This window comes from Dysidea avara, chromosome 8, assembly GCF_963678975.1.
Source record: "Dysidea avara chromosome 8, odDysAvar1.4, whole genome shotgun sequence".
Classification (NCBI taxonomy): domain Eukaryota; kingdom Metazoa; phylum Porifera; class Demospongiae; order Dictyoceratida; family Dysideidae; genus Dysidea; species Dysidea avara.
This window is the reverse complement of record NC_089279.1, coordinates 36,322,624-36,462,284: the sequence shown is the minus strand read 5'-3', so window position 1 is coordinate 36,462,284 and position 139,661 is coordinate 36,322,624. Positions and strand designations below refer to the sequence as shown.

General features: G+C 39.4%; 14 protein-coding genes, 2 long non-coding RNA genes and 1 other non-coding gene across 31 annotated transcripts in view; 7 read left to right on the top strand and 10 right to left on the bottom strand.

The window, feature by feature from the left end:
• The window catches only part of LOC136264031 (dynein axonemal heavy chain 5-like), a 30,103-nt gene extending 7,091 nt beyond the window's left edge, over positions 1-23,012 (top strand). Inside the window, exons 13-54 of the mRNA XM_066058709.1 lie at positions 1-516; positions 617-954; positions 1,147-1,382; positions 1,750-1,854; positions 2,316-2,429; positions 2,482-2,544; positions 3,020-3,258; positions 3,616-3,856; positions 4,350-4,549; positions 4,942-5,095; positions 5,468-5,839; positions 5,958-6,119; positions 6,175-6,652; positions 6,708-6,994; positions 7,048-7,134; positions 7,186-7,371; positions 7,422-7,586; positions 7,753-8,682; positions 11,111-11,326; positions 11,723-12,244; positions 12,501-12,787; positions 13,032-13,101; positions 13,151-13,273; positions 13,411-13,695; positions 13,750-14,147; positions 14,197-14,413; positions 14,458-14,931; positions 14,981-15,215; positions 15,265-15,382; positions 15,698-15,866; positions 15,916-16,227; positions 16,958-17,931; positions 17,980-18,182; positions 18,360-18,433; positions 18,488-18,796; positions 19,171-19,287; positions 19,341-19,442; positions 19,489-19,649; positions 21,444-21,600; positions 21,863-22,015; positions 22,069-22,128; positions 22,302-23,012. The exon at positions 1-516 is cut by the window's left edge and continues 359 nt beyond it. Of these exons, the coding sequence (XP_065914781.1) occupies positions 1-516; positions 617-954; positions 1,147-1,382; positions 1,750-1,854; positions 2,316-2,429; positions 2,482-2,544; positions 3,020-3,258; positions 3,616-3,856; positions 4,350-4,549; positions 4,942-5,095; positions 5,468-5,839; positions 5,958-6,119; positions 6,175-6,652; positions 6,708-6,994; positions 7,048-7,134; positions 7,186-7,371; positions 7,422-7,586; positions 7,753-8,682; positions 11,111-11,326; positions 11,723-12,244; positions 12,501-12,787; positions 13,032-13,101; positions 13,151-13,273; positions 13,411-13,695; positions 13,750-14,147; positions 14,197-14,413; positions 14,458-14,931; positions 14,981-15,215; positions 15,265-15,382; positions 15,698-15,866; positions 15,916-16,227; positions 16,958-17,931; positions 17,980-18,182; positions 18,360-18,433; positions 18,488-18,796; positions 19,171-19,287; positions 19,341-19,442; positions 19,489-19,649; positions 21,444-21,600; positions 21,863-22,015; positions 22,069-22,128; positions 22,302-22,841 (11,149 nt within the window). The 3' untranslated portion in view covers positions 22,842-23,012. The remainder of the gene's footprint in view (positions 517-616; positions 955-1,146; positions 1,383-1,749; positions 1,855-2,315; positions 2,430-2,481; positions 2,545-3,019; positions 3,259-3,615; positions 3,857-4,349; positions 4,550-4,941; positions 5,096-5,467; positions 5,840-5,957; positions 6,120-6,174; positions 6,653-6,707; positions 6,995-7,047; positions 7,135-7,185; positions 7,372-7,421; positions 7,587-7,752; positions 8,683-11,110; positions 11,327-11,722; positions 12,245-12,500; positions 12,788-13,031; positions 13,102-13,150; positions 13,274-13,410; positions 13,696-13,749; positions 14,148-14,196; positions 14,414-14,457; positions 14,932-14,980; positions 15,216-15,264; positions 15,383-15,697; positions 15,867-15,915; positions 16,228-16,957; positions 17,932-17,979; positions 18,183-18,359; positions 18,434-18,487; positions 18,797-19,170; positions 19,288-19,340; positions 19,443-19,488; positions 19,650-21,443; positions 21,601-21,862; positions 22,016-22,068; positions 22,129-22,301) is intronic.
• Positions 23,013-24,829: 1,817 nt separating this feature from the next.
• LOC136264033 (uncharacterized) lies at positions 24,830-28,645 on the bottom strand. 6 transcript variants are annotated; one of them, XM_066058714.1, is made up of 6 exons: positions 28,574-28,645; positions 27,929-28,069; positions 27,803-27,881; positions 26,781-26,853; positions 26,496-26,733; positions 24,830-25,173 (listed from the first exon to the last, which is right to left on the bottom strand). In XM_066058714.1, the coding sequence occupies exons 2-6, from the start codon at positions 28,005-28,007 to the stop codon at positions 24,965-24,967; spliced, it is 678 nt and encodes a 225-aa protein (XP_065914786.1). In that variant the 5' UTR covers positions 28,008-28,069; positions 28,574-28,645; the 3' UTR covers positions 24,830-24,964. The 6 variants fall into 6 exon arrangements, with proteins under 6 accessions (XP_065914786.1, XP_065914784.1, XP_065914787.1 ...); XM_066058712.1 differs by having other exon boundaries at positions 27,929-28,111; positions 28,574-28,644; XM_066058715.1 differs by having other exon boundaries at positions 28,562-28,639.
• LOC136264038 (uncharacterized) lies at positions 26,871-27,791 on the bottom strand. Its single transcript, XR_010704940.1, has 3 exons — positions 27,223-27,791; positions 27,088-27,172; positions 26,871-27,038 (listed from the first exon to the last, which is right to left on the bottom strand). It is a non-coding gene; the product is annotated as an uncharacterized lncRNA (long non-coding RNA).
• On the top strand, positions 28,634-35,727 carry LOC136264036 (uncharacterized). Of its 2 annotated transcripts, XM_066058720.1 has the most exons (4): positions 28,653-28,745; positions 29,431-29,476; positions 32,286-32,658; positions 35,370-35,727. In XM_066058720.1, exons 1-4 carry the CDS (start codon positions 28,690-28,692, stop codon positions 35,531-35,533), a joined length of 639 nt encoding a protein of 212 aa, XP_065914792.1. In that variant the 5' UTR covers positions 28,653-28,689; the 3' UTR covers positions 35,534-35,727. The 2 variants fall into 2 exon arrangements, 1 of the variants encoding a protein (XP_065914792.1); XR_010704939.1 differs by lacking the exon at positions 29,431-29,476 and having other exon boundaries at positions 28,634-28,745; positions 35,370-35,725.
• A 1,616-nt stretch (positions 35,728-37,343) lies between these two features.
• Positions 37,344-45,655, bottom strand: LOC136264035 (uncharacterized). Its single transcript, XM_066058718.1, has 5 exons — positions 45,544-45,655; positions 45,407-45,484; positions 43,620-43,693; positions 43,330-43,567; positions 37,344-37,662 (listed from the first exon to the last, which is right to left on the bottom strand). Exons 1-5 carry the CDS (start codon positions 45,608-45,610, stop codon positions 37,454-37,456), a joined length of 666 nt encoding a protein of 221 aa, XP_065914790.1. The 5' UTR covers positions 45,611-45,655; the 3' UTR covers positions 37,344-37,453.
• A 558-nt stretch (positions 45,656-46,213) lies between these two features.
• Positions 46,214-52,769, bottom strand: LOC136264037 (uncharacterized). The gene is made up of 5 exons (XM_066058721.1): positions 52,661-52,769; positions 52,526-52,603; positions 47,385-47,458; positions 47,096-47,333; positions 46,214-46,477 (listed from the first exon to the last, which is right to left on the bottom strand). The coding sequence occupies exons 1-5, from the start codon at positions 52,725-52,727 to the stop codon at positions 46,395-46,397; spliced, it is 540 nt and encodes a 179-aa protein (XP_065914793.1). The 5' UTR covers positions 52,728-52,769; the 3' UTR covers positions 46,214-46,394.
• A 165-nt stretch (positions 52,770-52,934) lies between these two features.
• LOC136263732 (uncharacterized) lies at positions 52,935-60,338 on the bottom strand. Its single transcript, XM_066058365.1, has 6 exons — positions 60,201-60,338; positions 57,327-57,802; positions 57,020-57,274; positions 54,314-55,213; positions 54,135-54,267; positions 52,935-54,083 (listed from the first exon to the last, which is right to left on the bottom strand). Exons 1-6 carry the CDS (start codon positions 60,235-60,237, stop codon positions 53,158-53,160), a joined length of 2,727 nt encoding a protein of 908 aa, XP_065914437.1. The 5' UTR covers positions 60,238-60,338; the 3' UTR covers positions 52,935-53,157.
• Positions 60,339-69,822: 9,484 nt separating this feature from the next.
• On the top strand, positions 69,823-72,847 carry LOC136265065 (NACHT, LRR and PYD domains-containing protein 3-like). 2 transcript variants are annotated; one of them, XM_066059841.1, is made up of 4 exons: positions 69,823-69,980; positions 70,028-70,288; positions 70,373-70,417; positions 70,466-72,847. In XM_066059841.1, the coding sequence occupies exons 1-4, from the start codon at positions 69,896-69,898 to the stop codon at positions 72,745-72,747; spliced, it is 2,673 nt and encodes an 890-aa protein (XP_065915913.1). In that variant the 5' UTR covers positions 69,823-69,895; the 3' UTR covers positions 72,748-72,847. The 2 variants fall into 2 exon arrangements, with proteins under 2 accessions (XP_065915913.1, XP_065915914.1); XM_066059842.1 differs by lacking the exons at positions 69,823-69,980; positions 70,028-70,288 and having other exon boundaries at positions 70,380-70,417; positions 70,488-72,847.
• Positions 72,848-75,727: 2,880 nt separating this feature from the next.
• LOC136264426 (apoptotic chromatin condensation inducer in the nucleus-like) lies at positions 75,728-82,252 on the bottom strand. Its single transcript, XM_066059156.1, has 12 exons — positions 82,082-82,252; positions 81,360-81,923; positions 81,266-81,314; positions 81,083-81,183; positions 80,905-81,028; positions 80,212-80,370; positions 79,180-79,376; positions 79,018-79,125; positions 78,400-78,505; positions 77,532-77,692; positions 76,041-76,128; positions 75,728-75,988 (listed from the first exon to the last, which is right to left on the bottom strand). Exons 1-12 carry the CDS (start codon positions 82,208-82,210, stop codon positions 75,840-75,842), a joined length of 1,935 nt encoding a protein of 644 aa, XP_065915228.1. The 5' UTR covers positions 82,211-82,252; the 3' UTR covers positions 75,728-75,839.
• Positions 82,253-82,256: 4 nt separating this feature from the next.
• LOC136264424 (uncharacterized) lies at positions 82,257-100,801 on the top strand. The gene is made up of 21 exons (XM_066059152.1): positions 82,257-82,501; positions 82,549-82,709; positions 82,988-84,696; positions 86,391-86,537; positions 87,762-91,181; positions 91,392-92,246; positions 92,433-92,789; positions 93,288-93,650; positions 93,911-94,451; positions 94,908-94,962; positions 95,013-95,078; positions 95,126-95,231; positions 96,164-96,380; positions 97,063-97,145; positions 97,200-97,292; positions 98,528-98,587; positions 98,643-98,696; positions 98,746-98,933; positions 100,182-100,320; positions 100,391-100,455; positions 100,502-100,801. Exons 1-21 carry the CDS (start codon positions 82,284-82,286, stop codon positions 100,632-100,634), a joined length of 9,030 nt encoding a protein of 3,009 aa, XP_065915224.1. The 5' UTR covers positions 82,257-82,283; the 3' UTR covers positions 100,635-100,801.
• Positions 100,748-101,833, bottom strand: LOC136264428 (cell division control protein 42 homolog). The gene is made up of 2 exons (XM_066059158.1): positions 101,558-101,833; positions 100,748-101,267 (listed from the first exon to the last, which is right to left on the bottom strand). Exons 1-2 carry the CDS (start codon positions 101,747-101,749, stop codon positions 100,866-100,868), a joined length of 594 nt encoding a protein of 197 aa, XP_065915230.1. The 5' UTR covers positions 101,750-101,833; the 3' UTR covers positions 100,748-100,865.
• Positions 101,834-101,943: 110 nt separating this feature from the next.
• Positions 101,944-107,635, top strand: LOC136264427 (uncharacterized). Its single transcript, XM_066059157.1, has 7 exons — positions 101,944-102,298; positions 105,404-105,544; positions 105,594-105,650; positions 106,217-106,281; positions 106,334-106,422; positions 106,955-107,123; positions 107,433-107,635. Exons 1-7 carry the CDS (start codon positions 101,993-101,995, stop codon positions 107,521-107,523), a joined length of 918 nt encoding a protein of 305 aa, XP_065915229.1. The 5' UTR covers positions 101,944-101,992; the 3' UTR covers positions 107,524-107,635.
• Positions 107,636-107,683: 48 nt separating this feature from the next.
• On the top strand, positions 107,684-121,398 carry LOC136264425 (myosin-9-like). 3 transcript variants are annotated; one of them, XM_066059154.1, is made up of 18 exons: positions 107,690-107,818; positions 107,879-108,050; positions 108,419-108,495; positions 108,798-110,148; positions 110,346-110,417; positions 110,638-110,753; positions 111,524-111,604; positions 111,656-111,702; positions 111,926-112,047; positions 112,100-112,280; positions 113,291-113,354; positions 113,402-113,444; positions 115,746-115,906; positions 116,285-116,326; positions 117,999-118,088; positions 118,138-118,184; positions 120,526-120,654; positions 121,057-121,398. In XM_066059154.1, the coding sequence occupies exons 1-18, from the start codon at positions 107,759-107,761 to the stop codon at positions 121,124-121,126; spliced, it is 2,925 nt and encodes a 974-aa protein (XP_065915226.1). In that variant the 5' UTR covers positions 107,690-107,758; the 3' UTR covers positions 121,127-121,398. The 3 variants fall into 3 exon arrangements, with proteins under 3 accessions (XP_065915227.1, XP_065915226.1, XP_065915225.1); XM_066059153.1 differs by having other exon boundaries at positions 107,691-107,818; positions 108,419-108,507; XM_066059155.1 differs by lacking the exons at positions 115,746-115,906; positions 116,285-116,326; positions 117,999-118,088; ... (1 more) ...; positions 120,526-120,654; positions 121,057-121,398 and adding an exon at positions 114,995-115,682 and having other exon boundaries at positions 107,684-107,818; positions 108,419-108,507.
• Positions 112,788-112,861, bottom strand: Trnar-ucu (transfer RNA arginine (anticodon UCU)). Its single transcript has one exon. It is a non-coding gene; the product is annotated as a tRNA-Arg (tRNA).
• An 873-nt stretch (positions 121,399-122,271) lies between the features above and the next one.
• Positions 122,272-124,834, top strand: LOC136265064 (uncharacterized). 6 transcript variants are annotated; one of them, XR_010705370.1, is made up of 6 exons: positions 122,272-123,809; positions 123,881-123,910; positions 123,975-124,061; positions 124,134-124,208; positions 124,420-124,509; positions 124,559-124,834. It is a non-coding gene; the product is annotated as an uncharacterized lncRNA (long non-coding RNA). The 6 variants fall into 6 exon arrangements; XR_010705368.1 differs by having other exon boundaries at positions 123,858-123,910; XR_010705371.1 differs by having other exon boundaries at positions 123,858-124,061; positions 124,559-124,624; positions 124,677-124,834.
• LOC136265063 (protein NLRC3-like) lies at positions 122,740-126,023 on the bottom strand. Its single transcript, XM_066059840.1, has 4 exons — positions 125,658-126,023; positions 125,506-125,602; positions 125,203-125,451; positions 122,740-125,151 (listed from the first exon to the last, which is right to left on the bottom strand). Exons 2-4 carry the CDS (start codon positions 125,555-125,557, stop codon positions 122,915-122,917), a joined length of 2,538 nt encoding a protein of 845 aa, XP_065915912.1. The 5' UTR covers positions 125,558-125,602; positions 125,658-126,023; the 3' UTR covers positions 122,740-122,914.
• Positions 126,024-139,066: 13,043 nt separating this feature from the next.
• Positions 139,067-139,661, bottom strand: part of LOC136264048 (large ribosomal subunit protein eL15-like) — a 1,399-nt gene continuing 804 nt past the window's right edge. Inside the window, exon 3 of the mRNA XM_066058730.1 lies at positions 139,067-139,438. Coding sequence (XP_065914802.1) covers positions 139,139-139,438 — 300 coding nt within the window. The 3' untranslated portion in view covers positions 139,067-139,138. The remainder of the gene's footprint in view (positions 139,439-139,661) is intronic.

Below are 139,661 nucleotides of genomic sequence, written 5' to 3'. Positions count from 1 at the left end.
TGTCATGGTTGAAAGGGCATCACATGAGCTCATTACTTTACTGTTACCTGATGATGAAATGCTATTGGATGAAATTGGCCAATCAGATGATGCCAAACCATCATCACAACAACGACCAGGTACTGCTGCCCACAAACACCATTTGGATGAGAGAGCACGATTACAGCAAGAGGCTAAAGGATTAGTGGACTATTTCAATCGTCAAACCATCGATGCATTAGTTGCAATGACACGTCGATCATTAGAGTTGTTGCGTAAACGCATAGTAACAGCGTCCCACACATATGGTGACTATAGTGATGACAAGAAATCTGTTGAAAGGTATCCATTGTTTACATCCAATGTGTTACTGTCACTACCAAATGTTGTCATGAGACCAAGTCTGGATGATATCCAACAAACTGTTAACCAAGCCGTACAAGTGATGGTGGGTGTTACTAAGAATGTGTACCAATGGGGACAAGACAGAACACCACCCAAGCAAACAGCTCTGCAGAACCGTAGTGATGCTGGCAGGTGTGTGCGTGTGTAGTGTGTGCATGTGTAGTGTGTGCGCACGCGTGTGTGTAGTGTGTGTGTGATTTGTCTAGATATTTTCCCCCATATAAATACACAGGTTGCTAAGGAGCACATCCACAATACTAGTAACCAATCAGAAGACACTACGTAGCTACCATCGTATTGTGTCGGAACACAAGGAAGTACTCAAGCTATCCTCAATACTATCATCCAGTATCAACTCAACAAAGAGGATAGTGACCACTGCCATGGAGCAGTTCTACCTACACAAACAATTGTGGATGGAGGAGAGAGACACGATCATCACAGAGTTCCTTACGGAGGAGAGAAGCGTAGGAGACTTCCAGGAGAACATGCAGAGATACCTCAAGTTATCAGATGTTATTAATAATGATTATGATGTCATCACTGTAGGACCACTGAGCCTGCACTGTGGTGAGTAGACTAGCTAGTCAGCTGTTTTATTATCGTGTGAGAGTGGTAGAAAATAGTGAAATGATGAAATTCAGTATAGCAGCCTGAGACTCTAATAGAACAATTACTGTGAAATTTTTAGGGTTATATTTGTTGATTAGAACATCATTAATGATCATGTGATCTACATTATTGGGTATTCCCCTTAAACAGATGAGTTCAAGATGTCACTGTGCACAGAGGCGAAGGCATGGCAGGTGGCATATGGCCGGGCCATGAACAATACATATCACACCACAATGGAAGAGATCTTCAAACAACTGGAGGACATCAACAAACAACTCAGCCGTCCAATCAAAGACCTTGATGACATTCGTACTGCCATGTCCGCCCTAAAGGAAATCCGTGAGAATGAAATCAGAATTGATATGTCTCTTACTCCAATTGAGGTGTGTAGACTTTACTTGTGGCTAAAAATATTTGATTGAACTTAGCTGCTTTTTAATATTTTTTATGCGTTTTTGAAAGTAGTTTTGCTAAAATTAAAATGTTTAAGATTTTGTCCCTGGTAGCTTTATGTTACAACGACTAGTATCCTCTGTTTGTAGTGACTTTGCTGGTGAAGATCGTGCTAAGAAAGTGTGTGTGTAGTGTAGTGTAGTGTAGTGTATTGTGTGTGTGTAGTGTGTTTAGTGTGTGTAGTGTGTGCGTGTGTGTGTGTGTGTGTGTGTGTGTGTGTGTGTGTGTGTGTGTGTGTGTGAAACTTTCTAGCCATGAGGCATGTTGGCTATATTAATAGTCACATTACCATATTAGGAGTCATACACTTTACTCAATCGCTATGGAGTTGCTATTCCACAAGAAGAAGTAGAGAGAGTGGACACACTTCGCTACACTTGGGATAACTTGTTAACACTAGCAGTAAGTGAACTAAATGATATCTATTGTTGTTAAGCTAAGAGAAGTATATGTATAGTGAGACCTGGGCATGGTAGACCCTCAGTTTTTCGACCCTCATTTATCCGTACCCTTGTTTATACAAAATTGAAATGACTGTTCTATTAGAATATTTTGAGTATAGGTGTATTGTTCTATTAAAGTATTTTAACAGAGCTCTGTATAAATGTATAGGCTTCAGTTATCCAAACAATTCACTTATTTGAACACTTTTACCATTGCCTAATGGGGTTCGAGGGTTCACAGTGCCTTTAGACCAATTACTTTCCTCGCCATATTAAGCAGCTGGCTATGTTAGAAGGTCACTTAGTACACTAATGGTCAAGTTGACTGGACAGGTGACTACAGTGACCTACTAGTACAGGCCTCAGTCTAGTCTGCCTAACTATAATCTCTTATTAATGACTACCATTACATCACTACAGAGTGAAGTACAGAACCACCTACTCCAGATACAGTCAGAGTTCAGGATTAACCTTCTCTCAAATGTGGAAGAGTTCAAGACATCAGTGGGAGAGTTTACAGATAACTATGCCAACGTTAGCTGGTTACTTATGGTTACTGTTACCATGGTGATGTTTGTTTTCACAGGGTGGTCCTATGGTGGTGGGTATTCCCCCTCGTGAAGCTAGCAGCCGATTGGTTGTATTTCAGGTTAGTATACAGTGTGCAGTGGAACATACTTCTGAGTGTTCTATTAGACTAGAATTTCAAGCCATCACATGATCTCATAGTTCAACCCCCAACACTTCTATACAGTGAATTGCAAGACGGTTGTCAGTTACAAATACTTTTGTTGGTGATATCACGTGAAAAAGAGCCAATCAGATACTTCATAAAAAATTTAAATACTCTGGCCGCCTATCATTGGTTGGTTTTCATGTGAGTTCCATTTTTTGGAATTTTGTACAACTGACAACCAACATGCAATCCACTGTATCAATAATAAGTATATTATCCATACTTGTTGTTAATGTGATGAAGTGTTTACAATATCAACACCAGACTGTACCATATTTGGTTACACAACCACATATCATGTAGAGTTATAACATGTGGCCACCCTCAAACACATCAGGGTTGTTCCCTTAGGGGTAACTGATATTACATCATGTGACATCATCAATAGACCCAATTTGATGAGTTATGGCGCAAGTTCCAGACGTATAGTAGTGGTGAGGAGTTGTTTGGTCTACCAGTGACTGACTACTCACAACTGGACAAGATCAGGAAGGAACTGAACTTGCTACAGAAGCTCTATGGCCTCTACAACACAGTGATGGACAATGTTGATAGCTACTATGACATCTTGTGGACTGAAGTGGACACTGAGAAGATTAATACTGAACTGCTGGACTTTCAGAACAGGTGAGGATGATTGTGTGGTCTGTTTGTTGGTGAAGTGACACCAACTCCATATTCTGAACAACTGAGAGTGTTAGTATAGTTACAGTAGTGTTGCAATGTTAAGTATTATGAATACAGAGCTCTGTTCACAACTACTGCTACTAGATCTTTGACAAAATACTCTAATAGAACAGTCAAGGTGACGGTATGCCCTAACACTGTTGTGCACTTGTGCATTGTAAACTTTATGACAGCTAGTCTTACTCCCAGGTAGATGACCTTGAGTATTTTAGTTGTATCATCCACAAGAAAAATCTTTCTATGTGAATGAATTAAGTGTTCACACTTTCTGACATCACATGTACATGTCTATCACAGGTGTCGTAAGCTGCCTAAGGGTCTAAAAGACTGGCAGGCCTTCAAAGACTTGACAAAGAAGATAGAAGATTTCAACATGGTGTGTCCCTTACTGGAGAGGATGACAGACCCTGCCATGAAGGACCGCCACTGGAAGAGGATTGAGGAGATCACCAGTCATCATTTTGACTTTGAGTCTGAGAACTTCCAACTGCGTCATGTCATGGAGGCCCCTCTGCTGGAGAATATGGAGGACATTGAGGTAGGTGCGGCTAATGGATCTAGTGGGTAGGGGATCATGTGAGATAGTTATACTTTCATCCAGACATTAGGTTAGCATATATATTTGCACAGTAAATGTGTACACAAGTGTACTTCTCATCCTAGGGCTTGAAGCCAAGTAATGGGTTGGGGGGTTGGGGTAATAAGTACTTTACCTTATTTGGAGGTAGCTGTGTGGTCACATGTTTTCAGTGTGTTATTTACAAATCACTAGCCAGGAGTGAAGAGGCTTCCAATGCTCTGCCTGAGTGGTGGCCTAAAGTGATATGTTGTGTGTAATATTAAGGTATACTGCACGTGTATCAGTGATATATGTAAGAATTGTACCGGTCGGATGGATTTAATAGGGTACTGGTTGGTTTTTAGAGGTACTGGTCACTGCCAACCAGTTTGGGCAGAACCCTGGCACTGTATTGTGTATGTTTCAATTCATTCATACACACACACACATTGGTTGTGCAATCACATTGCAGGACGTGTGCATAGCAGCTGTTAAAGAGAAGGACATTGATGCTAAACTAAAGCAAGTGATCGCTGACTGGAGTGTCCACAACTTAGCCTTCAGTAACTTCAAGTCTCGAGGGGAACTGTTGCTACGAGGAGAAGAGACCAATGAGGTAATCTCTTTAATGGAGGACTCCTTGATGATCTTGAGTTCCTTGATGTCTAACAGGTGAGGGGGTGAGGTGGGGTAAGTGTGTAACTGTGAGGGGTAGGGGGTGGGGTAAGTGTGTAACTGTGAGGGGTAGGGGGTGGGGTAGGTGAGTAACTGTGTGCCACTGTGAGGGGGCAGAACTTTTTTTGAAAAGTAGCTCCACACAATGGAAAATAATCTGGTAAAAAAAAGATCTAATAGCAAATTCAGTACTATTGAGACAAGCTCAAAGTGAACTTTCTCTCTGAAGTGCTAAACTTGTAATACATCCATAGGAGCTCTTGTAAAGATTAGAAGGCTTTTGTTGACTTTTGTTGTTCTTTTTGATGAAACTTAACTCATTTCAGACCCGACAAACTTACCATACTGCTGTAACTGTTTTAAGCCTGGTCCCTATATGTAACACACAGATACAATGCTCCCTTCAAGAAGAACATTCAGTTGTGGGTACAGAAGTTGACCAACACTAGTGAGATATTGGAGACGTGGCTGATCGTGCAGAACCTCTGGGTGTACCTGGAGGCTGTGTTTGTGGGTGGAGACATCGCCAAGCAACTTCCTAAGGTAACATGTGCTCTATCACTATACACTGTAATACTCAAACGGATGCTTAGTAGAATTTTCAGAATAATTTGGTTTGTTCACTTTACCAATGCCATAGACTTTGTATTACCAAGAGTTCATAATATAGTAGTAAGAATTATGAACTCTTGGTATTACTGAGCTTCTTTGTTGTATTTACGTGTAAGAAAACATTTTTGACTTTACAAGGAAGTAAAGTAGTGAAACAGATTCTGTATGTGTACCTGCTATGTATCGCACCTACGTACGTACCTGATTAGCTCACCAAAGAATATCGTTACCAACGATATGAGCCATACACCACACACACACTTCACTTATCAAGGTATTCCTATATTGTTGATCATGGTGTAGGAGGCAAAGCGGTTCTCCAACATTGACAAGTCATGGGTGAAGATAATGACTAGAGCTCATGAGACAAACAACGTAGTACAATGTTGTGTTGGGGATGAGACTCTCGGACAACTACTACCTCATCTTCAGGAACAACTGGAGCTCTGTCAGAAATCCCTTACTGGCTACTTGGAGAAGAAACGACTCGTATTTCCACGTTTCTTCTTTGTGTCGGATACAGCACTCTTGGAGATTCTCGGTCAGGCCTCTGATTCCCACACCATCCAGGCTCATCTGTTAAATGTGTTTGATAATATCAAGACTGTCACCTTTCATGAGAAGGATTATGATCGCATCTTGCAGATCAACTCGAGAGAACCAGAAACTATCGATGTGAGTAGTGGTAATATGTGAGGCTATGCATATAACATTGTAATGATGATAATAATGTGCATTACTCTAATGTAACTATAATATTGTGTTATTATTTATTTATATTGTCCATTGCTAGTTGGAGGCACCACTGTTGGCCCAAGGCAATGTAGAGGTGTGGCTAGGCAAGCTGTGTACATTGGCATGTCGCTCAGTGCGCAGTGTTATCCGTAATGCTTCAGTGTCCCTGCAAGACCCCAACTTTAACTTAATGGAATTTCTTGATGGCTCTCCTGCACAGGTTTGGCAATCTGTTGTCATGGTGATGTAGTCTAAACAATCACACGTACTAATAGGTGGGGTTGCTTGGGCTACAAGTGATTTGGACAAGAGATGCAACAACGGCACTCACTAATGCTCGCAGTGACAAGAAGATAATGGCCAACACCAACCAATATTTCTTAGACATCTTAAACCAATTGATCGAGAAGACAACAGAGAACCTCACCAAGACACAGAGGGTGAAGGCAGAGACTCTGGTTACCATACATGTACATCAAAGAGACATTTTTGATGATCTTGTTCGCATGCACATCAAGTCTCCATCAGATTTTGAGTGGCTCAAACAGAGCAGGTTCTACTTCAATGATGACATTGATCAAACTGTCATCTCGATCACTGATGTTAACTTCACTTATCAGAATGAGTTTGTTGGGTGTACAGAGCGTCTTGTGATTACACCCCTCACTGATCGCTGTTACATCACACTAGCTCAAGCTCTGGGGATGTCCCTTGGGGGAGCACCTGCTGGTCCTGCTGGAACAGGGAAAACAGGTAAAGTCTATTTACACTAGCAGGTTACTTTATTGAACAGTATTATTTGTTACAGAGACAACTAAAGACATGGGCAAGGCTCTAGGGAAATATGTTGTAGTATTCAACTGCTCTGACCAGATGGACTTCAGAGGATTAGGTCGTATCTACAAAGGTTTAGCTCAGTCAGGCACATGGGGCTGTTTTGACGAGTTCAATCGTATCGAGCTACCCGTATTATCAGTGGCAGCACAGCAGATCGCCATTGTGCTCCAATGCAAGAAGGAGAGGAAATCTCAGTTTGTGTTCATGGATGGTGACATCGTTGATATGAACATGGAATTTGGGATATTCCTTACAATGGTGAGTGGGTGTGGCTTGTATTGCTTGCATATCATCAGCCCCTCCCCCTACAGAACCCAGGCTATGCAGGCAGACAAGAACTACCAGAGAACCTGAAGATTAACTTCCGTACAGTAGCCATGATGGTACCTGATCGTCAGGTGAGCTAGTGATGTCACATGACATCATAATGACGTCATATTATCCAACAGATCATTATCAGGGTAAAGCTGGCTAGCTGTGGGTTTATTGAGAACATCATATTAGCCCGCAAGTTCTTCACGTTGTACAAACTCTGTGAGGAACAGTTGTCCAAACAAGTGCATTATGACTTTGGACTACGTAACATCCTATCAGTGCTAAGGACACTGGGAGCTGTTAAGAGGAAAAACCCACAGGTAATGATTGTGTGAGCAGTATTGGTGTTGCTATGGTAACATGTAAACAGGACGGTGAAGAGACGATTGTCATGCGAGGCTTGAAGGACATGAACTTGTCGAAACTTGTTGATGAAGATGAGCCATTATTCTTATCCCTCATTAATGACATGTTCCCCAGTGTACAACTAGAGAGAGCTGGATACCCTGACCTGGAGGAGGCCATTGACAAGGAGGTGAGCTTTGTCAACAACATTTTCTTCAGGAGTCTATACTACATTGATTTGCAAATATATAGGCTAACAATGTTATGAAAATGTCCCTGGTAAAGGTGTGAAATGTTTTATTGGCTGACATATCTGATAGCTACGCAATGCTGTATTGTGATTGGCTATTTTACAGGTGGTGAAGGCAGGGCTCATCAACCATCCCACCTGGTCACTGAAACTGATCCAATTATTTGAGACACAACGTGTACGTCACGGCATGATGGTATTAGGTCCCAGTGGTGCTGGCAAAACTTGCTGTATCCACAACCTCATGAGAGCCATGGGGGTCTGTGGAGAACCTCACCGTGAGATGCGCATGAACCCTAAGGCTATATCAGCACCACAGATGTTTGGACGACTAGATGTAGCCACCAATGATTGGACAGATGGGATATTCTCCACTCTGTGGCGACGTACACACAAAGCTAAGAAAGGAGAGCACATTTGGTTGCTGCTTGATGGACCAGTGGACACTTTATGGATTGAGAATCTGAACAGTGTTTTGGATGATAACAAGATGTTGACGCTTGCTAATGGTGATCGTATTCCCATGGCAACAAACAGCAAGATTGTGTTTGAACCACACAATATTGATAATGCCTCCCCGGCAACTGTGTCCCGTAATGGAATGGTATACATGAGCTCCTCAGCATTAGACTGGAGCCCCATCTTACAGGGATGGTTGAATCGTAAAGTGTCTGAGAAGAAGCTAACACCCACAGAGTCCCAAGTGTTAAGGGAGATGTTTGATGACAGTTTCCTCAAACTATACCAATATGCCAGTACCTCACTGATAGCTAAGATGGAAGTACTAGAGTGTAACTACATAGCACAAGTGTGTAACCTCCTGGAGGGGCTGCTCCCAGCTAAAGAAAATGAAAACATGTCACTGGGGAATTCCCATCTTGAGCACTTATACATCTTCTGTGTAATGTGGAGTGTGGGGGCGTTGCTGGAGTTGGATGATCGTGCTAAGATGGAGGCGTGGCTACGTGAAAACTGCACACAATTAGACTTGCCTGAGTGTCAACCTGATAGTGGGGATACCATGTTTGAGTTTAAGGTACTGTATTAGTTTATTGTGTGTGTGTGTGTGTGTGTGTGTGTGTGTGTGTGTGTGTGTGTGTGTGTGTGTGTGTGTGTGTGTGTGTAGTGTAGTGTGCGAAGTAGGTAAAAATGACATAGGTAGATGCCTTGGGGTTAAGGAGTTAGGAGACTTACTGCATAGTTCCCATTTGTCATGGGCAGTATAAGTCATGACATACATTTTGAAGACAAGTGCAACTTCAAGATATCACAGAGCTGTGATTTGTGTACTAGTATAGCGGCATAGCCCCCAGAAATTGGCAATATTGTGCACATTTTCATAAAGCCATGAAACTTTCCACATAGTACTCCTCAATACATGTATTTTTAGATATAGTGCCACCACTGAGTTGACCTTTGGTGACCTTTACGGCCATTTTTGTACAGAAAATTGATTATTATTGGCTTTATCTCCCTGAGGCAGTAATTAACTTGTTAACACATGGTACCAAACAAAAGATCTTGCTGATAGAAACAACTTGGTTTTTATTTGAAGTCAATAGGTGATAGGTGATTTCATTACAAAGTTATGATCATTTTTACTAGCTGCAAAATCTGATAAATTTACCTGCCCTTGAGGTGTGAATTACCTGTGGGCAGATAATTATGCATAAACTTTTCAAATTTTGCAGCTAATAAAAAATACTCATAACTAAAGAATGAAATCCACTATTGAAAAAACCAAGTTGTTTCTATCAGCAAGATCTTTTGTTTGGTACCATGTTTTAACAAGTTAATTACTGCCTCAGGGAGTTAAAGACAAAAATGATCAATTTTCTGTACAAAAATGGCCGTAAAGGTCACCAAAGGTAAACTCAGCGATGGCACTATATCTAAAAATACATGTCATGAGGACTACTATTTGTGTGGAAAGTTTCATGGCTTTATGAAAATGTGCACAATTTTTGGTTGTGCCACCATAGATAATGTATGCGTTCCTACTGGATTGGAAACGCCAGTTAAATTATTTTCCTATCCTAGTTACGGTGCGCCAAACATTGGGAAATTTGTTGAGTGGCTGTTTGGCTTTCTCTTGCATGTTTGAAGGCCGGTTCGAAGGCGTGGACATTCCTTTTACATTGTTTATTGTGTTGCGTTGTGTACTGAACAAGAACACAGCGTGTCTGTGGGCACTGGGAGAAATATTGTTTGCGACAGGTGACAATGGCAGGTACGCACCAGCTAATAATTCAACAGCAGTACTATTGGCCAACTTCTTGTCACCGCATTTACACAACCAAAGAAATGTGTGATACATTGAAATAAATTTTATGCTTCAGTACTGCTCAGCTTGAGCTAAACAATAGCACAAAGTAGTGCTTGTTTTCTGAAGTTTTATCGAGGCAGTGGAAATATACAGTGAAGCAGTGAATATCTAGCTAGCCTACTACACTCTACCTGCTACAAGTGGTGTAAACAGCAGCAAAGAAACAATGCTACACTTTCTGTTTCTTCAGGAAATTTGCACAACCATTTTGAAACACCATATTTCACCTTTGAACCTGAATTTTCTTACGCTGTTGTTTACTGCCCTCCAGCGTCCCTACCCAGTCCAGCCTCCAATTAGTGTAGGTAATAACTAACCCAGCTGTAAACAACAAACACTAATTTGCTGGTTACAAGAACAGCGAAATCTTCCACCTGTCGAGGCCATAAAGTTTACGCGCAGCGAAACGAGGATGGCCTATGACGTCACTACGTAAATAATACGGGCGTTTCCAATCCAGTAGGAACGCATACATTATCTATGGTGCCACTATACTACACATGCAGCACAACAAGGGTAACAACTAGGAATATGGTTTCTGTGCTTCTTGTATCAAGATTACTAACAATTGTTCCTGATTTGTGACCAGATTTACGAAAAGGTATCTTTTCCACACATTTTATATACCAGCAAACAAAATGATGTAACACTTGACTCCTTATACGTACTAATTAACTTGTTCTTAGCAGCCAGATACTGTGGCTACATTCAATTTCAAGCAATTATATGCCATGATCAAAAAGTTATGAAGCTTTGAAGTTCATAAAATGGGTCAAATTTTGTGTGTGAAAAAGGTGCCTTTTTGCAAATCCAGTCACATATACTATTAGTGATTTAATCAAATTTTTACACAAACTGAACTACAGGTCATGGAGTTTATGTCATGACATACAACAAGCATAACCATCACAACATTTCTAGTGTAAACAGTAAGTTAATTCTCTCTACTAACACCCACATATACAGTACAATGGACAGTCTATGGCCAAGAAATTGTGACCAATTTTAATTATGTATGTAGCCACACCTGTTGTGACTAACATCTTTGTCCTTATATGGAGGTGTTTTTTATTGTGTCCTTAATTTGGAGAGTTTAAGATGAGGTGTCCACTCTACCTCACATGGTGTCACCCCACAGGTTGATGATGCTGGTCAGTGGGTACACTGGAGCAGTCAAGTAGAGGAGTACATCTACCCCGCCAACACCACTCCAGTATACTCCACCATATTGGTCCCCAATGTGGACAATGTGAGGATGGACTTTCTCATACACACCATAGCTAAACAAGAGAAGGGAGTACTCCTCATTGGTGAACAGGGTACCGCCAAAACCGTCATCATTAAAGGTTACCAGGTGGGTGTTAATTTGAGCTGTCATAGTTGTGTTGTGAAAATGGAATATGACCACATGGTGTGTACATGTTGTCTCTGAGAGTGTGATTGTGCAGCAAATACAGTGCCTAGTCTTGTTTGGTCCCAGTGTCACTGAACTAGTTCGTTATCCCTGTACGATGCTTTAATAGTTATTAAGTAAAGACTATAAGTGCTTGCTCTTAATTGATAAGTGCTACCCAGAGAAGATTTGGCTACACAGTGCTTACTATTTCCAGCTGATTGCTTTATTAGAGTAGTTTAATGAAATACTAGTTACATCAACTACACACTCTATCTTTTACTGATCTGAATGTCAAGAGGTTAATTAGATCACTGAGTAACGTCATATTTATAAAGTAGTTGTTATCATGTACAGGGCAAGTTCAATGTTGAGGAACAGCTTAGTAAAGGTCTAAACTTCTCCTCAGCTACGAGCCCAGGACACTTCCAACGATCCATCGAGAGTTACGTTGACAAGCGTGTGGGCACAACCTACGGTCCCCCAGCTGGGAAGAAGATGAGCATCTTCATCGATGACATTAACATGCCAGCCATTAACAGCTGGGGAGACCAGATCACTAATGAGATTGTACGACAACTGATGGAGATGAGAGGCTTCTACAGCTTGGAGAAGCCAGGGGACTTCACCAGTATTGTTGATATTCAGTTCCTTGCAGCAATGATCCATCCTGGAGGAGGAAGGAATGATATCCCCAGCAGATTGAAGAGACAATTCACCATATACAATTGTACTCTACCATCTAATGCCTCCATTGACAAGATATTTGGTGTGATTGGATGTGGACACTTTTGTACTGAGAGAGGCTTTACAGCTGACACTAAACAATTAGTAGAACAACTTGTGGTGTGCACCAGGAAACTATGGCAACTGACCAAGGTGAGGGGGGTGGGGCTGAGGGTAGGAAGATTATCCAGTAATTATTAATGTTTTCGAGAGCTCATTTAATTTGTATTAGTAATTTTGCTTATTGAGGACACCCAGATACTTAGTTTAGGTCCCAAAGTATTGCTTAGTGCATAATCTGACCTGGAAAATCAAGAAACTTTGATAATCAGGATAGTCCCAAGGTGTCTGGACATATTACTAAAGATCATTGCTGCAGTCTATGTTATAATATTTATTCTCCCTTCAGATCAAGATGTTGCCTACCCCTGCCAAATTTCATTATGTGTTCAACTTGAGGGACTTGTCTCGTATCTGGGAGGGAATGTTACATGTGACTAGTGAAGTTCTCCAATCAGATGAGGTACTCATGTCACTATGGAAACACGAGTGTGTTCGTGTGATAGCCGACCGGTTCACCAACTTTGAAGACAAGGGATGGTTTGATGTTTCCATGACAAAGGTGATCACAGAGGACCTCGGAGAAGAGTATGCTGCCAAGTTACCAGAGGAGCCATACTTTGTGGACTTCTTAAGGTACGTAGGTAGTGACTGTATAACTGTGAACAGCAGAAATGATATGGTGAGGTTGCTGTGATAAATATCAAGGGAGAACCATAGGATATTTGCCTAATTTATTGATTTATTGATTGATTTTGATTTATTGTTATCCTCATGGTAATCGGCATAAGCCATTCTTCCTTACCAGAGAAATTTATTACACATAATAGTTACCAATTAATTACGTTGTCCACATGTACAGTAACACGTGTCACTGTAGGGAGCCACCGGAGCCTACAGGAGATGAGGCTGAGGATGAAGACCTAGAAGCTCCTAAGATCTATGAACCTGTGAGTGTGGTAGTGTGTCAGTGTCATGTGACCTCATGTGATCCCTCAGATCCCATCATATTCAGAGTTAGAGGAGAGACTGAACAGCTACCTGCTCCAATATAATGAACTGGTTAGAGGGGCTGGGATGGATCTTGTGTTCTTCAAAGATGCTATGGTGCATCTTGTAAAGGTGGGGCTGTGTGGCTAGTCTTGCAGGACAGGCCATTTTCTATTGTGTCAAAGCAATGCACAGTAGAAAGTTGGTCTGGCTGTGCAAGATTAGGTGTTGATCGAGTGTGATGTCATTGTTGTCATGACTACTAACAGGTATCCCGTATTATCAGGACAGACCGTGGTAATGCGTTGCTAGTGGGTGTTGGTGGGTCGGGCAAGCAGAGCCTCACTCGTCTAGCTTCCTTCATTGCTGGCTACAAGACATTCCAAATAACGCTCACCAGGACCTACAATGCTAACAATCTAATGGATGACCTCAAGTACCTGTATCGTGTGGCCGGCCTGCAAGGAATTGGAATATCATTCATCTTTACTGATCAAGAGATCAAAGATGAAGGGTTTCTGGAGTACCTCAACAATGTGCTATCTTCTGGAGAGGTTTGTGCATGGGTATAGAGCTGAATGTGTGGTTTTGATTGGTTCTTTTGTTAGGTGTCCAATTTGTTTGCTCGTGATGAGATCGATGAAATCACATCTGAACTAATCCCCGTTATGAAGAAGGAGTTTCCACGCCGGCCTCCTACCCCAGAGAATCTTTACGACTACTTCATATCAAGAGCTAAACAGAACCTTCATGTGGTGTTGTGTTTCTCTCCAGTGGGGGAGAAATTCAGAGCTAGGAGTTTGAAGTTCCCTGGCCTCATCAGTGGCTGTACAATGGATTGGTTTAGTCGATGGCCAAAAGATGCTCTGATCGCTGTAGCCCAACATTTCTTAGCTTCCTTTAATATCACATGTACGGCTGAGGTGAAGCAAGAGATTGTCAAGGCAATGGGAGTGTACCAGGACTTTGTAGCTGAGACCTGTATCAGTTATTTTGAACGATTTAGGTGAGCCCTTATGGTAACATGACTACTAAGTTATTTTCTCTTGCTTCAGACGTTCTACCCATGTCACTCCCAAATCATACCTCTCCTTCATCAGTGGCTATAAGGCAATCTACCTGGAAAAGAGCAAACAGATTGGTGATTTGGCTGAAAGAATGAATAGTGGCTTGAACAAGCTGGTGGAAGCCAGTGAGAGTATTAGCCAACTATCCCAAGAATTAGTTGAGAAAGAGAAGGAATTAGAAATAGCTTCTGCTGAGGCTGACCTGGTAAGTTACTACTCACCAGTGCCGTCACTGACTGACCCCAACAGGTGCTCAAAGAGGTGACAGTTAAAGCTCAGGCAGCAGAGAAGGTTAAAGCTGAAGTTCAGAAAGTGAAGGACAGGGCTCAAGCTTTAGTGGATGCCATTAGCGCTGAGAAAGCAGTTGCTGAGGGTAAACTAGAGGCTGCTCGGCCAGCACTAGAACAAGCTGAGGCAGCACTTAACACAATCAAACCAGCTCACATTGCCTCAGTCAGGAAACTACCCAAACCACCTCACCTCATTATGAGGATCATGGACTGTGTCTTATTACTGTTCCAGCGTCGTGTGGATGGCGTAACTGCTGACAAGGACAGGCCATGTTGCACACCCTCCTGGACAGAGTCCCTGAAATTGATGAGTCAGTCAGGATTCCTTCAGGGACTACAAGGGTTTAATAAGGACACAATTAATGAGGAGACAGTGGAGTTGATGCAACCATACTTTGATATGGAGGACTACAGCATGGAGTCTGCGAAGAGGGTAAGTGTGACATATCAACTAGTAATTGCAGCAGCCATACACATCACAGGTTTGTGGCGACGTTGCTGGACTGTGCTCATGGACGAAGGCTATGGCATCATTTTATGCTGTCAACAAAGAGGTGTTACCCCTCAAGGCTAACCTGGCCATACAAGAAGGTAAATTGGAAAAGGCAAACGCTGAACTAGCTGTGGCTCAAGCACAACTTGACGAGAAGGAGGCTGAGCTGAATGTGGTGAAGGCACAGTATGATGCTGCCATGACTAAGAAACAACAATTGATTGGTTAGTTTAAACATGTCAGTAATGATCTGACTAATCTGATTGGCTACAGATGATGCTGATACTTGTCGACGTAAGATGACGGCAGCAACAGCGCTCATTGATGGACTAGGAGGGGAGAAAGAGAGATGGACGCAACAGAGCAAAGAGTTTGAAGAGCAGATTAAAAGGTAAAGGAGTTTATTACTGCACACAGAGTAATGTGGTATGTGTGTGCTTGTTAATGCCTGAAGGGCTTTATGACGTGTGTTTATTATCACCTGATATGGATGACTAGTTTAAGATGATGACAATATCTACCAATAACAGACACCAATCCCTTTAAAGCAAACCTGATTGAAATCTGCTATTTTTACAAGCACACTTTCTTCATTTTACTGTAAAGTGTGTGACTATCTTAAAGGCCATGTAACATTATGGTCACTGAAGCAAATGTGTTTTTATCACAGTCTGTTATGTGTTGCCAAATACTTTCCCACTTACAGGCTGGTTGGAGATGTCTTACTGGGCTCAGCGTTCTTGTCCTACTCTGGTCCATTCAATCAGGAGTTCAGATTGATCCTACTAGATCACTGGAAGAATGAACTGAAGACTAGAAGTGTTCCATACACTGCCAACCTTGTCCTGACTGAATTGTTGACCACACCCATCACTGTAAGCTGCTCCTATTGGCTGAATACTATATCATAATATTTTTAAACAGATTGGAGAATGGAATCTTCAAGGACTTCCCAATGATGAGTTGTCTATTCAAAATGGCATCATAGTAACCAAGGCAACCAGGTATCCCCTGTTGATTGACCCACAAGGTCAGGGCAAGAACTGGATCAAAAGCAGGGAGGGGTCTGGTGGGCTGAAGGTAACATCACTGAATAGCAAATACTTCAGACAGCACTTGGAGGATTGCCTGTCCCTGGGGACTCCCCTATTAATAGAGGACGTAGGGGAGGAACTGGATCCTGCACTGGACAATGTTCTGGAGAAGAACTTCATCAAATCTGGTAGTATGTTGAAGGTGAGCTAGAAGATATCAGTGATATGGGAAACGCTCTAATAAAGCAGTCGGTAAAGGCCTATGCCATAAGGCTGAAGTACTTCAGTAAGAGAAAACCAGTTACAAAGATGTTTTTGGCAGAATAAGTTTGGTTTTTCAGTTGTGTATTAGAGTTTGTTATTGGTGATCTCACCAACTCCACTCCCTCCCTCCCTACAATGCATGTTCAATGTACAACAAATAATTTTGAGACTGACAGTAGTGAATCACATAGCCATAGTGAAGTAAAAAGTGTGAACTGTAACAATAAAATTTGATAGTGTGATGGCTACACAGGAGGATTTAACATTGCGTGCTGTACCAACAAGTACAGCCTACTGCACTAAAATTACAGTAAATGTTACCTTTTCATATGATGTCATATAAACAAATGGCAGCCAAATTTAGTGTTATTTGAGTTCTGATATAAAAGATAATTTTCTATATTACTAGATGAATACCTGCCCTTTTGGTATCATTACTTTTTGTCACCATAGATACTACTTCACTTGAATGCTCCTCTTTTGAAGCTGGGCTGTTTTATCATATTTACACCAGAAACTGCAGCACAGTTAATTCCTAACTATACATCACAACTTTAGCAGTCACAATAATACATTAAGTTTTTAGTCAGCTAGCCACACCACAATACTTGTTGTCATACAATACTGTAACACGTAGACTAGCTAAGTCTCATCTTGTTACTTGTCAGGTTAAAGTTGGAGACAAGGAGATTGACGTAATGAAAGGGTTTATGCTCTACATCACAACTAAACTACCCAATCCTTACTACACTCCTGAAGTCAGCGCTAGAACGGCCATTGTAGACTTCACTGTGACCATTAGAGGGTTGGAAGATCAGTTGCTCGGGAGAGTGATCTTGACTGAGAAACAAGAACTAGAATCTGAACGTGTGAAACTGTTAGAGGACATTACCGGTAACAAAAGGAAAATGAAGGAACTTGAGGACAACTTGTTGTTCAGATTAACCAGTACTAAAGGGTCCCTGGTGGATGATGAGTCACTCATCTCTGTGCTGCGCACTACTAAGACAACTGCTGAGGAGGTCACTGAGAAGTTGAGAGTGGCTGCTGAGACTGAACAGAAGATAAACATGGCAAGAGAAGAGTTCAGACCAGTGGCAACACGTGGATCAATCCTTTACTTCTTAATTGTGGAGATGTCACTGGTCAACCCAATGTACCAGACCTCTTTAGTACAGTTCCTTGGAGTGTTTGACACCTCTATGTCACGTTCTGCCAAGTCACCCATCACCTCTAAGAGAATACAGTCAATAATTGACTACTTGACATTTGCAGTGTTTAAGTACACATGTCGTGGTCTCTACGAGGAACACAAGTTCCTCTTCACCCTCCTACTGACTCTGAAAATTGACCTACAACGAGGACATGTTAAACATCAAGAGTTTCAGAGCCTCATCAAGGGTGGAGCTGCCCTTGACCTGAAGACTTGTCCAGCCAAACCTTGCAAGTGGATCATGGACATGACGTGGCTTAACCTTGTGGAGCTAGCCAAGTTACCACAGTTTGCTGATATCCTATCTCAGGTGGGTCGTAATGACAAGGCTTGGAAGGCATGGTATGACAGTCCTGCTCCTGAGGAGGCACCAATCCCTGATGGGTATAACAATTCTCTGGATACTTTCAGAAAACTGTTGTTGATAAGGTAACCCATTGGTGTATTGGTGTGATCACATGATCTCACATGATTTAGGTCATGGTGTCCGGATCGAGTATTGCCTCAGGCACGCAAGTACATAGCAGAAACTATGGGAGTGCAGTATGCCGAGGGTGTCATTTTGGATATTCACGGGATGTGGGAGGAGGCTAATTCACGGGTGCCCATGATTGGATTACTATCTCTCGGTTCTGACCCCACCAACAACATTGACACTTTATCAAAGAAACTTGGACTAGGTAGAAACTGTGTGTTTGGTGGTCAGTGTTCACTTGATACCTTTATACCTAAAGCATCATTTGAACATTCATTTTCTTACTGTGTGACAAAATATATTTTTAAAAGGTTTTTCAATTTTATGCAGTTACGTGCCAAAAATTGTCCTTAATATTGTATTGAGTTGTGTGTATTTGTAGAGATGAGGATTGTCTCAATGGGACAAGGTCAGGAGGTACATGCCAGGAGGTTCTTACAACAAGGACAACAAACAGTGAGTCATCAACTAGTGTTCCCTCATTTAACTACACTAACATGTCGTACGTAGGGTGGCTGGGTGTTGCTGCAAAATTGTCATTTGTGTCTTGACTTCCTCGATGAGTTATTGGAGTCAGTGCTTGAAACAGAGCAAGTCCACGAGTCATTCAACCTGTGGATCACCACAGAAGTCCACAACAACTTCCCTATCAACCTACTACAAGCTAGTATCAAGTTCACCAATGAACCACCTCAAGGAGTTAGGGCTGGCCTCAAGAGGACATACACTAACATCTCCCAGGATCAACTTGATATCAGTAATCTCCCTCAGTGGAAACCAATGTTGTATGGTGTGGCCTTCCTACACACTACTGTTCAGGTTAGTGGGTGGGGCTGCTGCAAATATTTGAATACATGTCATGGGATTTTGTATTAGTAAAATTAATGTTTGAGGTCACATGGTCTGTTGGCCCACACAAGTCATTGCAGAAATAAAATAATGAAAGCTGTGGGCTAGATTTGTAGTATTTAAACTTATTCAGATATACAGTTACCTGTACACTGGTTAATGTCAGGTGGACAGTCACACATGTAGCTCAGTAGGTGTAGTTATTAACAGGGCCACATAAGAGCCGCAAACATGTTGTGTTCTATTATTAAATAGCTAGTATTTGTGAGAACTCGGTTGTCTGGTTTGCACAAGAGAGTACTGGAATATTATGATTGTTTTAGTCCTACTATTGTTTTGTACAGGAGCGACGCAAGTTTGGTCCCCTTGGCTGGAATATCCCATATGAGTTCAACCAAGGTGACCTCAATGCCATGATACAATATGTTCAGAACCATCTTGATGATATGGATCTCAAGAAGGTATGTCACTGTGTGGGGGTGGGAGTGAGATGAGCATGCCATATGTCATACAGGGGGTATCATGGGCAGCAGTCCGGTACATGTTAGGGGAGGTACACTACGGTGGTCGTGTGACAGACGACTTTGATAAACGACTGCTAAACACTTATGCTAAGGTGAGGTCATATATGGAATGGAAATGTGTGTTATTCCATACTGCAGACCTGGTTTGGAGAGCACATGTTCCTATCCTCATTCAAGTTCTACAAGGGCTACATCATTCCCATCCTCAAGACCACTACTGACTACCTGGACAGTATTGAGAAGTTGTCACTAATTGACACCCCAGAGGTGTTCGGCCTACACCCTAATGCTGACATCACGTGAGCTAATAAAATAATACCAGCAGTAGCATAATTGTGTTGCTATTAACGTAAGACTTAGTAGAGAGCCTAGGAACCAAACAAAAGGAGTGTACAAAAGACTAACACTGTTCACCAAGGTGTAATTTGATAAGATATAAATACACTTACTCTGATACACACATACACACGCACGCATACACAGAGATGGGGTAACGCGTTACATTGCAAAATGCATGTAATATAACTTAAGTTACTTTTAGAAACTAATAACTCGTTACTAGTAACAAACAAAGTAATAATATTACGTAACGAGCAAGGTAACAAGTAGCAATCAGCACGATGTAACGAGTAGCGAAATACTATGAGCAACAATGAGCCAGTAATGCATTACAAATGGCTTTTATACTGCTATTTACTATCCATTAAAAGTATTGGAACTTAAGAATTCGGCGGCATCGACTCTACCTGATGGTGTTACTATTGCCAGGCGTTCAACAACGTCCTTGGCAAATGACTTCGGGGACATAGGCTTCTTCTTGGGGGTCTCACCGATGATCTCTGCTGACACATCCAGGAGACTACTGTCCATGTCTTCAATAGTGCTACTTGTGTGGTGGAGAGAAAAAAAAAATGTAAATAATAAAATGTTTAATTTTAATGCTGTAGTAAGTTAAGATATGTGTTAAGAGGTGATTGGTGAGAGAGAAGATGGTAGACGGAACTCTGTGACGTTGTTCAGAGTTCCAGGAGACTCTGACAATATTATTGTCAATAGTCAGTATTATTAAGTTCTTAGTTACCTAACTATTGACAATAATAAGGTCAGAGTCTCCTGAAATTCTGAACAACGTCACAGAGTTCCGTCTACCATCTTCTCTCTCACCAATCACCTCTTAACACATATCTTAACTTACTACAGCATTAAAATTAAACATTTTATTATTTACATTTTTTTTCTCTCCACCACACAAGTAGCATTATTGAAGACATGGACAGTAGCCTCCTGGATGTGTCTGCAGATATCATTGGTGAGACCCCCAAGAAGAAGCCTATGTCCCCGAAGTCATTTGCCAAGTGAACGCCTGGCAATAGTAACACCATCAGGTAGAGTCGATGCCGCCGAATTCTTAAGTTCCAACAATGAGCCAGTAATGCATTACAAATGGCTTTTATACTGCTATTTACTATCCATTAAACTACTCAGTGATCCATTACCTCAATCCATTAACCTTTCACCTATATTAAAGGATGCTGCCCAGTCCATTGGACTGATGCGTACCACGTGACCACAGAGACCATTGCTATTAATGCCCACCGTCTGTGTGAAAACATGTGGTTTGCATGCATATATGCTGAAGTGTTAATTTAATTCATAATATTAAAGTACAGCTACTTGCATTCAGTAACTTTAATATTTACAGCTAATAATATTAAGTTACATTTCACAAGTAAATTAATATGTAATATTATTAAGTTACATTTTATTTTAAGTAATATGTAACTGTAATATATTTCATTGTGTAGAAAGTATTATGTAACATGTAATTTATTACTTTGAAAAGGTAACTTCCCTAACTCTGGTCACACACACACAACACACACAACACAACACACACACAACACACACACTCTGTGCTGTTAAAAAGAAAATTCTGAAGTGCACTAAAAGTAATAAAGTTAGTCTATGTCTCTGAAAATTCAAACATAGACCCATTACCAAGATGTTCAACTTACCTCAGAAAGTTATGTTAAATCCCCAGCTGTCATACCTGCTTATTAACCTGCTCACATGACCAATAACATGCTCCACAGGTACCAGAGTACTACAGCTAAGAATTGTTTGGATGAGATCGTTAACATTCAACCAAAGGACAGCTCTGCTGGTGGGGGGGAGACTAGAGAGAGTATTGTTAGGAGACAAGCTGATGACATGTTGAGTAAACTACCTAATGACTATATCCCTCATGAGGTGAATGTGTAGTGTGAATAGTGGACCCAACCTTATTTGGTTATCAGCTATCAGAAATGCTTCTGTGATCCCAAAAGGGTTGAGTATTATCATTGGTTATTGTGTTGTTTCACCATGAACTAAGTTAGGTACATAATTACCTTTCTATAGCCCAGTTAAGTAACGTGTTAGTGATTTACTGTAGCACTGGTGGGTAGACCCTTTGTATCTAAGCGTCCCACCAAGCTATACACGTTGGTGATGTTATTATCTCACTTCCTAGGTCCGTGCAAGACTACAAGCAATGAATGCTCTTGCTCCAATGAACATATTCCTGAGACAAGAGATAGATCGCATGCAGCGAGTCATCTCCATTGTTCGTACTACGCTACAAGACCTCAAACTAGCCATTGATGGTACCATCATCATGAGTGAGGTATAGTCTCCATGGTGATGTGTGTCACTATTGTGACTCATGATCACTTGTAGAACTTGAGAAATGCTCTGGACTCAATGTATGATGCCAGGGTACCAGACCTGTGGAAGAAGGTGAGGGGTGGATGTTGGTATAACGAAATAGCTAGATTCTGTGAAGGACAATAATTCAGTAAAATTTCTATTCTCAAAAGCAGCAAGCATTGATTATTGTATTTTTTTAGAGATATCAGCTCCCTGGGATAATATCAGCTACAACTTTAATCATTTCTGGTCTCTTCCCTCAGGTGTCCTGGGAGTCAACCACCATTGGGTTCTGGTTTACTGAACTTTTGGAGAGGAATGCTCAGTTCCACAGTTGGTGCTTCCAAGGTCGACCAAAGGTGTTCTGGATGACAGGCTTCTTCAACCCCCAAGGCTTCCTCACGGCCATGAGACAAGAAGTTACCAGGGCACACAAGGGTTGGGCACTGGACAGTGTTGTATTACAAAATGAAGTAACTCGATGGAACAAAGATGATGTGGTAGAGGCTCCTCCTGAAGGTGTTTACGTACATGGCCTCTACCTTGATGGTGCTGGATGGGATAAGAAATCATCCAGGCTACTAGAACCAGTCCCTAAAGTGTTATTCACACCTCTACCTGTTGTGCTGATATCAGCAGGTAATGCTAGCATGGCCAATGACCCTCGACTGTACCAGTGTCCGGTGTACAAGAAGCCACGACGTACAGATCTCACGTATGTGACTACACTGTACCTGCGTACATCCCAACAGCCGGATCACTGGATATTGAGGGGCGTGGCCCTCTTGTGTGATGTCAAGTAATGTCGGTAACCCCATCACTTAGTGACTACCCCAGTTGTGTTTTATAATTGTTGTGACAGTATTTTTGTATTTTCATAGGATAACTATTTTCTGCATCTAATTTTTGTACTTTCATTTTTAAATTTCGATCCTGTTAAATTTTCATTCGTATTTCAAATACACTGTACATGACACATTCGGTAGTGGGTTCTAGCTAAATGTCAAAAGAGGAGGCGTCATTTATTCGCTCATTGTTGAAGGTCAGTAGAGATGTAACGCGCTTTCCTTGTCATTATGTAGTGAGCGAGCAGACTGCCCCTACCAGCGGCTGGGAGAATATTCGTCCCCGAGCTATCTACCAAACGAGGACTAGTATGCGGAAGTGTAGCAAGCCAAAAACGACTTCTCTGCGTGTCACCAAAAGCTGCATGTTAAACAGTAACCCTCACGTGATGCGGGGCACCCTGGATGATCAGTGGAACTACACATACCCGGGTAGTGAGGAGGCGAACAGCGCACGTGACTGTAGCAAGTCAGAAATCAACACTTCCAATAAGACAGAACCAACAGGTAGTGACAAAGAGACTCATGTTGCCAAAGAAACCTCCACAAACACATTCTCACATGATCAGTGGCGTCAACAACAAGTTCATATACAAAACTTACATGAAGCCATAGCAGCATTGGTGCAGAGAGATGCTCTATCATTACGACGAAGACCAGACCCTTTTACCTTATTCCGTCCTCAAGACAAAGCCTCTTTACAGCAAGCAGCTGCTCAAACGTTACAGTTCCCTCGAGAAAGAACATTAGAAACTCTCCCCAAACTACCCAGGGATGATGTCACTCTAAACAACACTCACGTATTACAAAGAACAGTCTCTATACCCAACCAGAAGAGTCCAGCTAATGAACTTGAAGTATTAAATATTCATCGTCTACCAGTAGGGAAACGTCAACGTAACAGTGGTAAACTGGTGACACGTCATAAAGTACTGGACCCAATGGTGAGGTATGAACTGTCTCAGCTAGTACAGTCACAAATACACAGTGAGTTATTGAGAGAACAGAACTCAATTGAGAACCAGTTATTGATGGTGTCCAGTGTACAGCACTTGACAGCATCACGCAGTGACCTCACTGGTAGCCACTCTTATCCTAACATCCATAACAACAGTGGTACTAGTTCTAAGAGATTGTCACTGAACAAGCTACCTTCATCACACAAGAAGACTACATGATGGTGACTTTAATACTTGTACAATTCCTACTTGCTTTGTATTTCTTGTACTATACTTACCCAGTGAAGTTTTTATACTAACTCAGTGGAATGTTCTATATAACTTTAAATCCTGTGTGCTTATAATACAGTGGAAACTCCTGAATTAAAGACACTAAAAGAACAACCTCTGAACAAAGATTAATTTGGTCCCAACAGGTGTGGCAAAGTGGTCCAAACATTGTGCTTGTTACTGAGATATGTCCTCTGTTCTGCTTGTCCATGATGGCCCCTGAAATCAGGCACCTCGCTAACAAGGGTGATATTGAGATAATACAATCATGGACGTATTTATCGATATACAATATTATATGCCAATTAGAAAAACCATGTAATATTAATAAGTACAAGTTCTTCTCTGACTCGTATTGTTGTATCCATCCAAAAACAACCGTTAAGTTATAAAAATTACATACAGCATGTAATTTGCTGCATTTGTAAGACAGCTACGTCAGTGGTATTTCATTTTGCAAACAATATATCACAAACTCAATTTATCATGTGTAAAAATAGCCTTGGCTCAATATAGTTATCGTCTCATGATAGCAAAGATATATTGTTATATTGCCCAACCCTACCTTGGTCCCATTTGTATTAGTGTACACACATTTAGACCCCTGAAATCAGGACACTTGTCTATGGTCCATATTAGTGTACACACATTTAGACCCCTGATCAAGACACTAACCTTGTCCCAATGGTTAAGGTGTCTGGAGAACTAGCTATGCTATTTTGAGTAGTGGAAATTGTATATCAGAATTTAAAACTCATGTGAAAAGTTGCAGTTGCACAGTATATACCAGGGTATATACTGTGTAGTAAAGTGTACAAAATTATAAAGGTCATATTAAATACAATTTGAAATTTATGAAGATGTTTCTACAGAAGAAGGCCACAGATAGTTCCTGATATTGGTAAAGGAGTTTCTTATTTTGGACAATGGTGGGATTACGGAGTCCTTCACTGGAGCTATCACAGTCTCTTTAAAATCATTACTAGTAACTTGACATTGTAACCAGTCCAATCCTTCATACAACCCTTCCTCCTCTGTAGTAGCACTACATGTCTGTACATCTGTATGGAGTAGAGGATGCAGCAATGGTCTTGACATACAACATATTGTGACACAAACTTCCATGGTACAAAATGTAGTCTAGTCAATGTAGCACTGTAGTCTTGCATGGCCAGCAAACTTTTTTGAGGGGTTCCTCAAAAGCTCCACCCTGCAGGGAAAGGTTTTTTCCCAATAGGAAACTAAGCCATTTCATGATCACAATAAGGGGCAGCAAGGATAAATGAACTTTCTTCTGTAGAATTTAGTAATTTGGATAGGTTGATGCAGTCAGGGATAGCTGAGGGTCTGTTCTAGCTATGGGTCTGGAGGCATGCCTCCCTCCCCCCTTCCAGGAAATTTTTCAAGTATAGCTATCAAAATATTGAATCTGGAAGCAAATATTGCTGTGTAAAAGAAACTTTGGAGATTTTAAATTAAATGTAGAAGTTATTATTTAGCCAAATGGTGGACTGTGAAGAAATTTTTTGAAAATACCTATCACAAGATTGGATTTTGAGACATAATGCGAACAAAATTCCCCCCATGGTATCCATAAGGTGGTCAAGTAATGACTGCTATAGTTACTGGAATGTATTGAATGATTGGGTAAACAAGGGAATGAACGTGACATGTGGCTACAAGCATAAACTTATTCAAAACCATCAAACAATAACTTCTCAATGCAAGTATTAATTGATACCACCTTTCATTACTTCAAAGTGTCTTATTGTGATGTGGGTCATGGTGGCACCATATGAACATTTAAGCTTTGAACTTGTTAAGCTTAAAGATATTCACGTTGTATGGTAATACAAGAAGTATGCTTGCGATATCTAAAGTCTTCATGATGACACTGTACAGCTCTTGCAAGTAGGGAACATCTCAATCACGAACATACTTTATGCTCTAACACTGCATCAGAATTCCAATAGCACTAAAAGTTTCCAGGCATGGCTAACTCTCATATCCAATAGAGCAGGAAACTACACTAATAGAACAAGTATCATGCAATAATCAGTAAGCTAGAATTAGCAATCTGCACTACTTCTAAGTCTTGCTGAATACAAAACAAGGAAAAGTTATAAAAATTAGAGCACATTTTGGTAGCATAAATTCTCGAGAAATTCAGAATATAATAATGAAAATCGTGAACATAATCTCCACAAGTGTACTTGTAAGAACTGGATGTTCGTCATGCAGACTTATGGTAATAGAATACATGTACCCAAATAATGCACTATCCAGGGTCTTACATTATTTGGTGTTTTGCTGCCAGATTGACTGATAAAATGTTGTGATTGTTTTATTAGAATGTTTGGAGATTATGTATGGCATCACTTACGATAAGGACATTGCAACCCTTCAAGTTTCAAGTGACATTTAATCTCATCAGCATTCATAGCAGTGGAGACATCTTGTTTGTTAGCAAACACCAGTAATGGAGTAGTCTTTTTCATGCCTTCAGACTCTAGTAATCGATGTAGCTCATCATGACACTCGTTAATCCTGTCTCTGTCTGTACTGTCAATGACGTATATGAGACCATCAGTATTGGCTGTGTAATGTACTAATAATGGCCGCTAAAAGGATCACCATGTATTATTTCAGTAAATACAGGTTCCCTTACAATTCCATCTCTACCACTGGCATCCCAAGTAATGAAGTTTACTCCCTTGTACTCTACTGTTTCAATATTAAAATATTAAAACCTGTGTAGAGAGACCACCAGTTACTGTGGAACGTGTACACCCTAGCTGGTACACCATGCCTCACCAGCATAGACAAGTAATGCCAGGGAGGGGGATAAATTTGGCAGAGGAGTACCATACCATAATCGGTCCCTAGTAAAATGATATGCTTCTTGTAGTCACCAGCTACAGCTGTTCTACAGTATCATTGCAGTAGTAAACTTCCATACGAATACAATCTCAAACCTGTCTTGGAGAATTGTTGCGTTTGTAAAGAGTCTGGTGCAATTCTGACATAGTAGCTGTTTTGCTCTGAGCCTTCCTCAGATACCTTTTTTTGGTTTATGATCAACTGAATAATGGCTTTGTGGCTAAACTTACCATATATGGTGTAACTTCACACATTCTACAAAATCCTACCTAAACGGTAAACAAGTCTCTAATAACAAGCTCCTAAATCAACAATTTTGATGAACTCTTGTCTCCTTCGCAAGTAGATGGGCGTGGCACAGCTAAAGAATCTAAAATGTCTGATCCATCAAGGATGTCTACTGATTTTGGTCTTCAACAGGTGCTGTTACATTATAAATTGCTATTTTTATATATAACAGTTATAACATGATTACTTGGGATATGACAAAAATATACACACTCGGACACTGCAGGCCCTTGTGTGTATAGTTTTGTCATATCCCTCGCAACCGCGTTATAACTATAAAATATAAGCTATAAAGCAAAAATTTTCACAATCGAAATATGAAATTTGATTCAACAGCATTTTCTTAGTGACTGACCCCTAGGGTACACCAGACACTATCCCCAACAGAAAGAAGGGGGAGTGGTCTGGCCAGTGGCCACATGAAACTACGATTGGATTGGAGTCTATCTCAAAAAGGGTGTGTATCCGGCCAGTCTATTTAGCTATAGCACAGGCTGGTCGTGTAGTAGTGTTAAAGACTTACCAATAGTAGGTATTGTAGTAACGATATCGCCCAACTTCAGTTTGTACAATATCGTGGTCTTGCCCGCAGCGTCTAGTCCTAAACAGCACATATAACTAACAATTAAAGTTGTTCTAATCACTAACCACACATCAGTATACGAACTTCTTTGTTACTTCTGTACCAGGACAGCTTGTTGAGCAGTCCTCCCATCCAAGCCCCCATCACACTTGCACATGCAAAGGTGGAAATTCACATACAATCAGCTTGGACCTGGTACTCTACAGCTGCAATCGTACTAGATTGCATAAGCTCGTGTATTCAGAGAACTACATGCATACGTACAGTAATTGAGTTTAACAAAGCAGCTGTAACACCATCAGTTAAGCCAATAGATATATTAAACGCTATGTACTATTGCATGAAGTGTGTGACATACGTACAGATAGTACTACTAGATATCAACAAAGCCCTCACAGTAAACATTTAACTCTGACATACTGAAAGTTCTCAAACAACATAGACTGGTCAATACAATATAACTGAGTACATTAGTCAGTGGCTTGAACTATAGTAAGAATCATATATTATAAGAGCCCAAGCAAGAGCCTCACAAATCAGCAACTACTGAGGCTGAGGATCCGGCCTACAAAGCTGCCAAACTGGCAACTTTATAGGCCGGATCCTGGGACTGAGGTGGGGTCTAAACTACAGAATGAAATCATGGTCTAATCGTCTAAACTAAACAGAACATCTCTTAATCAAAGCTTGCAACTTACCACTGTCCTTACCTCGGTCCTTACACAAATAAAATATTGACACCTCTAAGTGTAAATAGCTAAATAATCGATTGTGGGTTTACATTATATAGTTATGAAATAATATTAATTGTGGGATTGTTACAGCAATGTTATACCTCCTGGAAGCAAGAAAGTTTCAATTCACTTATAATACAGGATACAGGTAAGTCATTGTTCAGTGCAGTATGTATTTTTTATACTGTCTCGTGCCCAGACCGCTTTTTTAAATTTTAATTTTTTTTGTCTTTTTCTTTCTTTTGCAGTTAGGCCATCGTTATTATATTGCTTGTTTCCCATAACCCAATAGAATAAAAACTGATGCGGGCGAGAGGTAATTATTGATTGTTAATTATACACTTGTTTCAGTCTCTGACTGCTCTATTAGAGTATCTCGAAGGCTGTAAGGACTGTACGCCCATGCATCCTGTTGAACAAGAGTGGAGGGATTTCTACCCTTCTGCTATGTTTATATGTACAGTTAATGCATTTACCTTAAAAATTGCTCACTCTGTGCCTCCTTCTACAGTGTTCTATCATGAAATAGTCTATTCAAATTGATGCGGGTGGTGACGAGAAACAAGGAATTTAATAATGATGGCTTTAGATCATTGTTCACAATGTATAAATCATGTGATCTCTTAAAAAGAGTGCTTTAGACTCTTTAATATTGTGCAAGCAGTAACAGGTGTAGTAGCAAAGGGTAAGAAAATGGAGTTCCATCACTTTATTTCAGAAGGACTTTAGCTTTTGCACTTGTCAAGATTGAGATACTCTAATAGAGCAGTCATATAAACTCTAACAAAACAGTCAGTTGTGGTTACATTTTTATTTATTTTTTAACCTGCCAGGTCACTACTCGAGGGAAAACAATCCATGAAACATATGATTAATTTGGTATGGCCTAATTAGCAAAGCCCACCAGGGGCAGCACGCTATTGTGCATTACAAATCACAAATGTTTAATTTAGCTATATTGTATCAATGTTGTCAATAGTTAGGCTATTCCAATCAATGATTGCAACTCAACTTGCTCAGGCTAGCCCCATGATGTTAACGTCTATTAATTTTAGTTTAGCTGTAATGTTCTTAAAAGTATCAATTGTATCAATGTTATCAATAGTTAGGTTATTCTAATCAATGGTTGTTCTTGGTGAAAAAGAGTATAATTTCAGTCCTTGATTGCAGCTGTGCGAATTTGAGGGGATTTTTAGCATGAGTGTAGTTAGCTGAAGTAATAGCAAAAGTTCATAATATATATACTGAGGAGAGTATCCTACTCTCATATACCCCTGTAGGAGGGCGTATCGTGAAGTTATGACGTAATGACAAGATGTTGCGGTTTGTGACGTACGAGCAGCCATAAAAATGCAAGCATTGTTAGCACCATTTCACGCTCGCGACGCTCAGTATAGCCATATTCGTGAATGTCCTAGCAAGAAACGCCTACGGAGCAGTTTTAACCCATGAAGGAATGATTGTAGTTCGGTGAAAAACGCTTAGAGCTGGAGTTAATTTGGTTGCTAGTGACGTTGTTAGGCACACGTTCAATCGATACCATGTTCAACTAATGACATCATTAATTATGCAAAGAAAAAAATGGGCAAAATCAGAAGTACTACATCATAACTTCACGATACGCCCTTCTACAGGGGTATATGAGAGTAGGACACTCTCCTCAGTATATATATTATGAACTCTTGACAATAGTGAGTTTCTCACAATCTTGAATATTAAAGTAAGTCAAGCAGTTCTTCTACTTTGTAAACTTGACCAATGAAAGTAATTCAACTGTAACACTGTGTTGTTGCTGACTAGACCTATACCATAAAACAAATCTGGCTGCATGATGTTGTTAGGTGAAAAAGCTGAGCAGTATTCAATGGAAGGTCACAGTAATTATTTTTATATTTAATTTGAATTGGAGCATTATATAAATTCCTTTTCAGGAATCCAGGAAGTTAGTTTGCCTTGCAAAGTAATTAACATGAGGTTCCCAAGATAATTTATGGTGGAGGCAGACACCAAGATGTGGGGGTCCAGAAATTCTCCACCCCCACACAAAAAAAATTTAAAAGTGGTCTGGGTTTAAGCGTGGGTGTCAAGAAAAATTTTATGAACAACAATGCCAAGTCTCTGCTTAGGTGGTCACATACTGTGCAGTCTATGGTGTTAGAATGGTTAGGTACTAGCTATAATATCTTTGGTGTGTCCCACGGTAGCTATGTGATGGCTATCTCAGTATGTAATTGGATAGTCTGGTGTAGCTGTTCCTTCAATTAGAACTTTATTCAGTTCTAATGAAAGGGGCACCACACCAGACTAGTAATCAGAAGTGTAGCCAGGTATGCTGGGGCCATAGGTGTTTGGGAAGAAAACCTTTAAATATAGCAACATTGAATGAGATGAGAAGTTTTCAGACGTTTGCTATACTTTTTGATCATGGCAAACTGCCAGCTGGAACAGGCTAGCTATTTGGACTCAATGGATGTGGTAAAGACTAAGATTCCTTGTTTCTCGTTACTTTGAGAGCAATAATACAGTGAGGGCGGGCAGTTATTATCATTAATAATTTCATTTTTGTGGTGAGCCTTCAAAATGACAATATACTGTCCACCAGCCAACTAACAGGCTAGATGTTTCAAAGGACTGTGGCTTTTTGTACATGTAATAGACAGCAACAGCACTTTCGAACAAATTTAGTAACAAGGTGACACTTTTAGAGGAGTTTGAAACTAGTAAAATGCAATAAATAATGGTTTTGATTGCTGTAGTAAGATAACTGAGTGTTGTTATATTAGAGTATCTTGATTTTTAGCACAAAAAATATTTATAATTTCGGTAGGCTAAGTGGCATACGGACAGGTGATGGGAAACAAGGAATTAATAAATGTTGGCCTAAATGTTATCTGAGTCCAAATAGAGATTTGTTTGTGTTTGACATGCTGGCTTGTTTGACTCTTGTTTCTTTTGTTGTTTCAGCTATCTCTATTTCTATTATCTCAAACAATTGTTGCATGTGGCCTAGAAGTGATAACCATGTCATATAGAAGACTTCCTTTATGTATAGTATTTAGGAACCATCCAACCAAACCAGAGCTACTATTGTTACTAAAGTACTTGCGTGGGTGAATATCAAATAAAAAATAATGCTATTATTGGCATACAGTACTGAAAGAAAATACAACACTGTTGATCACGTGTGTTACATTTTAAATCACCAGAAGTAGCCAAAACAGTGCTATCTGTTTGTTTTATGACCAAACTTGTACTATATAGACACTTACTGATTGTTTGACTACCGCAGTTCGAGTCTACAAAATGAACGCTATAAACGAAGATAACCAGAAAGCACTTTAAGCCAGTTAAAAAACATCACCACGTGAATGCAAAATAGCACAAGAGTGTAGGTGAGAGACTAATACAATACAAGGCGAAGCCGAGTGCTGTATTCAGCATGAGAACATACCAGAGTGCCATATTGCACTTGTGGTGGTACTTTAACCAGTATTTAATGTACGATTCAAAGGGGAGAAGTATGCTTTATATTCTAAGGGGTATGGTTAAGATGTTTCTAGGTGGTTTTTAGAGGCAGAATTTTGGCAGGTGTCACTCAATATTGGTGCAATCCCTACTTAAACAGTACTACTGTACTGCATTAACTACACACACCTCTGTGTGGCTCATGGAATTACTTTAATTGCAGGACATGGATCGAGGTGTTCATGAAGGACTAAACCAATTTAAAGCACCTGATAAGGATAAGTTTACTAATGCCCAGATATTATTTCGTAGCATACGAACTTTACATACCACAGTTACCAGTGCTCCACTACTTAAAGAACTTCGTAACTACATCACTCCAAATTATGCTACTCATTGGAGAGTGATAGGAACACAACTGAGTCTACCCAAAGGAAGACTTGACATCATAAAATATGACAATCATGATAAGGCTGAGCCTTGTTGTGATGCTGTGTTGGAGAAGTGGCTTGAAGTGGACCCCTCTGCTAGCTGGGAGAAGTTGTTTAAAGTTATTGAGTCACCTGCAGTGTCCAGTGATCAAGCTCCTGATAAAGGTTTTTCAGAGGGGAAAATTTTCATGATTTTTGTGGATTGGTAGCTATCTGTGAAAATTTTCCCCTTTGAAATTTGCAGCTTGATTGAAATGGTGTTGTTTAATGCATCAAGGATACTGAAAGCAAAACCCCCCTTGAAATTTTGGATGGTGGTAGTCCACGAAAAATTTAAATTACCTGTCATATCTGTGTGTATATACAGCATGTGTAAATAAAACAATCGTATTTTAACTCTATTTAGAAAATTTTATGCAATATTTCCTTTGATGTCTGATGTTACGAAATCCATTGAAACCCATGGCTAAATAGTTTGTAACCTGTGGTCAAACCTGTGTTTGTTTACTACGTACATTCATAAACAAAATAGGCAAATCCAATGCTCTTACTATCTAGACCTTGATATTAGTGGAGTGAGATTGTGCCTAAATATGGTCATTTTGTGCACTTTGTGAGAAAAGCATCATGCATAGCTGTGCTCCCAATGACATTTATTTTTGGATATAGTGCCATTGCATATTTGACCTTTGGCGACCTTTATGGCCTTTTTACATTGAAAATTCATCGTTTTGTCTTAATCTCCCTGAGGCATTGTTTTACACCATTAAACATGGTTTCAAATTAAAGGTCTTGTTGAAAGAAACAACTCTGTTTTATTTGGAGTCAACATTCCTAAGTTATGATCATTTGTATTAGCCATGAAATTCTATGTACTATATCACAAAATGAATGTCATTGGGAGTACAATTAATATGGAAAGGTTCATGCTTTTCTCACAAATGATGCAGTTTTTGCACTATGCTGCTCTGCTATAAACCAATGTTACAGTGTGATGCTGACACAGTAAACTTGAAGGGTAATACTTGATGTTAACACTTACAGTTTTGCCATTTGTTAGTTTACTTTTTGGACAAGAGTTTGGCTTTATCTATATAGGTATAGCAGCTACAGTAATTGATACACCAATGTCATGCACGGTGTCGTGACTACACCATCAACTTGAAGGGCTGGGTGAATCTTGATACTATAGAAATCACATGCAGATGGCACTTTCTGTCACTCTTTCTTCGCTTACTTTATCTAGACAAAAATTTCTAAAGCACTTAGAATGAGATGACATTGGTTTCTATACGCTATTTAGAACCCCTCAGATGATGTGGGCTTAGTTACCCACAATTAATTACCTTAGCCTGTGGCCTCAGTAATTAGTTTGTGGGAAATCTGCCCAAATCCTCAGGTCTCTAAATAATATAGAAACCTTGTCAACTTAATACATAGTTGATTCAGATTAACTATGCAGTGACATCAAAAGGTGAATATGTATTCATTCCAAATGGCTTGTGATAAAAAAGAAAATGTTTTCATTTTAATAGAAACCCTCTTTAGCTCAATAACAGCCTAAATCATAGCAACGATGTATCTTAGTCCATTGTAGCTATTAAACACTCTACTTTTCACCTCACACTGTAGTAAAAGAGATACTTTAATAGAGCCATGCATCAAGTAACTACAGTAGAACCCCTCTTAACGGACACCTCTGAATGGCGAACAGCCTCTTTATAACGGACAATTAATAAAGTCCCAAATGCAACTTCCAATATCTGTGTGTATGAATCCCCCCTCATTAGCGGACACCTCTCTATTCCATAAACCGGACACTGCACATTCCCAGACATGGCAAGCACTACAGTACAACATCTCGCTAATTGTGGACACAAGTAAGAAAGGGCCAGTTACAACAATCTATCAAACTACATCATTTAATGCAGAAAGCACTGTCTCTGTATTGCCTGTTCTATAAAGTGTGAGACAAAGCGCCAAAGTTATGAGAAGCCATATGAATGCATATACAAGTACTGCTGTTAATGTTCTCACCGGGCCTTCTGAAAATAGTTTCTGGTGCACTTTAAGAATAAACTACACTACAGGATAAACTACATACTCTGTATAGCTAACCATCTTGATAACTAATCAAATATGGACAAGTCTTTGTGGGTGCATGTATAAAATATTTGTGGTGCTTAATTGTCTGGATAGTGTAGTAGAGGCCACACACCATAGGTAACCCATGCTCAATAACATCACTTCTGTTGCTATTAAACTGATCGTATCTGGTTTACATGGTGCCATAACCCATCTTGCTCCACCACTTGGTCTAGTCTCGTGATTTTAAAAAAACCCTTAAATAAGTACACCTCCATATAAAGGACATATTTCATTTCCCCAATGGTGTCCGTCTTAGAGGTGTTACACTGTACTTTAATAGAGCAATCAAACCTATACTGTGTAGTCACAGCTTTAGTTAGTTCACTTATGTGACAGTTCAAAGTATTACAATGACTAATTGTTACTAAAAGTAGCCAATCTGAGAGCTTTTAAACAGTCACTCAGTAGTTCAAATTTTGGCTCAACGGTCCTATTATTGCACTCCTTTATTCTGTCAGTTTTCAGTATCCCTTTTAAGAATCCTAGATCTGCCACTGGTTTGGTACCCAAATTATTCCATATTAATTGTATTAGCTATTTCTAATATCTTACACAGCTCACTTGTTCTTGCTTGATTTTTTGAAAAACTGGCACGTGGTCTGTGTAACAAGAGCTGTTAAGGAAAAATAATTGTTAGATGAATGAGAAACCAACTATGTAGCTATTGTGTTCTAATCATGGTGTAATATAGTGGACTCAATATTGGGTGTTCCGTTTTTGATCTGTAGGAATCTTCGTATTGTCCAACAGGGTGAGACAACTTCGTAAACAAACACGGTTTGCTGTTGACGAGAATTCCTGGCCACCAAATCAACCAAAGCATTTTGTACCACTCTTTTTGATTTACCATCAAGTTTTAAAAAGGCGAATTCACTACAGTTGGCTGAATTAGGTAGTACACATCTCAAGCATTACCCACAGGACAGCCATCAATCACCACATGGTGACAGTATTACAACTAAACATCTACATATCATAGAGTAATTTGTTTTATTTTTGTGCAAAAAAATTTTGTGTAAAAATATTTTTGTATGATTTACATGAGTGACTGCCCTATTAGAGTAGTTCCATCTTGTGTAAAAATTTTCGCATAAGAAACTTTTGTACAAGTTTTGCATACGAAAATTTTACGACAAAAAAGCAAATTACAGTAAACACCAGAAGGCTTGCAGCACTATATACACCTGTAGAGAATTCAGCTACAAAAAAATCACCTACTGACACCTAGTATAGAGAGTTCAGCTATATACAAGTCATCCTGATTTTTTGTTTAAACTCATGACATTTGGCATAGCCATTCTTCCATGCCAGAGTACATACAACGACAAAGTACAAAACAAAGAACGCACACAAATAAATATAATAATGACAAACAAAAGGGTTGGACAAGCAAATATTCACATGCATTAACTATTATTAGTCAGGGACTAAGGCTTAATTAATGAGACAAACTCCCCGGCCATTCTTGTGGGGCACTTCAAATGGCAATTTATTCCACCAGCAGGTGACACTGTGTCAAGAAATATTTCTGTGTTCTAACCATGTGACAATGAAGAGTGTTAGCAAATATAATCATTACATCAAGTATTGTGGGTATGTGAGTAGCCAAGTATTATTGGAGGCTGCAGTTGCACCCTGTAGAGAGTGCAGCTATAACAACAAATCAAAGTCAATGCATATACTCTGTTGAACTCATAATATAACATATTCCAGCCAAGGGGATCAAACTTGCACCTCTCCTATGTATAGTAATTGTGAGTACTATTTGTGTGTGTTCACCAACACTATAGCTAGCTGCTTGTAACAGGATACCATAAGTACCACAAGGCTTGCAGCACTCATGGGTTCATGTTATCAGTCACACCTAGCTAATTACATGTGTGACATCTGACATTAACCAGTGCAGCAGCAGCAGTACCAGCAATGATGTATACAGACACCACAACAAAATATAGGTTTCATTTCCTCAATGATTCATGTGGACTCAGAGATAACATAATAGTCTATGTGACCTTGATAGTACTTAATGTGCAAAAATCTATCACACGCCCACCCACCCATACACATTATATATTCCAGTGGCCACATCAACTTAGTTATACTAGCCTGTGTTGGAAGGCCACACCATACAACATTGGTTTCCACTAGGGTAGGTAGCTAATATCAATTTATAGTGTAGGTCCTCTTGAGGCTCTTGTGGTGGTTCATTGGTACACTAGCTATAGGTTGATGGGGAAGTTACAAGTGTAACATGTATTTCTGTATAGTATATTACCCACATGAAGATTAACTTCCTGGACTTTCTCAAGCACTGACTCCCAAGTACAAATTACCGGATTTACAATAAGAGTTAGTTGCAAACCAATAATCTGCACTGTTTGCCACATAGAAAACTTGACCTCTAGTAGGGTCTTTAGTATGAACCATACAGTCTTCTAGGTCCACCTCCACCACTGGCCCTGAGTGATCTGCCATGATCATGAGTATAGAAAGGATGTGAGAATAGTCTTAGGGTTATATTTTCAAAATTCAGTCTCGGATGCCAAAATCAGGACACCTTGTTATTATTAGGACATGTGTCCATGGTCCCATTTGCATTAGTGTACACACATTTAGATCCCTGAAATAAGTACACCTCACTAATAAGGATGGTCCCAAGAAATCCAGAGATGAATTACACCTGGATATTTTTGAACAGTATACACTGGGTATAAAGTGAAAATCTGCACATTACTATTATTATACTGTACCACAATATAGAAACATACATAGCTGAAATATAAAAACATAAATATAATATACAATTTGAAATTTATGAAGATGTTTCTGCAGGAGAAGGCCACAGATAATTCCTGATATTGGTAAGGGAGTTTCTTATTCTTGATAATGGTGGGATTACTGAGTCCTTCACTGGAGCTATCACAGTCTCTTTAACATCATTACTAGTAACTTGACATTGTAGCCAGTCCAATCCTTCATACAACCCTTCCTCTTCTGTAATAGCACTACATGTCTGTACGTCTACAATTGGGGAAGAATACATCTTGTTAGCAAACTCTCTAAAGTATAGAAGAACCTCCATAATAAGGACTAACCAACAGGCAGACATTTTTACCATCGAAAGAACCAACAAAATGGAATATAAATTGTTGGTCTCAAAGTGTCCATTATAAGATGTTCTATATAATATTATCACTACTTCAAATACTCTAATAGAACACACACTACATTAGAAAACTTAATCTGTTCCATGTTTTAGTCATGTCTGACAAAAACTATGACATACTTACAAACTTGGTGTGCAGACTGCCCTACCTTTCCGGCAAATCCACTGCAAAAAATTGACCCATTATTTCTCTAGGGTGTTCATAAGATGCAGCGCAGTTACTTCACTACCACCGGTAATGTATCAAATGGTTAGCGGTGATCATCAAGGGTTTGAAATCACAACCTCTTACTACACAGTGGACGGCTTTTGGAAAGGAACAGTTGGACAAAAATTGAAACAATAATAGCTACATAACTTTTTTTTGTTAAACCTTGCTCCAAATTTTCAATGGCAAAACAAGTCATGCTTGTCTGAAGGCATCAGGCAGACAGTGTTAGTCAGTTAGTAGAAAAAATTTAAATTTCATAGCACTAAAATGATATTTGTCAATACTGTTTGTACCAGGAATAATATCAGAACCTTCTGTTATGTTATATATATTACTCCAATGTAGGAAATAGGTTATGCAATATGATGTAAGATGTATCACGTGTGATTATTAGTCTGATTGTGGCTTTTTCGTGTTGTGATCATAAAGGGTGCTGCGAGTAGTAGAACGCCTCATCTCACCGTTGTAACCGTCAACCTCGTTTTTCTAACCCTCATCGCTGATCCTTGGTGCCGGGTTGAGGCACCCCATCAGGTGATACCTTTGTTTTCAAGTGTTTTGTTTGTTCCCACCATTTTGTTCTCCAGATATCGCCCATGTCACAGTTGTCGTATGTTTTTCACCAAGGAGATCTTCCTAAGTTGGACCTAAAAATCGACTGCGGCTCTGACTTTTCAGCCTGGCAAACGCAGTGGGAATCGTACATGAGCCTGTCCGGACTTGGCGAAGAAACTGCTGTGAAGCAAGTACAAGCCTTGACATTATGTTTTTCATGCAAAACTCTTACCATAGTCAACAACCTTGGCCTCACCACCAAGGACCGTGGAAGTGTAACCTCCATTATTAGTGCCATCAAGAAGTACGTCGCTGGACACATTAATGAATCAGTGGAGTGACGGAATTTCCGTCGTAGAACACAGCAGCCTGGGGAGTCCTTAGATGATTTCCCTGTTTCTTTGAGAGAACTAGTGAAAACTTCCAACTTCTGCAATGATGCTTGCACACATAAGCTTACGTGACCAAATAATCAAAGGCCTCCTTGATGGTGACACTGTCGAATACCTTTTACAAGAAAAGGACCTCTCTCTACATAAAACAGTCCACATGTGTCAAGACCAAGAGGCAGCCAAGAAATAATGAGCTGCCGTACAGCAAGGACCTGGTCATCCCCACGAATCTGTTGCAGCTCTTAAGACACACCCACAGAAGAAGACATTTACACCACAACTTCTCTGTCCTGGTTGGGGGGCCCAACCACATCCAGCAGGTCACACACAATGCCCTGCATATCGTGTGTCATGTCATAATTGCAAGAAACTGGGTCACTTCTCCAGAGTCTGCCGTTCCAAACCCATACAACCTCATCCACTGCGGCCCTATACCTCTACTCTTCAATCTATTCAGCCCTATAGCTTCTTGTCTGAACAAGCAGGCCTGTCTAACATCCACCATGTCACATCTACTGACCCTGCACCCAAGCTAAAGATTGACATTACCACCCATAACGGTGCCACCACCACAGCTGTTCTTCCAGACTCGGGTGCAGATATTTCAGCAGCCGGTACTAGTATTCTCTCTCAGCTTAATGAGCACATTGACAACCTTTTACCTTCCTCTGCCATTCCCAAAGCTGCGAATGGAGCAGAGATGCATCCTGTTGGCAGGCTGCCAGTATGTTTCAAGATTGGCAACAAGGAACACCTTGATGACTTGCACATTTATCCTAATGTTACGGGCACACTGATGTCCTGGAAGACATGTAAAGAACTTGGAATCCTACCAAACTGCTATCCCAACCCAACCATTTCCAGCACTACTGTCAATTCTGTAGCCACCACCTCTCCAGCTGCTAATTTACCCCTTAACAAGCACTCTGCAGTTCAGGAGTTCCCCACCGTATTTGATGGTAACATTAACAGCATGGAGGGTGAAGAATTCCATATCTACCTTATTGATGATGCGAGACCATTCTGTGTTAACACCCCCAGGTCTATTCCATACGCTTACTGTGACAAGCTGAAAGCTGAACTTGACCTCTTACAATCACAGAACATCATCGCCCCTGTTATTGAAGCCACTGACTGGTGTGCCCCTATTGTCGTAGCACCCAAGAAGAATACTGATCGGATACGTATGTGTGTTGACCTCTCACACTTAAATAGATATGTAAAGAGAGAAAGGTACCAATCACCTACCCCAGCCGAGGCCATTGCTGACATATCTGCTTGCCAAGCTAAGTTTTTCACTGTTTTGGATGCTATCATCAATGTCCTCTTGATCAAGAAAGTCAGCTTCTCACCACGTTCATGACACCATTTGGCAGATTTAAGTACATGCATGCACCATATGTATATACTTAAATCCATATCTGAACATTATGATAGATGTATGTATGAAGCCTTCGAAGGTCTCTCCGGTTTCCGCCGCATAGTGGATGACATTGTTATCTATGACAGTGATGTCACACAACATGCTTCACTGTCCGAGAATTTCTACAAAGATGTGCTGAGAAAGATCACCCTGAACCTAGACAAGTACAAGTTCTGTGAGTCCTCAGTTACTTACTCAGGATTCCAGCTCTCTGCTACAGGTTACCAAGTAGACCACACTATTATAGATGCCATCTCGAAATTTCCAACTCCAACCAACCGTACAGATCTCCAATCCTTCTTTGGTTTAGATAATCAACTATCAGCTAGCACAAACACCATCTCCACACTACTCACACCACTGCACCCTTTGCTCAGTACAAAGAACGACTTCTAGTGGTCAGCCACCCACGACCAAGCATTTCAGACAGCCAAACAATCCCTTACTGATGCACCTGTGTTGTCATTTTTGACACGAGTAAACCCACTAGACTATGCACAGATGCTAGCCGCCAAGGCCTTGGATTCATACTACAACAGCAAGACAACTCCGGCACTTGGAGTTTGATTCAGGCAGGGTCTCGATTTCTCACCGATGCCGAATCTCGCTACACCATCATAGAGCTGGAAATGTTGGCCGTTGCTTGGGCTACCTTGAAGTGCCACTTGTTTCTAGCTGGACTACAACACTTTCAAGTTATCACCAATCACAATCCTCTTATCCCTATCCTTAACCATCACCGACTTGATGAAATAGAGAATCCACGTCTTTGGAGATTAAAGATTAAGCTGATGGCATACATTTCTATGACAGAATGGGTGAAAGGCACAAAGAATGATGCCCCAGATGCCCTGTCAAGGAACCCAGTGACAGACCCATCACCTGAAGATAGTCTTGCTGAGTTAGATACTCTTAGCCAACCAGCCCTGTCCATTACTCAGATATGAACTCTCACACAAACCGAACCACTACCATATCGCTTAGATGACCTCATAAAAAGTGCCAAGAAGACACAGAATATCAACAGCTCCAACATCTCATCTTACATGGATTTCCACCCCATCGTAATCAACTACCAGATGCTTGCAAACGATACTGGAACACTCGAGACAGCCTCACCATTGATGATGGCCTCATTGTTTATGGCTGTAGACTTCTTATTCCCACAAAACTACGACCTGTAATTTTGTCTCAACTTCATGAATCTCACCAGGGCACCGTAAGGACAAAACAACGTGCCCGTCTTTTCATGTACTGGCCAGGAATAGACAATGACATTGACAACACCATCCTGTCTTGTAAGCATTGTCAAGACCATCTCCCTAGCCATTCCAGAGAACCAATTGTTCAAAAGCCAAGAGCAGACCGCCCATTCCAGGAGATTGCAATAGATCTCTGCTCACACGTAAGTCACACCTACCTGATCATAGTTGATTTCCACACTGATTGGCCAGCTGTTATCCCTTTACACCCTAACACTACTACCTATACAGTCATTTCAGCTCTCCGGCAGTCCTTCTGCCGTACAGCTATACCTGACACTGTATGGTCTGATGGTGGACCACAGTTCACATCCAAGGCATTTTCTGACTTCTCAAAGTGCTGGGGTTTTCTACACAAACTTTCCTCACCAAGATACCCCCAGAGTAATGGCAAAGTTGAAGCTACTGTCAAGTCCATGAAGAAACTACTTCAAAACTCATGGAATGGCAGAGCCCTAGATGATGAAAAATTTTGTCGATCATTGCTACAATACCACAATACACCCAGTAGAAAGGATGGCTTGTCACCAGCTCAGAAACTATTCGGCCACCCTGTGCAAGATATCCTACCAGCCCATAGGCGGTCCTTCCTACCACAGTGGCAGCGACCAGCTCAAGAGGCTACACAGCAGGCTGAAGACACTTCCAAATCATCTGCAGCCTACTACAATCTCCACACTCACAACCTGCCAGACATTCGTGTTGGGTCACATGTTGCAGTACAAAATCTTCAGTCTCGACTTTGGGACATTTATGGGATAGTAACAGAGATTGGTCCACACCGTAGATATTATATCAAGACAACAGGTGGCAGAGTTCTAGTCTGCAATAGATGCTTCCTATGCCGTCATGTCCCAACCTCAGTACCCAATGGACTTGGACCTTGCAAACCCATGAACTCCACCACATCTGGAGCTTCTCATACTCAACGCAGATCTACTTGGGACAAACGCCCCACCAGAAGGCTGATTGAGGATCCAAACTGGACTTAAGTGACCCAATTGACTAATTATAATTATTATATAGCTTAGTTAGCAATTGATATTTTTTTTGCTTTGATTAGGACTGCTTTTGATTTGTGTAGCATTTGTTTTGTAATTTTATTCCCCTACAAATGCTTGAAAAGGGGGAGATGTAGGAATAGGTTATGCAATATGATGTAAGATGTATCACGTGTGATTATTAGTCTGATTGTGGCTTCCTTGTGTTGTGATCATACACCCAACACACATAATTATCATGGATTTCACAGCTAGTGGTGTGGCATGGTAACTTTCTTTGCCGCACAACACACGTCTTGATGTATAAAATTGCTATCTACTTTAAGTTTAAAGGACTTCAGGGATTCGCTTTATTTTTGTGCAAAAAAATTTTCCATGATAAAAATTTTCGTGTAAAATATTTTCGTATGATTTACGTGAATAACTGTTCTATTAGAGTAGTTCAATCTTAAGTAAAAATTTTCGTCTAGGAAATATTTGTACAAGCTTTTGCATATGAAAATTGTTTTACAACAGATTACAGTAGCTATTATGTAAATATTTAACCAGGTGGCAGTGTAACAATAGTTGTTAAGGAAACACTATTCCTCAGATGAAGTCTATAATGTGAATTAGACTGGTAAAGTAGTAACTTGTTTTATTAGAGTACACAATCAGTTGCATAATGGAAATACTTACGATAAGAACGCTGCAACCCTTCAAGTTTCAAGTGACATTTAATCTCATCAGCATTCATAGCAGTGGAGACATCTTGTTTGTTAGCAAACACCAGTAATGGAACAGTCTCCTTCAAGTCTTTATCCTCCAGCATTCGATGTAGCTCATCATGACATTCACTAACCCTGTCTCTGTCTGTACTGTCCATGACAAATATTATACCATCACAATTCACTGTGTAGTGCCTCCAGAGTGCTCTCTACAAGAGTGGGTATGTATTTAGGTAATTCAGTAAATACAAGTTCCCTTACAATTCCACTTCTGCCACTGACATCCCAAGTAGTGAAGTTCACTCCCTTGTATTCCACTGTTTCCACATTGAAACCTGTGTAGGGAGACCACCAGTTAACCTGTATAGTGTGGACATGTTGGGACCACTGGTAACGTACTTAGCATTAAGGACCTACAAGTAGGCTGACCGACACTGTGGTACCTGATATAAAAATCTGACACCGCACAACAATTCACAAAATTATAGGAACAAAGTTTTAGTGCTATACAGTCACTTTTAGGGAACAAGGGGATACCCCTCTTCACCCCTTCTCAACCAATTAAATAATGATAGCAAAATAAAAGAATAATTATGCTTCTTCTCAACAAATTAAAGCTAAAAGAAAAATTAGTTCTGGCTGGCAAGTCAAGAAGGATACAACCTTGTTATTTTATGCTATGAGTTTCCACGTAGTAAAGATCCTCTCATATCCTCTGACTGGTATGAGAATAGCACACATGCAAGCTTTGGATGGGAAACAGGGAATATATTTGGAGTGGCCTAAGCAAAGCTAATCAGCTTTTGGAGATGCCACTACCTAAACATGAATACTAATATGTAAAAATGGTCCCAAGTTTAGTTGTGGGAAGCCAAACTGGAAGAAATAATAGTTATACAGGTACACTGTGGAGTCTATGAACTTAATAAACCTGAAGGCCTGAATCTGTAGTGCACGAGCGAAGCGAGGGTGCTACGAAGGGCCTGAGGATTTCATAGACTCCACATTGTGCCCATATAACTGCTTTAGACTCTATTTTACATTACACTCAGATTACTTACCTTGTCCACGGCTGTTTCTGCTGTTGGCTTGGCAAAAGAAGCTGGTTTTCTTGCAATAATACTAGCGCCATGGCAACTATACATGCTCACGTGACAAAATAAGTACCCTCGTTACATCACTGCATGTGAAAAAGGCATACTGATTGGATAAACCTAGATTTTGAGCATATGTTATATTGTGCCTGAAGGCGTGGAGTATATTAGAAAACAAGGTGGAGTATATGAGATTTATTACCTACCCAAAAAGCCTGAATATTAAAGGGAATCTGACTAGAGTATATACATAAGCATCCACACCCTTGTGTTCCCCAGGCTAGATGTAATGTCCTTGCCTACTATCCCCAATGAAAAAAGTGCTAGACAAAACTGAAAATGCACAAGCAGTTGATCAGAATTGAAGTTGGAATGGTAGCTTGAGGTGCTTCACAGGCTCGGTGATTATGGCAGCACAGAATAGATGCACCATATATGGTAAAAGATGGACAAAGGAGAATAGTACAGTATGTACGTGTTGAGCTGAATCCTCAAAAACATTTAATAACTCATGGATGCAAATACACACGATCTTGAAATTTGGCTCATTTGTAGTATTGCTTGACCCGCTAAAATTATTTCACATTTTTTGTTCAAATGTCTGACATAATATTTACGGCCAATCAAATTTTCACAATATATTTCCTTTGGGGAAGCCATATAAGCACAGTGTCCATTACAGCCATTCACTGAACTTTTTACGGAGCCAAACCGTACGTGTCTGTTGTTGACACCTTTGCTGTTACCACTAATCATCTGATTGGCTGAAATGTTAACTCTGTTGAGAAAAAATCCACTTTAAATTTTAGCTGTTTTTCAGGATTCAGCTCAATTTGTACATACTTTAGTAGTAGTCATGTGTGTGGGCGTGTCCCCAATCTAAGTATAAACACACAGCGGAATACAACACAGGTTGATCTTCGGGTTGGTCGTGCAGTAGTGTTAAAGACTTACCAATAGTAGGTATTGTAGTAACAATATCGCCCAACTTCAGTTTGTACAATATCGTGGTCTTGCCCGCAGCGTCTAGTCCTTGTTTTTAATAAAAAGACTTAACAACTGAACGTTTTAAATATAACTACATCACTAACCACACATCAGTATACGAACATCTTTGTTACTTTTGTACCAGGAAAACTTGCTCAGCAGTCCTCCCATTGTGACTGAGGCGTCTTTACAAAACAATTAGCGCGGGCCCCACAATGAATCATAAAAATTATTCTTCCATAGACTACTCAGCTTACAAAATCCAAACAAAAACTTACTTATGCAAAAACATCAACATAGCTACACAATGTCAAGTAATACATGCAAGGTCCAGCTGCAACATTAATATAACTATAGATCAGGAGATGGTAAATGATGGAAAAGTGTAAATGTATGTCATGGTTAGACATGTTCTGAGGTCATTCCACCACATCGATGCACTAAAATGCAACAACTTCTGTGTGAAGGACATTGCACATCTTGGAGGACAATGAGGTCCAACACAACAGGAGAGTCCAGTGAGATGCTATGAGGATGACAATATTTACAACACATAGCACAAAGTAAACAATATTTTTCATTTGGGAGGTAAATGAGCAACCAACCAAGAGAATGACATATGATTGTACTTGTGAAGTGACATTGTAATGCAGATAGCCCAGTTTTGGAGGTACTGTAATGCTGGAGAGAATATTGAGCGCTAAACAGGTAGTGCATAATCCATATGAGATAGAACAAGGGACAACATTTTAATAGCTAATGATAGCTAGACTCTGACAATGGGAATTATATCTACAATATTATTGCAGTATAGAAAAAATACACAACTTGGAGCATACAATATAAATTACGGTTTGAAATTTATGATAGGAGAAGGCCACAGGTAGTTCTGGAGGGAGTTTCTCACTGGTGGGATTACTGAGTCCTTCACTGGATCTATTATAGTCATTTTACATCAATCGGTTACTTGACATCGTAGCCAGTCCAGTCCTTCATATAACCCTTTGTCTTCTCTAGCAGCACTGCATGTCTGTACATCTACATGAGGTGAGTGTCATGTTGTGAAAGGTCAAATACTCTTATACAACACACACACACACACACACACACACACACACACACACACACACACACACACACACTATGTGACATGAGCAAATTCCCCCATAATTTAAATAAATTTCAATGTTATTTATTGTCATTCATAACAAGATACAAAAAGGTCTATGCCTGCTGAGGATGGCTGCCCTCAACCAAATATACATTACTGATGAAGTACATTAAAATCCTTATTTACAACTTCGTAGTTTGCTACACTGCTTCTCTGAATACTGTGACTGCTCTATTAGAGTATCTTGATCTTTTTACAATTCACAATCAGAAAATCCCAAGGGGGGGGCTCCAGCCCCCCTTACTCATCCGGGTTGCTATACCTATGTTATTATCATTAGAGCCGGGATTTGTCCAGGTATGTTGTACATCCACAACAGCCAAATGATTTATAATACAAGTCTCACCAGAAGCTCATAAGATCTGGAGTTCCATCCATCCATGAACTTCCAGTATTATGGTATTTAGCCAGTGTATTTGATTGATAAAGTGGTGATTGTTATATTAGAGTATACAAACAGCTACAAACCTTATGGAAACACTTACGATAAGGATGCTGCAACCCTTCTAGCTTCAAGTGACATTTAATCTCATTAGCATTCATAGCAGTGGAGACATCTTGTTTGTTAGCAAACACCAGTAATGGAGCAGTATCCTTCAAGTTTTCATCTTCCAGCAGTTGATGTAGCTCATCATGACATTCACTAACCCTGTCTCTGTCTGTACTGTCAACAACAAATATTATACCATCACAGTTAGCTGTGTAGTGTCTCCAGAGTGTTCTCTACAAGAGTCAGCATGTATATTTCAGTATTTTATAATACACACTCCTTACAACTTCACTTCCACCCTTGACATCCCAAGTAACAAAGTTCACTCCTTTGTATTCAACAATGTCCGGATTGAAGCCTGTACAAGGACCACAAGTTACTATGGAACTATGGCTATATAGTATGAATATTTTAGTTGTGGTGTCTAATACAACAGTCAAGTGCTTATAATTAAACAAGTACAGTCAATTAGAGATCATAGAAATAAAAAAAATTATGAATTGCCTATATATAGCCATGACTGAAGTAAGGATTAGTATATCTTTGATGATAGTGCAACGTGTTGGTTCACAGTAGCATATGATGGCTTCTCTAAATTTGTAATGGAAATCATCTGTGTTTCTTGTCAAACTGTTCTTCATTTGTATATGCAGTGTAATGAGCTGAAAATGAAACATAATGACCACTTCACTTTTCAGACAGTAACTGATAATTGGGGCACACATTCTTACAGTAACATTATGTCCAGTGCTGTACATTTTTTGTTTTGATGCAGTATACAGTCATAATAATGTTAAAAGGTAACTCCATGATGCATACATCTTATGTACTGTGGCTAGTTATAACTGGAATCAGGAATGGAATGACCAAATTTTAGTGCGCGCTGTTTAGCTCCTTAGTCATGTAGATGCATAATTATTATTATGTTTAATTGTACTTTACTATTAATTTACTTATTATTATTACTGGGCAGGCAGTGTTTACTGATTACACCCAGGGGAAAGAAAATTACAAGGAGGAGGGGAATTGACAAGGAGAGACCATAATGTACAGTTAGCTATATACAAATAACTACCTCAAAACTGACTGTGACATATGGTTATGAAGATTGAAATACTCTAACAGAGCAGTCGGATATTAAGCAGTCACTAACTGCTTCAGTTATAGTTAACAGTATTTTTGGCTTAAAACTAGCTACTGTAGTTATGCCAAAGAATACTTGGGTTCGATCATCTGGCTTAGGCATACTAATGAACTAGCTATAGTTTGAATACTGAACCAATCATCCAGCTGATTATGCCCAGAGGATTATGCATGTAATGTACAATAAAATAAAATAATTACTGACTTGGTTAGTACATAAATGTATATTTCTTTATTAAGAATAGAAGAGCTGGCCCTAATGGCACACCCATGCATTCACCACACTGTAACTCTAAGATGTTCTATTTAAAAGGTTTCTACACCTACAGAACTAAAACAACAGAACTATACAGCTAGGACAAAGGAAGAGAGAAATGAAAAGGGGGTTTAGACAGCCCTAAGGCATCCCTCCTCCAGTGCTAGGTCAACTGAGGCTGGAACATGACCCTTAAAAACAATGTCAGTTTACACAATAAAGTTAAACATGTATATAATATATATAATACATAATGTCATACATCAATACTTGGTAAAAATGTTAGATCACAGAAATATCACATCAGGGGGATGACTGGAGGAGGAACAACAACCCCTGATGCACATGATGGCAGATTGCAACAGGGAAAAACCATGGCGGCAACGGAACCAGCTCATCACATTACAACATGGAGTTTCCTAGTTAATACTGTTTTTGCAAGTGAGTTGGAGCCAATAACTTGTGGAGAAGGTCATTCCATTCTCTTATTGCTCTAGCTAACTGTTCGTGTAGGGATCAATGTGAAGTGGTAGCTAGGATTAATGATGATGTGACCATAATAGTGGACTCGGTTTTGTCCATCGATAAGATCTTCTTTGAATCATTTCTCCTAGAGGTCTAGTAGCTAATATAATCATTATGGTGGGGATCCTACACACACGCAAGTATTAGCAATACTATGCGAACACTACAACTAAATTATATGCAGTACAGGAGACAATTAAGTACAGGAAGTAGCCAAGTACTGCTACACTAGTGACTGCTTAATTAAAGAATATTACACTTATAACTGATTGCTCTATTAGAGTAATTCGATCATAAACACAAACATGGTGTCTATAAGTTTTAATACACGTAAAGTACAATAAACACACGCAGCTGCATGACTGAAACAAGCTAAATAACAAGAGTTTGGTCATTTCGTTCCATTCCACTCCTGACTCTGGTAATTATAACTTGCCATGTACCACCTATCAGGCTGAAGCGACTTCTAGCAGTGAAAAAGTCAAACCCATAGCCTTAACTATCATTGAGTTATACTTGTCTGCAAAGCATTAGTTAGTTTATTTATTTATTTATTTTATTAAGGCTTTACAGCACAAGTACTGAAGGTCTGTAGGACACCTGGTTCTACAGCCTCTTGAAAGTTGTTACAGAAAGTGTGTTTGAAAAGGTGGGAAAAGGAGAAAAAATCCATGTATGGAGCTGAAATGTTCACCATCGTGTTTGCCACGAATAGGGGAATCATTTACTGGGTAAGTTTGCCCTTTTATCACTTTTCTTCACTGCATACAAAGGCAAAATTCATTTAAAAAATAAAAAATCAATTGCGTATGATCACTTTGACATGACACAAACAAATACTCATAACTTGCGTGCCTTTGGGTCTACTGCAATGAAACAAAGATTTTCCAACTCCTCTTGGGTAGACAAATAAGATGATATTCAGGTTTTTATTGTTAGTCCCTACCTTCACTAAGAAAGAAGTTTTATTATTGACTAATCGGCTGGCAGACTCCTGTAAGCGTTCGAGCATTAATTGGATGGCTGCAGGTTCAAGGCTGCCTAGGTCCAGTTGTCACTCCGTTTGTAAGCTACAACCATTTTTTAGTAAGTGCCTGTAATTATTTTCCCTATACTTGCTGTACAGATTGATTTTTCTGTTGTTGCTACTTTGTAGGGCTGTAACTTTGAAGTTATTGGCATGTGAGGCTGAAACTTGGCCGGTTGGTACACTTGGCTAAGTAGATTATAAATATTTAATAAACAGGAATTTGAAAAATGCGTAATTGTGTCAAGTTTTTGCAGATTCAGTCACATTTTTTGGAAGCATTACATAGCACTGAAGGCACTTTCAGGCTTAGTCATACTTAGCCAATACAGTGTCAAGGTGATATGAAAGTATCATGTTTTCTGGTTAATATTTTTGTTGAGGAAGTGTAAACCTCCATGATAGGGTCCGCAATCCAAAAAATCAACCTTTACAAACTGATCCCCCTACCATTGTGGAATGTTCATTGTAGTATCCCATTGCTAGGTCCACCATGAAACTGGAGGCATGATTGCTGTCACCACAGAAATATCGTTTTTAATATCTCACGAGAAGAATACTTTTTTTTTTAAATTTCATGCTCCACGCAAATGAGCATATGAAACTTACCACCTAGCCAGATCATATCCAGAGTTGCTGTAGTTGATAAGTATTCATGATTTGCTGGGTGCCTGTTGCTCTCTTTCAAAAGGAAAAAAAAAAGAAATACAAATTTTTGATTTCAAACTGCCCTACCACCTAGGGCAAGAGAAGCCAACTCTTCCTAATAGTGTTTTGATAAGGTTGCATACATAGTCTGTCTATGCTGTTAGTCTGGAAAAGATCTGGGACTTCTTACCATCTGGGTCAAACATTTCTGCAGCAATAAAGAATTATACCACATTTTTTAGCCATTTCCAGTGCTTCTGCAGCCACAACAGTAGTCAATTATTGAGTGCTAAAAGATGTCCCTGGACATTTGGTACCAGTGGTTGTCAATTGTTATTTCATCCACAACTTCCATGCATCGTTCTAATCTCTGCACCATGGGAGGCAGCAAAATTGTCCAAATTTGACTCACCTCTCATGCTCCACAGCAGCTTCAAATCTTTACTAGATCACCCTACAACACCATCATGTTGCAAAATATCCCAAAACATATCAAATAAAGCACAAAATCTCATTTTCAATTCAAGCTGGATGGAGAGCTGCTGGTATACTGTATGATATGAAATCACCGGTCCTTTGTGTGGAGCATGAAGTTTAAAAGTAAACTTTGCGTCTTGTGCGACAAGTAAAAGTTGATTTTTAGAATGCGGATCCTATCCATGATCTCTAAGCATGGTACTACCATACTGTATGATAATAACCTTCTGGCCACATCAGCTTTTGCTGCACCTAGGACAGGAACAAGCTATTTATATAATATTGATGGCCTAATGGAGGTCTCACTGGCTGGCTGTTGGCTCCTCAGGTGCTTGCCTAGCTGTATCAAGTCACTGCCTGATTTTTGCTGTGCAGTTTTAGATATATATATATATATATTTGTGACTCCTTGATATACGTGGCTTTCATGTGGCCTCCTCAGTGGCAGATCTCTCTGCCATGGGATATACATACTACAGCACTCAGCTTTGCCACGCCCTCAAGCCATGGTGCAATATTTACATACCCATTTTATCATAACTATAGTTAGGCCATTCCAAATAAATTCTGTTTCCCGTCCACTGCCTACATCTGGTTACTGTCGGCTCCGTTATTCCGTATTCTTCCATTATTTTCCAGGTAATCTTGCCGAGGGGTCCGACACGAAGACCTTAGATTCAATATTTGAGCAGGGATTTTGGATTTTGACCAGGATTTAATGTATTTCAAATAAATTGAAATACATTGAAATAAACCACTAGAATTGTGCAAAGTGTTTAATTACAGAATAGCAATGCAAAATCTACTAAATTTGAAGAATTCTGAATTATATTTTGGCTTTTTCTTTGTTTAACATTATGAATATTCTATTAAAATAGTTTCAACTGCTGTAGTTGACTGTTCTATTAGAGTATCTCGATCTTGCACAAAGAATAAACGGAGAATTGAGGAATAGAATACAAAAATGTACGGAATTTCAGGAAAATTAAGGATTTAAAGATTTGTTCAGCCTTAGAGATTTAAAGGATTTTATCCAAGATTTAAGGATTTGAATCCTGCTTAATACTAGATTCCATGCGTGTCGGACCCCTCGAATCTTGCATACTGTACAAGTTCAGTGTCAGCAGTGCTATCAAGCCGTGGGCACAAATTCAGGCAACTTAAAAAGGAAGGTACAAGCATGGTTTATGTAGCTTTTCATGGTTGTGCCAGACAAAGCTGCCAAGCTTATAATGGAATAACTCGTGGAATAATGGAAATGGATAGCCCCCCCCGCATGCAAATAGACTATGCCCAAGGACAGGAAACAGAATTTATTTTGGAGTGGCCTTATGCATCTACAAACGTACCAAAGGTAGGCATTTTAGTAACAAATTCGCCAAATTTCAGTCTGTACAGTATCGTGGTCTTTCCTGCCGCGTCTAGTCCTTTGAAACACGTACAGTACGTACACTTAATAATAACCGTCGTTCTACTTCGCTAACCACACATCAGTATACGAACATCTTTGTTACTTCTGTACCAGGACAGCTTGCTCACCAGTCCTCCCATTGATGGTTGGTCGTGTGGGGGCGGAAATCCGTATTATGAGAACTCCGTATATCTACGGGTATTTTCATATTGGAGTCCATATAGCTGCCGTAGTACGTAGCTATGCCGGGGCACGTGTGTGCTTCAGTAAGGGATAATTTGCTACTGTGACTGAGAGCACAGGATTAGCTTATAATTAGCCCAACCCAACCAGATATACAATGATAGTAATTTTATTTTAATATATAGCTAGAGAGGTTAATCTATGGTTACAGTACTTGCACAGGTGCAGTTTTATCTACATGAGTTACTGAAATAACAAAAACACAATTGTCATAAATAGTTGCAGTGTACCGGCTCTGAGACATTTTCCGTAATAAAGAGTGTAGTCAGTTTTAAACTGTACTCTCCTTTTCTACAAAAAAAGGAGCAATGCTACTCTGCAGAGAAGTTATCTAGGTAGTGTATTCAACCTCTCAAGAACATTATCAATTGATGGTCGGGTAGTTGGTTGTTGCCTAACACATTCACTGATCAACTGGTGGTGTTGTGGAAACTGTCTACCTACTGTCTCTAACAACTTATCCACCTTTTGGAAAGGAAATGTCTTAGTTAGCATTTCTAGTAGTACAACTCCATAACTGTACACGTCCAGTTTAGTCGAGTGCTGACGCTGGTCATTAACCTCAGGAGCAGCATAAGCAGCAGCTCCAGAACTAACTCTACTAGCAGTTAATTGCTGTAATCTAGCACAACCAAAGTCAGCAAGCTTAGCTAGCCATTGTTGATTAGGGTAATCTCTCATTAATAACACATTAGCACTGTTCACATCACCATGAATTATTGGGTGAGGTAGCCAGCTGTGTAGGAACAACAGTGCCCTAGCAACGTCAATGCTTACCCCAAAGATGTGGTGATTGTCAATGTAATTATTAGTGAGTGCCTTGCGAAGAGACACGTCCATTAGTTCCATCAACATCACTGGATTGTCATCAAGAGTAGCACCCAGGAAGGTGACGATATTTTGATGCTGACAGAGGAGACACATCTCCATCTCTTTCTTAAACAACTCTCTAGTTTCTGGAGTACTGATGAGACTGTGCAGACACTTGGCTGCCACAGTAGCTCCTCTGAACTTGGCTCTGTGTAGTGTGGCCCAAGCTCCTCTGTCAATCTCCTCTCTAATTTCTATCTCATCACAGGACACCAGCCACATCCTACTGGTCACTACCATATTATAGAGGCTGGTGATCTGATGTTGTAGAGTAACGAATTGATCTTGTAGCATCACATGTTGTCTCTGTAACTGATGTAGTTGACCCTTCACTTCAGCAAGCTCTTCACGAACCCCAGGCTCAATGATGTCTACTGGCTCCACTAAAACACGTAATTCATGTCAGCTATTTGTACTCTAGCTATGCATGTTACCTGTGCTGGGGATGGTCAGTCTGTCGTCAACCTGTAATCCTGACAGTGATACAAACACACCCTTTCCCTTTGGTGATGAGAAATATAACACTCCATTGAAAGTGCCATCACCAGCCCAGTCTACTTCCTCTTCCTACACAACCAAACAATATCACATCACTATTATTACTAACACTGACCAGTTCTACTCCAGCCATTGGATCATTGTTCAACCGTCCTATCCATTGCACTACTCCATACAAAGGAGGATCACCATATTTTACTCTACTGCCTATTACCACAGCCGCTGGTCCATCTGATTCTGGTGGTAGGTCATCATAGGAAGAAGTGACTTGATCTCCAACAGATATAACAGTATCCAAGGATGATGTGTTGTTAACAGCTGGAGTTGTGTTACTAGCTGTTTCACAGTCTGTAAGTGTGTAGTGTTGCTGTGAAGGAGATCTCATCATTAGATGAGAGGAGACATGACTTGTAGCCTGGTGATCATGTGATGCAGTGGGGAAGTACCCTATATTGGCTGAGTTGCTAGGTGATGAATAATAGGTAAGATGTTGGGATGGGATAACTTCAGCTGGGGGGTCATATTGACAAAGATGATGGACACTGTGGTAAGAGTTGTGTCGATCGTAGGAATGAGTATTGGTAGGGTCAGAGTCACCTCGATCAAGTGTGTGATGTGGTGAAGATGATTGTGACATTGAGTATGGCTGAGGATGAGCATGTTCTGTTGCTGCCACTGACTGTGATCTTGTCATCTTTCTTCCACTCTTCATGTCATCTAAAATCTTCCTCTGCCTCACTGGATCCAACATGGTTTCATCAATTTCAGCATCATCTTGTAATTGTAGTTTTTGTTTAGATTGTTGAATTCTTTTCCGTCGAATTCCACTCTCAACAATCCCTCTCTCAAGTTTGTCATCATCTTCCACAGGTGCTGTACCATACTGGTTAGCAATTTCATTTATAACACAATAGGATGGGAGGAATAGCTTGGAGTGGTCACTAGCTGTTGTAAACAAGTGGTGATCCATTTCCTTCAAATTAGCTTCAAACTTGCTACAGTCTACAATTTTATCCTGTAAAATGACAAATTTAAGCTAGCGTGAGGGTGCAATATTGTTACTTGTAAAAGGGTAAGGGTGCAGTGATCAATATGATCATTGTTTCCTCAACTAAACACGCAAGTGATGCAACACAGAAACACATTGCTACAGTCTTCCAGTGGTATTTGAGAAAATGTCAGTAAGGACATAGGAAACCCATGCACATGTGTAGCTACATAAATCATTCATTGTTATTCAACTATCCCTCTAGGGACCTGCAGGGAGGCAACAAGTTAGCCTGAAGCACAGGGAGTCAGCAGCATGAACCTGAAAACTATGCTGAATGCGGAAAAAATCCCAGACCAGGCAGTGACTTGATCCACAGACAGCTTGTAGTCTAGGCAAGTGCCAGAGGAGCCACACAGCCTGGGATCCAGGATTTCCTCTGCATTCAGTCAGTACTTAACAATTGTGACTTCTCGTTTTTCATTAGGGTTTATCATTGTTCAACTATCTCTCAACCGTCCTATCGTAAATGATAAGAAATATGTAATTATTTGCAGATTCCAGCTTCACACTTGATGATCAGGACACTTTTGGCCAATCCCAAAGTGTCTTTAATACACAGGTTTCATTGTATAGCAATTTTATACATGACACCTGACTGCTAGATTAGAATACATGAATGCTCTATTAAAGTACCATATATGTACAAATTTTCAAAGGATTTTGGCTATCTGCAAAATTTTCATCCTTGAACATTAAGCATTGTGACCAGCTGAGCGAAAACTGGTTGTTTTTGCAAAATTCTATGTTGCTATAAAACAAACTGGGTAAAATACACATGCTAAATAAAAATTATGCACATTTTAATTGCTTTGGTATGTACTGAAACAAAGCTCAAATCAACAAACCTATACACCACCAGATTCTCCTGTTCATGATGAGTAAGAAAATCTTTGTTGCGTGTTTGTACAGTGTACGGCACGTGAGTTATGGACACTTTTTATGATGCGGTAGACATTAACCATCATCATTTCATTGTTGGAATGACCTTCTTCTTTGTCCACACGGAGATGTACAGGAAAAACACTATAATTATTATATTGATCGATGTTCCAGTTCATGGTGAACAGACTGCCCAGTCTTCATAGCTTGTTTCAGTCATGATCGATTAAATAAGTGTCTAATTTATTTGCTGTACAAATCGAGTTTATTCCTGTTCCAAACGTCTAGCACTATAACTCCAAGGCCATTCATCACAAAAAGCTGAAACTTTGGCTGTCCACTCCTTTGTTATTATGGATAACAGAGAAGCAATTAAATGGAATTTGAGGAATGTGCAAAAACAGCCGGTTTTACTTGCGACAAGAGGCCATAGTCATATCTTTGATATCAAAATGATATTTCAAAACTTACAATGCATGCAGTGATTCCCGTTAGAGAACATGTTGTGGTTGCTATGTTAGCTAACACGAGCATTGTCAACTGTTCTATAATGTGTATTTGTAAGTTGTACACCAACTGCAATGAGTTTGGAATGGAAAACATGGTAAGGCATTCCTAAGTGCTAAAGGGTACCTATTTAACTCAACCTGAGAATTCAAAGTTTATGAGGTTCACATAACCTAGGTATATTAAACATGCATGGGGCTTGAGACAATGTTATGGATGGTTTAATTATGCTACCGTGCTTCTTTTGTTTTATTCTTTTACTCAGGCAAGATGTGACCTTTTCTAGTTTTTAAACTGAAGAAGAAATACCAAGGTTCTTCATATCACTGTACACAAGTTCACAACATACACCTGGACATGTATGGTACATTTGTCATTTCATACCATTTCAATTCCATACACTGGTTGTTCTGTTCTATCTTCACCGATCCATCGAACAGTTCCCTTCACCTCTAGACCATCAACATCATAACATGTCACCCTGTCCCCTAACTGCTTTACTCTACTAATATCACTTCTCTTTAGTGGTCTGGTGTCTGCCAGTTGGTCCATGGCAACAAACATTCCACAATTTATGGCACACTTGAAGTATCGGTGACCCCATAACATGCCATGACCACACCCTTCACCTTTACGCTCCTATAGAGTATATACAGATACAATGTCACCATGGTAACAACTATAAACTAACCAATAACTCAAGGCCAAATCTTATCCCGACTGCTTCTTCTACATTGCCAATATAACGGACTACAGCTTTGCAGTATGTTTGGTCTGGCATTAACACAAACACGTCACGTCCAGTACGTAGCCCCTTAACCCAGTTCAATTTGTTTATCATCAAGTATCTGGTGACACAATCTTCCACACCCAGCAATAACTCCTTCTGGTGCTCACTAATAGGAAGGACTTCATCTCCATATAATGTACACCACACAGTGGGGTTTGTTATGTCCTTATAATTTAGTGGCTGTGGCTTATCAGTAGCTAATCTTGTTGACCTTATACCACCAGCTTCTTGCACTAGGCTACCCTTAAACACTTTGATCTTCACAGGAGTGTTTTCTGCTTGTGATTTCTCTGAGTTACTACTGTCATATCCATCACAGTCCACTAAAGTGATGGCCCATTTGGGTTGCTGCTGCTGCTGACTAGCTGTAACTTCGCCTGTAAATAGCCAACTTTATTTACAACTTGCTACTGAACATTATCAATATAATACATGTATAAATATACATATACTAGTGTTATAAATATTTGGCAGGATGTGGAGGGAAGCAAAATAACTATAAGGGTAGCAATATAGTTGGTACTATACCCTGGGCACCAAAGTCTCTATATCAAATACATCAGCTAAATTGTGCTATAGTAACAAGTGCATCATGTAATGGTAGACAGAGCAGAAATCACCTCACTAACCTCCATCTCCAAGTACTTACCACCAACGGGGATGGTTCTAGCAATTTCTGGAGTTTCCAATAATATTTTAGATATTAGATCTCATGCTGTCAGATGCTGAAAAGGTTCAATATTGCAAAGATTGATGAAATTTGGTAGCTAATTTCAGAGACATATTGTTTCCATTGCAGTTAATACTAAAACATTACCTGACTGTTATCACAACCATTTTCACTTAAGTTACGGTTCAGAATAGTACTAACATAATAAATATCATGTGAAAAACTAAACTTAGATACAGGCTTAGATAAAAGTTTATATCTGATTCATAGGGGATCTCCCTGATTTATTTTAAATTTTGAAGCCTCTTATGTTCCAAGTAGTATATAAATCCAAAGGGGTTTCCTGAAACTCTGAAAACTTCTCCTAGGTATGCCCCTGTAATTATACTCCATCCAATAACAGTACTATAGTAATGTGGCCAGGATGTATAGCTAATTGAGTAATCTCACAAATATTGACAAAGCTATGTCATTATATAGTTAACAAAAGGCCACTGGTAAGCAGATCTCAAAGATAGTGGTAATAAATTCATTTGTGCTACAGCTCCTTGAGCAATCAAGTTATAGTTACATAACTTACAAGTTTTATTTGTGAATAATAATTGTTGAATACTTTGTTGAAAACTGGCAGACAAAGAACTGTTGCCATGTACATCTCAGATTACTATTTTATTTGCATAACAATATGCCATTCAATAGCTCTTACTTACTCTTGGCAATTCGTATTACAGAACTAACAAAAAAATACTATGTGAGGTTACTTGGTAGAGTAAAGCAGACCAGAAGTACATCTTTTAAACTTGTTTGTTATTACAAAGGTAACGCTTAATAGATATACAGTAAACAGCCCTGTAATTACCACCCAGACCATGCTAGCTATGTGAATTTGTGTATAGCACACTGACATGTGAGCTGGCACCCTTACAAGAATAGTTTTCTCTGTCTGTAAAGAAAATCACAAAATAATAGAAGAATATGGAATAATGGAACATTTTAGTGTTGACAGTAAACAGACGCAGGTGGTCGATGGGAAACCCCCTTACCTTATAAAAGAGACAAAAATATCTACAACAGTGTAAGCAGCATAGTCTCACTTTCTCCTGGATAGTTGAAACTCTCTAACAGATAAGCACTATTGATAAGTGCATACTGTGGGCAAGACCCTTTCTGAAAGACTACAGGATATAGGATGCAATAACAGAATACAACCCATCCAAGTGATTTGATTTTTATTTTAACCTCATGTTAGTCGGCAAAAGTCATTCTTCCCTACCAGAGTACACACACAACAATAAACACAGTACAAAACACACCACTAGGCAACTACGTTACACATGTAAACAAAACACTCTCCATCTGAGTGGTTTTCATGGTGAAATCCAAGTCGTGCATCATAATCACGCGAGTATTAATCGATCCCCACAATCGATTTTGGCCGCAACATCTATATAATCACTGCCCAGTTGTAGTCCGGCTACATTTCGTATGTAGCCTGGCTAAATACAAAAAGCAGCCCAGTTACATATGAAATGTAGCCCGGACGGCTCCTTGGATTTGAGGTGTGAAAGTGTTAAATAAAGTAATATAATTATATATATTTGGATTTTGTACATACTGTATATACAAAATACAGCTTATTTAAGTAAAAGTTCTTGACAGAGGACATAAATTCATCATAACATAGATAATATACCTACTGACACTATGATCATAATGACAAGTAACATGTAAAATGCTGTCCTTGCAACATGTATGATAACTATTTTGTGGTCCAAATAAGATTGGTGGATCGAGAACCAAGCATGGCTTATTGTTTATATTGTGATAGTAACGAAATATGTGAGGGACCAGACTCTGAGCAGTTTACAAGGGGCCACACCCTTTACTGGATCCCGCTCCATGATTGAAGGGGTTCTCCCTAACCTTTTCTTCTAAAAGTTCATCACCTAGGGAAGCCCCCAAAGTATTAAGATCTGGTCCCCTCCATTCCCCTTATAGCGAGTGTGTAGCCGTGAAATACCAACACTATGTAACCCTTGATATAAACAGTCGTTTATAACGGTATTATCTATACAAGATGGCGAGACACTGAGTGTATCAGTTACCGTATCGTCTGGGTCCAGCTGAGAATTCTGTTGTCATCGTCTACCAGTACTGACATAAACTTCTACACACCCGCCTTTGGACAGTGATCGCGATTATACTCCATAACTGTTCCGGAGATTATCCGGATAACACCACTTTATTTAGGAATTCAGTAAAATCCATATATGGAGATGACTTCCGAGCACTCACAACATTTGGAAGTGTGGTTGATGTGTTAGTCCCGTATACGCGTAACGTGACATGACTGAGGAATAGATCAGTTGAAGAAGAGTGTCACTGGTAGGGTGTTAGAAATAAAATAATGTGAATATACAGCTACCAGTACTCCACTACTGAAGGATCTTCATAGCCTAATAACTCCACAATATGCAGCTCATTGGAGAATGACAGGAACACTACTGGGTCTGCCCAGTGGAACACTTGACATCATAAAACTGTAAAATGTTATAATCGTGATAAAGCAAGGCCTTGTTATGATGTTGTGTTGGAGGAGTGGCTCCCTCTGCTAGTTGGGAGATGTTGTTTAAAATTTATCGAGTGACCTGCAGTGTCCAGTGATCAAGCTCCTGTAAAGGTGACTAGCTATATATATTGTGTGTGTATACAGCACGCGTAGGTAAACAATAATACATGTATTATTGTCTTCACTAGCTATAGTGACCTCCAAGCCTGACATGGACAAGTCAATGGACCATTGACTTGTCCATGTCAGGCATTGATCACTGATCAAGGTAGAGTAGCAGAGGTGGATCGAGGATGGGGAGTGGGAGTGAAGCCCCTCTTCACTTTTAGGCCACTCCAAATCATAAATTCTGTTTCCCATCCACCACCCACATCTGTTTACTGTCAGCTCTAAAATATTCCGTTATTTTTTGGTTCCTCTTGCATACTGAACAGCAGCCTTGATTCACATGTCAGTGTGCTTTTGAGTCAGCACAAACTTGCATTTTTTTTTATACCTGCTGCTTAAATGATGAAGATACAAGCTTTATTGTGCTTTTTATTATGCTGGCATATTTGACGCAGTAAATATATGTCAGCATAATAAGATAAATTCTCTGTTTCCTGTCCTCCACTCAGGTATATTTCCATGCTGGTAGACAGTCCATTTCCATTATTTCATTATAAGATTGGCTGATTTTCAAGCCACTATTTTCCTAAGCACAGCCATAGCAACTGCATAGGCTGGAGTGCTATGCCAGCATAATGCTAGCATATTATAGGTGGATATTTCAAATTATGGAGTGGAAAATAGATTGATACTCCCTAATAGAGTAGTCAGTGGAAACTGCACTAAAGCACTCAAATGCATTGTGTATAGCTCCTTAGATCGATACTCTCTAATAGAACAGTCACTTTGTAAAGCATAATAGGTGAAAATTTTTTGGGAAATTCCTGAAAGCATTTTGGACAAAATTTTTGAGCATATTTGACTCAGGCCTAAATCAATAATTATGCTATAGATATGATACAACTTATGAACTTGTCTTATCATAACTATGTCATCACCAATACAATAGAATCACACAGTACAGATGATGAAGGTGTGGGTATGGTCCATGATAAAATATCACCCAAACACCTGCCTTGATTTCCCCTCAATGTCCCCATTGTCTTCAATGCTTATTGACCATGTGCATTGCTCACAACTGTGTCTAAGCTATTAGTGTAAGTGGCCATCAAGTTCAGATTGTTGATTTTAACGTCCTTTCTCAATATACTTCAGTTCCATCTCATTTGTACATTCTGCAATTGGGACGATGTCCATTCACACCTCTCTAGTGTGCCATGCATGGTCAGTGTTGAACACTTTTGATGATGGTAATAATATGTGGGAGTTCTTCTGTAGTATGCTCTGTACCTGCATAGATGAATATGCTCCATAAAAAGATTAATTGTATATAAGTACTTTCTTTAAGAGGCAAACACCATGGTTGACGACTGAAATTCTCACTGCTGTTATGGCCAAGTATAAAGCAAAACATGTTGCTGAGCATTCTTCTACTCCTACTGATGTCGACCGCTACAAGACTAGTACCTTAAAAATAGTTTGAAGACTATGATAGAGTATCTTAAAAGCTACTTGTCGTTTTCCTCAATTTGCAGCTACTCAATGGAAAGAGGTGAATACACTGCTTGGTCAACAACCTCTGGTTCACAAATCATCATTGTAGTCATTCTGAGTGGTTAGGCCCCCTTAGCAGACCAAGGGGGCTTCAGCCCCCTAGCCCCCCTCTCCACTGCCAATGCTTAAAGATAGATCAGTCATTACCAATAAGGTTTCATTGCCTTAAAGGAATACTCTATCCATCAAGTACACATGTAACAAATCCTCTCAAATTCAATCTCAAAGCACTTAAATTTTCTGTGGGAGGAGCATGCTCCTAGACCTTTTGACATTCTTTGTGCATTATGGTAATGTGTATAAAATGATTCTAACCAGCCACCCTGTCAAGCAAAGTATCCATTGCCAGCAAAGTCTGATATATTAGTGGTGGGTAGCTAGCTAATAGGATACTGTAGCTTTACGTCATTTAATTTTAGTTGAAGGGACTGAGATAACTACATGATCAAATGGTCCTTAATTTCACCACAATAATGTTGGAATCTTAAGTATGCATTAAATTTATGTGGAAATTTAAGTATTTTGACATCTACATTATTTTTTCAAGTTTTCCTGGGCATGTCCCCAGACCCCCATAGCTTCAGCATACTTTACACACCTACACATAACGCTCCTAGTGACTTGAGTTAGCCCTCCCTTTCCTCTTTTTAAAATCCTAAATCCACTCTACATTATTGTGTGGGCTATTTTTATCAAGAGTGCATTATGTACTCTTGTACTTTTTGTATGTTTATGCACTTTATGTATTTATTATTATTATGTATTTTTATGTGTTGTTGATAGGAGTCAACATGGTGGGCCAGCTTAATGTACAAGCACGGTTCAGGGTTGACTATGACACTTGGCCACCAGACCAGCCAAATAATTTCACACCTCTCGTACTAATTCATTATGAAGGACATCACAACTTATAACAAGCCATGGCCATCACTAAACTGACACAAACAGGTGACATTGCTTCACTAGGTAGTGGTCCCAAATGTCATCCTAACTATCAGCCATTACATGAGGTCCTTGATACTAGCACTGTTACTAAAGAGGTTGAGCAAATCCTAGACCCACTAGAAAAGAATGATGAGCCACAATTTATCTTTTTCTCCGGGTATTGGCAAATCTGTTTTACTAAAAGAAATTGCATATCGGTGGGGTGATAAACAAATATTAAAAGTGTTCAAGTTTGTTCTCCTTGTCTGTCTGCGTGATCCCATTGTACAGCAAACTACATCAGTCCATGACCTCCTCCAGTTGTTCTGTGTAGGGTACAGAAAAGCATCACAGATCATTGAGACTTGTGATGATTACCTTTTTCAAAATAGTGGCGAAGATATTGTTTTCCTTTGGATGGCTACGATGAATTTCCAGTAGAACTTCAGAAAAATAGTTTGATCTCAAAAATTCTTGAATGATATGTTCTACCAAAATGTAGCTTGATGGTGTCATCTCATCCACATGCCTCAGAGAATCTCTGCAAACAGGCAACACTTAGAGTAGATATCTTGGGTTTCACTGAAACATAAATTTCATAAAACAAGCATTGCCACATGCACTCAAAGAACTCACTGAATACCTTGAAGGTAATCCGACTATCAATGGCCTGTGTTTCATCCCCTTCAATAAAGTGATCTTGATTAATCTGTACAAACAGGGAATTTCCCTTCCTAACAGTTTTACACAGCTCTACAATTACTTCATTCGTCTTACCATCTGTCGACATCTTGCTTGCCAAGTCTGGTCATAACACCATCACGGCAATCTAGCCAAACTCCCCGAGCCCTATAATACAATAGTGTTATCCAAATTATCACTTGAGGGTCTTAATAATAACAAGCTAATCTTTACCTTGCAAGAGATCAAACCAGCTTGTCCAGATATCACAACTATTCTAGGTGCGCTCAATGGCTTTGGACTGATGCAGGCCGTTCAGCACTTTGGGGTCACTGGAAAAATGATGACATTTAACTTTGTCCATTTTTCTGTTCAGGAGTTCTTGGCCACTTACCATATCACTCAGCTTCCACCAAACAGAGTTGCAACACTTGAAGCAAAGTTTTGGAGCAATCTTTATTCTAACATGTTTGCAATGTGCATCACACTTTCCAAAGGACAGCGATCTACTTTTAAACATTTTCTCTCTGGACAGTTGCTATCACTAAAATATTTTTGAAGAATCAACTGAAGAGTCTTCAACTTGTCAGCTGCTTCCATGCATGAGGCCAACAATGTAGTCTTTTACACTTGTAAACAAAATAGAACATCTTTCAATGATAACATCATTGATCTCAAAAAGCTTAAGCTAACCATTTATGATGTTGAGTGTCTTGCACTCTTCCTTACCTGCTCACCACACAAGGAGTGGGAAAAGCTTAACTTGTCATATTGCCATATATATCCAAGATCATTCCTTCTTCTAAGCTGAGGGCACTTTACATGGAGATCACCAGCTTAACATCATCTTCAGCCAAAATTCTCTTCACTGCGCTAGCAAAAGGGAACAAACTGATGGGGCTTCACATTAACAGCAATCTCATCACTGATGAAGCTTGTGATGCCATTGCTGCTACAATGAAGAACAACAAATCTCTAGTCAAGCTGTGGATGTATGACGACATTGGTCCAGAAACTGCTCAACATCTATGTAGTTCCAACCTTGTAGTACAACAACACATTACAAAAACTATGGCTGCCTCATGTTTACACTGGAGATGTCGAGAAGAGGTTTAGATCATTACAAGAATAAATTTTTTATTAAAGTTTTATAACAATGTGTGTGTGCTAGTCTATCAAAATTGATTGCAAACTTGTACTAACAAGGTTGAGCACTCCACCATTTAAAGTTAAAGATTTTGTGAGTAGTGGGCCAATAGCAAGATTTGGGGTTTGAGGTGTAAAAATTAAGATAGCTAGTGGATTACTAAAAAGGAAACAGTCAAACAAGTTAGTTTGTAATATAATCCATGAATCTGAATAGAGATGTATTACAATTTCATGTGCTGGATCTTTTTTACTTAATAGGGATCTGCTATTTAGCTTGGGATGTCTAAAACTAACTAACATTACAGGTGACTACATGGGATACCGTAATTTTCCCCTTTTTTGTTTTGTTTGTTTTTTTGTTTGTTGCAAAATAATTTTGTATGCTAAAACTTGTACAAAAATTTCTTACTCAAAATTTTTTACATAAGATTCCTAACAGAGCAGTCATTCATGTACATCATGTAAAAATAGTTTTACACAAAATTTTTTGCACGAAAATAAAGTGAATTACAATAATATTGTATATTATAACTAAAACTAACAGTTGCTAGAACTATTTAATAGTTATACCATGGCTAAGAGGGATTTGCCTGATATATGTATGGTTCTTGGGCTTGGGCATATATAGTAATAAATACCACTCAGGTCTGCTCACCTAATAGGTGAAGGAAGAAAAACCTGCATTCACTGCTTTTGTACAGAGGCTAGGTTTGTAAATACTGATTGTAGGTTTAAGTTGTGGGCACAAAAAATGGTTGTGGTTTTGTTGCTTGTAGTGATACCATTTCTAACCAAACAATCACTTTGTGAATGCCTAAAGTATCTTAAGGTGTTAAGATAAGTACTTTGGAGTATAGGTTGAGAATGTCTGAACCATCTTGTCATGTGGCTGAAATGTGCTGCATAGAAAAATGCTCCCCACATTGCAAAAACATGATGCCTAGTAGCTGAACTAACTCATTCCTTCAAGAGAATGCTTAGCCTGACCAAGCCAATGTATTAGAGTAAATACTAAACTCAAACCCACAATGCAAAACTTTAAGCAGCTTTATATATAGAATCAAAGGAAAATAATGCTTTGTAACTGCCTCAGTACCATAGACAATTTGTGATCAGGGCTAAGTTACTTTCTCATCTGCCCAATAAACTTTATAGCCCTAACTGATAGCAATATTATAACAACATTACTTATATTTAAGTCAGTTATTTTAGCATATTAACACATATTTCTTAATTAGTTACGGACATTTCTAAGATACGGACAGTACTATGTACCAGATTGCCCAGTTCCACTGTAGTAGAATAAACAAGCCATTCAACAGGTGAACAGCAACCTTTAGGCTGCTTTCATCTTCATTATGATCAATAGACTAGCTACAAGCCATGCACATTGGGCTGTCCAGACAATGTCCAGGGGAATGACTATGACTGCTCTGTAGTTCTCCGCTCATTATGGCACTAACTGATATAGCAATAACCACATCACTTATATTTAAGTTAGTTACTTTAGCATATTAGCATGTGGACATTTTTGAGATACAGACAGTGGTATGTACCAGACCACCCAGATAAGAGAAGCTACATAGGTCAATGACATGCTATAAGATAAGCAGAGTGGCTTCAGTGCATAGCATGCATTTTGGTTCTTCAAAATGGACTGTTATTGGTTCTATTTGACTATACATTTACTACTGAACCTATACTCTTCCAACTTCCAAAAATTTTTTTGAGGTTGGAAATGTGCATGCTTTCTAAGATAGCATTTTGGTGAGTGTTCTATTAGGATCTATTATGAACCACTATATACCTGTGAGAAGGCTTAAAGCCTATGAATACAGGGAGTCAGAAACATGTAACTAAAACATGTTCATGGTAATGGCAATGAATTGACTGATTTATACATTTAGAATTTAGTTATAAATATATACAAGAAATTATACAGACTACAATCATTAGTTTAGTGTAAAGTTGTGTTGGAGGACTTGAATCATGGGCTACTTTTCCATAAAACCATGCATGAAACCTTTCCATTTACATATAGTGCCATTGCAGATTTGAGCTTTATACTTAGTGACAATTAATTTATGGCCATTTTTGTCATAACTCCCTGAGGCATTAATTAATTAACTTGTTAAAATGTGATGCCAAATTATACCTTTCATTGCATGACAGACGATATACATTTGTGATAAATATAGATTTTGTAGAGAGATTGATGAAAGTAGAGCCATAGCTGAAACAAATTGCTTGTTATTACCACTGAGTTTAAAGTCATTGAGAACACAGAGGCAATGTACTGCATACTAGTACATTGTGAAATAATTGATGTGTCTACAGGAGCGGATCTAAAATATTTCAAAGAGAAGTGGGTACTAAGCTAGATGGGGACTAAACAAGTGGCAACTGCATGGTTAGCATATAAAGTATGCGCTCATGATTTCGTTTAGTTAAAGTGGTTCAACGGCACAATAATTATTATAATATTATGCTTACTAAATAAAGTTCAGTCAAAATTAGTACCAAATTCAATCTCAGAAAGCTAATTTGCAAAAGTTTCCTTGAGGAGCATGCCCCCAGACCTACAGATACTGAGCAATTAGCTGTCATATAAAAGACACAGCCAATTTGTAGCTACAACTGAAATTACTTTCTAAACATTAGCCAAAAGAAATTATTTGCCAGCTGCCTTTCAAAAGCTGAGAAATGATGTCTTCTGATTCACAGCACATAAACAATTGGTAACTATTTCAGGATGTTTGGTATAATGGTGAGATTGCAGTGCACGTGCATGCACAGATGAAGAAGTTCAATTTCAGTTCACACACTGACCATTGCTTGGAAGAGTGTTGTTCTATTAGAGTTGCTGATCATGACTGTTCCATAAGAGTCTTTTGTTTTAAGCAGTTGTTTAGTAGCTTTACTGCAGCTGGAAATATAAAATAATTGACTCCCTCATGTTAATTCCTAGAACTCTTTCCTTCTTGATCTTCAGTTGCATCTTTCATTGCCCATGTTTTTAGGTACAACTGCACCTGTAGTTTCCACTAGCTACAGTAAAAGGGTGCTTCAGCACCCCATGCACCCTGTAAATCTGCCATTGGTGAGATGGTAGCTATATAAATATATTTGTTGGAAATTCTCATTCCAGCAAGTTTAGACTGAAAGCCATTTGTTTACTCATTGGGCTATGTTTGAAAGATCAAGCTGAAGGGAAATAGCTAGCTATTACTGTAGAGAGGAGTCAGAAGACCAAGGGCTGATTCCTGGCTGGAATTTAGTTTCTGGGGGTAGCGAACATTATGCAGAACAGAAATAGTACCAGTAGTACCCAATGCAGGGGCGGATCCAGGGGGGGGAGGGGCTTTGCCCCCCCCCCCCCCCCCCCCCCCTTCATATTTAGGCTTTACTTGATCAATATGCTGAGTATTATGAATGAAATTTTGTCTTAGCGTAATTATATGATCACTAATAATACAAATACTCATAAAACCACCTTATAAACGTCTTTCCAAGGTATTATCAGTAGATTTATGCTAAAATTTATGCAACAAGGACCCGAATCAGCATAGGAGGTTTACAAGATCGAGATACTCTAATAGAGCAGTCAGCTAACTACTCTAATATATATATTAAAAATAAATAATAGAACATTCACTGGAAACATGTAGTTGGTTCTGTTATGGAATTTTTCCAAATCTGCCTGCACCTATACATGCAATGAATGAATTGGTCTGTTTAAAGGGCTTCATTCATCTACTTGTGTAGTTAATATGTATGACAATACTTAATTCAGGTTCACAATTTCCATTGAAAATGCTCTCAGATTCAATCTTGTATTGTTCAAATTTCAAAATTTTCCACTTTCAACATTATTATTCTAACATGCACCTATTCAGTGTTGTGCAATTGTGAGAGGGGTACATCATGTACTTGGTTGTCTGTACCTACCCATTAGCAAAATGCTTCAGAGAGCCATACCTATAATCTAATGGCAGTATATAAAATATCTACAGGCAGAAAATATTATGAATTTTATGTGGAAATGTCTCCAAATTGCAGTGTTTTAGCATCTATTTTTCAAAATTTTCCTGGGGGGGGGGGGGGGGGGGGGTATGCCCCCAGACCCCCCTAAGCATGCTGGGAACTGAGTGTGCTTCGCTACCTCTACCCAAGAGATTAGTACCTTGAGTTAGCCCCCCCTTTTATAAATCCTAGATCCGCCCCTGCAATGGTGGGTGTATCGTCAGCAAAGGGGGCGGAGGTCAATATGACAATGTTGAAAAACTAAAAAATTACATTGGTAGCTATGACCCATAATCCATGTTGTGAGCCACACACCCTGCTTTGCAGCCCGTAGACATTTAAGTCCCTCCCCCACCTAATAAAAATCCCTAGTATAATACCGGTACTTTATGCACCTATCAATGTCACGCCCCACCTACCCCAGGTCGGGCAGCGGGTGGGGATTTGTAGGGGATTCGTCACCCAAACTCGTCCCCAGGGTAGGGGCATTTGCGACACAAATAGCCATACTTGGCCATATTGTTAGTGATTCCCCGGGATAAATAATACGAATTAGTAGGGGATTTGTAACTCGAAGTTGTCCCCAAGGGTGGGGAATTTATCATCTAACATTTGCGAATCCCCACCTCTGCCCGACCTGGGGCAGGTGGGGCTTGATTTTGATAGGTGCATTATCACTACGTCAACCACACAGACCACAAAAATTTGTCAATTTATCGTATAATGGCCCCCCCGCTGAGTATCGGAACTACTGCAAACTCCTCTGCATTGCTATAATACAGGAGATCGTGTATGGGTACACGTGACAAAGATATGGATCGAAGACGAGGTGATCATGAAGCAGTAGCACTAAACTACTTTAGAACTCCTGAGAAGGGTGAGTATACTAACATCCGGATCTTATAGTAGACGGATATACTACAGCAACCACTACTCCACTACTGAAGGATCTCTATCAACACATTACTCCAAATTATGCTGCAGACTGGAAAGTGATAGGAACACTACTGGATCTACCCAGTGGAGAATTGAAGAGTATAGAGGCTGGTTATCCTACTAACGTCAAATGGTGCTGTAACCAAATGTTGGAGAAGTGGCTTGAAGCGGACCCCTCTGCTAGTTGGGAGAAGTTGTTTAAAGTTATTGAGTCACCTGCAGTGTCCAGTGATCAAGCTCCTGATAAAGGTGACTAGCTATATTGTGTGTGTACAACATGTGTAGGTAAACAATTGTATTAACTAGCTATTGTGTTGTCTTCACTAACTATAGTGACCTCCAAACCTGACATGGACAAGTCAACGGTCACTGATCAAGGTAGAGTGGACACATTATTGTGTGCTCCATTTTATGTGTTGTTGATAGGAGTCTCCATATTGTCTGACAGGGTGAAACAATTTAATATGCAAATGCACTTAGCTATTGATGAAGATTCTTGGCCACCAGATCAACCAAAAGACTTTATACCAGTTTTTGTAATTCATCATCAAGGCCAACACACCCTTCAACAGGAAACTGCACTGCAACTGGCTGGATCCATCCAAACAGGTAGATTTCATTCCAAGCTTTTCCAAGAAGATTTACATCAGTCACTAAGAGAAGTACTTGATAACAGTAAGACAACTAAACAACTAGTTGATATCTTAGCTCCACTGCAAGAGAATGACAATGCACAATTTATTTTAGTTGAGGGCTTGCCTGGTATTGGCAAATCTTTGTTGTTACAAGAAGTGGCTTACAATTGGGCAAAAGGAAAGGTATTACAAAAGTTTAAATTAGTTCTTCTTATCCAGCTACGTAGTCCAGCTGTTCAGCAGGTGTCACTTGTTGCTGATCTTTTCCAGTTAGTTTGTGAAGGAGACATAGATGCCACAGAAAATGCAACTGCATGTTGCAATTACCTCTTCAAGAATAAAGGAAAAGATGCTGTGTTTCTTTTTGATGGCTTTGATGAATTCCCAGAACACTTACAGAAAGATAGTTTAATCACCAGCATACTAAAACGTCAGGTGTTACCTCATTGTGGCTTGGTAGTGACATCTCGCCCACATGCATCAGCAAGACTCCGACAACAAGCTACCATCAGGGTTGACATCTTGGGCTTTGCTGAGGAAGAACGAAAGCTTTACATTGAACAGTCCCTGAAGGAACAGCCACATGCAGTCAAAGAGCTCACCGAATATCTTGAAGGTAATCTGACTATCAATGGTCTGTGTTTCATCCCCTTTAATATGGTAATCTTGATTTATCTGTACAAACAGGGAATTCCCCTTCCCAGCAATTCTACACAGCTCTACAACTACTTTATCTGTCTTACCATCTGTCGACATCTTGCCAAGTCTGGTCATGCTCTTGATAATACCATCACTAATCTAGCCAAACTTCCCAAGCCCTGCAATACCATAATTCAGCAATTGTCAAAATTATCACTTGATGGCCTAAATAACCACAAGCTAATCTTTACCTTGGAGGAGATGAGAGTAACTTGTCCAGGAATTGAAACTACCAAAGGAGCGTTGAATGGTTTTGGACTGCTGCAGGCTGTTCAGCACTTTGGGCTTGCTGGGAAAACAATGACATTTAATTTTGTCCATTTTTCTATCCAGGAGTTTTTGGCTGCTTATCATATCACTCAGCTCCCACCATATGAAGAGCAGCGAGTGCTGGAAGCAAAATTCTGGAATGATCCTCATTTTAATATGTTTGCAATGTACATCTCTCTTACTAAAGGACAGAGATCTGCTTTTAAAAAATTTATTCGACAAAAGCAACTTTCTCCATTGCATGCAATTAAACAATTCTTCTCTCGTGATATAGTAATTTCTAATGATATTCTAAATGACAATTTAAAATCTCTTCAGCTTTTCCGCTGTTTTTATGAGGCCAATGACGAGGTCTTTTACACTTCTATACAAAAAGGAGACACTTTCAATCATAAAGAAATCAATCTTAGCCTCACTAGCCTAACTATTTATGATATTGAGTGTGTTACACTCTTCCTTACCAGCTCACCCCACAAGGAGTGGATGATGCTTAGTTTATTTAACTGCCATATCCAAGATCATGGTTTTCGTGTCCTTCATCATGGTCTGATGAGAAGTGACATCACTATTAGAGAGCTAAACTTGTCGTATAATGACCTCACCAGATTATCATCCTCCTTCATCAGTGACTTCATCGTCCACTGTAGAGTAGAAGTGTTGGAAATTAGTGGTAACCACACCATTGTAGAGGACCCTGCTCTTTATGGCATGCTGTCCCATCCTTCGTCTAGGCTACTGAGACTGGACATGAGGCTTTCCAGCTTATCATCATCTTCAGCTGTTATCCTCTTCACTGCGCTGGCAAAAGGGAATAAACTGCAGTACCTCCACATCACTTACAATCCCATCGCTGATGAGGCTTGTGATGTCATTGCTACTTCACTACAGAACAACACATCTCTAGTCAAGCTGTTAATGTTAAACATCAGTGCAGAAGCTGCTCAATGCCTAGTACAAGCCCTCCAGTGCAACAACACATTACAAGAACTAGGACTACCCCTATACACAGAAAATGTTAAGAAGAGTATTACATTACTACAAGAAGAAGTTATCAAGAACAGAGAAATTAGAGGATGCCAAACTAAACTGGTCATTTACTGTTAGTGGCTGCGTTTCACTTTGTAGTATATTTTATATTTTTATACTGTACTAGACAAAGTGTCACTGATTTTGATTTAAAAATTTGGTTCAATTTCAATGTCAATTGCAGACAGCTAGATATTCATTCAGTCATCTCGTGACTTTGGTGTCATACAATGCAGGGGCTAGCAGGGCACAGGGATATATGTGACCCAGTCACATATGGGGTTTCCAAGGGACCTCTTTGAAAGTCTACTATAAAGTGTACACCAGAAACCAAATTACACATGATTTAGTTTGGCAGCACCATGTGAGTAGCAATATACATTGGGAAAACAATCACAGTTCCTATAGTTTCATGAGTTCATGAATTGTACATGGCACGTGTACAATTTCCAGCAGATTTCCAGCGTATTTTCAGCATAAGGTGCATATTTCCAGCAGATTTACTGCACCTTTGATTTCATGTGAACTTCTCCTACACCTATAATTCCTTTGATGTAGGCCATTCCTAGTAGACCTGCAGCTGAATGCCACAATTATACTTAAATTGCAGCACACACACCAATAATGCTCTCTGTTCAAAGGAGCCATAAGGCTTCCCATGGCTATGTGCATAAGTTAAGCATGCAAGTGCTCTTCTACTGAAGCCAAGCAGTCAGCAAACTATATACCCCTGTTTAGCACTGTGAATATCAAGCACGACCAGCACCTTTTGTTTTATATCATTATAGTGTAAAAATAATTTTTAAAAGTTTAGGGGAATTGCATGGAGATTGCTGAGGAAATACTGCATCTTTAAACTGCTCAAGAACTACAATGGAACATGTCAAATGCTTTAAAGCCTAACACTTGAAAATGTCACACTGATCTCTATTTGGACTCAAATCACTCAATGGATAATATTATGGATATGGTAGACACTGAAGGAAAACAGTTTTCAACTTTCCATAACTAAAATCATGTAGATAAATACAAAGCAGTTAAATCTCACAAAAACTTATACAGTAGATGTCTAAAAAGGGATTGATCCTGAGGGTATATTATGGTGTGTAACTCAGTGTGACACAATAATATGCTCTCAATGCCTCAACTTGTTCTCTCAATCTCTTAAAGCTGATAGGATATCTAGCGGAATACTTTGCCCATGTACGCAGTCTGACGCAGACCATATTTTGTCCTAAATATTGCAATAAAAATAGACTTTGATTATATTTACTTTCTGGAATACCACTACAGGTGAATGGCTGTACTGTACCATACACAGCATTATCTTCAATACTGCTAATCATTTGACAGTAATTATGCATCAGTAGTAGGAGTTAATTAGAATTACAGTATTATACTGTTTTTCTTTTGTTCAAAATTAATTAAAGTTGGTGAATTAGCTCAGGGGGGACAGCCTGTTATTTTGTGCTTTGCTGACCTTTGAGCTGCAGTAACTCATGGTGCGAGAGTGAAGGGCAGCTCTGAGAGAATGTAATATGATGGCTGAGAGGAACAAATCATTTCCACCAGTGGTCTAGCTACCACCCTCCTCTAGGCTACTGAAACTGTCCATTACAATGACTAGTTTATCAACCTCTTCCACGCTTCACTACACTATCAAAGGGGAGAAAACTACAGCACTTCATCACTGATGAAGCTTGCAATGTCGTTGCTACTACACTGAACAACACATCTCTATAGTCTATCTGTGCATGCATGTGGCAAAACAAGCCTTGCATCACAATAGTACATTACATGCATCCATATATCACTATCCCCTGAAGATATTGAGAAGATCTGAGGATTAGATCACTACAAGAGTAAGTTATTGAGCCCTGAGAACAACACCTTGGATATCATTTTGGTAGTTGGCTACTTTGTATTAGAGTATCAAGAGCGGCTCCAGAAATTTAAGTGACAGATTTCCAAATTTTGCTGAGTTCACACTAAAATCTAGGGGTCTGCTCCCTGGGGAAATTTTGATAATTAATTATGTATTAAACAAATTCTGGTAACATTTTTTTGCCAAAAACTGACATTGTAAACGTAATAGGAATTGATAGATCTATAGGCTAATTGCTTCTGCTGGCATAGCATTTAGTTAAGAGGTGGAGTTATGTGAAGTTTGAAGCATACAACAGACACATGGATGCCATTCTGGGGGTCAAGGGGCATGCCTCTAGTTTTAAATACTCTGAAATACAATTCAGACAATTTTTGCTGTGATGGTATACTGGTAAACTAACATACAAAAATGTGACTGTTCTATTAGGGTAGTTGACTGCTCTATCAGAGTATTTCTATCTCAACCTTTGAAATAATACCCTTGACCAGTGCAAAATCAATGCCTGAGCATTTATACTTGACCAGATTCTGGAACCTGCCCCTGACTTCAATGATCAAAAGTGTCACTTTGTTCTGATTTAAAATTTGTTACTAAGGCTCCACATTGTAAGTGTTGATCAAGAGAATGAAACTTGGTGACAGTGGATCTGCCAGAGAGCAATGCTGTGTGAAATATTTAGGTGATACAATTTAAGAGCATTTTTACTGCTAACAGATACGAGTTAAAATAATTTTAATTGTGTTGGAGAAGTCAAACAACACCAAACTTTTGTCCAACTTCCTGGTAGCTGTTCACAGATGAGGTGAAGCAGTTTAATGTGGAACTTCTCTAGTCTGACACTCATGACTGGTGTTGGATTAGGATGCTGAATTATTGAGGTGGAAATACACAGAAAGTCTTATTGGTGCAACAAACAATATTATCAGATTATAGAGGTTTTATATGACTCTCTGAGGCTTCAGTTGAAACTGTTTTAACTCACACACTGGACCATTTATCAGTTTAGTACTTCTGGAAACTACATCTGGAAGTCAATAAACACGAATGAGAAAACCTGAGTGTAAACTCTTGTATGTATGCAATAGTGCATGCACATGTCTGATGCATGGCACTGATGCAGTAAAACAACTCAGCTTTGAACACTATAAAGTTACTATTACTGGTTGACCATTCAATTCAACAGGTAAATATGTGGTCATGCATTTAGACTGTGATAAATGTGATGTGCATTTTGCATAAAAATAAGTGTGTGACTTAACAATAGGTACTATGTGAGGGATAATTATTTGGAACGTCTCTCCTTTGAGTGGCTACGATGTCTGCTTCTGGATCGACTGCGATGTGTACTACCTGACCGTCGTCTTCTCCTCTGTTGTCTCTCTTCCTCTCGTTCCTTCATTCTTTTCTCTCTCTCCTCCTGAGCTAACTTCTCTGTACATAACAAAACATTACGTAGTAGTCAACATTATAACAAGATGCTCACCTTTCTCTTCTCTCTCTTTCCGACGTTGCTCACGTCGTTGTCTCCTCTCTTCTTCCTCAGCCTTGATAGCAGCCAAACGTTTCTCACCCTATACAAGTACATCATGTACTGAATACCCACAAAGTTTCACAAGACATACCATCCAGAAACACAGTGCATTCTCACATATTTGTAGTCACTACAATCAAGGATAGCTTAACCCTTAAACCCGCACAAGCCAGAAAACTGGCTCGGATACGAGTGCCTTGCACAAAGTGCTTAACTTTCAAAGCACCCATCCTATGGCTACGCAATTTACATCATTCTACTTACAATGTAACAAGAATTTAAATGATATCAAGGGTTTTTCCTTAAACTAGTGCTGAGCGATAACATCGATAGTCTGATACTTGCGATCGAAAAAATCATTATCGCGATACGATACTAACAGCTTACTATCGCGATATTGCTGTAAGATTAGTAGAAACATTGTTACCAAGTTTATTTAACTGTTTTGTAACTCTTTAGGCTTGCTTATTTGCAAAATGTTTGGTTGAAAGGCTATAACAAGCTGTGTATATTTATCGGCTGCCCACATAATTAGTCGATCACTTTGCAAAGTGTCTAGAATCCCACTAAAAATGCTGCTTGAGAAGCTGGCTTATAACTGCATGGCTTACTTTATCATGGAAAATTTTTTGCTGCAAGGCAGTAACAAAAAATGTAAAAATATTGGCTGCCCATGCAATTAATTACCTAATTGATGAGTTTACAAGAAAACCATATAGTAATCTATGATGGTGTTAATTATGTTAGTATGTTTATTTATGCATTGAATACTTGGAACTTGACTAAGGATCATTCCAGTGTAATTATTGTGATATTATCGTATTGTGAATAATACTTCAATATCTATCCTGATAGTGAATTTTCTACTATCACGCAGCACTATTCTAAACAGTGAGGCCAAAACTAGCCATGGAAATAACTTTTTGGTAGGGAAACACGTTAACCCTTTACATACCTTTATAAAATTATCCATGGTGGTTGCTCCTATCAACTTGTAACCAGTTCCGTTTGTTTCGTGAGAAATTTTTGTATCAGGCTATATATGCCTCACGTGAGTAAACTCACAATTAAAATTAAAGACATGGTAAGAGTAGTTTCGAAACACAGAGACGCGAGTCACTGTTGTTCACCACTTCATTACAAGTAAGCCGCTGTAGTTACAGTGTTCATTAACCTTCTCCAAGTAGCCCAATGAACAGGCTTTTGAACAATAGGCTATAAGAATTAATTTACCCCACCTAAGAGTTCCTTGACTTTTATTAATGAGGCTCTTTAAACCCGCAAAGAATTGAGGTATGTGCACAATATAGGACATTAAGGATACAACAGCAATGTGGTGGACCTGGGATAGTCAAATTACAAAGTGAAAGTTTCAACCATTGGATGGCATAAAACCACACACACGTGGAGCCCCACTCACTAACAAGCCACACCCACACTCACTTCTTCAGAGGTGAGGGGTAGCCAGTATATCTGAGGTGCGGCGATTGTCTTCTTGAACAACTCATCCAACCTGTTGACAGCAGACTTGTTTGTGACGTCTTCTTCACCTTCCTGTTGTTTGCTTGGTTGTTCTGCTGTTTGTGTAGTCTCTTTGGCAACAGCTAATAACAACAGGAAAACAACACTAGTATCAAGACTTTACCATTTATTATGTACTAAACAACAATTTAAAGAGTTCCATACTCACAAATTACACATTTCATAAACGTAACCAGATCAGCAAGAATCCCACATGTTCATGCAAGCCTAATCTTACAGTGCAATAAACAGATTAAGGTGACACTATAAAAAATCCATAAACCTTTTTGAGTGCTTGTTTCACATGGAAGGAAAAGGTGCTAACAGCTAAACCCTTGGTCAATGAGGAGTTTGGAAAATCTTTGCTTCGTGTTAGTGCTCCCAAGGAGATGGAAGATATGAGCACTAGCTTATGTTGTGGTAGATGAGTGGGCCACTATCATCTTTTATCACAGTTTTCACCTTCACCTTGGTTGTAGGAAGGACCTGTAATACATCACTTATCCAGCAATGGATTCACCTGTTCATGGGGAACATGATACATCTCTGTACAAAACTGCATTTGTAAGTTATAGCCATTTTATCAAGCACCCGTAATCTATTCTTTGTATTATCACAGTACAAATCAATCTTTCTGTGTTACCATTTTGTAGCACTGATTTCTAAAGCTCTTGGCTTCTATGGCTGAAACTTTGCTAGACCATTCCTTTGGCTAAAGGAAAAGTAATAAAATGGAATTTTTTAAAAAGGGCATGCAGATCCAGTCACAAATCACATATGTGGTACTGACCAGTGTTTTGTTGAGGTTTCTCTTCAACTTTAGGTGGGTGGGGCTGACTGGCCTCTGCAGTAACTCCACTAGACAGTGACAGAGCTCCATCAGTTAGTGTGACCACCTAAGGAACAAGACAACTATCAAAGGATTATCACACCTCAACCACCACATCATCAGAGGCGTCGATTATTATATTTCATGGGTACAACTAGAACGACAGTATAAAACGCATGCAGGAGGTGTGACATGACTCAATCGTGTACATACAAACATGTGACACCAGAATAGTGATAGAACTAGCAGAAGGTGCACATGATCCATAATGATGTTCTGTACCTAAGTGCAACTACGGATACTAGCTAAATAATGCCCATAACAACATGAATACAAAAGCAGACACTTCTTTGCATGTATTTATGATTTGGGCTTCTCTGAGGAATCAGTAGAAAATTCTAAATTAAAAAAATTGCATGGAAGCATTCTGGTAGCATATTTAATAGACTTCACCAATACTATCAAAACTCAAGGATGACAATTTTTCTTTCCAGCAGGAAACAACAAACCTTCACAACCACTACCATACGATAATGTAAACACTATTTCATCACAAGGAACCACAATCACAAACATCACCTTATCTTCATCAGCAAATTCAACAGAGAGAACCTTTGGATTTGTGACTGGCCACTTCACACCATCCAGCCTGTTACGTGTTGCTATGGCTACCTCCAAACTCTCATACTAAAGTACATATCACCTAGATAGCACACACAAACACACTGACTATGAACTAACCACAGCAAAACAATGACTCTTAATCTTATTGATCCAGAATCCACCATCCACTAAAGCTCCATCTTCTGTCAACAACTCCTTCAACTGACACTGGGCAAATGGTCTCACCAGGTTGGCAACATGCAATATACATGATGCTGGACTACGATTGGTTATCGGTGACCGCACTCTTATTGCTTGATTATAATCCACTATTACTAAATGATAATGGAAACCCACAATGAAATGTTCTGTAACACATTATAATGATGGGTCTGTATGAGGTGAAGTATTTTATAATGAAGGATATAAGAGTACACGATACATGCATATCTACCTTGGTGTATACAAGTCATGTCTTGGATGCTCAGGACTAATAGAAAACTTTAGCAAAGGGGAAAGTCTGGAGTAATACCACTATTGGTGTCATTGGCAAAGTAAATAGCTATGGGGAATGCACCCTCAATTAGCTATCCACTTATCTTTGGCGGATGGGTCAGTCAGCAGTGATCAATAGGTTCAAGCTGCTCTAAGTGTGCTACGGTACAAGCTTTACATGTGTATTATAATATTAGGCTAATTGAAAGTGGAATTGCAATTATTTGTGTACCCTACTATTCTACATATCATTATATTGTTTCATATTTTTGTGGATACAATCACTTCATTTCAGACCCATCACTACACTTAACCGTTGACTACTTATATGAGGGAATTTGTGGAGGGATAACTGGTCTATAACACTGAATGGTTGGAGTTAAAGTTGGAACAGGGATAACCTGACAAATTAACTGATGTTTTCCCACCAGAATTTCCCAACACACGTTACACCATAAAATGTCCCTCTGTCTTGTCACCCTCTCCCCACCCCATCCCCCACATCATGACATACAACAGCGTCTGGCAGGGGATGACATGGGAGCACACAATTCTACCTGACGTCACCGGAACACACTAGCTGCACACTAATTGTGGTCACTCTTCAATTGTCGCACATTACCTGTGTACGTGAGACACAACACATTACGCACAACACACACACACAGTACACACCTTCTTTATTAGCAGCAAGGTCACCCTCAGACACATCAGAACGTCTCTGTTGTTCTAGTAATTCTCCGTCTTGTCTCTCCCTTAGTCTCACCTCAATTCTTCGTCTCGTTTCTTCCTCAGCTAACCTCATCCTCTCCCTTTCTTTTATATCATCATGATCTGAATAGATATGGATAAATGGTATTACATACAATAAATTGTATTAAGGTGACCATCCCACCCAGTCACCCGTTAACAAGTATTCAAATAATAATGAACTAGAAGCCCATTGATTTTATATACAGGGCACTGATCAATTACTTTCTAATAGAACATACACCATTGAATGGATAGACACAGTAGTGGTATTCCAACAACATGCGGTAAACCACATCTCGTGATTGATCAATAAAGGTGACTTATTTTCTGCAACAAAATCGTTTGCAATAAGTGAAGCTATCCATTCCCTATTACAATAGTGCAAGGACGGTGTAGATATGAAAAATTTTCCTTGTAAGAAGTGAAAAATCAGTTTAGCATCAGTGCTTCTGTGATGCGTTTCCTAACAGTTAATGCTAGACCTGACATTAGACATGCTAAGTATCTTTCATTAAAACACCTGTTGCCATTCTATAATAGTTTTTTGATGGCAGCATCTTGGGAAGACGCCAATTTGTTTTGGTGGGGATTCCTCACATACATACAAATCCATACCAGTTTTAGTAGTAGTATCCACATCATCAGACTTGGTAATGGGATCATGTGATCTTGTTGTATCAGACTCAGCAAACACGTCTTCACTAGTCACCTCCTTTGTCACAGAGTCTGGGATGATCTTCTGTAATCCACAATGTGACAGTGACCATTACACAGCTGGAGTGGGGGGAGGTACCTTTAACACATCAGAACTGATACTTGTGGCTGACATTTTGGAAGATGATGACTTCCATTTCCTCTTGCGCTCTGAACTTCCAGATGGTGTACCCACCGACCCTACAATAAAATACAATTACTATAGGTTTAGTATTAGTGCTACAGAAAAACAAAAAAACACAGGTAGCTGACAATGGATTACCTTGCAAATTGATCTTCCGCTTCTTTACTGCCGGAGCATCAGACTCATTCTGTGACAACAAGGTCAACGATGACATATTATTAGGACAACCTACTCGTTCATCTGCAGTACCAGTGGGTAATTCCCCTGACTTCCTCTTCTTCTTCTTGCTCACCTGAGACCTGGACTGTTCCTCAATTTTAAAATCATCTTCATCAACTGTATGCACAACCAACTCGTCTGCTTCCATGGAGACCTCTGCAGCTGACTGAGAATTACCTTTATCCTCAACATCTTGTGGTGTGGCAACTTGTGTACTGTCTTGTAGTGCAGTTTGAGAGGGACCATCTTTATCATGTGAGGTCTCCTTATTGTCCTGGCTTGTAGTGCTCTCTTTCTCTGGCTGGTCTCCAGTAGAATTACCAGTCTCTTTTTTATCAGTAACAATGTCAGTAGAGGTATTTTCCTTACTTAATATCTCTTTCGTTTCATTTGTTGGTGCTACTTCTTTTGCAGCTGCTGGTGAATTCTGAACGTCTGAAATTGAACTGTCCATTGTTGTATTTTGGACTTGTTGAGTACTGCTCTCTTCAGCGTTACTCGCTGCTACTTCTACACTACCCTGAGCACTGCTAGCGGTCGCCTTTTCGGCTGCTGCATCCCTTTCTTTTTTAAGCGCCTACAAAATACCGACAAGGTGACACCCCTAAATAACGCTCACCAAATAAGTTTTGGATACCTTGTTCTCTACTAGTGCATATAAGTACGCCACAATAGGTACATACAAGTCGCGACGACATACGCTACGCTATATTTGCTATGGATTACAATTCTTACTTCTTCTAGTCTACGTCGGAGCTCGGATTTTTTGCCGCTGCTGCTTAGGCCTCGTCTTTTAAGCTCTATCTGCAACTGCGCCGACCGCAGTGAGTGCACATCAACCTGTACCTGGATTGCAGACGCCATGTTAACCGCGTGACAATTTACACCATCACGTGAGTCATTAAAAACATTTTAGACGCGCTTTAAGCTAGGCGGGATGGAAGACGACAAACGGCTAAGCGCTAATCCCAGCGACTTGGCGTTGCTCTCAACTGCTGACTTTGGACCGCCAGCTTATGCCTCGACAGCGCTAAAACCTGAAGATGGAAGAGCCAGACAAGACGCGAGCAGCAGCGTAGACGAGTCCCTGACATCCAAAGAAATATTGAGCGGATTGAGTTCACGAATTAGAAATGACTCCACTCCACTAGCAAGGTACTATCTACTGTGTGTTATCATTAGTAATATGTGTGTACTCGTAGTCATTTGAGCAAGGAGAACATCAATGAGTTATTGGGGTCCATTAAGGCGGCACATTTGGAGGGCACCAGTCACCACCCGCCGTCAAATGATATCTCTTTAGACATTAGTCAAGTCTCCTCTAACCCTCCCAGTATTATAACTGATGATCCGTCAATGTTGAGTGAGTGTGTGTTGGTGACACATCTTGTCTAAAACTATTGTATGGCTAAATTTTATTTTTTATACAGTAAAATTTTTGATCATAGTAGCTCAGTGTATTCAATTGTAGGAATATTTTTTACTGAAATTTTACTCCTATACAAAACTTGGTACCCCACAAAATTTCTAGGCATACCATTTGTAGTCTAGTTAGTAACTAAAATCCTTATCCACTGAGCCACTGTAGTAACTAACATAATTTGCTGTGTTGGCATAGTGGACTGTTCGTCTTGTATACAGGCTCCTCTCAGTTTCTCATGCCGGTTATAACAGGCCAGAAAGCTGACAGTGAAGCAGACTCAGATGTGGCCACAATGCCGGTAGCTAGTCCGATGCCATCAGAATCTCCTGACATTGCCAGACAATTAAGCAGCAACAGCAGTGCCAGCTCCAGCCACTCCATCTTAACTGGCTCCACTACCAGTTTGAGAAGTGATGATGGACCTCCAGAGCCTGTTGTGATGGAACAGTCAGCAGTTGAATTGAAGGGAAGCAATGTCATTCAGGAAAGAGAACCATCTAATAAACTAGAACAGTTAACAGCAAAACTGGAAGTTGTTGAAGATCCTCAGGTGGACATTGATAAACTATTGTTGCAGACAGATGTAGGTGGGGCTACACTCTGGTCCACAGCCCCACCCACTGTAGTATCACAGTTACCATCTCAGTACCTAAAAATGTCATCATATTTATCCACCTCGGAAGTGTCAGAGACTGATCACACATTAGCTACGGAGGCTACAGAGCAGCAAGATGGTCACTTATTATCCACTAATGATTCTGTGACATCGCTAAGTAGTGATGGAGTACAACAGTTAGATGATATGGTAGAACACGAGGCTACACCTGTACCTACATCCCAACCATCTCGTGGCTTTAACCTTCGTTCATCTTCCCTCCCTTCAATAAACCTTGCCAGTACGCTGCTGGCAGAGTCACCAAGGGCTCACAGGGTGGGCTCCCTTACTAATGTACTAAGAAGACAAGGAGATGGGCTGGAGAGTTTGACTGTAGTAGCACCAACGACAACATCAGACACAGCAGCTACTAGTGAACCTCCAGCTACCACCACTAGTGCTGTACCTATCACTGATCGACCACTACTAGATGGTGAAAATGTGTCAGATGATAGCAAGAAACAACAGCAACAACAACAGCCTACTGATACTACCAGAACTAATGTATTAGAGCGGGAAGGCCCCCTAGTTGGAGCTGACTCAGATAATGATGATGATGATGATGACGATGGTAATGATAGTGTGAGCAGTAGTACTCCTAGTGAGACCAACTTCCTCACTGACAATCAACCATTCAGTCTGCTTGATCATCAGTTACAGTTTAGCTTGTTTGAGCCTAGCAACCTTGATGCATTAATGGCCAGGGACAGTTTATTGGCCAGCCTCAGACCTCCCGTCACTGCAGGCCAGGAGAAGGTTACTGGTGAGGATGCTGTCAGCCTGGCTGGTCTAGTTTGTACAGCTGGTATGGTACCTCATTCTGATATACTCACTACTTCATTGTCTACTAACATCCAATCTCATACTATTTCCACGGACAGTTTAGCTATACTGCAGAAAAATGTTAAGCTACCAAGTGTTACACGTACTGATTTCCTTCATGGTTCATCCAAGCCCTCTGAAGTAGAGCGGCCAACAGCAGTGGGGTTTACAGAGTGGGACAAGTCACCATCGTCTGTTACAAGTATCCCATCTACAGCAGCTGAGGTGGTCGCATCTTCGCAGATCCTAGTGACCACGGACACAACGCTGCCTTACCTTCAGCCACAGGAGAGTGACTCTGAGTCAGTGACCACAAGTAGCGAGGTGGAGTTTGGTAGTGATGATGCCATACAACCTGCTGAGAGCTTCAGTGAAATGAAGGATGCTAACTCTTTTCTAAAGGAGCTGGAACAAGATGAAATGCTGGCTAATCAGGATGATCTTCTGAAGGTACATATAATCAGACTTAGAGTGCCCACACCTTCACTTGTAAGACATCGTACAACCTCCCGCACATTAAATTTTGTTCTTAGCACCTAAAATTGCCTATTGTTTTACTGGATAAGTGTGACTTGAAGGGTTCTGCTTGCTTTGTGTGTGTGCGTGCGCGCGCGTGTGTGTGTGCATGCATTGTGTAACTGATTGTGCCATATGAAGGAAATTTAGAATATTTGGTGAAATAGCATTGTTGGCGAAATAAAACTTGGCAAATTGTTGGCATAACTTGTTTACTTAATTACTAATTGCTTTACCTAGCATGCCATGCACGGGTGTCTACTATTCTGACATTTCACCAATCAACTACAAGCTCACGCTGAAGTCAGAGGAGGTTGGACACGATATAAGTGCTTCTGAAATTTATTAATGTTAATTGCATATTTCTAATATGTGACGAGGAGTAAGCGATAAAGAAATGTTTAGCAATATCCATACCACGTTACCTTGTGCTTCTTAAGATGAACAGCAAATTCTTATTGCAAGGCAAGTGTGCGAGTTTCTAATTCTCTGTTCGATTCTCTGTGAGGCCAAGCTAGTGGCGTCCGCTCTTCTTTTTCAATACCCTGAGAGGCTTTGTTAGCATGCACATTGCTTTCTTCGATAATTATCGTGCTAAAATACATGTACATAAGGCGTTCCTATGGTATTACAGATCGATTCCACCCAGCAAACGCTTACACACGTGATCCCTGTAGATTTCAAGAGCGATTTTCGTGCCAGGAGTAGTGGGGTTGAATGGGGTAGACTGGCTGAATAGACTAAACTTGAAGTGCACTCTCGAATGGTATTTGTAAAAACTTTCGTTAGCACTTGGTTAAACTTTCAATACAAAATGTATGCACTCACATGTGCGTGTCCAACCTCCTCTGCGCTGAAGTCAAATCTCTGGAATAGTGGATATGGATGTTTTGCCTGAACTCCAGGGTTCAAGGATATATACCACGTGTGCTACCATCCTGTGACCCTTAAGTACTAGCTTCAGTAGTGGCACCTTGTTTCCATCTGTAGCAGGTTTGAAATTGACTTGTCTCTATACATTATAGTGAACAAGCCTTAAAGAAAAAGCGAAGTGGCTGTTTCTTCTCACATGCAAATATTTGGATGGGGAAAATTTGGTGAATTCATGGTCATTCACCAAATTTTGCTGACGGCAAGGTTTCCCTTTATGTGGTGTTATGTACATTGTGGTGTGTTGTTATAGTGTGTGTGTGTGTGTGTGTGTGTGTGTGTGTGTGTGTGTGTGTGTGTGTGTGTGTGTGTGTGTGTGTGTGTGTTTAGTGTGTGTGTTTAGTGTTTAGTGTTTGCAGTGTGCTACAGGTGTACAGTGGAACCTGTTATTCAGTACACTTGAAAATGCATGCCTGTGTAATCTGGAAACTTGGTAATGGTCCTTAGCATGTAAACTGACCTGGACACCTTGATAATCAGGACACCTTGATAACCAGAACACCTTGATAACCAGGACACCTTGATAATCAGGACACCTTGATAATCAGGACACCTTGATAACCAGGACACCTTGATAATCAGGACACTGTTGATCGGTCCCACAGTGTCCGTAATACACAGATTTCACTGTAGTGTGTGTATATATGTACATTTACTAAATATTTATGTGTCAGCATTTCACATCAACTACACTACAGGTCAGTACTAATGGTAGCCTACTAACCACCTCATGGGGGGTCACCTCACACCGTAGCTCATCAGAACTACCCTCCATTGGTACCTACTTTGCTGAGGGTAGTCACCAACTAGGAGCACTCTCCACTGAACTGACTCCCAATCAGAGGGTAAGTACATTATGTAGTGCCTCACACATGTTTGAAGGATTTAATGTATATTCCAATGATTATCACTTGTATCACATAGTGTATGTCTAGCTATTCAGTTAAATTTCAGGCAACTACAGAATTTGAAGTCCACAAAGTTGGTTGCCTTGAAAATGGAGAGATGCTAAATGTGAACTAAGGGATCATCCGTTATTTTCAACATTTTCGCAAGAGTACAGAGAGTACGCTAGGGGGGGGGGAGTAAAATCACCTATACGCTTTTTTTAAGTGTTGGTCTTAGTAGTTCCAAATAGAGAAATAATTCAATTTAGTACTAGTGTTTGGTGGTTAGTATCTTTAAGGTGGTGCAGCTGGAGTCTGAGTGACTGCTTCAGGACTGAGCCAAGTAGTGTACACAAAGCTATAATAATAAACAACAGCATTCATTGCCATTCAATGCCTATGCTCTGACAGGTCAGAAAACCATAAAAATTAGGAAGTGGTTACTGAACTGAAAGGTTTTTATTTTCGTGTCTAGTTGCCCCGAGCATTCGACTTTAGGGGACGCAAGTAGTTTCTGCGAGCATTCGACTTTAGGGGTCACGAAAAGTAGCATTAGGGTTAGGGTTGGGTTTATGTTCTTCTTACTATATATAGCGAGACTACTACGTGATTTATAAGGTAGAAAAGTAGGGGTAGTGGGTTGGTAGCACAGTGGTAGCACAGTGGTAGCCACACTGTTTACAGTTCCAGTAGTCCAGGGTTTGAGCCCAGGCTGAGTTTTGTGTTGTTGTTTTGTTTTTCGTTTAGTGACCCTTTTTTGTCTAAGTTTTACTGTTGGTTCAATTGCGAGTCTGGCTTATTGAACCAACCTTCGGTTCAGTAGCCACTGCTTAAAAGTTAACATTGAACATACAATGGCTATCACATCAACATTCTTATAGTACGCTTTTGGGTAGGTGGGAGGGAGTAGGCAAAAAGAGCACGCTTGTCAAAATGCTGAAAATTATGGGTAACTCCTAAAGTAGTTTGTGTCCTAAAATGTTTTTATCTATATTTTGTTCTGTGTGGCTTTTTCTGGCTCAAAAAGTAGACCTTTTGTTGTCATCATACTATAGAAATGATTCTTAAAATAAAATTCATTATAATCTCTCATACAAGAGACTCCTCTAATAGAGGTGCCACAATGCCTTTGTGGATAAATACTTGTTGTATTACATGTTTACATGTGGTTGTTTTTTACAGCCTCACTTCTCCGACTCTCATGATGTACTGAGCCCCCCAATGGCTGTCACTAATGATGATGACTCTCTTGATGATAGTAACAGTAGTACTGGTAGTGTTACTAGTAGCTACTATAGTGAATCATCACGTGATCATGATAACACAATGGTGGGTGTGGTTACATCATCGGCAGCTCATGTGAGCACTAGTGTGATGTCATCGACCATTACATCACTTCCTGTTACATCATTTCCTGTTACTACTCTAACTGACTCCACTTTAATGTTACCGGACTTGTCTACAGTGACGGTGGGTTGTGTGTCTCAGCTACCAGCTATCGATGTCTCCTATACCCCTCATACCCCTTCGATGGCTCATATGACTGTTGACTTTGACCTTACAGCTTTTACCCAATCCCTCTCCTTCCCTGCAACCACTGGTGAGTTGTATACTGTTGGGAGTGGCTTACCATCGAACAGTGACTTAAATGTTGGTGGTGTCTTACCATCAAGTAGTAGCTTAAATGTTGGAAGTGTCTTACCATCAAGCAGTGGCATACCTTCAAATAGCTTAAATATTGGAGGAAGTTTACCATCAAGTAGTGGCTTAAACATTGGGAGTGCTTTACCACCAAGTAGTAGCTTAAACATTGGGAGTGCCTTACCATCAAGCAGTAGCTTACTGTCAAGTAGTAGCTTAAATGTTGATGTTGGAGGTGTCATGCCATCAAGCAGTAGCTTACCATCAAGTAGTGGCTTACCATCAAGCAGTGGCTTATTGTCAAGTAGTAGCCTAAATGTTGGAAGTTTACCAAGTAGTGGCTTGAACGTAGGGAGTGGCTTACCATCAAGCAGTGGCTTACTGTCAAGTAGTAGCCTAAATGTTGGAAGTTTACCAAGTAGTGGCTTGAACGTAGGGAGTGTCTTACCACCCATTAACAGCTTGCTGTCTAGTAGTAGCTTAAATGTTGGCGGTGTCTTACCATCAAGCAGTGGTTTACCATCAGGTAGTGGCTTAAACATCAGAAGCAGTTTATTATCAAGTAGTACTCTAACTGTTGGAGGTGTCTTACCATCAAGCAGTGGCTTAAATCTTGGTGGAGGCTTACTATCAAGCAGTGGTTTAAATATTGGAGGGAACTTAACATCAAGTAGTGGCTTGAATATTGGCAGTGTCTTACCATCAAGTAGTGGCTTAAACATTGGAAACAGTTTGTTATCAAGCACTGCTTTAACTGCTGGAGGTGTCGTGCCATCATGTAGTGGCTTGAACCTTAGTGGTGTGTTACCATCCAGCAGTGGCCTAAATATTGGAGGGAGTATACCATCAAGCAGTGGCTTAAATATTGACAATGTCTTACCATCAAGTAGTGGCTTAAGTATTGGAAGCAGCTTACAATCAAGCAGTGTTTTTACTGCTGGTGACGTTTTGCCATCAAGTAGCGGTTTGACTGTGGGTGGTGGCATATTATCAAGCAGTAACTTACCATCAAGTACTATTGAAAAATTATTAGCTCAACCTGTTAGTAGTGGCTTATTATCAAGCAGTGGCTTAACACTTAGTAGTAGCTTATTGTCAAGTACTGGCTTAAATGTCAGTAGTTATCTACTGTCAAGGACCAGTTTTACCACAAACCCAACTGTTGTTAGCAAGGCTAGTAGTGGGTATATGTCTGGTGACCTACCCTCAAACCATGGGCTTACAAGTACTGGCTTACTATTGAGTGGTACCTCTAGTACTATCGGGCAGGTTGCTACTAGTGGATATAAGCATAGTGGCTTATCATTAAGCCATGGGCTAACAATAGGTGGTGGCTTAACCTCAAGTAGTGACTTTACAGCCAGCAGTGATTACTTATTCACCAGTACTACAAGTTCTGGCTTACAACTAGGCACTAGTGTACCCCCAATTACTAGTACAGTTCTTAGTTCATCAGTGGTCCAGTGGCCATCTCAAGTACAAGCTATCCTAGACTCTGCCAGTTTTAATGCAAATGATTTTCTATCCTCTCTACAAGTTAGCGAGTCATTAGATCAACCTCCTCTACTAACTACAGCCACAAATATGCATCTCCTACCAGAGGTGACCACTACACACCTCACACAGGGGGTTATCAGTACACCCTACCCACATGTAGTCACCAGTACACACCAGCTACCTGTTACACAGCTAAGTCAGAGAGTCACTAGTAAACATCACCAACTGACAACATTGACTACACATGATTCACCTGCAGTAGCTACCAGTACAGATGAGCTACCAGAGTTGCCTGCTGCTCACCACCCCCCTGGGATCACTAGTACACATACAGTGGGTAGTGGTGACGTGATGGGTGATATTGTAATGAGCTCAGTGTCACCATCATCGGCAAGTGATCTCAGTGATGATCATGATGATCATACTAGTGATGAGGAGCAGTCTGTCACTGACGATGTTACGACATCACTTCCCTTACCAGTTGTTGGCACCATATCATCAGTTACTGCACCAACGTCAATAACTCCACCAACTTCAATAACTCCTCCAGCAAGGTCAGTACCATCACCCATTATCCCTCAATATACTCCTAGTGGTCTACCCTCACCATCAGCTACTACCAGTCTACTACACTCTGCCTTAGTGTCATCTAGTGTAACATCTTCACTGACAGTATTATCCTCTGTTAGTTCATTGTATACATCACCACTGGCTAGGAGTAACCTACACTCTTATTCCTCTCCATTGATGGATAGTAAAGCTGGTCTACTAGCTAGTACCACTACTACTCTGCCTGCTGTATCTAGTTTGCTGATGACGACACCTTCTGGTAGTCGGAACACTTTAACTAACATGTCCCTGGAAGACCTTGAAAGACAGACCTCAACTCCTAGATTATCTAATAGTTTACTGGTAACACAGTCTGGTAGTAGCACTCGTACTGGATCAACTAGTAAGATATTATCAAGCTCTTCGTTGTTAGGACCAACATCTCATGTTAGTAGTGGTGGTAGTGATGCTACGCTGGTGTCCTCTTTGAGTGGCCATTCCCTGTCTAGCAGAGACCACAAGATTATCCTATCTACCAATCATGCTAGTCCTCATAGAATAATTGCCAGCTCATCTCCCTTGAGCACTTCTGCTAGTAGTGTTCGGAGACAGATCTTCCCATCATCTTTAGCTCCTACAAGCACATTAGCCCCACCCACCAGCAAGCTAGCCACACCCACTGTCACTAGCAAGTTGACCTCAAACTACTCTCTTAGCGTAAGTGATATTGCAACATCGTCTACTTCATTACAAGAAGGAGGAGTAAAGGCACTTCATGTTCCTAGCTCAGTGTCACTCAGCAAGTCGTGTTGTGCTGGGGATACTATACAGACAAATGTTCCAGTGACTAACTCTTGTGATAGATGGATACAGTGTAGATTAAGAGTGTTACAATTGTACAGGGACTCCAAACAGGTATAGTAGTGTTTGTATAGTGTAGCACTGTGTGGTTAGGATTTTTAAGTGCTACTATTTTGGAATGACTATTTTCAAATTTAGAGCTGTAATGCTGTATAAGGCATTGGTATAGTCCATATGTGCGTGTGGTTTGTGTGTGTGTAGTGTATGTATCCTGTGTGCAGTATGTTACTCAATCATGTAGCCATTCCCCTTTTCTATTGACAGTTAACATCAGAAGAGTTTGGCATGTTCATGTTCCATCCTAATTGTTACGTTGGTCCCCACAAGACGGAGAACCTCAAGATCACATTTGCCCCATCCACTGAAGGCCAGTATGAAGCTGTAGTTAAGATAGAGCCATCGTATATTACAGCTACAAGAAATGAAATCATCTCTCATGAGAGGATTGTCATCAAGGCTGTATCAGAGAAGCCACAGTTATGGCTCAAGTTAGGAGATGAAGGAGGAGACATATTGACGTTTGGTGAGGTGTTGGTAGGACACTCTACAACAACATCAGTGGAGCTAGCTAATTGTGGTCATGCTGATCTTCCTGTGAGGATGGTGATATCATCTCCTACACAACATTTTGGACGATTTTCTTTTGAAGATGTTCCTGTACGTCTGCAGTCACCACGGTTGCAGTTGTCACCTAACATACGCCCACGTCAGTCAGTGTCACTGCTGTTGCCAGGGAAACCAGTAAACAGCTCAGCTGAGGTGCACAAGCTAAACATTAGTTTTTCAGCTCTATCTGATGCCCACCTTTATTATGGTACCATACCGTCAAAGCCAGAAGAGTGCTCAGCTACAATCATCGTTGAAGTAGAGTCAACCAGTGTTGGTGCTCGTAATCATCCTATTATGACTGTACCAGTGAAGGCATTAATTGGAGTAGTGAAACTAGCCACACCCACTGGACTACAAGCAATGTCACTATCATGTATAGCTGGCCAGTCAGTTAGTCGGTCATTGCCAGTGAAGAACGCTGGTAACCTTCCCTTCACTGTACTGCTAAATGTAATGTCTTGTGATCACTTCACTGTAAAACCAGACTCTGTTAAACTACAACCACAAGAGGTAACTGTGTTATTTTAATTGTAAGGGATGTCACCTGTCAACAAATAATTATATGCACACAAAATACACTTATGCATACAAAATAATGTTATGCCTGTGTTACCTTATTACATCCACACAGTTGTACGTGGCTATATAAGAGTAGGTCACTATGTATTCTCTTAACATCATAATATTTGCTATTAGGAAGGAGAAGTGGTGATCATCTATCATGGTAGAGGTGTTGGTAGTGTGGAGGGGTCACTGAAGATGTTAGTCAGACCAGGGGATAAGTGTTATGAGATCAAGTTGAGGGGTAGCTGCACCGCTGGTGAAGGATTATTAAAGAATGAGGGGCAACTGTTGACTAGTGCCCAAGCTATGTTTTGGGGAGGAGTGGCAGTAGGGTCTACTAAGATGGAGAAGTTCTTCTTAGAGAATGTATACAAACATAATGTGGAGCTGAGGCTGAGTATCAAGGATAATAGCAGTGACTTCCAGTTACAGTCAGAGTCACTACAACCTCATTTTAACTCATCACAGATGATCACGCTACCACCAAAGGTGATTGTCAGTTACAGTGGGACTTCTGTTATCCAAACAATTGTGTACCAGTTTAGTATTCAGATATCAAATGCATTCACCAGTTGACAAAATACTCTAATAGAATGGTCACTTGTAGTGTTCCAATAAGGGAGGTTTTGTTTAATACAAGAATTATGCATACCCTGGTACAGGTGTATTACTTAATATGCTTTAACTAATTCAACACTCTTAGATATGTGTAAATACCGTAAAAGAATTTAGCTGCTCCCTACCATTATAAATATTCGCCATCATGGTTTTTGTTTGCAGCCTCATAGTGTTGTTACAGTATAGGATGTCTCACCACTTGTGTGTATTGACATTAAGTGCATATGTTTGGACAATTGAAACTTACTAATTGTGTTCAATGTAGACAACAGTTGTTAGCAAAGTACTCTAATAGAACAGTCACTTTTGTGTTTTGATAATTACTGTTGATGTAGGTTCATATTATGATGTTACATCATGTCATTACAGGCCCAGGTGCCAGTACGTGTCGTGTTCACTCCATCATCCTCTAAGAAGCTCAAGTGTTCCACAGTGGAGCTGTATGACCTCACACACACCAGGAAGTTTAAGATCAAATTGTTTGGATATGGAGGAACTAGCCAGTTGAATATCATTAATGGAAGGAAGTCAGTTGATGGATATAACATGAGTATTGGAGAAGTGATTGCTGGGAACAGGAATGTGGCTAAGCTAATAGTGAACAATTCTGGTTCTCGTTCCATGTTCGTAAAGATGATGTGTTATGCTGATGCTAAGATGACCACATCTTTGTCACCCCAACATGTTAGCCTGTCACCTGCCGAGTTTGTGTTAGCCCCTCATGCTACTAAGGTATGTTCCAAGGTGACACTTGTAGTGTGTTTTGTTGCATGATGCATGAATATCAGTTGTCCTATTCCTTTAGAAACTACCCGTTGTTCAGATATAAACTTTGTCTCCTGGAGGTTGTGTTTCTGTTTATAAATACTCTAATAGAGCAGTCATTGCAGCTACTCTATTACTAAAAAAAGTTCCTTCTAAAATGCCTTGATCATAGCCTAGTATACATACACAGATAATATACACAGTTAATAATATTTCTACACCTACAGGAGGTACTGGTCATATACAATGCGAGTCATTCTGATGAGATGAAGTGTCGGTCTAGCTCCAGTCAACACCAGCTGACTCACATGATCCTATACTGGGGAGACGAAGCAGTTAGGACCAGACTAAGGAATAAGATGACCTCGTCACATCCTCCTGATCACAATCCTTTGGTGCAACTGTTCCTTAGAGACTTTTCTGATCAACAACTAGCAGAAGATGGCCTGGATCTGTCACAAGTAGCTTACAAGAAGGAGGACCGTTTGTTTGAGTCCTGTCTGCATCAACTAAAAGTGATTCTTACTGGATCAGCTGGTCGTCAAAGTAACAACTACACCTCTCCAATGAGACCACCTCTTAGTAGTAGCTTTTCACCATTATCACCTGCTGCCATGCTAACCCAGTTGCCTAGTAGCAACAAGTGGCAGCCTTATGACACCAAAGAGAATGATGGTAGTAGGGGATTACCTCAGGATGATAGTATGGCTGCAGGATGGAGTGTACAACCAAAGAGAATTGTGTTACCACCTCGTCCTGACAAGTTGGGTATGTTTTAGTCTGTTAATGTGGATACTTGAGGAGACCAACATAATTCAGACAATTAGAATTCCGTAAAATATAAACTGACCTTGATAATCAGGAAATGTCCAAGTCACGTTATATAGTTACACATTTCCCTCATTTGTGACCCCTAACTAGGGTCACTAGATAACAGACTCTTTGGCTGAAGCTGTCTTTCCTGTGGAATTTTTTAGGCTCCTGGGGAAATTCAGCAATTTAGCAGATTTCCTTTTCTACTTATACTACTGTGGAGGTGAACAGACCTGTAGTTACACCTTGTATGTAGTATGAAAGGTAGCAAAGAATCCTAACTGTTACGATCACCACTGGGCTGTCCCTACATGTGCTTGTAAGGGATTGCAATAAAAATAGAATGTGGAATAGTGTACTGAGTCATTTGGACAGTAAAGGATTCTCATAGTGATATTGTCATTGTTACAGAAGACACATACAAGGCCAGGATCCAGCTACTCAACTACACTGACTCAACAATGAGGTACTGTATCATACATGTGTCGTATAACTGGCTGATCATTACCTTATTAGGTATCAACTCTCATACCTCAAGACTCATCTGGTGATCACACCTGCACAAGGAGTGCTCAAACCAAGGTAGGTGTGGCTGACTAATAGTAGTAGTTACCTTATATGGTTATTAGGAGTGATTGTCTTATACTGGTCAGTCCGAGGATTGCAAGCCGAAGCCCCACCCACAGCTTGCCATGGGCAGGACACATCACTGTACGATGTAACAGTGACTCACAGGTAAGGACATGTTTGTGGATACAATGAAACTTCCCTATGCTACAAATTAAGGACACAATAGAAAACACCTCCATATAAGGACAAGGATTTTGGTCCCAACGGGTCTGGCTCTATACAGTATTACCTCTATATTTGGTAAAAATGAAATATTCTAGTATCATCAAGTGCTGAAGTAAAGACCATCAAGTGTCTATTCTGAGTGGTCCTCAACATGTCACAGAATGAACCAGGTTGAATGCAGGGAAGATCTCAGATCCCAGCTGTTGTGGCTCCTCTGGCACATGCCTAGACTGCATGTTGCAGGGGATCAAGTCACCACTGGGTCTGGGATTTTTTTCTACATTCTTCATGTTTCAGTTACATGTTTATGACTCCCTGTATTCACAGGCTTTAGCCTTCTCACAGGTATATAGTGGGATACCATTCACAGAATACTTTTTTTGCACATTACTTTTATACTACTTGAGTGTAATCATACACTTTGTATTAACAGTGTGGTAGAGCACTTCCTATCTTAGTCACTTTAACAAGATATTACCAATGAAGTACTGTATATTAAACCCTTCAAGCATATGTAAAGCAAATTACTACATGTACAGCTACTAAAGGTCAGCAATATTACCTTCCAGCTAGCTAGGGGACCATACCGATCAGTTAACCCTTCAACCTCTCAGTAATTGTAACACTGAGAGGTTAAAGGGTTAATTGATCAATATTCTTAATGCTCCCCTTGTCTGATTGTTTCTCGTATGGCATGTAATCCAATTGTTTATGTTCTGTTTATTATTTCTCATCTTCTAATTGCTTAATGTGGAATGGTCGAGATTTAACATTAGTCCAACCCTAATTACATTGCAAACATGAGTGGTTTATTGAGTGTCATATATTGTTAAATTATTGGTCGATCAGGAACAATGTGGTGTCCCGTACAGGTGATCAAGGTACAGATCAGAGATGATATTGATCTTCAGTCATCATCAGATGTTACCTCACTACTTGATGATGTCATCACCAGTCCAGCCCCTCCCCCTCCTGCAGCAATGCCAGCCCCACTTCTTCCATCAGCAGCAGCTACTAGACCATCACACACTGCCTTCATTACCTCCAGACACTTGTTGTTCCCTGACACTGCTGTAGGCCATTATTCTGGTGAGCTGTAGATACTAAACACTTAAACACTTTGTTGGCAGTCAGTATTATTTTTTGTTAACTTTACAAACGCTCTATCTGTTTAGATTTCATTTTTGTCAATGTTAAATCTGATGACTTGATGTTCCATCAAAGAGTTCTGTTGTGAAATATTTTAAAGTGGTATAGAGGAGTTTGTAGGAATGTTAGTATCATGGAGTGATTCCTATAATTGTGTTATTGCTATAATTATTTGCTATCAAATAATTCTGCCATGTATCATCCTGTCCAGTCCCATATGGTAGGATATACCACAACATTATAATATATTGTTATGATACAATGGTGTGGGGAAAAGGGGATCATGTTACATTGTTGATCTACTGTTTGAGGGTTGGTATAGGTTGTGTAATGAAGGTGTCTTAGTGTTGAAAGGCTTCTAATCCCTTGTTTCATTCAATAAGGAAGCACACTGTTTATCTTGTATGTGTATTACATAAAGCATGGAAGGAAAAAGGAAGATAGTTTGGCAAATTAAGTACATATGACAAAGTTTAGGCAAAATTGCTTCAACAAATAGCTTGGAAGGTTTTGACTGTGTAAAATGTTGCTTGTAGTCAAGTTTTCCTGACATTAACTTTAGGAAGGGGATTTCCCAGCCATGCTTAATAAACAATTCACGTTCTACCGCCTCCCCTTATAGAGCAGCCATTATCCATCACTAATCCCAGGCCGGAGCTGATGCAGTTGTTCATTCATTCTGAACAATCACCAACTGTGAAGAGTGTAAGTGACAGCCATATTGTACTACTATAGATCACATGATCCATTGCACTGCAGGCTGGTGATATGGGGGACATGTCACGAGCTAACTATGCAGCTTTCTGGATCAATAAGAAATCTGTCAGTGTCGCTGGATTAGAGTCTTGTAAGGTATGAGAACACCTTTAGTAGCTGTAGGATACCTATTATGGTCTATTGATAATGATTATTTTACTATCATAATCTATACAGCACAGGTGCACCGATATGTAATTTTACCAATATACTGATATCTGATATATTAATTCAAAATAAAACTTGTGAAAAAGATGCGATCAAAAGGTCTGAGCAAAGAAAAAAAGCAGCTTAATTAACTTGGGGATTGAACCCTTGGCTACTGTAAAACAGTTAGCAGCTTATACTCTACCCACGGTGCTACAAGATCAAGAATAGGAAGCTGAGCAATTGTAGTAGTCTGCTAAACTCAACTTTTACCGTCACCAGTAGGTTCACACTAATTTTACAATGCTTCATGCCCGCGGGTGCCCCCCTGAAATTAATACTCGGTGCACCTCTAATCAACAGTGGTCATATTACTGGTAAGCTTGTGTAAAAGTGTCAAACTAATTGAGGAAGGACTAGCAGATGACTTCAACTTAACAAATGCGTATGTATGTAAAACTATGCTTACAAAACAGTGCCATATGACATTACATCTTATTGAGGTAATATTGTATTTTGAGATAGAAGTTTAATGATTTTCACTTATCGAGATATAGGTTTTGCTATTATCGCACAGTTCTATCTCTATATATTATGAACTCTGAATAGTAGTGTATATGTAGACATCAGCCATGGGGTTTTGTAAACACATTGAGAGATTATCAGCAAAATCAATTTCCAAGTGTCTATAGTGTCCAAAAACTGTACTAGTCTGTTTAGGTAAATTCACAACGAACATTCAATAGCACTTCTGCAGCTCCTGTTTGTCATACAGCATTTCTCTTATCTATGCTATCCACCTTTTATAATTTCATACACCTGTTTAATATGGCCACCTGTGAACTAAGGACAAATTGGTTTGGTTAGCAGCAGGTTTTATGGTCTGTGGCAATTTCATTTATACACACAGTGTATTGTAAGTTAAGATTTTCAGCATTATAGATTGGTTAGTACACAAAATACACCAACTGCTATCCACTGCTATTACATGCATCACTGGAAAAGAATAAAATAAGTGCACACATCAAGTACACCAGATATGTGCCTACATATACCTGTGAGTTCTACAAAGTAATCATACGTTATATGCAGTTTTACATGTACAAACACACAGACCAACCTACCAATAGTCAGTGACAGTGTTGTTGTTGTTGTTGTTATTGTTGATATGATGATTGTCACAGCTCAATGCCACCTTCATGCCACATAATGAAGGAATGTTCAATCAGAAGTGGATACTAATGGTATGACACTTGTTATTATAATGAGGTATTTGACACTATTGTGTGCCATCACAAGGCCACCTATGGCAAGGAGAACGCCATCAAAATACACTTAACCTTTACTGGGACGGTATGTGCTAGTCCATCCAATAGTTAAGGTGTATTGGTGGTCCTTATAGGCAGTGAAGGACACAGGTAACAGTGGTACAAGGTTCTGTATTCTTGATGAGAAGGCAGTTCAGACCTCTCTACTAACTACCACCCCTCCAAAGAAGAGCCTCACTGACCGAGCTCCATCATCAGCCAGTCAACGTTCTGATGCTGAAAGTACCTCTACTATTGTAGCTGCCTATCAAGTGCCTGCAAGGTGTGTGTTGTGTTTGTATGTGCGTGCGTGCGTGCACGTGTAAGTGTGTGTGTGTGTGTGTGTGTGTGTGTGTGTGTGTGTGTGTGTGTGTGTGTGTGTGTGTGTGTGTGTGTGTGTGTGTGTGTGTGTGTACATGCCTACACTTGTTGCAGCAGTCTAAAATGGTCAACAATTGTTTCAAATTAAATCAAAGCCAGTCTCCTTGAGAAGTATGTGGTCCATGGCAAGTGTTCATACTTAGAAACAATCCAAAACTCCTTCAACAGCAATCAACTTGTTAGCACATCACAAATACTAGCTATTTAACATCCTTTGATGGGTCATGTGTCTGGCTATCATATAAAGTGTTGACATGTGTAATGGCTGAGATATGTTTGTGTGTGTTTCAGTTCATAATGTTGTTGATTGGAATGTGATAGAGATCTCATAAAACTGAATACTTGGTAATTGCATCATAAACCTCACTGCATTTGAACAGACTAGACTGCTGGTAGGGTACTCTCCCCCCTACAATATAGTGAACTCTTAGTATAACAAGTTATGAACGAGTTGGTGATATCTCAGAGAGTCTGTTGTTATTTACTGTTGATATAACAAGAGGCCATAATAATTTTCCCAATTATAATATTATGAACTCTTGGTGTGGTGTTATAACTGGTAGTTCTCTCAGCTACTTGATGCCATCCTTGTCTTTAGGAGTCTCATACTGTTAATGGTGCCCTACACACAATGTACTAGTTTGGCAACATGCTTTTTTGAGTGCAAGTTCACTCAAAAGTTGTTTGACCATGTGGGGCTAGTATTTGCTGGTTGTGGCTAGTTCTCGATTACATTATAATTACTAGACCCCCTACCAGTAACTGATAATCCTTACTGTGATAGTATGGTGATCACTGGTAGTTGTGATGTGATAGGTAAGAGTTTACACAAAGCTGTTGTGTGGTGGAGGATGTGGTTATTATTTTGCAACTACTGACACTGCTAACTGGCTGACTGACTGGCTGGCTGACTACTAAGGCCTTCAACTATTCAACATGTACCATGCTGTTGCATGTACCTTATAAAGATCCCTAGGGTAAATCACAAACACTACACACCAACAAGCAGCTTGAGTTACTATTCATTTTACTGAGTCATAATAACCACTCTCACTAGACGAAATAATCCTATTATTGTGTTATATAATTATTCTCACCCACATTACATTGTCCCTCACCAACCTTAACATGTGATGTTTTGTCCACACAGCATAACAGCCAGTCACTTACCATTCAAGATGGGCAAGGTGAAACTGGAGCACAACTTGTTGCAGTTTCCTCCAACTAAATGTGGTGAGTCATCCACGCTGAAAGTCAAGGTCTACAATGGTGAGAGCAATGACAATAAGGTGTGTCCCTCATGTTGTATGTATGTACCTCATGTTGTATGTGTGTTCTTCAACATTGTTGTGTTTTCAGTTTGAAGTGTTGCAGCCATTACCACCGTTTAGCGTCCATAATAAACATCGCATTTTCACTTTACAGTAAGTTACATCTATGACATTGACTATGTCATTCTGTGTGCTGTAGACACAAACATGTCGCTAAACTACCAATAGTGTTCAGCCCACAGCGACCTCAACAAGATTATCATGGCATTTTGACTATAAGAACATCAGCTGGGCATCAGCTATTAGCAGAGCTGAAAGGCTCTTCAACATGAAATGTTGAAATATGTTTATATGACGTGTCTAGTTCTCCATTGTAACATGTACTGGTCTAGCAGATGTATATATTAAAGAGCACAAGAATTTTTACTATATATGGAATATAGACTTGTTCTTCGTATGTGGTTATAAATAATTTAAAAAGAATGCATTGTTGAATTGACAGGTAATTACACAATTTGTAGGAGTGAAATTTGTGCATTAAAAAATATTTATGATATAATTGATTACAAAATTCTGCATTGTTTTTTCTTCTTGTCATCATTGTCTAGAGGTTTAGTGAGATGAGCGATCATGGCTTCATCAAATACGTCCTTAACTCCTCTTTGTGTTAAAGCTGAACATTCAACATATGCTCTAGCTCTTGAGCTTCTAGCTAGCTTCTTGCCTTGCTCAGCTGTGATTGGTCTTTGCTTGCACTTTCTCAATTTCTCCAATGTTATTGGGTCATCTCTCAAGTCACACTGAGTCCCAACTAGTATGAAAGGTGTTTTGGGGTTGAAGTGTCTAATTTCTGGTATCCACTTTTCACTGACATTTTCAAATGATGCAGGATAGCCCAGTGAGAAACATACCACAAACACATCTGTCATGGGGTATGCCAGAGGTCTCAGTCTATCAAACTCTTCCTGCAATACACACAACCACAATGAAAACTGTTGCTAACAATTTAGTGAGGAGAGATGTTGCTAACAAGTTAGTGAGGAGAGATGTTGCTAACAATTTAGTGAGGAGAGATGTTGCTAACAATTTAGTGAGGAGAGATGTTGCTAACAAGTTAGTGAGGAGAGATGTTGCTAACAAGTTAGTGAGGAGAGATGGGTGCAAAGGAGGCCTATAGCCTGCAAACTGCTCCCCGTACAAACGTAATTATTTAGCTAGTAAAAATAGCTATAAACAATGTAATAGCCTGCCTTACCTGTCCCGCAGTGTCGAATAATCCTAGGCGGTACTGGTCGCCGCCAATAGACACATTTACCGCGTAGTTGTCAAACACGGTAGGTCTGTAATCCGTAGGGAACGTGTTGGAAGCGTACGACATCAACAGACAAGTCTTGCCCACTGCACCATCTCCAACCACCACACACTTGATTGTATCCCACTGATCCATGTGGTCTATTATATCTTTGTAGTTGCTGCAGATCGAATGTCACTATCAATTATTATTGGTTAATTTCTGATCAATCCCTATCAGTTGCTCGGTATTTATCTGATTTCTGTTACTAAAAATAGACTACACTTGTAAAAAAATTGCTACATTTAGTAACAAGTTCCTGAATGTGTTACTATTTTTAGATCTTAGAAATGGCAGCTCACGTGTACAGCAAATATAAGTGGGCGTTCACCCATTACAATGACTCGCCGATACAGACAAGCGGAAAGTTTAGTTTGTCTACTTGCGTGGGTGCTAGTGATAGCTGCTGCCAATGGCCACCAGACAGCAAAGCGACAGATATCCTTACCAAATGTCAGCATTGCTTGTGTCGCGGGATTCTTAGGTCTCAGTAGTGCGGAACAACAGTGTCTGATAGAATTAGGGGAATCGATCAGCTTGCAGGGATCGATCATTAATATAGAATTGTCACCTGCTCAACTGGACAGAGCTTGTGGTCCTACTGGTTGTCGTAGTGGACTACTGAGGCTGGTCCAGGCCTGTGAGGTATGGTTAATATTATTCAAAGACTGTCATGTGCTTTAATTGCATTTTTGCTACAAGCACTAATAACATTAAGGGTTCATAGCACTTGTATGGAGAAGCATCATCTAACTAGAATACACTCAACTACATTGTGTAAAGTGACACCTCACTGTACTAATACTTTCACCTTAGTCTGCAGTACCAATGAGCACTTCTCTGTTACCAGAGGTGTTAATTTGACCAAAGGTGAACTTAACACAGTGTTTGTAAGGCTACCCTGGGGACAGTTGTTTCCTTACAATATTATAGTTTTGAGCTCTTGAGTTGTTTACCTGACCATGATATGAAATGTTAATAATACTATGAATCATACGCAGAGGACAATATGTGTTCATGGTTGTATATGCATAGAGCAGGAACACCTGACATCACAGTAGTTGCATAATCACTTCCGTGGGACAGAAAATGTACTGTTATTAGAGTGCCAGTTTACCCAGCCTCAAGTTTGTTGAAACTATCTCTCTAAATGTAACCACGTTATCAGGAGCAAGGAAGAGAGCATAGTAGTGCAAAGTTGTGCAGCAAAACTTTGTATGGGCGCAAGGACTTCTAATGGTCCTAAATGTGGTGACTGCTCTATTAGAGTAACTTGATTGCATTGCATAGAGCGATAACTTCTACATCACAAAATTAATTATCTCAAAAGGCGTAACCACAACTCCATGGGACAAAAAGTGGGGGAGATTTAATGGCATGGCTACTACCAGGAGCTCATCGAATGCTATGGACAAGGGAGCATGTAACTCCATACACTACCAATACTACAGGCGAAATTCAAACATTGTGTTCAGTATTGCATAGGCTGCTACTTAAAGTTGCTTTGATAGGAAGATCGGCAAGTCAAAGGTAAAGCTTGGAATAGTCAAGTGGAGTAATTTCACGTGATTAGTGACTGTAGAAAGACTGTCCTGTACTTATTATAGCAGCCATGTTTACATGCTCCCTTGTCCATAGGATTTGATGTGCTCCTGTTACTACAAGTGGCTACAGCTCACCTTGTTGCCGTGAAGTTTAGAGGAGATAGACTAGTAATTGAGAAAGACCATGACCAATGCTGTTGGCGCATCAGGCTGGTTTCACCCTCATTACAAGGATAAAATAGTGTCCAACTCACGAAAGCAATCGTCACCAAGCAACAGTTTAATAATGGAGCATTGAACTGTTGTATGTTTATTAGGTGATATAAATGTTGTGGGACTTAAACTACAACTTATGGAGGTGGGGGCATAGTAGCAATAAAGACTGTGTGTTTATAGTGAGCACTCCTGTTTACCAAGTGTTTCTGTACAGAGTAGTGTCAGGGCTCTTGTCTACTCTAGCATATTAGCTATAATTCAACACTTCTTTATTCTAGATAAACTGATACTGTTTTGATGTACCAAAACTTGTTTCACTTGATAATCCACCATCTCTACTAGCAAGAGTTTGTAATTTACTATGTAAAGTTTCCCTCCCAAGCCTCCTTATTCTAGTAAATTAAAAACAACAACGACAACATTAATTTACATATGAAGTGATGGTATTGTAACATAACTCAGTGAGAAAATCCATGCTTTGGCATGTTATAATGTTCCTTATTTTCACCATGCTATCATTGTAAATACAAGTAAGATTTATTCACACAATGAACTACCTCAAAAATGGTATGTTGGGGATTGAACTTAAAATTCCTTATACTTGCAGGCCTTGTTTTATTTTTTTAGATCAACTTCTTACACTACAGTATGTGCTGCCTTTTTGACCACATTTACTTCCATCTAGGGAATCACTGGGGGGAGGGGGGACAGTTTTATCAGAGTAAGAGGGGATGGTAGTTAAAGCATCTCTGTATCTGTATTTATTTTTGATTGCTTCTGGTGCATTCTCAGGTGTACCTGAAAATGTGACGTCACTCTAGAAATTTTGTATTTAAACTCTTACTGTAGATTGCTTTTAGTGCTTTCTGAGGTACTTGAGAATAACATCCCGCTCCAGGCAAGTAAACTATTGCTTAAAATTTACGGGGGTGTGAGAATTTGTCGGGGGGGGGGGGGGGGGGGGGGTATCCCCTAAATAAAACCCTGATTTGCATCACATCTCAACAACAATCACAAAGTTGATATGATCTCCCAGCTCCTATGAAAAATTAATGCCTTGATAAGTTGATATGGTTTTGTTGCATGAAGCAGACCACTGATTGAAGATAAAAGGAAAGACAGGGCAGACATCCCCAAAAGGCACATTTGTTATTGTGGCATGAAATGGTGGCCATACAATATGTTGTTTAGCTGTGGTCATGGAGGGAGGTGGACAAGAAGACCAAAATAATATTTAAAGGTGGCATTTTTGGTGCATGCATTACTTTGGTTGGGATCCCTACTAAACAGTACTATCACTTGGTACTATGTATAGGTTAGGAACCTAGACCAAGGCTCTTCGTGGTTGAAACTGAATGAAGCGAGGTTTCTAAAACACGAAGAGCCGAGGGCATAGTTCCTAACCGACTTAGAAAATGTGGGCGTTATGTATATCGCTATGTAGGTGGAATCATTGTGGGATTGAGGTATATGTTGTTTCAAAATCGTCACAGTGTTAAAACAAGTCATGCGATCAGTAGAGAAGATTGAAAGAAACAGATAAACATTCTACAAGAAGGCTTACCTATTTAAGAGAGAGTCCGTTTAAAGTATAGTAAAAGCATATTAAACAGGCTTGAAACACTGACTTACGTTAAATAGAACTCCATTTTCTTTCTGGAATTCTCCATTTATGATAGCAAACGTACCTACAACATTACAGTCTAGCTCCCATAATCAAATTGGCATAAGTGTGCTTATAAAAAGAATGGAGTAGGTCAAGCTCTGTTGGTCTATGGGCTATTAGCCTGTATGTGCTTTGCAGAGCATGCATAGCAAATCAGTTAGTTAGAAACCTGTTCTAACCATTTTAGAGCAGGTTTCTTCATGGTTTTTAAAGACCTCATTATCTGCCAAAGATCAAAGCATACTATGCATAGCATTTTCTAATTGCAGTATACTAGTACCTGTACTGTTATATATGTCATGTACCCTCATGTCATGTACACAGACTGAGATACGCACAGGTCTGGAGTTACCTGATGTAGTAAACTTGAATGCCCTACTGGATCTACTCTGTGTCAAGGATACCAGTAACTCTTACTGTTACTATCAACTAGAGAGACCTCTCCTAGAGGATGACCATGATCCGGTGAGATCTTAAAGGGGTGTGGCTGAATCATGTGATCTCACATTTACAGATAGTGTTGTGTAGCTCTGCACTATCCGGAGGAGGTTGTACCACCATCTGTGAATCAGTGAGTCTGTTAGTAGTTACTTTTTGTAACCAATATAATTATTACTTTTAACATAACTAAATGATATAACTAGTTGTATCCTTTGCAACTAGTAACCTATAGAACTACAACTGTCCAAAAAGTAACTACAATAGTTACATATCTACTAGTAACCATTTTGTGCTATACATGCTAGTAACTACTGTCCTCCATGACAGAATTTTAGAGCTGCAATGCAGGCCACTTTGCTTGTATATTTGGGGAAGTGCATATATTGTACAGTTCTATTCTTCCCTTTATAAGATGTATCCAAGTGGAATAATCATGCAAACATGTTATAGTCAACAACAAGCACGTTAAAGTAACCAGTAACTTACCTGCTAGTTACAACAGCAACTTAATAAAGTCACATGAAATTTAAAAGTAACAAGTAACTAGTTAACTTTTACCCCCAACTGTAAGAGTATATATGTCATTCTGTGTGTGTGTAGTGTGTGTGCATACGGATATGTGTAGTGTGTCTTAGCTGTGTATATAATTATCAGTAGTAACTTATTCAGAGATCCCTTGTATAATAATCTCCCTAGGTACTGAGTCTCTACACTAATTCATGTTGCCTGGTTACCTATCTCTACTTGAGTGCTGGAAACAAGTATGTGTAGTGACTGCTCCTTCAACACATCTTACTGTTCTTGTCTTATTAGTACGGGTCAGATCAGTAGAGCAACAAGTGGCATGTGGCAGTCATGTGGCCTTACTCCTCCTACCACTTGTCAAGGATTTTATATGAACCGTAAGTAAACATCATGACGTTGAACGAGATTACTAGAGAAGTACATTATTCCCATAAAATGTCACCAGGTGTTAAGAGTTGTTTTTTAGTTAGGAAAAGCAATGTGTTGTGTTGAGAAGGTTTGTAAGGGATTAGGACACATATGACATGGATATACAATTTGTCCTTTAGAATACGTGACCCCAAGAGTACATAATAAAAATAGGGAGGGAGAGTGTCTAACTAGGACACCTTCAGCCAAAATCACTGCGTATTATAGAGCATCCACACATTGGTAGAGCAAAGGCTTTACTTTATTCAACACCTATCAACAGCACTCAACACCTATCAACAGATCTCTATAGTCAGTAAAAGTGTTGATTTGTTCAAAGATCATTGTCTTTTCAATAATACGCAGTGATTTTGTACAGGCTGTATTGGCAGTTAGACACTCTCCCTTCCTATTTTTATTATGTACTCTTGGTGACCCATGTTGAATTAGATCATGTGACGAATGATGATGTGTGACCTCTGATGTTTAATCTTCCAATAGTTGGCCCCAGACCCACTCCAGATGCTTCACAAGGTGGTAGCAGCAGTGGCAGCAGTACTAGTGGTGGAATAATTGCAGGAGGTGTAATTGGGGGACTAGTAATGATAGCCCTGGTTGTGGTGGTAGTGGTTCTACTGATATTCCTCGTCTACCGATATCGAACTGGAGGGTATGAGCTGGCCAGATTGCTGTAGTGTCTCATCTCCCTTATTATTGGTCAGTCAGTGATGAACCAAGTTGTGTTTGCAGTGGAACAGTTATACGATGTGCCATAGCAACACAATGTTGTTCAAAATTTGACAGCCAAATTTATATAAATCAAAATCCACAACTCATCCATTGTCAATAGACCACATCTCACTGACCAATGAAGGGAAGGCAGCACTCTCAGTGATCTAGAACAATGAAACCTCTTAACAAAACTCTGAGAGGTTTACTGTTTACATGGGTGTGATCCTTACTGGTCCTATTGTTACAGGTACCCTGTGGGTAGCGTTAAGTTCACTGATGAGAGAGTTGAACAAAAGATGGATGCCAATCTGACTGCACATGAAGTCACTGAAGAATAATGTTGTGTAATACATTCATTGATTTCCCCTTGTTTTATTATAGCTAACTTATTTTGTGTAAAGTCTTCGCTTGCGAAGTTGACACAGTAATAAAAAAAATGATCTAAAATATAACCCTAATCGTACATTAGCACTTATGCCCCAGGCGGGCTCTGCTAATTAAACAATATAATATTTCCCGTATTTCAAAATATCGCAATACTGTTTATTGTTGCTAAGAAACCGCGTGGCAAAAATGCCCAGTATTTTCTTTTGGAAAAGGAAGCGAAAACGCAACAAGAAAAAAGAAAGTAAAGTGAGTGTCTTGTATAAAATAGAGGTGGTGTTTTAAGGTGGTGGCGTTTCGATCGCACAGGGTACAAATTCGACGGAGGACAATGAAGCGCCTCAACCTCCCACTCCAGTTAGCAACTCAGAACTTGCGGAGCGAGCCGCCGCCCCTGTCCCTCCCCCAGTAGTTGAGGCAACCTACGATGTGCTCCAGCAACCACCTTCAGATAGCGACCACTCTGTAAATACGGAACCAGGTATTGGTAAAGCATAGATTATAATAATAATCCATGGGTAAAGTTGTTGTGAATGTTTTATTAGAGTGTTTAACCATTGAATCCATAAAATCTGTGTGCAATGGGTTGTTGCCTCTTTTTGTATTTTGATATTGTGGATATAGAGCTGTTTTTGTGTAATATACGGAAATGTGAGACATTTATGCCAGCCAAGGATTAAAGGATGGCCATAGTGCGTATTCATTGTTGTTGCTGCTGTACAGGCATTGACACCATAGTGTTTTTAATTTTCACCACATGTTCCATCTAAAAATGTAAAACTGGTCTATTATGGTGATGTGTTATCCATCTTCCTAATGTTCCACTTCATTACACAACTATTATTACAGGCTACTCTGTGGTGGGGAGTCATAACAAAACAATCACTTCATCTCATGCCACACAACAACAACCACATTCCACACCAGTGAGTCTTGAAGTGAGTGTTACTGTGTGTATGTACGTACGTGTGTGTGTGTGTACATGTGTGTGAGTGCGTGCATGCGTGCATGCGTGCGTGCATACGTGGGTGTGTGTGTATCATACTTGCCAGATTATACAGTATGTATTATTCCACTTGTGATTTTGTTTTGAACACAAGTTAAACTGTACCATCTTATGGAACTAATTATGTGGCCTTGCTAAAACCCCTCAGACACCAAACTTGGCCTTTTATACTAGCAAGACCTCCAGTGACCACCTGACAACAATTTTTTCTCATTGTTTCAGTCTAGGGATAACACCTCAAAACATGATGATCAGCCTCAGGATGATGATGGCTCTACTAAACAGCCATCACCAACACTGCTTGACCCTGAGCAACTCTACACCAAGGTGGTACGCAATAAACAACAACAGCAAGAACAGCAATTACAGTCAACAGCTACTCAGCCAGACGAGGTAGAGTATAGTTGTTTACAACACAAGAAGACAAACAATGATGATGTAACAAACTTGTTACCATCATGTAGCCCCCAATTGTACAGTATATTGGATAGTCCTCATAGGCCAGTCATAGCCAGTTATGACAGTGTTAAGTCTATTGACCATGAACACCAACAGCAACTCAGTAGTGAGGGGTCATCTTCTGCTAGTAGTGGATCAGATGAAGATGGGCTACATCACAAACACAAATCATTTCAACCTATCTCCTACCTCCCTCCAAAATCATTGTCAGAAAGAAGACATCAACGAACTAGAAAACATGTCAGACACCATCACAGTGACTCCAGTGTAAGGAAGAGGAGACATAGCACCCCTAACAAGGATGACCATTTAAGGAAGGATGAGTTTCTGGTTAGGGGAACTACCTTGGATGGTAGTGTCACCTTGTATGCAGCCACTCCTATTGGTAGTCCACTACCTGTGGATCAAGCACAACCCATCTTTAATATGATGTCATCACAGCCTGTGTTAACTAATGACACTAATGCTACACTACAACACCAGTCACTACAGGACAATGCAATATCTCAGAATATGTCATGGCAGCAATTACCGTCAATGGTTCATCAACGACAGCCACCCATCTCTACTGTATTGCACAGCCAGTCAATGCCTTGTGCTAGCAGTGTCAACAGGTTTGATCCTGTGACTGGTGCTGTTCTTGATCAAAGTGTTAGTAGACCTCCCCAAAGTGTAAATGTACCAGTAACAGTTAGTCAACATCAGCCTATTAGTAGTAGCTTTGATCAACATCAAGGAGTCACGACCACTGAACTATACAATCAAGGGGTCAGGACTGCTGATCAACACTATCAAGGGGGTTTGATTCATCAGAGCAGGACCACTGATCTTGGTATACATCATCAAGGAGTTAAAACTACTGTTGAACATCACCGAGATTCCATGGTTACTGATCAACATAATCAAGGAGTCAGAATTACTGATCAAGGAGGCAGGACTGTTGATCAAGGTCAACATCCTACCAGCCTATATCAAGACATGCTTGGCTTGATGCAAAAGAGAGAAGCAGGGTTGAAACTAGAGCTGAGCAGCATTTCAGCAGATAAGGACAAGCTACAATCAGATAATTCTCGTCTACTGAAAGAGAACAACACTCTTAGGAATGATACCAGTAGTATGTAACACTGTGGATACCTCTCTATAATGGACTATTTGAGACCACTAAATTGTGTGTTTGCCATAATAAGGTTCAGAGGTTAAAATGTATTGCTGGACTACTTATAAATTTTCACCCTAGGTTTGGCAAGTCCATTAATAGACAGGTTCCACTACATGTACACTATAACACTGCAGTAATATACTGCTATATAGGAGAGGCTGTTCCTGTGTTACAAGGACAAGTGAGCTCTCTAAAGGTGGAGAATCAGATGTTACAACTAACAAGTAATGCCCCCCCCCCGTGCTAGTTGTAACAGTCAGTTTGTATGTAGACAATCAGTGGCTGGGAGCTAATTGAGTCTTATGGACATAGGAAATGATGTGGAATTTAAAATGTACAGTAGTGTATTTGACCATAATTATGTGAGACCTTAATCAGCCAATGACTGACCATTGTTTCTAGCACTGCTCCATAATAGCTGCACTTAGCTTGTTGTTGTTATAGTTGAGAAGCTAAATGAAGAGATATCCAGTAATCAGCTCCATCAACAAGAACAACAATCGCTTGTTAGCGATAGTGTGATGGACTCTTCAAATGAAATATCTGATCTGACCACTACAGTGAGGAACATTATGTTAGTATAAGATGTGTGCTAGTTTACTGAAGCCGCTCTCCTTTCCAAGTTTATACGACTTGTATAGTAAGATCCATGTACCGTATAGTAAAAAAACTTCAGTAGTAAAAAAAGTTTGGAAAAAACCTGCTATAGAAAAATTGGTAGAAAAAGCTGGAGAATGGGGGGCTCCATCTTAATTCCTCTTGATTTATGCATTATCTGATCGAACGTACGATCAACTGTTGAAGGCAAGTGCTAATAAATGTATTGTGTCATTCAATGGTTATGAATGTCGAGTGCAACATTTAGTTGTTACTACAGTGAATTCAGTCTCCAGCAGTGTAGCAGGCCATCACATATACCAAAGCATTTGGTTGAATCCCTCATAGGACGATGAACTGTGCCTTCTTTCTTATCTCTTGCTAGTGGTTTGAAATATTGCAGGACCAATTCAGCGACGGAATGTGGTCTCGCTATATCTGATCATGTAATTAAAGATTGATGGGTGATTGAAACCCTATTTGCCAAATTCGCTAAAGTTTTTAACGCTGAAGTTCTTTACTATACAGTAATTAATACGCAAAATAATCTCTAATGTAACACACACTGCAATAATAATAATAGTTCTAGCTGTTGCTAACCTCTATGCAAAATCATTTTCAAGGGTGTGCACTAATAAAAATAAATAATTGGCCATAGAGAAAATCAGTTTGGTCTGTAACAGCTTGTGCTACTACTAGTACACAATGACAGCACATTACATCATCATTACAGGAAGGTGATCAACCAACAGATGATGAACAACTAGTGATGAGTAATAATAGACGTGTCACCAGTATATCACATTATCCTAAGGTATCCTGAGATGACATATATATTGTTAATATTATCTTGTGTTATATCCAGTCAGTACCAGTGGATGATCGTCTGTCAGTCAGTCAGTCTGATAGCTGGTAATATCCGTGTACATGTGTGTATGTAGTGTAGTGTAGTGTGTGTGTGTGTGTGTGTGTGTGTGTGTGTGTGTGTGTGTGTGTGTGTGTGTGTGTGTGTGTGTGTGTGTGTGTGTGTGTGTGTGTGTGTGTACTGAGATTTTAGTGAGTGCACATGTATCCACACATTTATCTGTTTATGACACACTATACACACACATCAATTGTTGTGGTGGTTGTGTAGCTGGAGTAAGAGAGGTACAAGTCACCAGAAGTCTTCATTGGAAGAGAACACCATTTTGATGAAGGAACTGGAGAGACAACAACAAGTGATCAAGGAGATGCAGCAAGATCACAAGTTTGAACGTGAGCAGCATGTCATCATTACCTCGTGACTATGTTGTCCTGTGTTAACCAGTGTCCAAGATGAACCGCAAGTTGCAGAGGGCATACCATGACAGGGACAGTTTGATCACCACACTTGGGGACATGGAGAAGAGGCAGAAACGTTTGGAGGAGAAACTAGCAATTGCCAATGAGACCATCTCTCATCAGATATCACTACATGACCACCAGCAGTCTATCAAGGAATTGCAAGGGTCAGTATGTTAGTGTGTAGAACATGTGGGTAACCATAGAAATGTATCCTATCCTTATGGCTGTTTATAGCGTTGAGTGGGTAGTTCTATGTCACTTATACCCACGGTTATAGGTATCCACAACTAACGTTTCACTTTAAGGACAGATTTGTGTTAAATAAACTGATTCCTGTTTTAGCAATTCATATCTATTCATATACAGTGTAAGTAATTTATGATTAGGATCCATGGTATTGCGATGATCAAGAAATCAATACCAAAACATAAATATGTGGTTTATGTAAATAATAAAATTATTGCTCAGCACTATCTTACTGTAGGACCAGAGAAATAATTTTTGAAAGAAAAGTAGTGATGAAACAGTGACCTACTAGTAGTCACAGTTTTTCTACATTATTAACTTAAAAATAATATCTGTGTATACTGGTCATGTGGTGGAACTTGTGCCTTTTAGTTTTGTAGACCTCTAACTTGCCATATACATTTGAAAAAAAAAAAAAATACATGTGTCCCTGGTGGGAGTCGAACCCACAACCTTTGAATTAGAAGTCCAATGCGCTAATCCATTACGCCACAGGGACTTGATGTCATGGGTTAGTACCTGAACAATTATATGATACGTGTGTACACGGTATGACACTGTTGCTACTGGAGTTGGTAAAAAGTGTTCAGATATACTAGTTTTTGGCATGCAAGGCAATTTGCAAGATTTTGTTGCAAATTTACCATGTATCAAACAGAACAAGTTTACCTTCTTTTCTTTCAAACTTTCTTTATGGTAAGTGTTCCATATTTCTCCAAGTAATTCAATTGTATACAGAATTCTGGTCAATTACTCTATTAGAACACACAACACTGATGAGGAAATACCCCCTTATCTTATAGTTATTGTTATTGTCTGGATAACTAAGAATGTCCACTTCACTCTAATAAAACAGTCACTGTCAAAATTATTATTTCTACTGTACATGTGTGTAGATGAAATATTACGGGATTGTCCCCTACTATAGCATGCTGAATGAACTAATGGCTACTCATGAAGAAGTGACTAGTGCTCAGTCTGACAAGTTGAAGGTAATGATGATGAAGCCAAACTGTTAGATTATACTTTACTACAACAGTCACTCAAGAGAGAGAAGAAATCACTATTGAAAAAGTTAACAGGTAGCTATAACCTTGTTAATGTAGTCAGTACTATATATAGTCTGTACACATTTACCTGAGCTCCTGCCAAATATAGTATTATCAAAGGTGAACATGTGTTTACTCCCAATGGTTTTGTACTGGAACAAGCATGTTTTCATGTTGTAAATGTGTTTGCATGTCTGAATCATCCATACTAATTGTATGGGATATTTTTAAAGCCTCATAACTCACTTGTTCTTGCCTATATCAAAGCCCTTTTTTGATAAACAATTCTGGCATTTGAAGGGCTTCACAGTGATGCTAAATGTTTGAGCAGCTGGCCCTTGTAACAAGAATTATTAACAAGAAACTAGGGCTCAGGTGAAAGTGAACAAACTATATTTGTGTTTAAATATAAACAATATCAGTTTGCACCAGCTATACAGAGCCAATAAAGGATTATACACATAAACTTAAATATTGGGAGTACAGGTTAGACAGGGAATTAGTTCCCAGCTATGATTCCTTTCAAATTGTAGGCTTTCCAGTTGGGACTGGTTCAAGTTACTGCCTGGGATTTCTGTTCTAACTCCTTGTGTTATTAATGTTTTAAAGATAGTTGACACTGTTAGTGAAGTAAAGTATTTCTTACTGCGCCAAGTTACGTACTAGCATTCTACATTGCCATATAAAATGTTTTTTACCAAATAAGGATGTTTATATTAGAGGCAAAGGGATCATTGATTGATTAGGGTTGTGCCATGTTATCAAGAGGTTATAATATAGTGTAACTGAGGAGAGCATCCTACTCTCATAACCCCTGTACAAGGTTGAATCATAAAGTGATGATGTAATGGCAAGGTGTTGTGGGTAATGATGCATAAGGCAGTCATAATGTAAACATCACTGGTACAGTGCCACATTCGCAATGCCGGCTTAGGACAGCCACATATGTGAATGGCCTATGTCTATGTAGCATAGATACTTGAAAATTCGGATAATCAATGGCTGGATAATCGAGGGACCACTGTATCTTGGTTGCTAGCAGAATTGTTAGACACAAGGGCAAACTCAGGAGTATATGAGAGCAGGATACTCTCTTCAGTATATTTACTAGACAGGTACTAAAAGCATTGTGGGGATGAGAAGACTTGCTATAGATACACATGTGCATATGGTAACTAGCTATAGGATCAGTATAATGAGTGAAGGACCACTGTCTGTTGCTCATAATATTAATATCAGAGAGAGTAGATATCTAACTCTCAGTATTATGTTGTACTAAATTAGGTAGGTTTTAATAATAACACCTAGCTACATGGTGATAGAGAACTGTTGATTGAATAGAATCAAGCATTTATTGTGAGACTACATTGAGATGTCAGGTATACAAATGTTACGCATCTTTCCCTGCTTAGTTGAGGTGTGGCTTCCTGTTCTTTACTGGTCATTACAGCATTCCTAACTCTGTCACTCTCTGCACCTAGTGAATATATTTACTGCACCATTTTGGAATAAAACGTCGTAATTGTTTATTTTGTGCTGAACCTTACTTGTCTTTCATTGTCTGTTTCTTGAACCCTTTTTAGCCTGTGACATCCTTTTCTCCTCCTCTCCATATCGGTCCATGTATCCTTCAGGAAATTTTAGCTATCAGGGTCAGTTTCTTCATGTTTGAGTTAACTCAGCATCACTTCAGGTAAATATAATATATGCATATTAAGGTTTACAGCACAGTCTTTGATTTGTACACCCAGTGGCGGAAGAAGTAGTTGATGTGAGAGGGACTGACCAGAGTATAGAATCTCTGGCAGCAGAGGGTCTGGGGCCACAGCCCCCAGCTGTAGCCATTTTAACTTTCACAATGTCTCAAAGTTCACCGAAATTAACTTATAGCAATTTTATAGGTACAATTTGAAACCAACTTATAGTCAAGATTATTTTAAAACAGAATAGTTAATGAATACTTCTTTTAGCAAAGCTTTTAGCTGTTGAAGGGTTAATGAACGTATAGCATTTATAAGCAGAACAAAACAGCCTGTAGCCACCTGGTGCAGTGGTAAGACACCAACTCTCAAAGTAAGAGGTAACTGGTTTGATTCCCATTCCAGGTTATTTTTGTTCCACTTTTAGGAACACATTTTTGTGAAGGCCTTGAGTGCTCTATTAGGGATTTGAGCTAGATCTTTTCAGCCCCACTCCAAGAAAAATAATTTCGGTAAGATATCATTCTGCCACCCACCCACTCCCCTCCTCCACCGCCTATGTGTACACCAAACTCATATTTAGTTGTTATTGCTAAGACAATCACTGTCATCAAACAAAGTTGTTTATTTCCAGAGGCAAAGGATATCATTGTCCAGTTGGAGTCACAGTGTACTAGTCTACACCAAGCTAACAGGAAGGTGAAGGAACAGATGGAGCAACTACAAGAGAACATGGAGTTGTCTAGGGATAGGGAGATGTTCATACACAATGAACTATCCAAAACTATAGTACAGGTATTGGTTTTTAGTCCACATATCATGATAGCTTGAGTAATACATTATACAGCATTGATTTGTAGACAATGCATGCCAGATACATTCTGGTCTTTATTGAATATACTGTATCTAGCTTTTAGTTTGAGTGTACTAAAAGTGTCTGTTATAGAGAGGTGTCGACTGGGTATCCATCGACGTTGATAGCCTATAAACACTGGCAAGAATTTTGATTCTTTTAACACTCTCGTAAAGCTCTATCTGTAGTCAAAACCTGTTGTATTTAATAACCACAATTATTATATTATTGATTAAGTTTAATCATAAAAGATCACTTTTTGCTATACTAACTAATATAATAATTACATCACTTACTAACGATGTCATTTTACATCACAGGCTGAGAAGACAGCAGTGGAGAGGGATACTCTAGCACAACTGGTCAGTATTTGTAACAAGAGCGCATAAAACAATTTTATGTGGTCCTGTTAGTGTTTTGTGGTTGGTGATGTTTCACTGGTGTAGTGCGTGGTCTGATATTGATTAGTAATTGAAGAGTCCTGAGTAATATCTAGTGATATCCTGACTTGGTAACAAGCTAAAGTTGTTAAGTGACACAAGTGCAATGTCCAAAGTGTACTTAAGCACAGATTTAAGCTTTACTTATAGAACTTTGCATGGACGGGAAAAGTATACTTTATATTTCATTAAGTACACTTTATGCTTGTTTTATTGACCACAAAGAGTGCTTTATTGCACTGCAAAGAGTGCTTTATTACACCTTATAGAACTTTGCGCGGGTGAGAAAGTGTACTTTAAATTTCATAAAGTACACTCTCAGCCGGCCAACAGTGCTTCATCAACCACAAAGAGTGCTTTATTGCACTGCAAAGAGTGCTTTATTCATTCAATAAAGCACTCTTTGCGGTGCAATAAAGCACTCTTTGTGGGCAATGAAGCACAGTTGCCCACTTGCCTTAGTGCAGGCTAATAGCCTGCAGGGCTTGCACCAGTATGACTAATCACCCAAGCCAGTGAAGGCTGATAGCCTCGCCACGCTGAGTGATCAATCACCCCAGCCAATACGATTTCTACCACTGGATTGCTTTTATAGGCATACCTAAATGCTTCGATGATGGGTGGGAGAAGGTAACGTTGCTGTTACGTTTGTTAATGTAAACGGACAAGTCCTGGAGATATCACGGAAATACTTCACCATGTGACTCACAATAAAATCGATTGTGGGTTGTGAGCAAAACCTGCCAAAATACGCGATGAACATCTACCATGCCAAGCTATGGTGAACTACGTGTGAGTTACTTTGTTAAACTAGTTTGTGTGTGTTCAGGCTGCTAATAATTCGTGCAACGCTTGTTAATTACGAGTCCTAGTGTATGGTGAAGCTACATGACTAGAAAGTTCCATAAATCATTTAAAGCACTGCCTTGCTCGTGCTATATGAAAAATAAAGCACTGGGCGCTTGGCTGCTATGCTAATAAAGCACTTGACTTCGCCTCATGCTTTATTAGCATCTCGGCTGTGCGCCTCATACTTTATTTTTCATATAGTACTCGCGGCAATGCTTTAACATATACTTACGTACAGTGCTTTCTTGACTGACTATGTAAGTAAGTAGTTCTATATATAGAGGGTATCCGTTTAAAATATTATTTTTTAAAGGTAGTGACAGCTACTAGAAAGGTGCCACCTTTTGAGCCAAAAATCAATGACTCCCATGATAAAAAGAAGCTTTTGTGATTATGCACAATTAAAGAAAAACTGGGGAAAATTGCTGTGTTGAGTGGATCATATTAATAGTCCAGTAAGGCAGGGACTGGGTTAACTCTGCAGTACAAACCAACAAGCAACCAGAGTTTAATGGCCCGGCTGTGAAGCAATATTAAGCAACGAATAACAAACAATTATTTTTCCTAGCACTCTTCTGTTTATAACTCACAAGTGTTCCCAAAAATTTCCTGTAGATATATAGATAATATTTATTTAGCATGTAAGTTCACCATTCCTGTCTCAAGCTGCAATATCAGACCACAAGATCTCCTAAGGACATAACCTATTACAACCTCACACTGTTACTATGGTGATGTGACATAGGCTCAAAGTCAACAGAAGGTGACAGAGAGAGCTGCTGTCAAGAGAAGGAAGGACAAGTCCACCATTAAACAACTAAAGGGAAGAGTACAGGTTGTGACGAGTGTTTGTTCTATGACACTTTTTATGAGTGTTGTTATAGCAACCACAACCAGACACTGGTGAAGTAATGACTGACGAGGTTGACTAGTAAGTGATGTAGTCATTGTTATATAATTATTGTTATATCAAGTAGTGCATTATTGTTAGTTTTCATTGCTACAAAAATAAAACTATTGTGACAAACATTATACAATTGTAATTTTTACTAGTTATTTATTATTGTGCTGAATTGTACATTGGTACAGATGTGGTATAAATTATCAGAAAATGGTTTTCTAAAACTTTAAGTTGCTTATATAGCTTCTAGTTTGTTTGCTTGGTTGTATAAATATCAAAGCAGTTGTACTTGTTTGTATGGCCAACATTCATTGCCTTGTGTGAAAAGCATGGTGATAGTAGACACCTTGAAGTGAATCAGAGTAAGACTGAAAAGATCATGGATTTGAGTACTCTCTAGTTTTAACTATCAAATACTCATGAATACTATAGCTATATTGTGATCTATCACCTATATTATACTTCATTTGCTTTATACTGGACCATGAGCAGTTCACAATAGCAACAGACACTCTAACTATATTATGTGCAACTGGCTAAGCAAAAACTGGTCATTTGCATTCCATTTTATTGCTTTTCTGTTGTGCATAGTAAAAAAGGAGTGGATAACCAAAGTTTCAGTCTTTTGCTTGGAGTTATAGCACTAGACAATTGGAACAGCAATAAAATTTGATTTGTACAGCAACAATGCATCAAGTAAATTACAAGTGCTTAATAAATCAATCATAACTCGTGAATGAAACAAGCTACAAAGATGGAACCTGTTCACCATGAGCTGGCAGATTATTTATCAAGGTACAGTGATTTTTCTATAATATGCTCCTCAGTATAGACAAAGAAGAAGCAAAGAAATGATGATGGTAAACTTTATTTCTACTGCATCGTGAACAAGTTCCCTTAATGCATGTACCTTTTGCTGTAGAAACAGGAAATTGAAAGATTTTCTTATATATATCTCTCTATGAAAGGGCAAATCCAATGTATAGGTTTTAGTAATTTGAACGTTATTCAAAGTAATTTAATTTTTTATGTAACATGTGTGGTGTATTTCAATACATTTTTATACCAAAATTATATTTTGTGAAAACGATTGGTTTTCACTCAACGGGTTGCTTATTACCAATGTGAATGTTACTGACATGCATACAAAGTGCAATAAATTCCACAAATCAAATGTCACACCTTCGTTGTTATTGTCACTTCTTGATGACAATGCATTAGAGATAAACAATGAGCCACTTATCTTAACCAGCACTTGAGTACCAGTTTTATTCTCCAATTACCAAAATCATTACCACATATCCAAGATTTTTTTCAGCCCTAATTCAATTAATAGTATAATACAAATTATTCAAATTTTAATTTGCTGATGTGTTTTTTTCCCTCTGAAATTATCATACAGTACAGTAGTACTGTATATTAAAGATCATGGAGATTTGGGTTTCCCTAGCCAAAAAATTCACCCAAAAACCAGCTTCACAACTCCATCCTGGCACCTTGGCAGTATCGGTTAGGTATAGCCAAGCCCAAAAGTGCCTTTAGTATGATCCTAAGGCTTCAAATAAATAGTTACAAAATTAAAAAATATGTATTAATTGGAATTTTCTACTGACTAACTGCCTGCCTGCCTTCAGGCAAGTGTAACTTGATAACAGCTAAGGCCATGGGCTTGATTTTTTTCACAGTTTGATGTCGCTTCGTCCCGAGATGTGCCTTTTGGCATACCGTAGTACGTACAATGCACGCATTATGGACTTACCTTTGTCCTCCTTTGTGTCCCATTTCTTTTTGCTGACAGCCCAATGTGTCGATTCCTGGTAGCGCAATACATGGCTTCCCTACAGTGCATTTGTAAACAGGAATCGTCCGTATTTCCGTGGTGATCATGAATGGACTGATTGCAGAGACGATTCTAACACTGTCCTTCATTTGTAATGTTGTGTAACGGGCTGAACATAGCTGAAAGCGAAGCATACTGACCACTACACTTTCAAAGCAGTTTTTGATTGCTGGTGCGTGCGTTCAGACGAAAACATTAATTCAGGCGCCATCCTTTCTTTTGATGCAGTATGCGTGGGTTAACCAGTCATAATAATGTTACAAAAATGTAAGCAAACAAGTTTAAGGAAAATTAGAAATTTTAAGTTTGATTAGGGATCATAGAAAAAGAAAGTGGGGAAACAAGGGAGGTTGCCTAACCTACAATATACTAGTGAACATTTAATCCCTAATTCAGTCATGGTCTTGGGGTATAGGGATTAAATGTTCACTAGTATATCTGCAGATATAGGTGACCTCCCTTGTTTCCCCTACTTTCTTTTTCTGTGATCCAACTTGTTGTATATATAATTATACTGAATGTGCCTTCTAGTGCTTACACTACTGACCAGGAGTTGGCACGACAACAGGAACACTGTCAAAAGGCTATTGACCACATCAAGTCACTAGAGAGAAGTAAACAACAAGAACTGAGCACGACCGCAACTAACTCTGGTCTACGGTTAGTAGTGTACATAGTGATTAGAGGTGTGACCGGGGTATTATGTGGGTGTTGTAGTAACTGAAAAACAGCGTTGTGTGCCTTATAGGCTACCAAAAATTGTGTATCCCTTAGAACCGAAAGGGTATGTGTCCCGGCCTCTTATATGTGAAAAAATGCAGCAAAGAATTTCCTAAGGAAATATATATACTATACACATAAAACAGTTAAGAAGACAGTTCTAAGCATTGTTTGTGGTTCGAAGTGGTTTGCTTTAAGTTACTTCTTTAGCAACAAAAAAGTGGTAATTACCCAATATACCCAATCTATTTCAATGCGAAAACAGAATCATGCTAACTAGTTGGATTTTTGCTCAGTGGGGCACATATGTGTGTTCAATTACCATGTCATCATCCACTATAGGAATACGCACAGACAGATGGACAAGTTGTGGAAAGCAGCAGTTACACCTAAGAGATCTGAAGCCATATAAAGCAGTCAAAAGATGGGTGAAGAATGTCAGTGTTATATTTCAGTTTTCAAAATGTGTATATACCAATTGTAAGACATGTGGATATGTAAATATCTTGATGTTGTACAACTAGTCTAGCAGTAGCAATGTGGTGTTGTAGTGTCTATAATGAAACAATGTGTTGTAAATGTTGTACCATAATCAGTTGAATACATCTAAGCTATAATGACAGCAAAAAAATTGTTTGGAGTTCATGTTATACATTACAAAGACAAATTTATTAAAGCAGTAGAGCAGACATGTTACTCTATGGTGACACAAAAGTTACTATAGTTACTATAAGCAATTAATTATTAACTTCAGCAAAATAAAAGTAGCTTTCATCATGATGATTCCCTAGAATAAGCACTGTGCAAATATTGGATCTTTATTGAATACTCCTGCAACTGGCTGTTCAATTTTTTCAAGTAAAGCAGTAATGGCATCATCACTAATGCAGTCTTCACCATATTTTTAAGAGCAGTAGCTAGTATAGTGAGCAAAACATGACCAGTATAATTATATAGGGTGGGTATCGCTATCTGTGGCCTGGTGCATGTGGTTACATTTGTAATAGTAACAATAGTTTAACGGCACAACCAAAAAATTGTGTAAAGCCATGAAACTTTCCACATAAATAGTAGTCCTCAATACAGATATAGTGCCATTGCTGAGTTGACTTGGTGACTTTTACGGCCATTTTTGTACAGAAAATTGATCATTTTTGTCTTTACCTCCCTAGCCTGGGGTAGTAATTAACTTGTTAAAACATGATACTAAACAAAAGATCTTGCTGATAGAAACAACTTGGTTTTTTTATTTGAAGTCAATAGGTGATTTCATTACAAAGTTGTGATCGCTGCAAAATTTGATAAATTTACCTGCCCTCAAGGTGTGAATTACCTGTGAGCAGATAATTATGCATAAATTTATCCAATTTTGTAGCTAGTAAAAATGATCATAACTTTGTAATGAAATCACTTATTGACTTCAAATAAAACCAAGTTGTTTCTATATATCAGCAAAGTCTTTTGTTTATTATCATGTTTTAACAAGTTAATTACTGCCTCAGGGAGTTAAAGACGAAATGATCAATTTTCTGCACAAAAATGGCCATAAAAGTCACCAAAGGTCAGCAATGGCACTATATCTAAAATTACATGTCATGAGGAATGATGTGGAAAGTTTCATGGTTTTATGAAAAAGTGCACAATATTGTCAATTTTGTGGGCTATGCCACTATACCATAACTCTTTACCAATATTTATAGCAGCCATACAACTGTACAAGTACAGTGTAGTAGCTAAACTAACAGAATAGGGGACAGCTTAACTGGAGGCTTATAGGATTTATTTAGTGGCTGAAATTCTATGTACTAGCTGGGGCACCATTTGAGTTACAGCTACAATATCTTCACTTAGTGGTATATAGTCATATTACACAATGACCATAACTGTCTACAGAGAACTGTAGGACTAATATTGGTGTATATAGTTTAGCCATTGCAAACTTTATATACCTGAGCAGTTGTTTATATTAAAAAGGTTTCTACAAAACTTAACCAATTTTCTCCTGATCTTTGTAATACTTGCACAATCTCAAATCTTCATAATTATTACAACATGATGAATCCCAGCATAATATTAAACCTGGCCCTCAACATTTACAGTTCACACTGGTTAATAAAACTTTTATCAAAATCAGAACAACATGGCATGGGTTGCAGCCAATACAGTCATAAAAATTAATAGTACAAAATAAGAAAAGTGGCTACCAATAATAAATGTTAAGTTTTGTTTGACATCCTCTACTTTCTCTTTTCTCGTTAACTTCTTCTACTAGTAGTCTAATTATCTTCTTTACATCTTCAGCATAACTGGGTAGCCGTAGCCCTTGTAGTGTGTTGTTGTGTTGGAGGGCTTGTGCTAGATGTTGAGCAGTCTCTCCACTGATCTTGCTGACACTCATCCCTAGCCAGATTAAAGATGTGTTGGTCTTCATTGTAGTAGCAATGACATCACAAGCTTCATTAGTAAAGGGATTTTTGTCAATATAGAGCTGCTGCAGTTTGTTTCCTTTTGCTAGTGCAGTGAAGAGGATAATGACTGAATATGTTGATAAGCTGGTGTCCACCATGTATAGCCTCACTAGCCTAGAGGAAGGATGGGACAACATGTTGTAGAGAGCAGGGTCTTCTCCAATGGTGTTGTTACCATTAATTTCCAGCACTTCCACTCTACAGTGGTTGGTGAGGTGACTGATGGAGGAGGAGAAAGATTTTGTGAGGCCATTAAACCGCAAGTTGAGCTCTTTTATAGTGATGTCACATCGTGTCAGTTCGCGATGAAGAACACAACAGCCATGACCTTGGATATGGCAGTTATGCAAGTTAAGCTTCTTCCACTCCTTGTGGGGTGAGCAGGTAAGGAAGAGTGTAACACACTCAACATCATAAATGGTTAGGCTAGTCTTCTCAAGATTGATTACTTTATCATCGAAAGTTTTTCCTTGTTGTATAGAAGTGTAAAAAGCTTCGTCATTCGCCTCATAGAAGCAGCGGAAAAGTCGAAGACATTTTAGTTGATTCTTCAAGAATATTTCAGCAATGGTAATCATGTCATCCCCACCAGAGAGAAATTGTTTAAAAGCAGATTGCTGTCCCTTGGTAAGTGACGTATACATTGCAAACATGTTGGAATGAAGATCGTCCCAGAACTTGTCTTTGAACACTTGCAGCCCTTCGTTTGGTAGAAGTTGAGTGATATGGTAAGCAGCCAAGAACTCCTGAATGGAAAAATGAACAAAATTAAATGTCATCATTTTTCTGAAGTGTTGAACAACCTGCAACAGTCCAAACCCGTTGAGTGCACCTTCAATAGCTTCAACACTAGGACAAGCTGCTCTCATCTCCTCCAAGGTAAAGACTAGCTTGTTGTTATTAAGACCCTCAAAGGACAATTTTGATAACTGCTGAACTATTGTATTATAGGGCTCGGGGAGTTTGGCTAGATCAGTGATGGTGTTATCAAGAGGTTGACCAGACTTGGCAAGATGTCGACAGATGGTAAGACAGATGAAGTAATTGTAGAGCTGTGTAGGATTGCTGGGAAGGGGAATTCCCTGTTTGTACAAATAAATCAAGATCACCATATTAAAGGGGATGAAACAGAGGCCATTGATAGTCAGATTACCCTCAAGATACTCAATGAGTTCTTTGACTGCATGTGGCTGTTCATTCAGGGACTGTTGAATGTATAACTTTCGTTCTTCTTCAGCAAAGCCCAAGATGTTAACTCTGATGGTCGCTTGTTGTCGGAGTCTCACCGAGGCATGTGGACGAGATGACACTATCAAGCCACAATGAGGTAACACCTTACGTTTCAGTATATCAGCAACTAAACTATCTTTCTGTAGGTGTTCTGGGAATTCATCATAGCCATCAAACAGAAAAACAACATCTTTGCCATGGTTATTGAAGAGGTATTTGCTACATGCAGTGGCAATTTCTGTGGCATCTGTCTGTTGTGTACAGACCAAGTGGAAAAGATCAGCGACAAGTGACACCTGCTGCACAGCTGGACTACGCAACTGGATAAGGAAAACTAATTCAAACTTTTGTAACAACTTTCCTATTGACCACTTGTATGCAATTTCTTGTAATAACAAAGATTTGCCGATACCAGGCAAACCCTCAACTAAAATAAGATGTGCATTGTCACTCTCTTGTAGTGGAGCTGAGATATCAACTAGTTGTTTAGTTGTCTTACTGTTATCAAGTGTTTCTCTCATTGACTGATGGATTCCTGGTGGATAATGAGGTCTACCTGATTGGATGGATCCAGCTAATTGCAGTGCAGTTGCCTGCTCAAAAGTGTGTTGATCTTGATGATGAACTAAAAGAAGTGGTGTAAAGTCCCTAGGTTGATTTGGTGGCCAAGAATCTTCATCAACAGCAAACCGTGTTTGTATATTAAGTTGTCTCACCCTGTCGGACAACACGGAGATTCCTACAGAAATCAACATCATAAAATCATACAACTAACACACATACACTATACCTTGATCACTAGACACTGCAGGTGACTCAATAACTTTAAACACTTTCTCCCAACTAGCAGAGGAGTCCACTTCAAGCCACACTTCCAGCACAGCATCACAACAAGGCCTGGCTTCATCATAATTGTCATATTTTATGATGTCAAGTGTTCCACTGGGTAAACCCAGTAGTGCTCCTATCATTCTCCAATGAGCAGCATAATTTGGAGTAATGTGGATATGAAGATCCTTTAGTAGTGGGGTACTGGTAGCTGTAGTATGTGGATTCTGTATACACTATAATATCCAGGAATTAGTATACTGACCCTTCTCAGGTGTTTTAAACTGGTTTAGTCCTTCATGATCTCTTTGATCCATCAGCTCCTTATCACGTGTACACACGTTGAGCACTGAACAATGGACCTATTACATGTACAGATCATAGTGCACATGACCATCAATTACACCATGGACTCACCAGTGTATGAGCTGACTATAGCACCTAAACTTGTGAAATATTAAGCCACACCCTCTAGATGCAAAAAGATGAAATTAGCATCTATCTAGTTTTTCCTGTGTTACACTATGTCGCGTTCTTTGGCTGGAATCTCCTTGGAAATCGGATAAAATACCTCCCGGTTATGATGATATGACTGAGCAGGTTTCGATGATTTAGTCCAGACTGAGGTTGGGGATCTATCGGTAACCTGTCGGTCAGCTAACCAGTCAGAGAGTAGCCGACAGTCTCAGGAAGAGGAGACAAGAAAGCGAATATTAACTCGGTACGGTGAGGTATAAGGCTCGTCCCATCATACTAGTATAAGCGCCACTGAGCTGGTTTCGCGCCCCCACGCCCCTTCAATGATTATGATTGCCCTTTAAATGTATACTTAGGAATCCAAAGGAGCCAGTCCATTCCCTATTTTAGCCATCTCTTTTCCACTAACTAGTGAATTGTAAAAATTGTCTGGCAGCAGCAGTATAGCTTCAAGTCCCCATAGCCTGAGATAGATTGGCATAGCTGTGATACCTCTGGATACCAGGATACATACTATCTCTGGATAGAGTAGCTACTATAATTCGTTTACTGTCCACATCGCATGCTAGTTCGAGTAAGCGGAGTAACACATTACACAGCTTGCATTGATTTGTAGATAATACTAATATAGCAATCTAGCTAGCTTTTTCAGTATTCAGTGAGCATGGTAAGATCAGCTTAAAGTGTCTGTTATAGAGAGGTGTCCACTGTATGTAGTGTATTGTCAGCAATAATGGTCAACTAATTGCAGTATTTGACTGACTAGCTATTAGTTTAGTTGGACAAATTTACATTAATGGAGCAGCCATTTATGTTGATAGCCGGCTACAAACACTGTCCCACTGAATGGTCACAAGTTCTCCTAAGGACACTACCTATCACACTGTTACTACGGTGATGTGACACAGGGTCACAGTCAACAGAAAGTGACAGAGAGAGAGCTGCTGTCAAGAGAAGGAAGGACAAGTCCACCATTAAACAGCTAAACAGGGAAGTACAGGGTATGTTGTAGTTTGTCTGTTTTTTCCCAGGCTAGATGGAATGCCCACAGAATTTGTGTTGTTATAGCAACCACAACCAGACACTGGTGAAGTGATGACTGATGATGAGTGATGCATATATTATTGAGGTGCTATTATAGAAACTATTGCTACAAAAGTAGTGATTATTGTGGCAGATATAGTGACTTGCACTATCTATAGTTACTGTAATGATCACTATATTACCAATACATCCACTACTTTGGTAATAAAACAACTACTGATGTACTTTGCTATGAAACACATACTTCCTATATATACACTTAAAAACTGCACAGATTTGATGATTAGCTAACTGATTATATAATTATAACAGCAGTTTGTTTAGTTGTGTAAATTTCAAGCAGCTGTATGGTCATTGTCTTTGATGATAGAAAGCATAGTATGATATTGGATGCTATGAAGTGTAATGATCAGTAGTCAAGTACTCTCTATAGTGTCAACAATGACGTACTCATTTAGACATTCCTATTTTATGTGACAACATGTTTCATGACCACATAAGCAATGATGACATACTTATACACAGTGTGTTAAAGTACAGTAGACCCTCAATTTTTGTTTATCTGTACTCTTGTTTATCTGAAATTGAAATGATTGTTCTATAAATGTGTATGTTCTATTAGAGTATTTCAATAGAGTTCTGCATGGGCTCAGTCATCCAAACCATTGCCTCAGACAGACACACTGGGGTTTGGATAACTGAGGGTCTAATGTACTCAAGTATTAAATGTTTCCAACATAGTGCATTAAATTCACAAATAAGACTCCACACCTTCATTTAAAGCAATTTTTAGTTTGCTGATAAGTTTTATTGCCTCTGAAATTATTGTGTGTGTGTGCATGTGTGTGTGTGTGTGTGTGTGTGTGTGTGTGTGTGTGTGTGTGTGTGTGTGTGTGTGTGTGTGTGTGTGTGTGTGTGTGTGTGTGTGTGTGTGTGTGTGTGTGTGTGTGTGCGTATATTCAAGTGCCTACAGTACAGACCAAGAGTTGGTACAACAACACTGTGAAAAATGAGGGATATAAGATGGTATTTCCAGTGGCTTATTGAATACAAAAAAGCTTGATATAACCTGTAGTATACTAACAATCACATGTAAGGCTTTAGTTAATGTGTTAAACATACTGAAACCACATATGTGATGGTATAGTGTTAGATATAAGCTATTTCAGGTAATGTGGTAAATAAACTGAAAGGCCATATATACAATAGTATAGTATGGATTATACTAAAGCATAAGATGAGTATAATACAGGATTTATATTAAGGCTTATTTGTATTCAATAAGCCACTGGAAATACCATATTATACCCCACCTTTTTCACAGTGTTATACGGCTATACACATGCACTATTCATGAATGGACAATAGGTGATGGTTTTACTCCACTATAGAACTAGTAGTCAGGGAATATTAGCAGATATTTGGCATATCTAGGAATAAATTCCTTACCAAGAAATTTTTTTACTAATGTGTTTGTAAAGGTGTCTACTAACCCTCCTCAAAAGATTTAAACACAACTCCCCTAGGATAACCCGTGACAGCTTCTGGAAGTTGGACTATCCATGACCTTATTTGAAAATGGTTGATTTGCTGCTAGTACAGCAAATCATGTGGTTTAATATGTATACATTGCAAACTTTAAACCACTCCTGAAATTTATGAAAAGACCACATTCACTCATTATTATTATTATTAGTTGGTAAATTATTTTTATAACTTGTGTATTTCTTAAGGACTAGTTTAATAATGTCTATTGTCTCATAAGTCAATGTCTGGGTCTTCTCCAGACTCTCCATCATCAATGCAATTCTCGCATGTAATTCCTTTGCAATTTCCACATGCTGAGATGCACTTGACATCATTCTTCTTACAGCTGCACCGTCGGTTGCTACAATCTCCTTTACAATTACAGCTTATGAACTTTAAAGGTTCCTCAGGTGCCATAGGGTCTAATGTTGGAACTGGCTCATAGCCATTACTCCATAATGTCCATCCTTAGCCACTGGGGTCCAAAGACATGCTCTGCAATAGCATCCAGTCCTGGGTTTGTAGATAGGCAAAGAGAGAATGCTGTGCAGCTTCACCCTCTGTTGGAGGTAGAGTTTCTGGTTTAATTAGCCCAGCTGCTGCCTTTCATGAGAACATGCTGTATCGAAATGTAGCTAAGGCAGTACCGGGTGCATGGTAAATGTGCTGGAAAATTGAAATGCCACTCCTGATCATCACATCCTTACTAGCCTGTACATCAGGGAAGGTGTCCATGTGTTCATCAATGTCCCCAGCACAAAACCTGTCAAATAGAGCGGTTTTCCCATGGCTGGCAATGGCAGAAACAGTATCACAACCAGTAAAGGCATGACAAAATAGCAGGTAGCGCCTCTGTCTTTCAGACAGAGATTCTTGAATTCTCCTGACATCATAAGAACCCTTTGACGTGGTAAAGAAGAGTGGATGATTGGTGTATGAACTATGGTGTATTAGTATTATTAACACATCAGCATCTTCTGCCTGCACCTGAAAATAATAAGAAATAGAATAACAACATAGCAACCATCCACGGGGTTCACTGACCTCAACAGAGTCATCCTTAGCAGCAGCCAATGCAACCTTCACAATTGAAGTGTCAGCATCATTAGCTCTACAGTGATCTGATGTTTCTGGAATGCTGAAGAGAGGAGATGGATGATTTCACTCTTGTTATGAATGTTGTTTAGAAACTTTGCCCTTGCCCTTGGTGTCAAATGCATCATATTCGGTCGAATCTGTACATCACAGCAGGGTTCTTTGTACGCCTAATGTGATCATGATTTTTAGGTGAGCTGCTGTAGCCATCAAACACCATGGTGATCTTCTGAGAGTACCTGCCAAAATACTGTACGTAGCTCAGGTAACTGTCAGCAATCTCCTGCAAAGTATAGCCTTGTTCCCACTTCACCATGTAAAGAAGCCATCCACCATCCACTACCAGACTGGAGCAAGGTTGGTCAGTGAGGTCGAGTGGGTCAGTAAACACTTTCAGGCTAGTGTTGGAAAAAATTGCTTTGTTTGCCGTGTTCAGTCATTTTATGATCTTTATTACTGAACAAGGACAAAGGCAGGGGAGTCAGTTCATACTCTAAGCTTGCCTCAATTGACATATCTCGTTAAGCAATAATTATCAGTCGGTTGAACAACCTAAGCGAGTTAAGGTGAATCTTCCTCTCATTGAGCTTAGGAATCTTTCTGAGTAATGATAAGGCCTGTACCTTGAAATCACTTCCATGGTTGAGGTTACTGGCTGTGCATCCATCTTCTTCTGCATCTCCCTCCCTACTTCAGCTGCTCTCTCTGCATTGACTCCATCATTTGCAGTGCTAGTAAATCCTGTTGAGAATGACACAAGCAACTGGTTGTCTCGATCATGGTTAAAAGGATTATTCTCTTCAAGCCATGTGAGAGCACGTGCAGCATCTCTTTTCATTCATGTTTTGGCAAGATCTTTGTGGAGTGGACAATGCTTTTTGACACCACCTCCATGCGCTGGTTGACATCTACGAAATGGTTTAGTGTTTGCACCCAGCACTTGTGTCCAGAATCACTATTCCTCATCCTACCTCTGCTCAACTCACCTTCTGACTTGGCTTCCTTCATTAGCCTCTGCTCAATACAGATGTCACACCAGGTGCCAGACCAATCATGGCAAGAGTAACGAACAATAGGCAGTGAAATTTTCAAAAATCTTCTTGTAATCAGGCAAAGATTCAAGTTGCTTCATTAGCTGACAATACAACCGGCCCTTAAAATTTATGGGGGGGCCTTTAGCCTCCCCCATAAATCTACCCCTGAAAGGGTGCAATATAGTTTGAATTATGTAGTTTGACATTTCACACTATGCTTACAGCAATCAGACAATTTTAAATATTTCCAAATAAGGCTCATGGGTAGTCCAACTTCCAGCAGCTGTCACGGGTTCCTCTAGGGGAGTTGTGTTTAAATCTTTTGAGGAGGGTTAGTAGACACCTTTACAAACACATTGGTAAAAAAATTTCTTGGTAAGGAATTTATTCCTAGATTATATTAAAATTTCCCTGACTAGAAACAAAAACTATTCTTGATCTTGTCATTATAGTGTGTGTATATATTATCAATTTGGCAACAACATTCCTGTGATATAGTATATCATCACATTATGCATTATGCTAAAAGGGATTTTCATGGGTATATTTTCCAGAACAGCACATAGTTACAAAGATCACAGTTATAAATTGGTTGTGGTACTATAAACACAAGTTCTTGTGCAACAGAGTATATAGCTATAGAGTTGTTTCAGCTTAATCATTGGTCAACTTGCAAGACAATTTTTGCAACAATTGAAAAGATGTGTAATCAGAAATATCTGAGCTAACTAGCCAGTTACAGAATTCCTAAGACTGGATGCATGTTATTCAATACACATTTCAATAAGCATTTGTAACTTGATCTTTGATGTTGACTATGTATAATTTATGTATGTGTTATTGCTGCATGGCTTTTATTTGCTTGGCCAACATTATGCATGAATCATAATATATATCACTTTAGGCTCTGCCAGGTTTGTGTGATATTGGGGAAAGTTACACTATATAGCTAGCTACTTATAACTTAATAATAATAGTTCAAGCATTTCTTATATTGGACATTAAGGGTATAATCCACTGTGCCAATTTGCAACCAAGGGTGTTAATTATAATTGCAGTTTCTGTAAGTCTCCTAGCTGTCAAACATGTGGATTTGCCACTGCCAAGTTATCTATATATATTTCAAGATACAAAGTTTATCTTGAAATAATTAGACACCTTATTGGAGGGTACAGACAGCAATATTACCTAATGGAACACTAAATATTGATTTTTAGCACCTAAATCTGCATGGTGAGGGATGTATAGAACAATTTTAAAACTCCAGCAATAGCATGTGTAGTATACATTACCTATCATTACAAACTCTAAAATGTATACAGCTCAGTATAGCATGACTTAAATTCATGCAATACAAATTCTAATGATTTTATATATACATGCTGTTAAACAGGCTAACCGCATGCAACAATGCAATGCACTTTTACAATCAGAATATTACATTAAGCCACATAAATAATTCGTATGTCAAAATTGCCTCAACAGTCCACACAGGATTTATCATAATAATTTTATTGACATTTGGTAAGTGCTTACTGACATAGCAAACATAAACACTGTGCATGGACACTCTCAATGCTGCAAATAACAGTAAATCTTTATCGATCATTCCTGATTGTTCACCTGACAGCAATAATAACAGGAACATCACTAACACAGTCTTCACCATATCTTTAAGAGCAGCAGTGAGCACAACACGACTGGTGTGGAACAGGGTGGATACCACTCTCAGTAGCACATGCATTATTGCCAACAGCACTTGTAGAATCAGATGTGTGACAGTTGTGTTTTGAAAATGTTGTACAAAGCTTCTCTTCCACTGTCCTTTTATCAAATATCTCATCAATACAAATACTGCCCTGACCAATTCAGCGAGTAATAACAGCACAAAGTTACATATGGCATTCAGTAATATACACCCCAATATTGTAGGGAGTGTAAAGCTCACAGAAAAAAAACATTAAATAAGTTGATGAATACTACAATTTCCGGTATAACCAGGAGTGAAAACCCATACTAAAATCATCTATAAACCTTGTGGCTATTAATTCCACTACAGCATGGGGTGATGATAGTCTCGCAGAAAAAGGAACCGAGGTGGTAGAGTTAGCATGGTAAGAGATTTTTAAGTACAAAGTATCATCCTTGACATAGTTATGGCACACAATGATGGAGTGGTATACATACGATCACTAAATCCTGCTCCAGACCTTTCATCGAATTTGACTGTGACATGGCCACTGTTGTTATGTTGATTGAGAAGTTCCTATCATAATAGAATCCGTAGATACTAGTGTGCAGTTAGCAACTTCATATTCAGTTAGGTAGAATGCATGGTAAACCAAATGACTGGAAACAACGAGTAGTTGTCACCAGACGCATACTGCATCCTCCTTCAACCATAAAGAATGGTTCACTCTCAGTGTTGGAAGTAACGCGTTACATAAGTAATACATTACGTAATATTATTACTTTTGTGGTAACTAAGTAATATAACGAAATATGCTATAAAACAGGTAATATAACTCAAGTTACTTTACTTACAAATGTAACGCGTTACCTAAGTAATATAGTTACTGTAACGAGTCTAATATTACATAATATTATTACTACAAATAATGAAGCTACTAATCTCATTATTTATCCTCTGAGTAACGTCTAGCCACAATGAAGTAACAAAGCCTACTGAATGAAGCTTATTCACCAGCTTCTTACTTATAACCAAGATTTGCACATTGTCTAACAACGCAATCATGTCACGTGATAAAGTGGTAGTTTCACACATGACAGCTTAAGGCTGTGGACACAAAGTAATATAATAATTATGTAATATTATTATAGTTACTTTATTTATGGGTAATATCGTGTAACTGTAACTAAATAGTTCAGTTGCAAGTAATATGAAATATCGTAGATCTATGGTAATATGTAACTAGTTACTTTTACAAAGTAACTTGCCCAACACTGTTCACTCCCTCAGTATGTTTGCTGCAAGCACGAGATATTCAAAATCACTGGTGCTATCTGATTACCACGTAAAATCTTTTAAGATAGTTCTAACACCATTGGCCAATGAATCAACTTGCTAAGAAAGGCAATGTCAAGGTTGCTCTGGATTATCACCTCCTTCAGACTACTCAGTTCTTTCTGTTGCAGACTACTTGTTTCTAGTGACTTGATCAGTCGGTCACTAAGAAAGATCAGTGGGACACCAGTAAAGATCAGCAAAACTACTCCAGCAACAATTAATATCATATAACCATAGGCGGCGCAAAGGGGGGGCTAGGGGGCTGAAGCCCACCCTCGATCTGCTGATTAGCCTCCCCTCAGAAAGATATCATGCTTCTTGGAGTGGGGCTGAAAACCGTGATCAAGATCGAGATACTCTAATAGAGCAGTCACTCTAATAAAGTAATCATAGTATTAGAGCAGTGTGTAGTGAGCTATGTAAGGATTTTATGTATTTTATCAGTATAATTCGAAACTGGTGAGGTGGGCAGCTATTGTCAGCTGGTTGTGAATTTTTTTTTTTTTTTTTTGGTCTCACCTTACCAAACCAGAGACAATGTAGCGTGAGATCATTTCCATAAGTCTGGGTCAGCCCAGCCCCCCCTCATATCAATTACTTCCTCCGCCCCTGATATATACCATACATGTAGTAACATTATACAATCAGTAATCCATCATCTGAACATTCCTAGGGGAACAGTATATCATAAATAATAGTACATTACCTCACACATAATGTTGGAATCAAGACACATGCAAGTGTGGTGTGCAGTGGCTGCAGACAAGGAAATCTGATGTTGTGTGTGTGTGCGTGCGTGTGTGTGTGTGTGTGTGTGTGTGTGTGTGTGTGTGTGTGTATTATACAGGAATCACAACTTCTTTAATTTTAATATAAAACTTTTACACACCTGTAACTTGGTTGTGCATGCCGTAGCAGAAATGATACACGAAAAGATAAGAAAAACCCAAAGCCAGTCGTAATTAGGGTTCTTTAACCTATTTAATTTATTTTACTCTAATGTATCATGGATGCAGAAGGTTATTGCTATTGCAAAACAACAAACAAAATTTCAAAGTGGCAGTATAGACTCCTATATAAATATTGTGCAAGCTTCCATAGGAAAAGAACTATAGTACATCTTGAAAGTAGACAACTAAAATATGTGATATCTGGTGCAGTTAATAAACTTAATAAGATTTATAATATTTGTCCTTTGGTGACTTCTGTTCTATGTACATTCATTGTCCTAATTAATTCCTTTAACTAGTAATTTGGCCAACTTATTGAGTGTAGAAAACAATGCAACAAGACTGAATGTAGAATATTATTGCAAATAATGGTTCTTGGTTGCACCAGACGTCAGCTCTTTTAGTTGCTAATCACTTTTACTTAATCGACGTGTCATTTTGTATAAGTATTTTAAAATTTTAACAATGTCAGATAGTGCCACTGAGAGTTAAGGTATAGTTAATCAGAAACTTTGTATCATACAGTATGGTATTAGGGATCACGGAGATTTGTGTTTTCCTAGCCAAAAAATTCACCCAAAAACCAGCTTCACAACTCCATCCTGTCACCTTGGCAGTATTGGTTAGGTATAACCAAGCCCAAAAGTGCCTTCAGTACAATCCTAAAGGCTTCCAATAAATTGTTACGAAATTAAAAATATATATATTCAATGGAATTTTCTACTGCCTGCCTGCCTGCCTGCCTGCCTGCCTGCTTGCCTGCCTTCAGGCAAGTGTAACTCGATAATGGCTTAAAGGCTGCGGACTTGATTTTTTCACTGTTCGACGTCGCTTCGTCTCGAGATGTGCCTTTTGGCATACCGCAGTACGTACAATGCGCGCATCATGGACTTACCTTTGTCCTCCTCTGTGTCCCATTTCTTTTTGCTGACAGCCAAAGGTGTCGATTCGCAGTAGCGTAATGCATGGCTTCCCTACAGTACGTTTGTAAACGGGAATCGTCCGTATTTTCCGTGGTGACTGGACTGATTGCAGAGATGATTCTAACACTGTTCTTTGTTTGACGCTGTGTAACGGGGTGAACATAGCTGAAAGCGAAGTGTAATTAGGGCCGTAGCCAGACTTTTATCTGGGTAGGTTCTTTTAGAAGAAAAGTGGACCTTGTTATATGACATGTTTCAGATTATATTATGGTGTGCACATCCAGCATGCTGAAACTAGGGAGGTCTGGGGGCATACCCCCCAGGAAACTTTTTGAAAATGGATACTAAAAGGTTGAATTTAGTGGCATTTCAGTCAATAAAAATAGCAATTTTTTAGGTAAGCTGAAGACCAGCTGTATGGATGATATATATCTGAAAAAACATCTCTACTGCTACTGTAATTATACCGTCTGCACATGCATGTGTCTAAATATAATATATTGGAATGTCACAGTGAATAAGAATGGGAAAGATTGAGCACTCTGCCATGATCAACAGGGGCAGTGGAGCAGAACAAAGGGTGCCTTGAAATTTACACATTGCATGGAGTTGAAGCATGGATGCTATTCGTGGGCTCTGCATGGAGGGGCTTGTCCACCAAAATCTTATATTTTAATGAAAGCTCGGTTTAGACAATCTACATGTAAATTAAGTAGCTTATAAAAGAAAATGTAATTATGACTGTTCTATTAGAGTGGTTGACTGCTCTATTAGACTATCTCGATCTTGCATTGCATTTAATACGAACACTGAACGAGCACTTAATTTAGCTTCTTATTAGTGGTATCTAGTAAATTGTAGCTAATAGACTTTTGCTCCTGAAAATTTGGACTTGTATACTAAAATTGTGGACCTTTTGGTTAAATTATGGACCTTTTTGCTAAAATTGTGGACCTTTTTACTGAAATCGAGGACCTTTTTTCCAAGAGGGCGGTTCTTCAGAACCCCCCAAACCCCCCTGGCTACAGGCCTGACAGAGAGCAAGTGCACCCCTCCCCCTCTACAATACACATTTTGAGCCACAACAAAACTTGAACTTACAACATCATTTAATAGTTATGTTCAAAGAAAGCAACCAAACTCAGTAGTGGCCTCAAAGATGGGAGAAAAGGGAGACACAAGGGGAATGTTCCCACTCCCCACCCATCCGTATGTTAAACCAAAGAAGTATTTCATACAAGATCACAATACTCTAATAGAATGGTCACATACCCTCAGTAATTGATGCATTATTATGGAAAAACTCTCCATTTAGGAAGCTACAGTATTATATGGTGATGCAAATACTAATTTTTAAGTGGCTGTCCTTTGGATATCACAACTATATGGCACATAAAGGGCAACACTGTACAACTAACTACTCAAGGAAATCGTCACTGTAACTAACTTATCCCTACACACAGTTAACACATGTTTAATAACAACCATGCACTAGCTCAGAAAATATTACAATTTAGTTATTAATTTTACACACAAAAACTGCCTATAGCACCAGACCCTTGCGGTCCCGAGTCTGAAGTAGCAACTTACTGGAAGTATTTTGGTCATAACTTCACCGATACTGCGTGGAGGTATTGTTAGGCTGTTTTCTGATCTAACCGCTAAAGTGTACCACATCTCCATAATATTATAATACAGTACTGTATATTAAGTTTACACCTTCTCACAAAAAATATAATAACACAGTTGATCCCTACTGTTTGCTTTACAACTATATAAATTGGTAGGGCATGCACAGTGTTGAAGAGCAAAAAAAAAGGTTAATACCTGTTAAGAATGGCTGCCATCCACCAAATACTAATAGTTATTATACATTATTTGTATCACTAATATAGCACATTAAAATTATTTACAACTGCATAGTTTACTACACTGCTTCTCTGAATACTGTGACTGCTCTATTAGAGTATCTTGATCTTTTTACAATCAGAAAATCACAAGGGTGGCTGGAGCTCCCCTTGCCACCTCCCCCCCACCCGGTATGGCTACACATCACTTCAGCCTGACAGGTACCTTTCGGCATACCACAGATGCACATTATGGACTTACCTTTGCCCTCTTTTGTGTATCATACTGTATGATGGGACCACAAAGGAGTGGGTGTGGTGCATGAAAAAACATCACCCAAAAATCAGGCTCACTTCCTTGACGACGATGAGGCAGTATTGGTTAGGTAAAACTAAGCCCAAGCAAGTCTTCAGATCGACCCAAAACACTTTCATCAACAACATGATGCAGATTGCCACTGTATGACATGGTCACAGGATAAATAATAAATAAATGTTCAGTTGACAGCAATACTGAATCATGATGACCATGTGGGAAGAGAATCTACATGCAGGCGGGACGAAATGGGAAACAATGAATTTTCTTGGAGTGGCCTAATATTGTCAAGTATTTTGCATGGGAAGATTCAGGGTTCACACTATTAGGATGGAAGTTCATTGCATAGCAGTAACTAGTATAGCATTCAGAAAGTCCAGCTTTTCACGTTCAGGTTCTTATTTTAACATTTCTACTGTATTCTTCCTGTAAGTTAGTTATGAATTTCGAAAATAAGTGGAAATATCTATAATGGATAATGAATAATATGAACCGCCCGCCTGCAATTGTTTTTGAAGTCAATGAAATGGGAAACAAGGAATTTTGTTCGAGTGGCCTTAATAGCTATCAGCCTGTTACACACTGCTGTTAATATTGTACCTATTATCTGATTGAGCAACTTGATTTTTATGATGGCCTATCTGCTGTTCTATTTTCTCCACCAACTTACAATATAGTCATCTTTTTCTGAACTCCTCAGAACTCTGTCAGAAAATCAGTCACAAACTGAAAGTGTCCCCTTCCTCTAGGGGGGGTATTATTTGTCCAAACTGTTCAACCATTTTCTTATTGAGTTTTTCATAGCTCATTCATCAGGGTTGACAATGTTATCAAACTAGGAAACAGAGAGCTTAGCTGTACTACTCTGCATACCCGCGTGATAATTTGTTGCGTTTTATTACATCACGCCACGAAATGGCAAACTTGTAGTGTAAACAAAGCGATGGTAATGGTATAAATTTGTACTGTTTTACACATAAGCATGACATAAGGTATATCCCCTGCAGTTCACATCGTTGTTTGGTAGTGAATAGAACTGCTCCGTAAAGCCTCGCCCCATGCTGATTGCAAACAGCCGCTTCAGCCAGGCGCCAGCAGCAGCAGCTAGTACAAGCTTGTACTGTTGTCACGATTGTTGCACTGACAAGAACTTGTAGTAAACCAGCCTGTTGAGTTATTTAACGGTCTACAATGGGCTGGCGCTACCGTTCTTGTGGCTACATTTCCAAGCGCTCCATGCCGTTGCATTACCTTCGAGCATTCACGCCGTTTACAATCTTCTACTTGGTTTAGATAACCTGTCTAGACTTGTAATTTCACAGCAAAATGATTCCAAGTCATTGTAGCAGGCTGTATGGAAGTAAGAATTGTTACAAACCACAATCGCTCATGGTTTCAGCACTTGTATGGCTTGGAGTACTGCCCCTTTAATCGATAATCATTGCAATTAAGGCACCGGAGACAACCACTTGGCAATTTACCTAATGTATGCGTCCTTGATGTCTAAATGAAGACCACTTGACAAGCTTATCAACTATGCCTTCACAAATCATTTACTATTCATCCCTCCTTAATAACCGTACCATTACACTTGACAACAAAATCAATGTATTCAATTGCTTGTACATTTCAAGACAGTTCAGTGCATAGGATAATTCTAACGGTATCTACGCAATGACAGAGTATTGTGCTTTTTCCAATTAGCATAACGAGATCCTCCTTTGACTTTTGTTCTTCGGTGACCTTTACCAAGTCCACGATACTTTTTACCAGCTGCAGTTAGACCTCTCATCTCACGGTGAGACTTATTACAGATCCAGTTGATACGTGGGTCCCTTCGGATGACCTTGTGGGCAGGGTCCACCATAATTACTTCAAAGAACTTGTAGATGGAGTCTTGTCCCACATAGTAGGAGGAGAGAACCTTTAGTCCACCACAGTGATGGCCAGCCCTGACCTGTGGATAAGAGAATGTCAGTAATAACTGCAAATATCAAATATGACGAACATGTTGGTGTGTCCACAAATTTCAATTCTCATTAAACCTATACAAGGCACAGGAGACGCATAGTATGTAAAAGGTTGAGTTGGATCCTGAGCTAAAAATTAAAAGTGGAATATTTCTCAAGGGAGTTAACATTTCACTCAACCAGATGATTAGTGGTAGCAAAGATGTCAAC

What these genes read in the sequence shown, in the direction of transcription:
- LOC136264427 (XM_066059157.1), top strand. Translation starts at nt 101,993, where the DNA reads ATGACTCGCCGATACAGACAAGCGGAAAGTTTAGTTTGTCTACTTGCG. An exon ending in GGCTGGTCCAGGCCTGTGAG is followed by an intron (nt 102,299 to 105,403) that starts GTATGGTTAATA and finishes TCATGTACACAG; the next exon opens with ACTGAGATACGCACAGGTCT. An exon ending in TACTTGAGTGCTGGAAACAA is followed by an intron (nt 106,282 to 106,333) that starts GTATGTGTAGTG and finishes TTGTCTTATTAG; the next exon opens with TACGGGTCAGATCAGTAGAG.
- LOC136264036 (XM_066058720.1), top strand. Translation starts at nt 28,690, where the DNA reads ATGTTATACCTCCTGGAAGCAAGAAAGTTTCAATTCACTTATAATACA. An exon ending in ACTTATAATACAGGATACAG is followed by an intron (nt 28,746 to 29,430) that starts GTAAGTCATTGT and finishes TTAACCTGCCAG; the next exon opens with GTCACTACTCGAGGGAAAAC. An exon ending in TGATCAAGCTCCTGATAAAG is followed by an intron (nt 32,659 to 35,369) that starts GTTTTTCAGAGG and finishes TTTGATCTGTAG; the next exon opens with GAATCTTCGTATTGTCCAAC.
- LOC136264426 (XM_066059156.1), bottom strand. Translation starts at nt 82,210, where the DNA reads ATGGCGTCTGCAATCCAGGTACAGGTTGATGTGCACTCACTGCGGTCG. An exon ending in GCGGAAGATCAATTTGCAAG is followed by an intron (nt 81,184 to 81,265) that starts GTAATCCATTGT and finishes ATTTTATTGTAG; the next exon opens with GGTCGGTGGGTACACCATCT. An exon ending in TCAGTTCTGATGTGTTAAAG is followed by an intron (nt 81,029 to 81,082) that starts GTACCTCCCCCC and finishes TGTGGATTACAG; the next exon opens with AAGATCATCCCAGACTCTGT.
- LOC136264425 (XM_066059153.1), top strand. Translation starts at nt 107,759, where the DNA reads ATGCCCAGTATTTTCTTTTGGAAAAGGAAGCGAAAACGCAACAAGAAA. An exon ending in ACAAGAAAAAAGAAAGTAAA is followed by an intron (nt 107,819 to 107,878) that starts GTGAGTGTCTTG and finishes TCGATCGCACAG; the next exon opens with GGTACAAATTCGACGGAGGA. An exon ending in CCACACCAGTGAGTCTTGAA is followed by an intron (nt 108,508 to 108,797) that starts GTGAGTGTTACT and finishes TCATTGTTTCAG; the next exon opens with TCTAGGGATAACACCTCAAA.
- LOC136264424 (XM_066059152.1), top strand. Translation starts at nt 82,284, where the DNA reads ATGGAAGACGACAAACGGCTAAGCGCTAATCCCAGCGACTTGGCGTTG. An exon ending in TAGCCCCTCATGCTACTAAG is followed by an intron (nt 93,651 to 93,910) that starts GTATGTTCCAAG and finishes CTACACCTACAG; the next exon opens with GAGGTACTGGTCATATACAA. An exon ending in TACACTGACTCAACAATGAG is followed by an intron (nt 94,963 to 95,012) that starts GTACTGTATCAT and finishes TTACCTTATTAG; the next exon opens with GTATCAACTCTCATACCTCA.
- LOC136264035 (XM_066058718.1), bottom strand. Translation starts at nt 45,610, where the DNA reads ATGGGAGGACTGCTGAGCAAGTTTTCCTGGTACAAAAGTAACAAAGAT. An exon ending in TACTACAATACCTACTATTG is followed by an intron (nt 43,694 to 45,406) that starts GTAAGTCTTTAA and finishes CTCCCTACACAG; the next exon opens with GTTTCAATGTGGAAACAGTG. An exon ending in AGGGTTGCAGCGTTCTTATC is followed by an intron (nt 37,663 to 43,329) that starts GTAAGTATTTCC and finishes CCCCAATTGTAG; the next exon opens with ACGTACAGACATGTAGTGCT.
- LOC136264033 (XM_066058714.1), bottom strand. Translation starts at nt 28,007, where the DNA reads ATGGGGGCTTGGATGGGAGGACTGCTCAACAAGCTGTCCTGGTACAGA. An exon ending in CCAGTGGTAGAGATGGAATT is followed by an intron (nt 26,734 to 26,780) that starts GTAAGGGAACCT and finishes TGATCCTTTTAG; the next exon opens with CGGCCATTATTAGTACATTA. An exon ending in AGGGTTGCAATGTCCTTATC is followed by an intron (nt 25,174 to 26,495) that starts GTAAGTGATGCC and finishes TACTCCATACAG; the next exon opens with ATGTACAGACATGTAGTGCT.
- LOC136264037 (XM_066058721.1), bottom strand. Translation starts at nt 52,727, where the DNA reads ATGGGAGGACTGGTGAGCAAGCTGTCCTGGTACAGAAGTAACAAAGAT. An exon ending in TACTAAAATGCCTACCTTTG is followed by an intron (nt 47,459 to 52,525) that starts GTACGTTTGTAG and finishes GTCCTTGTACAG; the next exon opens with GCTTCAATCCGGACATTGTT. An exon ending in TCAAGGGTGGAAGTGAAGTT is followed by an intron (nt 47,334 to 47,384) that starts GTAAGGAGTGTG and finishes TGACTCTTGTAG; the next exon opens with AGAACACTCTGGAGACACTA.
- LOC136263732 (XM_066058365.1), bottom strand. Translation starts at nt 60,237, where the DNA reads ATGACAACAGAATTCTCAGCTGGACCCAGACGATACG. An exon ending in GATTTGGCCTTGAGTTATTG is followed by an intron (nt 57,275 to 57,326) that starts GTTAGTTTATAG and finishes TATACTCTATAG; the next exon opens with GAGCGTAAAGGTGAAGGGTG. An exon ending in ACTGACCATCCCCAGCACAG is followed by an intron (nt 54,084 to 54,134) that starts GTAACATGCATA and finishes TACGTGTTTTAG; the next exon opens with TGGAGCCAGTAGACATCATT.
- LOC136264428 (XM_066059158.1), bottom strand. Translation starts at nt 101,749, where the DNA reads ATGGATCAGTGGGATACAATCAAGTGTGTGGTGGTTGGAGATGGTGCA. An exon ending in TATTCGACACTGCGGGACAG is followed by an intron (nt 101,268 to 101,557) that starts GTAAGGCAGGCT and finishes TGTGTATTGCAG; the next exon opens with GAAGAGTTTGATAGACTGAG.
- LOC136265063 (XM_066059840.1), bottom strand. Translation starts at nt 125,557, where the DNA reads ATGGATCAAAGAGATCATGAAGGACTAAACCAGTTTAAAACACCTGAG. An exon ending in GTTTAAAACACCTGAGAAGG is followed by an intron (nt 125,452 to 125,505) that starts GTCAGTATACTA and finishes CACATACTACAG; the next exon opens with CTACCAGTACCCCACTACTA. An exon ending in TGCAGTGTCTAGTGATCAAG is followed by an intron (nt 125,152 to 125,202) that starts GTATAGTGTATG and finishes TGATTTCTGTAG; the next exon opens with GAATCTCCGTGTTGTCCGAC.
- LOC136265065 (XM_066059841.1), top strand. Translation starts at nt 69,896, where the DNA reads ATGGGTACACGTGACAAAGATATGGATCGAAGACGAGGTGATCATGAA. An exon ending in CTTTAGAACTCCTGAGAAGG is followed by an intron (nt 69,981 to 70,027) that starts GTGAGTATACTA and finishes GATATACTACAG; the next exon opens with CAACCACTACTCCACTACTG. An exon ending in TGATCAAGCTCCTGATAAAG is followed by an intron (nt 70,289 to 70,372) that starts GTGACTAGCTAT and finishes CACTAACTATAG; the next exon opens with TGACCTCCAAACCTGACATG.